The sequence below is a fragment of the Amblyomma maculatum genome, chromosome 5 (assembly GCF_055883805.1).
Source record: "Amblyomma maculatum isolate TAMU_Amacu chromosome 5, ASM5588380v1, whole genome shotgun sequence".
NCBI lineage: Eukaryota > Metazoa > Arthropoda > Arachnida > Ixodida > Ixodidae > Amblyomma > Amblyomma maculatum.
The window spans coordinates 149,712,330-149,856,508 of record NC_139348.1 but is presented as its reverse complement, the minus strand read 5'-3'; the positions used below and the strand labels follow the sequence as shown (position 1 = coordinate 149,856,508).

The 144,179-nt window shown below is 45.5% G+C and overlaps 5 protein-coding genes across 5 annotated transcripts; 1 reads left to right on the top strand and 4 right to left on the bottom strand.

Annotated features, from left to right (window-relative positions):
- Window positions 1-16,653: 16,653 nt before the first annotated feature.
- LOC146189938 (uncharacterized) lies at window positions 16,654-25,870 on the bottom strand. The gene is made up of 4 exons (XM_084603350.1): window positions 25,439-25,870; window positions 22,066-22,235; window positions 20,592-20,841; window positions 16,654-17,793 (listed from the first exon to the last, which is right to left on the bottom strand). The coding sequence occupies exons 1-4, from the start codon at window positions 25,751-25,753 to the stop codon at window positions 17,674-17,676; spliced, it is 855 nt and encodes a 284-aa protein (XP_084459476.1). The 5' UTR covers window positions 25,754-25,870; the 3' UTR covers window positions 16,654-17,673.
- Window positions 25,871-30,144: 4,274 nt separating this feature from the next.
- Window positions 30,145-38,312, bottom strand: LOC146189937 (4-vinylphenol methyltransferase 2-like). Its single transcript, XM_084604663.1, has 3 exons — window positions 37,506-38,312; window positions 33,651-33,816; window positions 30,145-30,568 (listed from the first exon to the last, which is right to left on the bottom strand). The coding sequence occupies exons 1-3, from the start codon at window positions 38,004-38,006 to the stop codon at window positions 30,402-30,404; spliced, it is 834 nt and encodes a 277-aa protein (XP_084460789.1). The 5' UTR covers window positions 38,007-38,312; the 3' UTR covers window positions 30,145-30,401.
- Window positions 38,313-41,868: 3,556 nt separating this feature from the next.
- On the top strand, window positions 41,869-70,947 carry LOC146189936 (uncharacterized). Its single transcript, XM_084604664.1, has 6 exons — window positions 41,869-41,963; window positions 50,620-50,722; window positions 60,339-60,478; window positions 65,030-65,174; window positions 69,385-69,444; window positions 70,573-70,947. Exons 3-6 carry the CDS (start codon window positions 60,459-60,461, stop codon window positions 70,711-70,713), a joined length of 366 nt encoding a protein of 121 aa, XP_084460790.1. The 5' UTR covers window positions 41,869-41,963; window positions 50,620-50,722; window positions 60,339-60,458; the 3' UTR covers window positions 70,714-70,947.
- A 2,981-nt stretch (window positions 70,948-73,928) lies between these two features.
- LOC146189935 (uncharacterized) lies at window positions 73,929-86,360 on the bottom strand. The gene is made up of 4 exons (XM_084605386.1): window positions 86,043-86,360; window positions 82,734-82,900; window positions 76,244-76,493; window positions 73,929-74,221 (listed from the first exon to the last, which is right to left on the bottom strand). The coding sequence occupies exons 1-4, from the start codon at window positions 86,358-86,360 to the stop codon at window positions 74,081-74,083; spliced, it is 876 nt and encodes a 291-aa protein (XP_084461512.1). The 3' UTR covers window positions 73,929-74,080.
- Window positions 86,361-87,988: 1,628 nt separating this feature from the next.
- LOC146189934 (uncharacterized) lies at window positions 87,989-91,751 on the bottom strand. Its single transcript, XM_084604662.1, has 2 exons — window positions 91,448-91,751; window positions 87,989-88,801 (listed from the first exon to the last, which is right to left on the bottom strand). The coding sequence occupies exons 1-2, from the start codon at window positions 91,647-91,649 to the stop codon at window positions 88,545-88,547; spliced, it is 459 nt and encodes a 152-aa protein (XP_084460788.1). The 5' UTR covers window positions 91,650-91,751; the 3' UTR covers window positions 87,989-88,544.
- Between the last annotated feature and the right edge of the window lie 52,428 nt (window positions 91,752-144,179).

The window sequence follows — 144,179 nt, the reverse complement described above, 5'->3', positions numbered from 1 at the left end:
CCTTTTTCGATAGGGCAGAGGAGCCTGGCTTATATTTTTTTACAGAGGATAATTCAGGCTATCGAACTCACAAAAAATAAGTAACAGCAGTATCCTTTACCGATCTACATTTGCACTTCCACCCCCACCTAAAGTTTAAAATGATGAGTTTGACAAAAAGAAAAGGCTCAATGAACTGACTTTCATTGAGTGATTTTTTTGCATGTTCTCATTCACTTCATACGAGTTATGTGTAAACATTCTTTATTGAATGCTGTTTTGCCCTCCCGCGATCTGCTTTCCTTTTTCGGCTTTGATGACAGGTAGCAGCATCCGAACCTCAAAGAGCTAGACAAATCCATTTTCAATGACAAGAAGTATATTGCACTTTTTCTATGATCCTAATATTCAGCTATAACAGTCACTTTATCAGGAAATCTAATCTCTCTAGGCTCCCAACTATTTTATCACCCATTTTGCTGTCGTTGGAAGCATTTCCTATTGGTTTTTATGGACATCTTCAAGGGCACGGAAAGGGTTTCAAAACGTGCTTATTGTTGCATTGCATGGAGTAACTGTTACTAAACTACTTGCATGTCACGCACATGTACTTCTTAAGTGAGCTGATAGATTGTATGAAATTTTATAAAACTGCTCTTGTCACGCCTTGCGACAACCTCCGGTTCGGGCCTTTCGCGCTGATTTCGCCTCTGAACACCGTAATTCACATGTGACGACGCTATGAATAGGACTGCCATTTGCTAGCCAAAGACCGTGGCTAATAATGCAGGCGCACAGCGGCCAGGAGACGGCGGCGCGATTCTTTCTCTTTCCAGTCCCTCCTATATGGCAAGCCATGGTGTCACTGGGAGCTGGCGGCAATCAAAAAGGGAACGACTGATCGACACTGGCTTGATGTTAAAATTGTGTATGGAGTGCGACATCTGTCTGCCCAGTTTAGGTTCCTCTTGCTTGGCGCAGTGTATGAGTTAAGAGAAAAACGTGTAGGCTCACATGATACTGATGGACACGAAATCGGCTATCATGCTCCCGCTAATATTTTCGATCTAGCAAATAAAGCCCCAGACGTAACGGCAATTCAAAATATTTAGGCCGTTTTAATGCGTAAGCGTTAAGTGGGTATGTTTTCAACGTCGCGTCACCAGAAGTTTGTCGGCATGATTACGTTTGAATGAAACAAGTGATAAAAAAAACGAATAGTTGCACTAGATAGAGGATTAAAAAATCTCGCCTTGAAATAGTTTTGGTGCATGCAGAATAATTAGGTAATTAGAGGCAATTAACTCAATCAGACGTCGGGTATGCCGTGTCACCAGTGGCAGGATTATGTTCCAATGAAACGAGTGGTAAAAAAACCCGAATGATTGCACAAGATAGAGATGAAAAAATCTTGCTGGGGAAAACATTTGGTTCATGCGGAGTAATCAGGCAAATAATTAGACCAAATTATGTCTATCAAACGCCGAAATAGCCAAGGGGGTAATTACGTATAAGGGGGATCACGTTGTACCGAACTTCATGGGGTGTTACGTCATAATGTGACATCCCAAACTGGACGTATCTCCTTCTTCTTCCGTGTCTCTTCTTTCTTCCACATAGAATGCTGACGCATCCCCCCAGTGCGGGTGCCGAAGTTATCTCAAACGCCTTTACTTGTCGATACGTCTGGTGCTTCATATTTTACATCGAAAATACCCATGGAAGTATGATACGCCATTTCATGTCGATCAATACCTTAGGGTGTCTAAGTAAACCCTCACTGCACAGCTTTTTATGTTCCTTAGCTATACGGTGCAAACGAAAGGCAAACCTTAGAATAATGATTGTAAATATTTGACCATTCTTTGCAGTATTTGAACAAAATCTGAGAGTATTCCATAGTTACCTAAATAAAATTGACATCAAAGAAAAATGACCCTGTAACCATTGCTGGTTCTAAGCGGATACAGCCGTGCTCTTCCTGCATTTTAAATGTTGCTTTTCTGAATGACCGGAGACGTGACTTGATAGAGATCACTGATTTACTCTAGAAAGAACCTGCGGGAAGAGTTTCTTTTCTGTCAGCTCACAAAGGTCAAGTGACAATGGGAGCATTTGGTGCGACAGATGACTGCAGAAACGGGAAGTCACTGGCACCTATCGGTCGACATAAATCACAGTCCACCGACTAAAGTGAAAGGGCAAACCTGTTGTTGCTGGCAGAATACCTGCCAAGAGTTTCCGGTAGCAGAACTTTATAATCATAGCCGCAGTAACAGTGAGTGCCTCCTCATAAAGCTATGTGCTAATTAAGATTATCAAAAAACATATTTTGCCGAGGAACTCCCTTCTTGATATCCTAATGCACGGAACTTTAGAAAAGGCCGCGACAAAGTCATATTTCGAATGTCGTCAACAACACCCTAACTCCATCAGCCACACAGGGTACGGAAAACCGCGTCCTACGTTGTAACTATTACTCGAGGAATGGGACATCCCCGTCGATAAGTGCTCACTAATATCTACTACCCCCAAAAGCCTCACAGATCTTAGCACATCACACTGGCCACGCTTCTTTGCACCAACATTTTTAGCGCAGGTCAAGAACACTACATGGGTATGCAGTGCAGATACAAGTGCCACTCGAACCCAGCGCAGTTTGTCAGCCGGAACTGGAAGACTACGCGACGGGAAAGGATCTTTATTAGCGAGAATATCGAACTTCATGATAGGCTTGTACAGTTTTAATAAACATCAAGTGGACAGGACCACCTTCGTGGGTAAGACTTTTTTTGGAAAGCGCATCAATTGGAGCGCTTGAGAAATTAGTTGTTCGAAATTACTTTGGACATTCTGCAACAATTTTCTTCATAATACTCTCCATCTATTAACATACGGCCGCCATAATGGGTGCCACATATGCTTGTAGACGTTATAGAAAATAAGTAACCGATTTCAATTACTGTTACTCCGTCTAAAATGTAACTGAGTACAAGGGCCAACTCCAGCCCAGAAAAAAAAACTGCACAAAACACTAACAAAAGACTAATCATTTACTACTTCCGCTACTCTTCTTCGAACTTTATTACCGTGACAGAATCTCACTCAGATTAGTTTGGGCTGCTTGCTTGAACATTTTTACACGTGTTAACTCCAAAAAACTGGTGTTTTCAAAGTTGTCGTTGCTAAATTTGCAACGTTTTCTCTTGAGGACATCAGCCGCTACACTAACGCTCTCTCAAAGAGGAGCACAAGAGGGCAGTGCGGAGTTATACTCTACACGAACCACCTTGCGCACTCGCTCGTAATGGTGCAAAAGCTTTGATGCCTCTTTGTACACCCTGCATGAAGCCCCGCGCTCTTTATTGTTGCGCTGTGGCAAGGGAGTGGAGGTAAGGCCGCTGTATAACTGAAAACAAAAAAACGCCTGTAGGCATATTCTCAGGAATGCCAGACGCGGCTTAGTATTCTGAACATACTATTTATTTATTTATTTATTTATTTATTTATTTATTTATTTATTTATTTATTTATTTATTTATTTATTATTTTATTTTATTTATTTATTTATTTATTTATTTATTTATTTATTTATTTATTTATTTATTTATTTCAGATACCTCAAGGGCCCTTGGGTGAGGACTTTACATGATGGGTGGGCAATCAACCTGGTGTTAATAAAACAATGTATGCAAATCAAGGACGATGCTGCACTGGCAAAAAATTATTTATACCTGCCCACATTCCTTCTCAACTTCTTCCATGTACACCTAACTTCGCCCTTCACTGTCCTCCCAGTAATCTAGGAATTATTTTTCTTTCTTCAATAAGAGAACGGAAGGCGTACTAACACATTGCTCACCAGCCACAGTTATCGCCCAGGCTTCAAAAAGCTCTCTCGTCAACTTATTCTTTTCCAAAACTTCTACGTTATGGTCACTTTTCTTTCTTGCATAAGTTCCAGTCATTGCAGTGCACCGAAAGGTGGTTTCAGACTTCTCCGATATTGCAGTGGCAATACCGTTTGTCAAAATGACGTTTCGTACCTTCACAGTCAGTTCTTGGATGCTCAGGTACTTCTCAACAAAGAACAAAAGCCTAGGCGAGGTGTGAAATCAAAGAACTATTTCAAAAACTATTATTTGTCTTCCTATTGCCTCTAAGCGTACTGTTCATCCCCATTTGGTTCAGCCGAAGAAAGTATCGCCGCAGACTCTTACGTCCCAGATTGGTTTTGGCCTACATAGATTTTCAAACTTTCGTGAGGGCCTCTAAGAACAGCATTAAGAACGTATGGGTATTTAAACATGTCCATATATAGCATGTTCACTGAGGAGCCCTGGTGGGTGGAACACAATAGCTCATAAATTCCACAATTCATGGTTTATGTTTGTACTTTAATAATGTGCAATAAACAGGAACAATGAGTACTGAAAACGGGTTCCCAGGCATGAAACATTAATAATTAGTTCTAACTTGCGAACTAAATACTAATAAGCGCAAAAAAAAATCATTTTTCAACCTGCCTATGACAATGCTATCCTAACTTGGTTCCTTAATCTTCTATCAGCTCTGAAACCAAAGGCTAACGCTGCAAGGGCATCAAACAGATATTAAACAATGCGATATACCTTATTTCATTTCAGTTAACGTCAGTTCTCGGCGCCGGAAAAACATGTGTAGAAAACCCCCAGTGCTGGTGGTGAAAACGTTTATTGCCTCTTAAAAGAAAGCGGAACACTAAGCCTGACAACAAGGCATGCCTGAGGGGAAGAACACTAAGCCTGACAACAGGGCAGCGAGACTGCCCTGTTGTCAGGCTTAGTGTTCTTCCCCTCAGGCACACTAGGTGGAGTCCCTAGTATAGGACCCCAGTAGCTGCCGCTGCTGCCATTGCTCGTTCGACCACTCCCTTTTAGTCTTTAAGGTAGGAACAAGCGAGAAGGGTAGCCTCCCAGTCAGACCAGATGGGATTTGCCTTGAGTGTAAAGGCAGGGCTGGAGAGGCACGACCACGCCCTGTGGTAGAGGTGTGATGACCTTTGCCCACAGTGCGGGCACTCCCCCGAAAAGGCAGGGTGAAGGCGCTTTAGCGACGCCAGGCACATCATGGAGAAACAGGTGTTCCTCCGCTCTCGTTCATCCTTTACACGGGGGGGGGGGGGGGGGGGGGGATGAACGAGAGTTATCTGCCTTAACATGTAGGCCGGCATGGCCTCCACTTCTTCTGAGGAGGAGAAGCAGGGGGGGGGGGGGGGGGGGAGAGATGTACGATTAGAGAGCGCGCGGGTATCTTTTTTTTTTTTTTTTTAAGTGTACAAGGTTGAAGGGGGCGCAGAAAAAGGTCATTTCTCGTGGGGTTAATAAGTATCCAAAAATTCACTTGCACACGTCTGATTTCGTGTTACGAGCATAAGGAATATTTACAGCAGAAAACATATAAACTAGCAAAGCAATTGCACAGACCTGACGGAAACTTGAGCGATAAACAATAGATGGCTCATATATCTCTAACTCTTAGGACTTCCTGAGTTTTCAGTCGCTGGGTTCATCAGAAACATGTTGAAGTCAAAGCTGCGGCATTGTCGGCAGGTATAAAAAGGTTGCACTGCTACTACTGATCTACAGCGTTACCAGCCTGTAGTTCAGTGGTAGCCGTGGAGCAAAGCACTTATAACCATGAGGATTCTTCTGCTCACTGCAGTCGCAGTGGTTATACTGCAAGCCACATCAACAGGTAAGGCACCTCCACTGCGCTGAATATTTAGTTTTTAATTGAGAGTGATTCCTTTTATCAGCAGGTCCTTCATTTGTCTTCAGAAAATAGGCGGGAAATTAAGTCACGTTTTAGCACAACGCATGCAATGTCACAAAATCCACTTACACGAGAGTGGCATATGCGTCTGTGAGTGCAGGCGCAAAAAAAGATGGTTAATTTAAATTTTCAGCAGACTTACGCAATCGATAATTTTGAACAATGAGGCCAGATTACCCTGGCAATAAATAATAAAAATTAGAAAAGGTTTCCGCTAACAATACCATTAAGACTGAGCGAGGATACCGCCATATATTATGAATAACCATTCAACAGTTTTGACCGTGAAAAGAACAAGACAAGCGCTACTTACGTTAATTAAGGAATTACGCTAGGTTACAAGCTTTCATGATATTAAAATCACATAGGCGCTGAAGTCGTGGGGGCAATTCTTTAGCTTTCACCCACCACATCAAAAGTTCGCAACTACTGTTAATAGAACAGAACAGAATGAATAAAAGATAAATATTAGAAATCAGCGCCTAAAGTCGTAAACTTGAATGTCTGGACATGCAGTCACCCAGGGCTCAAGCCAGCCAACAGATAAGAACACCACAACCAGCCAAACTGGCAAAAAAGGAGTCAGTAAGAACACCAGCCAGCCACAGGGATTCGAATGCAGCCAGAACACCAGCCAGGGAGCCACTAACAACATAACACAACCACAAGGGTCTACAGGCAGCCAGAACGCCAGCCAGCCACACAGATCCGCAGGCAGCCAGAACACCAGCCAGGGAGCCACCAACAACATAACACAACCACGAGGGTCTACAGGCAGCCAGAACGCCAGCCAGCCACACGGATCAGCAGGCAGCCAGAACACCGGCCAGGGAGCCACCAGTAACGTAACACAGCATCAAGGATCTACAATCAGCCAGAATGCCAGCCAACCACGAGGGTCTACAGGCAGCCAGAACGCCAGCCAGCCACACGGATCAGCAGGCAGCCAGAACACCGGCCAGGGAGCCACCAGTAACGTAACACAGCATCAAGGATCTACAATCAGCCAGAATGCCAGCCAGCCACACGTATCCGCAGGTAGCCAGAACACCAGCCAGGGAGCCAGTAATAACGCAACACAACCTCAAGCAACTACAGCCAGCCAGAACTGCAGTGAACCACAAGGATCTATAGGCAGCCAGAACACCAGCCAACCACACGGATCCGCAGGTAGCCAGAACACTAGCCAGGGAGCCATCAATAACGTAACGCAACCACAAGGATCTACAGGCAGCCAAAACGCCAGCCAGCCACACGGATCCGCAGGTAGCCAGAACACCAGTCAGGGAGCCACCGATAACGTAACGCAACCACAAGGATCTACAGGCAGCCAGAACGCCAGCCAGCCAGACGGATCCGCAGGTAGCCAGAACACCAGCCAGGGAGCCACCAATAACGTAACACAACCTCAAGGATCTACAGCCAGCCAGAACGGCAGTGAGCCACAAGAATCCGCAGGCAGCCAGAACACCAGCCAGGGAGCCGGCAAAAACGTAACACAACCCCAAGGATCTATAAGCAGCCAGAACACCAGTCAGCCACTCGGATCCACAGGTAGCCAGAACACCAGTCAGGAAGCCACCGATAACGTAACGCAACCACAAGGATCTACAGGCAGCCAGAACGCCAGCCAGCCACACGGATCCGCAGGTAGCCAGAACACCAGCCAGGGAGCCAGTAATAACGCAACACAACCTCAAGCAACTACAGCCAGCCAGAACTGCAGTGAACCACAAGGATCTATAGGCAGCCAGAACGCCAGCCAACCACACGGATCTGCAGGTAGCCAGAACACTAGCCAGGGAGCCACCAATAACGTAACGCAACCACAAGGATCTACAGGCAGCCAGAACGCCAGCCAGGGATCCGGAAAAAACGTAACACAACCACAAGGATCCACAGGTAGCCAGAACACCAGCCAAGGAACCACCACTAACACAACACAGCCTCAAGGATCTACAGCCAGCCAGAACGCCAGCCAGCCACACGGATCCGCAGGTAGCCAGAACACCAGCCAGGGAGCCACCAATAACGTAACCCAACCACACGGATCCGCAGGTAGCCAGAACACCAGCCAGGGAGCCACCAATAACGTAACACAACCACAAGTATCCACAGGTAGCCAGAACACCAGCCAGGGAGCCACCAATAACATAATACAACCTCAAGGATCTACAGCCAGCCAGAACGGCAGTGAGCCACAAGAATCCGCAGGCAGCCAGAACACCAGCCAGGGAGCCGGCCAAAACGTAACACAACCCCAAGGATCTATAAGCAGCCAGAACACCAGCCAGCCACTCGGATCCGCAGGTAGCCAGAACACCATTCAGGGAGCCACCGATAACGTAACGCAACCACAAGGATCTACAGGCAGCCAGAACGCCAGCCAGCCAGACGGATCCGCAGGTAGCCAGAACACCAGCCAGGGAGCCACCAATAACGTAACACAACCTCAAGGATCTACAGCCAGCCAGAACGGCAGTGAGCCACAAGAATCCGCAGGCAGCCAGAACACCAGCCAGGGAGCCGGCAAAAACGTAACACAACCCCAAGGATCTATAAGCAGCCAGAACACCAGTCAGCCACTCGGATCCGCAGGTAGCCAGAACACCAGTCAGGAAGCCACCGATAACGTAACGCAACCACAAGGATCTACAGGCAGCCAGAACGCCAGCCAGCCACACGGATCCGCAGGTAGCCAGAACACCAGCCAGGGAGCCAGTAATAACACAACACAACCTCAAGCAACTACAGCCAGCCAGAACTGCAGTGAACCACAAGGATCTATAGGCAGCCAGAACACCAGCCAACCACACGGATCCGCAGGTAGCCAGAACACTAGCCAGGGAGCCACCAATAACGTAACGCAACCACAAGGATCTACAGGCAGCCAGAACGCCAGCCAGGGATCCGGAAAAAACGTAACACAACCACAAGGATCCACAGGTAGCCAGAACACCAGCCAGGGAACCACCACTAACACAACACAACCTCAAGGATCTACAGCCAGCCAGAACGCCAGCCAGCCAGACGGATCCGCAGGTAGCCAGAACACCAGCCAGGGAGCCACCAATAACGTAACACAACCTCAAGGATCTACAGCCAGCCAGAACGGCAGTGAGCCACAAGAATCCGCAGGCAGCCAGAACACCAGCCAGGGAGCCGGCAAAAACGTAACACAACCCCAAGGATCTATAAGCAGCCAGAACACCAGTCAGCCACTCGGATCCGCAGGTAGCCAGAACACCAGTCAGGAAGCCACCGATAACGTAACGCAACCACAAGGATCTACAGGCAGCCAGAACGCCAGCCAGCCACACGGATCCGCAGGTAGCCAGAACACCAGCCAGGGAGCCAGTAATAACGCAACACAACCTCAAGCAACTACAGACAGCCAGAACTGCAGTGAACCACAAGGATCTATAGGCAGCCAGAACACCAGCCAACCACACGGATCCGCAGGTAGCCAGAACACCAGCCAGGGAACCACCACTAACACAACACAACCTCAAGGATCTACAGCCAGCCAGAACGCCAGCCAGCCAGACGGATCCGCAGGTAGCCAGAACACCAGCCAGGGAGCCACCAATAACGTAACACAACCTCAAGGATCTACAGCCAGCCAGAACGGCAGCGAGCCACAAGAATCCGCAGGCAGCCAGAACACCGGCCAGGGAGCCGGCAAAAACGTAACACAACCCCAAGGATCTATAAGCAACCAGAACACCAGTCAGCCACTCGGATCCGCAGGTAGCCAGAACACCAGTCAGGGAGCCACCGATAACGTAACGCAACCACAAGGATCTACAGGCAGCCAGAACGCCAGCCAGCCACACGGATCCGCAGGTAGCCAGAACACCAGCCAGGGAGCCAGTAATAACGCAACACAACCTCAAGCAACTACAGCCAGCCAGAACTGCAGTGAACCACAAGGATCTATAGGCAGCCAGAACACCAGCCAGGGAGCAGGCAAAAACGTAACACAACCCCAAGGATCTATAAGCAGCCAGAACACCAGTCAGCCAACAAACGGGACCACTAGCCAGCCAGTAGGAACGACAACCAATCAGAATTCCAGCCAGCCATCTGACCACGGCGCTAGTCAGTCAACCGAAATGGGAGGGAGCCAGAGCACCAGCCAAGGAACCAGTGAGCCCGAGAGTGAGTCAGCCATTAATTAGGATCACCCCAATGACGCAAATTCGGTTATGGAGAGCCGGGTAACTGCTGTGGTTTTGTGCGTCTTCTTCAATGCATTTAATAATGCCTTTGTTGTTAGAATGACTTTCCCTTTGCGACCGGAGCGAGGCTTCAACTTTCCGGGTTAAAGCTAAGTACTGTTGCGCGTTGGTTGGTTTTTTGGTTGCCGGTTTGTTAATTAGAGGAATATGAGAGAAGCCTTCGTCCTGCAGGATATAGTCCTGCTGACGGGGATGATGATGATAACTGTTACGCGAGCTTAAACACGCCGCCCAGAGAGAGTAAAGGTACTAAATCACCCCATTTTCATACATATTGTTATAATTATTTCACGGTTGGAGCTGGCACTGGGATTTAAAGCATCGTGTTGTGGCAGCAAATTCGTCTTCGTCAAAAACAGTTGGCATTAATATTATAGTTTACAATGCTTCAATATGTGTCAAAGCCAGAACAGCAGCTTGGGCTTGTTGGTTATTCATCTTCAGGTAACAGTGCGCTGTTACCTGAAGATGTGTCAAAGGGCGACTGGAAAGGAAGCTGCAATTAACCGTTTAAGGTCAGGAGGATCAAATTACTCGCATGGCGGCGGAACGTCTCTAAACACTAATGTAGTACATCAAAAGACAGAATATAGCGGGAGAAGTGGCACTCCAATCATTACTGGAAATTATTGAAATTAAAATTATTGTGTAGTTAACAACTACACGATATTTTATCTAACTTTACACCAGGAGAATGTTCAGTTTAAATGCTGTAACTTTTTATCTTTCAACTTGGTAGAGCTCTGTTTTACTTCCCAGTAGACGTGACAATAGGTTTAGTGTCATGAAAAGTAGGGATTGGTCTAACAGTCATAGGTGAAAAGAGAACGATGTGTATGCACAGGTGCACTTTGTTAATGGGCGGTGTGTCGGCTGTTTTGTAATTCACTGTGTTGGATACCCAAATCACACAGCATCTGCCGAATACGAGAACTTCACACAGCTGCTCATTTACACATTCAGTATCGCCCTAACTAACCAAATATCACAGCTACCGGAATAGCGAGCAGCTAAACGTTTGGCAAGAGGACATGGTAGTGCTCCCAATTTATCGTTTTTATCAACGTCATGTATATGTTTGGTCAATGGTTATCCTGGCACTTATACCAATAAAGCGAGCAAGGCTATCACAGGTAAGAATTACACTTTCCCTGCTCTCTAGTAATAGTTTCAGCTTCGGTGGTGTCGTTACGGCCCGACTGCTCAAAAGCAGCGCATGGTTCTTTGGCTGTAAAGTCAGAATGGAATTCATCAGATATCGGCGCAACGCTGTGCCCAGATATTTATTTGGAATCAAGGGTGTTCATAATAGGTAGCGCACAGTAAAATACTCTAGTCGCAAATACAACATACCCCAATAATTCCTTCCACGCGTACGTAAAGGTGCTGTGTTTCAAGACTGTACGTTATTTTCATAAACAAAAATGGGAACTTGTTCAGTGCGATTCCCGACAGAGTATTAATAAAAAAACCCAAGAACTATTTTCTTCGGGTAATACAGATTCAGAGAAAAAGTGTTTTCAACAAGTCTCCAGCATGAGAAAACGTTTATATTCAGTGGTACGAAAGCAACCCATGTTTTCTGCCATATTCCAATGTGCAGGTAGTTGAGACAACTAAAAACGTAACATGCTGAGCTTCGACCTGATTGAGAAAATGAGACCAGCTGCAAACCTACCATGTGTTCCCATTCGTGCAGATGCTCATAGGCATCGTTAAGTACGTTTTATACACCATTTGACTCTGCGCATGAGTGGCAGCCACCAGGACAGCCACAGAACCAACGAGTAGAACAGGAGTCCAAATTTTTATAGCCTTCAGCACTGTCGTTAGCCGTTAACTCTGCATCTGCAATGCCAGAAAAAAAAATCGCTTACGAACACGCAAGTGTTACAAAAAGGAAAATTTGGAGGCTTCTATGCTTTAGGTCCAGTATGAATTCGGTAAATTTTATTCTTCAATAAAGGCAACCGTTTCGGTAGATGAAAAATCAGAAAATGCGTCAGTGCAATTCCTAATTGCAGAGCGATTCGTACCGTCACCTTGCATAATTCGATCGTCGTTTTGTGTGGTGACATTATTCACCAACGCTCCTGAAGGGACGAATAACTTGAAGTGAAAGAGCTGTCTGGTAATTATACGTCTTGGAGACTGTAAATTCGGCACCGATATAGCTTGCATTATTGACTACATAGACTGGCGGCCGCAGATGTTTTCCTTTCTGAAGCACTGCTTCGTCTCTCTTAGCAACCATGCTATCCCAAACCGAGTTTTGCGTAATAACGCTTGTCTTCTCTGTTTTCTTCGTACAGCGAGGAAGGACTGCGAGAAAGGCGAGGAGTACAAGCAGCACCAAAGCAGCACCTGTGCCGAGCTCAAGTGCGGAGAGTCCAAGGAAAGAAGGCGGTTCTGCTCGAAGGACAGAGTCAGCGGGTGCTTCTGCAAGGATGACCACTACCGGAGGGAGTCCGACAACAAGTGCGTGCGCAAACACAAGTGCTGACGAAAGTCACGACGCCGACCGCGTCGCCGTAGAGTTGACCCGTTCTACCGTAGCATTTGAATAAAGGGGGAACCTTCGGTATGTTCGCAGCACTGGACTCAGTATATTGTTGTTGCCGTTGGTTGTGTTGCCACGGAATGTTCATAGCGATGCCTGCTTTACTTTGAAGAGCAGTGACAGATTGTTTTGTTTTGTTTTTTTCCTATTGGTAGAAATCGATTCTTTTTTATATTTTATTCGATTATGTTGGAAAAAATTCGTACATATTGCCAACAAAGCCGGCCTTGAAAACGGAGCGTTCTTTTTCACCACATTTTTTTTTAACTTCTTCTACAATACTGAAAAGACCTTGGTGATTGGGGTCTGAAAATAAGTCATCGTGGTGCCCTGGCCCGAAGGATTCGTGCGCAAAAACTCGCTTCGCACACCGAAACTCGTTGACACAAGTACGCAATGATGATAAGACCTATGTTTAGTTTTTTTGCGCTTTCTGGGTTGTAAAGACTTGATTTTTAGCTTCAGAAGATTCTTAGTCGTTACATAAGGGCAATATTTCGGCACATAAAAATCTCGATTTCAACTCAGTGCACATTGAACATCGTCGTGTTCATAAACTTCCACATGCGTCACTCCTACATTAAGCCTATAGGTAAACACGCAATACAAATACGCTACCTCACTAAAGACAGAGACGGCAGCCGTGACAGACACGCAGCCGAAACCATCGAACAACGAGAATTCAGACTATCCCGTTGCCGAGAAGCTTGCCAAGCATGAAAGCGAGCTTGGATCGATACGGCAGCAGCGACTGCGGCTGCGGCCGCTGACTTACGCTCGTGGAACTTGTTCACTGAGAGTTGAACCTCTTACATTTTAAGCCGAAAGTCTTTCTTGGCTAATGTGCGGTGAGAAAGGGAGTATCCGCAGGAAATGTCGGCACGGACTGCCACAAAGAAACAATTTTTTTCTCCATCGGGAATCGAACCACTATCCCTCTGATCCCCAGCAGAGCGCGCAAAGCATTGCACCACGGCGGGAATATTTTTCTTTATTGCGTGGAAAAACTTCTGAACAATAGAAACTAAAACAGTTCATGCCACATATCATCGGGCTGCTGCGGCGTTAACGTGAGAAACCAATCGTAATACTCCTTGTCTAGCGAGCGCATGAAAACAGTACTGACAATGACGATGAACTTAATGATAATGATGATAGCCGGAATGGAAATAACGCTGAAGTTAGTAATAACGATAATGATGTTAGTAGCGACGACAGTGATTTAAATTATAACTATGATAGTAGCGGTAGTAATAATGATGATGATAGTAAAGATGAGAATGACGAAGCAGTTAGCAAGTCTCGCCCGCTAAGTGCAGTCCTGGGTAAAAGTTATCAGGATGTGGATATCATTATTCCCTAATGGTCAGTGCGCAAGCATTTTAAAGCGAAAGTACCCATACGCTCACCACCACCGACCAAAACAGCATAGCATTTCAAGAATCCAGCTACCGATATGACGCGGTAGTCTCACGCAGTGGCCAGCAAAGCTGATACCTTTGCCTCGGCCTAAACTTGAAAGTCACTAACGGTGAATTCAATTTTGAGTGGCTGCGCGAAGGAGGCTTCACAGCCATCTCGGTGAAATCCAAGTATGCCCGTTGTAATTGTCTTGCATTAAAATTAAGGGATCTGTACCGGCGAAAAGAGCTTCATAGGCCACAGTGGAAGCCGGCCGGCAACACTTAACCTAGTATTAGTGCTTCTGTGGCGACAAGGCGACAGCAGAATAGAATTGCTTCCATAACACAGCTGTCTCCACACTCCTGGGTGAGCGAACAAACCTCGGTGCAGGGAGATCCCGGCCGTCTTGTTCGTCGTGGGCCTTGACGCTGATCGGAGTCAGACCCAGACTCAGTGCGGCTGCCAGGAGTTGCAAGACCTCGAAGTGCGCTGCGCGTGAACATTTCAACGGCAGAGGCAGGCTTTTCTTTTCTTTTCCCTCCAGTGAAGGGCAAAGTCTCGAGTGATAGAACCAAAATTATCCCTTTCGAGAGAATTCGCCGAGGTAATTAAAAGCTACGATCGAAGATGGCAGGGTCACGCGTGTAGAAGAAGAACGCTTAAGAGTTAGTTATGGTGTGACAGTACACCTTATTTCACAGAAGTAATGGTCGGGGTGAAGATGCGACACGGCAGCACATTTGTAAGAGCTGCTGGGTCTTACAGCGACTGCAAAAAGCGCTCACTATACGCTGCCCTCAAGCACCGATTAATATGTCTTTCTTCAATGTAAAAAGATCTGCAGACATTGGTAAATGGTTTTAATGCTAATACAGTCCGTTCAGTGGACGGCTAAGAGACCTCTCCCCTATCCTGTACCGGACATTGCAGGACACACACATTTTTGGCACCTATTACGCACACGAAAAAAACAGTGCACGGCCAGGTGCAATCACACTGAGAATCATAAATTACGCATTTGAGTAGATGTTCCGGCAGCGTATTGCCACCCCGAAAACTCCAGCAACGGAAGCGCCGGGTTCGTCCCTAAATAATAAAACAACAAAGGGAAGTCAATAAAGCCATATGTTTGTTGAGTATAAAATGCAGTACAAAAACTAAGAAGCATTCGCAAGAAAATAGTTTGCTGGATTAAAATTGCTTGCAGTAATCCGCTGATCCTGCCAGTTGCTTCCGTCGCGCCATCTTTTGTACATTGAATCAAAACGAAGAAGTCCGCAACGGATTAACACTACGTACCTGAGCTCTAAAACATGTGTTCGAATCCTCTGTGTGCAATTTTTTTTTTAATTCAGAACATTCAAATAAATTACATATTTTTTGGGGGGTGTGTTCCCCTTTAGGTTGCATAAAGCGATGTTTTTGATTCTTAACAGAAGTAAAACCAGCCGTGAACACAGCCAGGAGGTGACGGTATGACAACGGTTACACTAAGAAATTACCTTCACCGTAATCAATTCTTTCCTTCACTGAGTGTATGTTGCCTTTAGGTTGCGTTCAGAGACAGCTCTCGGCAACAACCGCCGTTTAACTCATTGAGAGACAAGCAGTGGGGAGAAAGTTGCGGAATCCTACCGCTGAAAAACGGAATTACGCCGCGCCGATATTCAAGTTAACTTATCCAACGCAGCAAAGATGGCGCGACGGACGAAACTGATGTATTAAGCTCTCTACTGTAAGTAACTTTAATCCAGGAAACTCTTTTTATTAATAGTGCTCTTCAGTTTCCGTACTGCATACTCAAAGCTTAAACTTGTTTCATTTTTGAGTGACGTACCCGGCACTTCCGTTGCTAGTTTTCGAGGAACGGCAATACGCGTGCCGGCCATGCATGTGCAGCACAGGCGGTAAGCATAATGCCACGAGGAAAGAGCTGCTTGCACCGTCAGTATCACCATCATATCGCAAGCATTCTTTTTTCAGCTTTGTTTCAAACGCATGGGTCAAGCTTTAATGAGTTCGCGTTACTCCACTGCTTGCTGATAATCTTTTAAATGGCTACCCGAAGTCATCGCTGATCTCCATTAATAAAAAAGGCTTCTAAGAGTTGATCACATTTTGAAAGCTGCCGCTGAACCCTAAGCAGTGTTGACAGTACACTTCCGACGTTTGGCGGGGGCACACCGAAATGCACAACTCGCCTCCATTTCTTCAAACTAGCGTGGAGGCATGTGCACAGAGAGGAAACTAAAGTAAAAATATTTTGTCAGATTTCTTGGTTGGGGAACTGGTTCATGCCCACTATTTGTTCTGCCTACATGCAAATGCTTCCTACGCAAAATTAGTTGCAGCAGCCACCTTGCCTTCCTATGTCATCTTCCCATAACTATATTGACAGTTATCAAGTGCTCATTGCGCGTCGTCAGCCGAAATGTCGAGGTAGCCTCTAAAAAAACCGCAACTGTTTGAGCGTCGTCAGCCGAAATGGACCGCAACTGTCAAAGAGGCCACGCTCTGCGCCTCGTCAGCGGAATAATCTACGTAGCGTGCAACATTACCGCAACTTTCTAAGAGGTCTATCGCCAATGCATAAGCAAGGACTAGCTCCGGAAAGGGGCTGAAAAAGTGAAATCCTAAACGCTCATCGTCCACAGGAATGCCTGAACGTTTAATTTCTATCATTGGTTTGACTATAGCTAGGCAAAAAATGTTTATTTGTCCGCATAAATATGGGTTGTGACATTTCAAATCCAACACCAAGCGGATAACATAAAGTTTCAAAAAGCATTTCTCGCACAGACCGAGAAAAATCGTTCGCTTTTCAATAAAATTAAGAAACCTGAACCAATAATTAATGCTTTGCAATTGCAGGGGCACTATTTTAATGCAATAATAATTACAGCACGACAAAGAAAAGGAAGGGATAACACAAACGCAAGCGTAGCGTCTTTGTCTTTCTTGCGACATAAAAGTTTTGCGCACTATTCATAGCTAACTAATTAGTTTATCTGCAGTTTCTATTGATGTCTAAGCTTGTCCTATAGCTTAAAGGTCACATAAGTTTTGAGATTGTAGCTAATGCTTCATCAATTTTTGCTTTATTTAAAGTGGGTTGTTTGCGGTCTGTCGCACGTCAATCTCAAGTTTCTATCTCTGAAACTGCAAGGATTGAATTTCGCGTTATAATTCTTCGTGAATTGTTTTAACATTACCTTGCTATGAGCAATAAATGAAGTAATAAAAGTAAATTCTAGGACAATAAGAAGGTTTTTATACACATTGGGCATCACAATGGGAGTGTAAGTTGAGATCGTGTACTCTACCGATGTTCACATGTCAATTTTAAATAACTAAGACAATAAAATAAAAAAATATAAAACGATATATCTGGAGTAGTACAAACGCAGGTATGGCCAACATTCTCAGATCATGCATAGTTCTTTTGGTCCTGAGGAGACTGGAAAAAGATCACGAAATATCAAGGAGAAATGGTAATTAAACAATAAATAAGGGCTAATTGTCAATGCATCCACATTGCTACTCGTTTTAATCGCAAGCAGTGCTTCTTGCGAAACTATCGCTCAGTTATTCAAACTTGCAAGTATTTAAGTTATAATTAAAAAGCACTTTATGAGAAAGCGCCGAATTGTAGCCACCGCCACCGTGAGAGGCGGCTTAGCTGCCGGGCCTATACGCCGGGGAGGCATCCGCTGGCGGACTCTGGGTCAGCTTGGAGGGGGGCGACTCGACCATTGACGAGTGCTCCCTGGAGAAAACGTCAAGGGGCGGCGGCACCTGCGCCAAAGAAGCAAGGCGCACACGGAATGATAGTTAAATAGAAATAACTTAGAGATATCACTGCAGCAAATACATTGGGAGATGCCAAAGCATTAGTGCTACCGCGAAGTTTCTGGACTTTTAATTTTTTAGCTGTAATGTTTTATTTATTTGTACTAATTTTACCTTTGTTTGCATTATCTCAATTTTCATGCTATATCTTGTTTTGTTTTCATTTCTTACTTGCCACGATCATTCATTCTCATCATTGTTATTGTTATTTAACATTTTCACTCATTATCGTTATTTATTTCTAAATAGACTAATAATGCTGCCCATTAATAAAATAACTTACAATCGTTTCTTGTCTGGAAGTGAAAATCTCCCCTGCCTTATAAAACTGAATGACCGGTCCTGGCGACAAATTTAGTAGGATCGTCGATTTACAGAAAAACACAGCGACTCTAGAAATAGGATGTCTCATAAAACCACTTATACAATAATGTTTCATTTTCTACGTCATACTCCAGAAAAAAAAAATGCAATCGCCCAACGCACGTAGGTGCTGGAGACAACATCGCAACTCCAAATCTTAGTTCGCCACCTAGCGGACTTCAAGAATAACCGATGTCTGAGTTCTAAACTAGCAACCTGCGTTAGCAACACTTACTCATAAGCTGTAAAACGGCATCTTCGTTCGCGACTACTCATCACGACGTCGTACAACTCGCAAAAAAAAAAAGAAAGAAAAAAAAAGCGAACGCTGAAATCGATTTTCTGCGTTTCGTGCTATTTCAGTCTCGCTGTGAAGCCCGCGCAGTATCATTTTGCCGTATTCCGAGGAAAACAGACTTGGTATCCAGACGACCATCGTGGAGAAAACTAGAGCATAGAAAAAAAAAGAAAAATACTCCCGCGACCATGCTTGTTTGTTCGAACTGGTTCATTCAAGAGACTTCGGGCTGACTTCTTTCTTCCCGGTATCAAATTACCTTTCAGGGAGTGTCAAAGGAAGTACCTTTGCAAGACAAACAGAACCACCTTTGCAGGCTGCGAGGTTCGAAACTGGGTTTGGGCCCACTGCGAAAGAGGGGCGCGCAGCGGGGTTTACGGAGCTTCTCCCAAACGCACACCCCTGGAAAAGTCGAGCGCCAGGCCGGGGGACGCTTGTACCCATTTTTACCGGTGGGTGTCCGGCGGTGGGTTTCGAACTAACCACCTCCCGCAGCCGAGACGGGCGCTTTCAGACCTAATGTCGCGTCATCGTACTGCAATCGCGGTTTCGCCTAGCAGGGATGCAGCCCTAGACAATATAACTTGTCCTACAGCTCTCAGCAGTACATCGGGCTGTTTTTACATTTTCGTTCCTCGACGAGTAAGCCTTATGATTAACATTTCTGTGCGCTCCAGCAACTGACAGTCGAATGGCCACATGTTGAAGCGAACGAGAGCGCCTATTTGGGCTGCTGTAATGGAGGGCAAATAGGCAGAGAGCTGACTTCGGAGGCAGAGTTATCGCTGGGCGGTAATTTTAGGATCACACCTCCAAACACCACCTTCCCACTTCCGACCACCTATCGCTTACTTCCCAAACCACTATTTTTCGAGCTCACCAGGCTCACAACGGTCACTACCCTGTAAGTTGGTGCTAGCGCAAACAACTGCATGAATTATCCTCAATAAACAGCTTACCTAATTTTATTTTACCCGCAAAGAAATTACAATAAAAAAAGCACTGCGTGAGGACCGCTTGTTCCACTGAATACCGCGGTGTCTATTGTTGACGCGGCTCACACCTTCTCCTCTTCATCTCCAGAACGCATCAAAACATAGTTTCGAAATGTAGGTTGCTAGAGTGTAGGTTGCTATGGCAGCGGCTAATGACGTAATTTGCATTAATGACGTCACGAAACAACTTAGCCTATCAATCGACCGCAAACACAATTCTTGTGCTCGTCTTGGCTAATCATATGAATGTACTCAGAGCACTAAGTCCCTTTATTGTCGATTGAGATTTCTCCCTACACTCCTTTTTCCTCCATAGATCGATGACGAAAAATAGATAGCCAGAATAGGCAGAATTTCTCTTTTACTCCCATCTTCGCTTTTATTTGTAAGGGATATCACACTAAGATGCATTGTGTAGTCGAATGGAATTATATAGCAGGCGCCGATGCCTCTCAAAGCAGATCCTCCAAGCAGTGGCTTCAGCCTGTTTAGAAAAACGGCAAGCCGCATTGTACTCACTATCCAGCTACAATGCCGCGATAGCAGGATGAACGATCACACCATCAGTGGTTTGACTGCCTCCTTTGAGGAGCGATTCGTTTGTTTAGTTTTATTGCGAAAGCAATACTACTCTATGTTTCGAGCCTTCAGCGTGGCGCGGCCGGTAGCCACGTATTACCCACGTGACGCTGTGACGTCACATCCCACGTGATACTATGTGGGCTGGCAGGAGCTGCCAACTTGGGTCTTTCGTTTCACATGGGACGGTTACGTCAGAATCAGCCTGCTAGGACCTTGGTATTCACGTTACCCCTATGGCCACTAAGGCACATTCATACGGCTTGGTTAAAGCGGGGCTTTATATATGGGCTGAGGAAGAAGAAAGAAAGAAGAACGCTCGGTCACCCGCAGCTAATGCTCTCGCTCAATATTTGGTTCAGCAGCATTGAACCCTTGTAATTTTTTCCTTTGTTTTTGCGCGTGTGTATGGCAGCTCGCGGAGGGGAAGGGGGGGGGGGTATGTGACTATGTAGGATATGTCGAAACGAATAGTTTCCCTCAGCGTCTATAGTTGGACGTGTGCTTACCTTGGGTACGTCGACGACGTAGCGCGTCGAGCGGTTGGAGCGCTGCGAGCTCCTCGAGTTTGTGGATGGTCTCCGGATAAGGAGGGCGGGGACTAAAGGCGGCTCCGAAGACGACGAGCTCTTGGTCGCGCAGGGGGGCGAACGCTGTACGGAGTCCCGCCTCGAGTGGAGCTTCGAGACGCCTTCCGGCCCCGACTTGCTGACGGAGGTGCGGCGCCGCTTGGACTTCCTCTTGAGACCGCTCGGCTGACTACGATGAAAGAGGCGAAGACGCAGGATATTTAGGCAAAAGGGAGCAGCAATAAAATGCAAACACACCTCGGCGACATCTAAGAGTCAGTGTAGTCAAGGGCTGGTGAGCAGCGTACTCCTAGCAGGCAAATAGCAGAAATAGCGAATTGGGGCTTGAGACACATGCTTCGCAGTTGAGTGCACCCCACTCTGCCGATCATGATGATGCTTATGGTGGTTGTGGTCATGGCCCCTGAAGATCGAGTGTAGCTTCAATAGCGAGGATGATCAGCCTAGTAAAGCGTGTGCCGCAGACATTTACGCCCAATACAGACTTACAACCCCTGCCGAATGTTTCGAGCACGACGGATCTGCTTCTGAGCCACGTACACAGCGTACCTAGTAAAGCAAATTTAGTACTATGGCACTTCTAAAGGAAGCAACATTTTTTTCTCATTCCTCTTTAATTGAGTAGGACTTCCACAAATGCCTTAGAAGGCAATCTTCTGAACTCAAAACTCTTGACAAAGATGGCGCATGAAACATACCCTAATAAAGCGCATTGAAGTTTGACCACAGGGTTTTCAAATCCAGAGAAACGCCCTTGTACTGTGCCAACTGCTATGACGTAGCTAATTTCTCTTGCACAAACCAACTTTCAAAACGCACGAATGCTCTAAGTTCATCTGGTCATTTTAGTTCTACAGCTTCGCTATTTAAATTTAATTTGAATTTATTCAGCGAATGACGAAGCCACTACCCGCAACGAGGCAGAATTCTCGCAGATATAGACGGATGCTTCACAGGGATGCAAAGTTATGACGTGAGATTCTTGGCTTTGCAAGCATTCAAGTGTGGGGAACCAATCGATGGCTGCCAGAGACAATTTCATTTATATCAATAAAAACATCTATCGCACTAAAAGCATTACATCTCACATTGATAAGAATCACGGCGGAGTGGCTGAAGTCAAGCTATTCTCCTGCAGCATTCTCAGCTTTCCGGTCAAAATTTGATAAGCACTGACAACTGCAGCTTTTAATCGCAATAATACCGTCAATGTTGCCGAAGTATCCTAGACTGCACGTACTCGACATGTTCACAGTGTGGATCATAATGTTGGAGTGAGGTTTAAATATCTCTTTTTGGCACTTAAAGCCTATAACACTGCTGACTGATCTCTGAACAGAGACTGCCCGAGAAGAAACTTGCGAGCCCGAAGAATGGGATTCACTGCGCGTACCTGAACTCAGAGGGTGCGGCGTCTAAGGGAAGCTTGCTTGTGGCGCCGACCGCAGCGCCCTCCTTCTGGTCGGGCTGCGCCTTCGGGGATGACTTGGATTCGGCCATGGTCTCGGCGCTTCCTGCCGTCGCTACTCCACCCGGCGAGGATGAAGCGCTCCCCGCAAAAGCCTTGGAAGCAGACAAATGTCAAGACGGACTTTGAAGCATTCGTCGAATTACCATAATTCATTACTAATATATTCTTGCGGAGATCACATTTGTGTTGTTAATGTACTTTTAGGTGCTAGAACTGTCAGTTCGAAGTAATCTAAAGTAGAGTGGATCGGTACTTTTCTTTTCTTTTTTTTTTTTTTTTTTGGGGGGGGGGGAAGACAGGGGGTAGTTTTGTAAGTCTGCACCATGCAGGGTCATCTCTACCCGCGAGCGTGCGCAGCCCTTTGCAGGGAAGTATAGTGCTGAAACCATCCTACAGAGACCATATACTACAAAACTACCACAACTAAACATAAATGTACGCACTACAGTTGTTACTTTTATTTCGGGCTTTTTCCGGAATTATCTTACCGGTTTCCTAAGGAAGGCAAGCATACCAGGAGGCGGCTGAAAGTTGGGTGGGCGGATGGTATTATGAAGTTTACGGGTATAAAGTGGATGCAGCTGGCACATGAGAGGGCTGGTTAGAGATTATGGGACAAGCCTCGCCCTATAGTGGGTGTTGTCACGCTGCTGCTGATGGACAAATTTGTTTCGAATGAAAAGAATGCTGCATACGTAAATCTCGTATAGCCATCTAACTATTTTTAAATGGAACACGACCCCATACAGCGGCCCAGTGCTGCATTTTCTTGGCGACTGTGGGTAATTGTTGACGTTAGCCTTACGAAAACTTAGGTGAGGGGTGCTATTGAGATTTTGAAATTCACACACGTGTATTGGGCAAGTTACTCTACTGCCTCCTTTTTACCGTAAGTAGATGAGAGGACTCCCTGCTTCATGCAAGTACCGCGGTATGCGAAACCTTTGAAAGGGAGATATAACTGCAATAGGCTTCAGTAAGCATGCCGTCCTATTGCAAGCACAAGTACAAGAAGCCCGAAAGCACCTCACGAGTCTTAACCGCTTCATCATCTTTGCTACCCAGAAGGAGTGTCGCACGAAGCACTCATACTCCCCTACTGCGCTAACCATACGAACATCTCACCTGCTTGCCCTGAAAATTGGTGCGGCTGATAACTTAGTTAACGGCACAAAGAAACACCTGAGATATCCATGCAGGTACAATGATCTGTAATGACTATTCATAGATACCAAGCGCAACAGAGGCATGCACACCTTTCACGTTGGCACATGCGGTAGCGTCGGACTTGCAGCAGCCATAAGCAGAGAAGCGGCTGCTCGTGAGCCTAATATAGACGTGTCGTTAAACTTGGACCTAGATTTAATTCTGATTATGTGCGGAACTGCGATAGCATAGTCTCATTTTGCGCCCTGATGCACTGACAGATGTAACTGCACACAAATCATTTTTTTTTTTATTTGTCTTTACCCGTTTTTCACATCAGTTCGTTTTACAGCAGCGCTTACAAATCTAGACCTTTTCGGAACAGTTGTCGCGATCAGTAAAGGTTCGTAATTTACATTCCATATCCCGAGCCGCAAAATGGCAATGATGGGTCCTCCACTAGAGATATGATTACCGCCTTGTAGGCCGCTAAGTGGCATGATTTACATACGATATACTTCCGGAATTTCACATGCGGGTAAAGCGTCATCAGTATATGCGTGGCGATTTGTTGAGGTATATACAGACACGTTCATGATGTACCCCTGGACACAGCCAAAATGCGGTTTCCGACTAATGCCCAGCACTCCACAGCGCTCGCCCGTGTTACATTACGAGAGCACTTCCCAAGAGCAGCAGGTGGGGCGCCCGCTTCTTCGCACGTTTTCTTTTCCTTTTAAATCAGTCATTTGGTATTTAATAATGTAATTACTATTACTTTTCTTTTCTCTGTTCACCTCTTTGTGGCCAATTTTTATGTATACATTTATCTATATTTTCCATTTTCATGTTACCTTAATTATTTTCCATAGACCGGTATATTATATTTTCAGATTTCAGAATTCAGTTTTTTTCTTTTTTTTGTGTGTACGTAATGTACAGCTTTCTCCCAACCGATTCGGACAGAATTTTATTCTATAATTTCATCGTAATGGACGTCTTCTCAAGCTGTCAAGGATTTTATGCGTGATATTTTGTGTTTCTTTGTGCCTCCATTAGTTTCGTATTCGCGACGTTTTTCAATACTATTTTTTTCTCATTTCATTGCAGACTTTGGTAACCGCTTTATATACATATATTTATTTTTTCTAGGCTGAAGTGTGTTTCTCATATTCACTTATATTTTTTGCGAATTGGCTAATCCTTAATGCACAATTTTTATTTTTCTGTTCTCTCTTCTTTTGCAGTTTCTGGCTACCCACGGACATTTTCTTCTCTGCTTCCTTCTTTCCTGGACTTCTTTATCTTTTTGTGCTTTTCTTTCGCTTTTTCTCTCTTTCTTTATCCTTTTTCCATTTCATATATCTATCTATTGTAACTGGGCAGTTGTGATCTTTGTTTCCTTTTGTATCTTTAATGTACATTTTTTACATTTTTATGTCTATGTTTTTTTTTTTTCATCTAAATTATTATTTTTTTTATTTTGGGCGTTTAGCTCCTTTTCTTTTATCTTAAATTGGATTAAGCCTGGCAAAGCTTTGCTCCCTCTCTCTTTCTTTTACATTTTTTTTCGTCATATTCTGAGAGGAATAATAAAAGGTAAAAGGTGTCCGGAGCCGGCGCGATCGCTTCTTCAGCTGCTTAGTTCTTTTTCTCCATGGACCTGCTTCTTCTTCCTCTTCTTCAACTTATTCTTCACGGATTCCGCTAAGTGAACTAGAGTCAGGTCTATAAGAGTCTAACCTGGCTTAGCAAAACATCATAACCAAACATCATAACCGAAGTTTGTAAGATTTCGCCTGCATAACCGCTGTTTTTCGATACTGTGCAGAACCAAATAGCCACGCAATTTTGGAGCTGGGTGCTAATTACAAAGACCTTGCGCACTCGGATATGCGAACAGCGTAGTAAAACGAGTTTTAAAGAAAAGAATTGGGCACGTTCGTAAATATTGATCATGGACAACAGCGCTGAGAACACGAGCAAGGAACTAGAGGGACCAGACAAGCTCTTCCCTGTCTTCCCTCTGTCCTTGCTTGCGGTGCTGTTTTGCACCGTGTTAAACGAGCACCTTTGATAAGGAACCATGCACGGTAACACTATGATAGGGTCCTCACAATGCGTGCGAGGTTATATTGGTTATATTTACCCCGGGCGACGCAGCTGGCGGTGTGGCGACAGCGGATGCTCCGGCCTCAACGACGCCCACCAGCGGCTGAAGGACGCGTTCCGCACTAGTCTGCACCGCGCTGTCCTTGCGACAAACGCCTGCGGCCGACACAGTGTCCGCGGTACTGGGTGGCTTGAGGCTGGGCTCGCCCATCGTCATCGTCTCCTGGTCTCGCATCAGGCGGCCCCGGCGCAGCCATCGCAGCAACGCCCATACCAGCACGGCTAACAGCGCACCGAAGACGGTGAACATCACGAAGGAGAGGGTGTCGCGGAACGGGTCCCCCTCGTCCATGCTGAAGATCGCAGCTTAGTTCACGGCGTTCGGTCGAATGAAATGAAGCGCCCGGCTCTAACGACCACGAGCTCTTCTTCTTGGTCTATTTCCTCGTGCAGAAGGGCGCGCGCTTCATATTTCTTTTGCTAGCTGCTACTATTCCATGCTCGTACCCATGAGTAGGACTGACCACGAAAGAAATGAAAACCTGATATTGCCGGTCATAGCACGGGAACAGAAAAAACAACGCTAAAGAAGCGCTGATTTCAACAAATATAAATGGGAGAGAAGAGCATAAGGTGGGTTTTTAATGAAAAAAACTAGAGACAGCCGGATATAGGTAAAAAGAAAGAAAACAGTATCAGCATCCTGCCAGGTAGTCCTTCCAGAGGGAGAACTGTATTTTGTGGGCAACGGAGGGAAGTGCCTGGCGGCTGTACAAGAGTTATGTAGCACTAAACAAGCGTAATTATCGAATGGCCGAAGGCTGTGTGGAAAATGTTCGCAAAAGGACAAACTGGTTTCTGATGGAGAAAATGGCATAATATGTACTCGTTTAAATTGCGAGGTCTCAGTAACAAGCGAAACGTACATACGTATACGCTTTTTTTCTTTCCCTGTTGCGGCCCAATGAGGCATTGTAAAAATTCGCCCGGCCATAGAAAAAGCATAGTGAAAGAAAAAGAAGCTTACTTGATGGCCTGGAGATGAAATGAAATGAAATCAATTATAATATGTCACCTACGACGAATTCTGGCCAATCCCCCACTGTGGGTATGTGCCATTATAACGAGGGAGAAGAAGAAGATCGTGCTGCTGGTGTAGAGCGGACGCTACGTAATTAACATGAATGAAGCCACGATCTTCGAGTTTACGCTCATATTTTTTCTTATCTTTTGTTTCAAAGCTCGGAGATATCAATGTTGGCCAGGGCCACCTGCCACATTTCATTTTATCAAAGATCTGCGCGCTTCCGGCAATTACGCTGCCTCATTCTTTCTGTAACTGCTTGCATCGCGACATAGAGACAGGGCCATATGTGCTCGGGGAGCACGTTACCGTCTTTTCGTTTAGATCTCTAGCCTCGCACTAACGGATATGGTCTGACAGTGAGTTATGCACGCCGTCACGAAGCCTATGCGCGGTTGCCGTTGCTCGCTCGAGTGACCTATATATATGTTGAATTTGAAGGCATGCGGAGAGCTTTGCCGCAATTACGGCTTCACTGCACACATCGTCTCGCTGCCGAATGCACCTACGGAGCTGCCTGCATCTAGCTGTACGGAGCATTCAACCGGGATAGCGGTGGCGAGGCCAGTCACCGTGCACCTCCGGCTGCAGCTAACGTACATGGCGAGAAGACGCAAACGCGCACCGAAGCGTGGCCTTGTGGTAGAGCATCCGCCTCGTGTTCGGGAGGTACCAGGTTCGATCCCTGGTGCCGCCGGGTACCCACCGACTTTTCAATGGGTACAAGCTTTCCCCCGGCCTGGTGCTCCGCTCTTCGGCAGAAAATGTTTGGGAAACAGTAACTATTTGAGACCTATGACCCCTTTCCGAAAAATTTCACCCAAAAGAGCCGAGCAACAGGCCGGGGGAAAGCTTGTACCCATTGAAAAGCCGGTGGGTACCCGGCGGCACCAGGGATCGAACCTAGTACCTCCCGAACACGAGAGGGATGCTTTACCAAAAGGCCACACTTCGGACTACAGCAAAACACTGACCTCTATAGTTTGCAGCCCGCCTTCCCACCGTTGGCCTGGCGGAGACGCGGCAACTCCACCGAGCCACACATCGCCAGTTTTTCGCAGACGAGCACCTAGCTCGGTCTGGCCTAACATGTATTGCGGCGTCAGTCAGCATCTGCCTCTGCCTTCCAGATAGGAGCCCTGGGGCGGGCACTTCCTGTTCGCGCCGCTTCTACGGAGTCCTGCGAGTGCTTTCGACACGGCATCGCTTCTTGTGGCTTGTGTACATTTACTTCACGGGCAATGCCCATCATCCCTACGGAGACAACGTTGCCTTCGGCGCACCAAGGAATTCTGCGAGGGCGCCATCAGCGCGATCCTCGTGCAACATACTGCAACACATATCTGCCTCAAGTTTACAAAAGCGAGCAAACGCCTGCACTGTACACTCAGGCGCATGCGGGCCAGTTGAAGGTGGAGATTGCCCTGGCCTGGCCTGCTCCGCTCTCTTCTTCTTTTTCTTCTAAAGTTCTCTCCTCGGCAGTTGCGTTAACATAGAAAAAAAAAAAAAAAAAGAAATAAAACGCCGACTATGCCGCCGCAGTTGTAGTGCCACAGACTACGTGATTATCACAGGCGCTGAGGACGGAGAACAGCAGTCTCTTATCGGCTTCAGAATCTGAACCTTATTAATCCTCTCAAAATATGACAAAAAAAAAATGTACAAGAACGAGATAGGGAGCCCGGACCAGCAACGCTTTGCCGTGCTTAATCCAATTTGTACAGCGAACTAGTGCAGCTTGTTAACGTGTTGCCGAGGAGGAAGAAACACATCATAGTTATACCGAATTGTCCCTTACTCCAGGGTTCTTCTGGCCGCTCCCTCCAAAATGAAACCCTCGGTCAGTCGTAGCTGGTCGTCGGGTTGTGTGCCTACACTAAAGGAGAGCTTTCTGTGGCTCTGCAGTGAAGTCTAGACAGGGAATTAAGGAGGGAGGAGTGCCTTTGTCCCTGTGCTGTTAACTATGTTTGGAATTGGGGTGCGGTGTAGAGAAGTGGGAGAGAGAGAGACGGTGAGAAGTCGGTATGGTATCCTATGGAGAGAAAAGCCTATATGTCCTTACCTTTCCTGCCTAGCCCCCACTCTACAGCCACAGAAAGTTGTAGTGTTTCAAGAGGAGAGGGTAAGGTACAGGATGGGAGGAGCATCGAGAGAATTGGGGCATTCAAAGAGACAAAAGTAAGAGTAGTTGGAGTGGCAAATGAATGCAAATGAGGCGGAAAGAGGATGGGATGAATGAAATAGAATACATTAGGGGATGTTGAGGAGTGGAGTTGTCGCCAGTAGGTGATATGCACGTCATATCGAACTTGGGAATTTAAGTGGTGATGGGCATACACGTCGCGGGACGGACGGCATGGTCGCATTTCGACGACTTGCATGTGTAGAGTGAAGGGGACATCTGGCGGTGTTTGGAAGCTCAGTTCTCGGGAAGGTCTGCTGACACAAGAATTGCCGAGGATGATCTCCTGCCCAGGTTCCCAATCCCACGTGACGCTGATGGATTCGGGAGGGTAGGGTAGGGTAGGGTAGGCAGTATGCGAGCAAACGAATGTGGGCGGCTCCCTCGGATGAAATTTTATGCTGCTTGATAGTGTGCGCATACATTGGTCTGCTTAGTTTGGAATAAACTGATGTGCAGTGACAAATGTGCGTCGTCGGTTTGAACTGTTGAAGCAAAATACCTTTTAAGGCGAAAGCTTTATTGCCTCATCGTTGACGTTAGCAAAAATGTCACGCTTTTGCGGCGTCTTTTTTTTTTCAGCCCCGCAAAACTCAACAACACTGAGGTAAAGGCTACTGCTTGACAGTTACATTGAGTAATAGGCAATAATAGTAGGGTAATAGCTTAGTAACTCTGATGCATCTTTTGCTCCGACAGCAACAGCAATACACATTTTAAAGCCAAACCTTTACAAGGCTAGCAGAAGCCAAGGTCATCGGCGTCGCAATTTGACCTTCAAACACACGAACGGTGGGGGTTTCATGACGTGGCACCACGTGACTCGCCGCAGCTGCAGCCACGCACGTGACCGCCACGTTATGGTGGCCATGCAACTAACCACGTGACTTGTCGTTGGCCTAATAAGGGGAAACCGCGGTGCTGACTCGCAGTTTCTGCTGTGGGCCGAAGCGAGCCGGTAAGAGCGGTCTACGTCGTCGGGGACAATTTCATAAACGGCGGGCTGATTCCAGTGATCCACATGTTGATTCACGCTAGGGAATCGGCAAAAGGAAGGGCGCGTAAACGCGCCAAGCTAGCGGCAGAGACCGATAATGAACGGGAGCGTCGACTGCCTCACTGGCGGTTGAAGGATGCCGAAAGGCGGCAGCAAATAGCTGTGGCGGCATTTGCTGCTACCTTTGCCTCGCTCGGCAAGGAATATCCAGGGACAGCAAAGTTTTCGTTTGGATACCCATGATTAACGGAGATAAAATGCAGCCATTGTTTTACTGGAGTTGCTTTTAGTCACCTACACAATGATGAAAGTTTAGGTAGCATGAATCAAAAAGTATTACTCAGGTATTGCATCCTGGTCCTCATCTTGGACCGTTCAAAAATTGAAGGCAGTGTGTAACTGGAAATTGCCGAGTATATTCGCCATCGACGCAGCTCTAATTTAAGGAAAAAATACCACAACGAAAAGCAGGCCACCAAGAAATGGTTGTACATAAAATTTATTAACCATATACTGTCACGTGCCTTAAGTGAACGTGGTAACAAAAAACGGCTGAACAGCAAAGAAGTGCTAAAATCAGAAAAGGGACGCTAGGCTAAAAGGCTCCACGTGAGCTCTATTTTTGCCTCATGCTCTTCACCTCTTGGTTGTTACCCTTGAGATTTGGAGCATGAGCCAAACAGCCCGCATCAAAATACTTCTTGATATTCATTACGCGACCCGTATTTTGCTCTTCCCTAAGCACCACAGGCGTGAACGGCGTAGAGTGTGCACTTTACTTCCAAAGGTTGCCCCGGAGAAGGGGACAACTTCCGGGACATCATTTCTGCAAACACAGCGCGAAACTCTTCCCATTCTTCTTCAGGGATGGTACTCTTGAAGGGAAGAGTCGTCAGAAACATGTCTGGAAAACGAAGAGAAAGAAAAACGTGAGTCTGCGCAGCGTCACACTGAGTGCTATTTTCACAAAGACTACATGTTGAGAGCCAGTCAAATGAATGAGCTTGAGCTTAAAAAGAAGAAAAAAAAAAGCTTGAAAACAAAAAAACTGAAGTATTTTTTTAGTGCACGTGAAGTTAATGCGACGTAAAACAATTGTGCCTTTTATCTCTGCGCTGGGTTATGTCTGGCTTCATGGATGTACCATTAAAAACAGATTCAAGCGTGCCGAGAAAACGGCTACATTAAATTTGTAGAAGAAGAGGGGAGCAGTGGGTTCATGATATCGTATCGGGAGGCAAAATTGCAACCGGCTTGCAAGAATCATTCTAGTGGTTGGTTGGTTGGTTTGTGGGGTTTAACGTCCCAAAGCAACTCAGGCTATGAGAGACGCCGTAGTGGAGGACTCCGGAAATTTCGACCACCTGGGGTTCTTTAACGTGCACTGACATCGCACAGCACACGGGCGCCTTGCTTTTCGCCTCCATCGAAAAGCGGCCGCCGAGGCCGGGATTCGATCCCGCGTCCTTGGGAACAGTAGTCGAGCGCCGTAACCACTGCGCCACCCCGGCGGGGCGCATTCTAGTAGCCACGCAGTAAGCGTGCTAAGTTTTTTTACTACAGCCCTTTATTAACACGCGGATAAAATCGAGCAATGTGATTGGAAAAAAGGAATGTCACCAACACTGTGTACAGTTCTGCCTGTTTGTCAAGGCCATTAAAGGTAGCGTAGAGCGGCACCGCAAAAGAAAGAATAAGGCACAGTATTTTTACCAGCAGGATGGTTGCTTTGTTTTTCCGTGCTCCTGGATATATGATGAGCGTCGATGCTTGAGGTCGCGAGCTGGTGTTGGTAAATGGGTGCTCGCAGGCATTGGGTAGAAAGGACCGTATTTTAGTACCTCTTGTACAACCCGGTTTCGATCGGGGTAGTTTAATGCATCTCCATTTGGCACGTTCAACGCACAACGCCTTGTGTATTCTGCTTCTAGTGCCATGAACACCAGTCATGGATATAGGTGGCTGTCGAGCACATCCACTCGGTGTAAAGGTTTAGAAAGGTACAACAATTTCTAAGCAAAGACAATGTGTGGAGAATCTGCACCAGATGTGCGCTACCCATTTTGAAATGGTGAAGCCAAACATGGGATACAAAACTTGCACACTGGAGTGCCAACGTTAGATTTGTCTTCGTTATCAAGCTAACAGTCAAGAAACATGGTGAATGCATCCGTGTATTACACTCACCAGTCGCGCCCACGACTCCTCAAACCGTAGTAGCTGAACGCAGAGTGATATGCATTTCAATAGCTTCCCTAAAAAAGCCCGCCAGGGACAGAGGGAGAGAATCTACTAAGACGCTGCTACGGCGTATTGATTTAATACAGCGGTCAGCGAGGCTCTTTCAAGTCTCTTCGAATTAGCTTGCACTGGCTGCACTATTTCTGAAAAGTGCTACAGCAGTGTCAAGTGGTCACGTGAGCGTGCAGTGTCAGTTCTGACATTGGCAAACGACGGCAGCTACCAAAACGAGTACGTGAGTGTAGGACTCTACAACCTCAAAAAAGCCATCGTGCGCACAGTACACGATAATAGATTGCTTGCCAGGACACGATCAATATAGCCAATTTAAAAGCTGCCATAGACCTACTGCACTCTGAAAGTGACGACTATGGCGAGAGTGACGTAGACTGCGAAAAGTTCACCAACGTACGCATGGCTGTACGATCATTACATTGGTCTCATTCATGCGCCGGGGTACGAGCTAGAACATTTTAAGCAGTCGCCACGAGTATTAGTTTAAATCAGACTGCCTAACGAAAACCTTGAATGGTTCAGCGGTAACAAATCCAGGGTTCCGGTCTTCAGTCCAAAAGCTCCGCAGCTAAAACACGCACGTGCCTATCGTGCAGTGTATACATTGACTAACAAATGTTCATGTTCCATGCTCCGTGGGCGACAAGCTTGATGTCGCAAAGTCACTGGACGTGCACACTTGTGACTTGGGTATCTCACATCACTCAGCGGCCAAGTCATGTTGGCCCATAGAGCAGTGTGGAAATGACTCGGTCACAACTGCTTTCTGTTCGCAGCTACCCGTCTTCTTAGGTCAAGACCAGTGCCACACAACATGATACAAAAAACAAAAGACTAGATAGGACATCGCGCGCAACAGCCACAACTATGTAATACCTCCCCTGACCACCAACAAAACGTTAATCACCAGCATGCAGCATAACTACCCTGTATACGCAACAATGTGTCCATTAGCGACGAACCGTTCGGGTCGGAAGGAGACGGACTTTGAATGATGCGGAGTGTCGTCTGCTTTTGGCCGAGCGCCACGTACGCCATGCTGCATTTTTTTCTGAACCTCCACCAGAGCAAGTGGACGATGCGTGAGAACTCATGCAGAACTAAAGTCCTGCACCTTGACAAAACGAAAAGTGCAGACTGCGTGCGCGACACCGGCAAATCGAGAATGATGGTGTTGCACTCTTTGAACTAGTGCAGCCAAATCGAAGAGACCTTTCGTTTGCGGCCTTAAAGTACTTAATTTATACAGTGCCCATCACTTAGTGCATGACGTCACACCGTGACGGCAGCAGAGCGTCTCCTGTGCCTTACCTGCATGCAAGGAGACTCCTGTTAAACCTAGCTTTACACCGGTGAAGAGATGCAGCTTGCTATGTGGCAGTAATGTTAAGGCAGAAATGAAACTCTTGTAGGTGGTTTCGTGTATGCAGAAAACATGCAACAAATCGCATCTTCAAAGCGCCGACTCGGAAGCTTGTTACCCATGCATAGCGTTAATATAAAAAGCCTTAAAATGGCAGCTGCCTGCTCTTGCATTACAGATTCATATATAACTGGTTGCCTTCATACGATGAGCAAGAGGCTTGCATTGTTGCTGGTCTAGCTTATTGAGGCCATGGTTTATGGCTCAGCCGCTTCCCCAGACTTCGAGGAGACTTTCATCTGCCTAGTGCAGGAAGCAAATATCAGTAAAACCTCAGGGCAAGGGTGGCTTATGTGCCCGTACCTACCAAGCAGTGCATCCATGTCGTCGAACTTCCATCCACTGTCGTACACTTCGCAGGACAAGCATTTCAAGTCTGTCCCTCGCAGCGTGTCTCTCACTTCAGCTTCGACTTGGGACGCCGGCTTCAGGCGGTTGTAATTGAAGGTGGGCTGGGCCGCCTTCCGTGGGTCCTACATGATAACAAGGATTAGTTTCAAGGTACAATGCAGCAGTGATACATGGTAACTGCTAGCAATAAGGATTTTACTGCGCTATATCGTTGTTACCAGAATGAGTAATTCTAAGTACGCTCTTAAATATAGTCACAAAAATATATGGAATATTTATTATGTGCCGCCTGTAAGGGTATGACACATATCCTTGGACACAGCAGTCGAACGCCCTAACCATTTACTGCACCATCGGTGCAGGACTGCTCACACATACAGCGGAAGAGCACTGAAGTGATATAATGTCCATTGCACTTACGTATGAGCGTAGAATGCAGTATACTAATGTAAGCGAAAATTACTAAGGCTGCAACCTGTCTGGAGCAAAACGAACAATTTCATTATTAGTATACAGCCCTTTTTATTATATGGTTGTAGATTTTCGGCTGATGCTCTGCAATAAACGGAATAAGTAATACCATCAAAGAAAGCTGTTTTGAAAATCAAAAAAAAAAAAAAAAAAAAAAAAAAAACACGAATAGCCCGCAAGCCAAACTCAACCTAACTTACACTGCTGTCGGAACGCGTGCACACTCGCGATGTTTTCACCTCGTATGCATGCAAAGGAACAACGCATCAAGGGCTTCCAGTAAATAAACATTTATCCACAATTGTTTCATTAGCAGGCGGCAACATGGCGTATACATATGTGCTTAAATTGTCGCTTGTTGCCGGCATCTCGGCACGAGCATTTGTTTTAGAGCGCTATAGCATCATACCTTTGTTCACCTGCAAGTTTCGCGTTATTCTTGAACCAACCCTTGAACTTGTATGTACCGAACAGGCGACCCTGGTTATAGTGAAGATGCAACCATACCAACTCAGGTTACTGGCAACTCAGGTAGCTCAATTACGAGGTGGGAAGGTGCAATAAGAATCAACCTTCCAGTGCTCTTGGATGCTGAGTCGGTGCGCTACACCGAGGCCACACAGGCAGGTTCATAGGGCTTGACAAAAGCCAGGCTTTATATGTTGGGTGGTAGCCTACACTATCGCATCATAACCTTAAAGGTGCCTTGCAATGTTTGTCTGGTATGCTTTAGAAATTCCTCATGTCACGCACATACCGAATCAAAGAGAATTACAGGAGTTGCGCACTAGAATGGGTGTTATTAAGGAATGAATTTTCAAAATATAAGCAAACCGAAAATTGCCCTGAACTCAATTTTTCTGCTATTTCGCTGTCCCATTTCACTCGTTCTACCACGACGCATGGCGGGACCGATCGAAATAGCCTACATGAGTACGTCAACAACGTCTCGGAAGGTAGCTTAGCATGATTTCCTGGTCGCTGTAACACGTTTCTGCTAAAGCTGACGACCTGCCTTCCATTGCTAAGGTCACATGGGCGCCTTGCAGAAATTGAATGAGGAACAAAAAAGTCGAGAGCAGGCAGGGGAAGGAGACATTCTTTTGTCACCACTGAGTCAAGCTCAGCGGCGAAATCGGCGAGCAATGAACAGTCCGGTGGAGCCTTCCTCTGCCAGGCTGCTTTGGGAAGCGTACCCAATCCCACCTGATTTTATGTTCATTACCACTTTTATTGCGAAAGCAATACTACTCTAGGTTTCGAGCCTTCAACGTAGTGCAGCGGTAGCCACGTACGTCTTACCCACGTGACGCTGTCACATCACACCCCACGTGACACTAGGGTGTGGGCTGGCAGGAGCTGCCAAGTTGCGTATCTCGTTTCACATGGGACGGTTATGTCAGAATCGGCCTGCTAGAACCCTGGCATTCACGTTACCCTTATAGGCCACTAAGGCACGTTAATACGGCTTGGTTAAAGTGGGGCTTTATATGTGGGCTGAGGAAGAAGAAAAAGAGAAGAAGAACGCTCGGTCACCCGCAGCTAATGCTTTCGCTTAATATTTGGTTCAGCAGCGTTGAACCCTTGTAATTATTTTCTTCTGCTTTCTGCATGTCCCTGAGAAAAGGTTAGGAGAGGAAACGTGATGCACGTGCTCTCCTGTATAGGAGAGGGAAGTTTAAACTGAGAAGCGAAATAATCGTATCAGGCGTCATTACTGGCTGGGGCTTGGCATTGTCCAACAGCTTTCATCGGCTTTTTTCCAGTGCGAGAAAAGAAATCCTTACTGAGGCCTTTTTTTTTTCTTGCTTTCGAGATGAGCAATAAATTTATTTCAGGTAACACATTGGCAACACATATGCGCTATTCTTTGCAAGATAGAAGTTCCTAATCAGCAGGACTTGCAGTGACAGATACATTTTTTTTTTTGCAGTAGGAAGTGTTATGTGAGCCATAGGGAAAAAAGAAAATCTGATACGCACAGAATATATAAAATCTGTGGGTGTATACACATTCCATTTAGCTCAAGCGCTACTGCTTGATAAGCCTTTAATAACAATTGATAACAACGTTCAAGAAATAGAAAAAGGATAAAGACGATAACAGTGTTTAAAAAAAGTGGGAGCAGAATCTAGTCCTCAGAACAGCCTCACAGAGGACAGCTGCACCAGCCTTCTCATACTGCGTACGCATCTATTCTCGCACAGTTCACCACTACGTCATAGAGAAGTTTCGTTATACGGCGCTTATCGACCTGGCGGTCGATGCTCGCGTTGTATTAAAAAAAATTGGGAGGCTGTAGTACATAACGCGTGTGCTACAGGGACCTTTTAGCGCCGGACTTGATTTGCGGATGTTGCTTCCACGCTTGTTTCTAACCACATGTAACAAATTGCAACGTGAGGCTATATATACACACTTCTGTGAGCGCTGCCCACCCGCTGCTGTTCACAAGCAGCTCCTATATCAAGGGAATATACTGTACCACCCGCATGCAACCGCAGATTGCTCAATTATGATATTTCATGTACACAAATAATTTTGTAAATGCACCCTCCCTTTGAAGGCGCATACACGTACATTTTCAACTTCATCGCAGAGTAACAACCGCTAGCATGGTGCTTTCGTGCAAACTTACAGTTCATTTCATATTGGAGCTACCTGTACGTACATGTCCATACCAGGGGCGAACTTCAATAAGCGATCCAAAGCAAGTTTTCTTGCACAGCGAAACCAGACAGGTTTAAATGGTAATTTGGATTCAGATTTTTCTCACTGGACCACGACAGTACAGTCTTCATTCATCTTCAGACACTCTCCCTAATTACCTATTCAAGGGCTTTCAGAATAGCCGATTAGAACACAGCAAAATGATGCAAACTAGAAATGACGAACAAGAGCTCCGAGCAGAACCAAGCTACGCCTTAAAATCTAGCTTTCCCCCTTTTGTCACGTGGCGGGAAGATTGCGGTGGTGACTTTCCCGAGAGCATAAAAGCCCTGGTGCTTCCCGCGCCTTACTACAGGGGATCGGCTTTGAGTACAGTGGCGCTAAGTAGCCGGTCTCGAAACACGACCGGTTCGGAGGTTCTGCGGCTTTGGTGATTGGCGGTTTCTAGCGCCAATTCAAAAGCGCGCGCGCTGCCGCGCCTGCCGCTGAAGGCGCGAAGGTGCTGTAGCGTGCGCAGGGTCACGGCTTGGTCACGGGACGGGAAGTCGTGGCCAACGTTAGTACAAACTAGTAACATTGGTCGAGGCTCTCGCAATGCCGCGCGGCGCAGTGCGAGGACGATTTGTGAGAAATTTAAGGTGCACAAGCATCCGACAACCGTTGTACTTACCGGTACTCGCCCTTTCCATTTGTCTACCTGGCACAGCTCCGCGCACACATCCACGACGTCATTACTGGAAAAGCCAACTATCAGGCATTCGCCTTGATCGTTGAGCAACTTCGATACGTTAGCGTAAGCAGTCTTTTGGTCTTGAAGCAAGTGGAACGTTAGAAACGAGAAGACTCGGTCGAACTTGCCGTATTTGTCGAGGAAAGGACTCAAGTTTGGAGTGACAATATCCAGGACATCGTAGACGATGTCTTCGTGAGGAAAGCGTTCCCGCGCAAAGTCGACCATGTCTGGCTGGATATCGGTAGCCACTATCCTTCGACACGGTTGGCAGTAAGGTAGTAGGAAATGCCGAGCGAAGTGGCCGATACCGCACCCTACCTCTAAGACTTTCTTGTCCTCGGTCAAGGGTTTTTGGAAACATACTTTCCTCAAAGCTTCTTCGTTTAGCTGGTTAGGGTAGTGGACGTATTTGACGTAGCACTCCGGATTGAACTTCATCGTGGCTCACTTCTTTTCCTTGTGCAAACGCCGCCGTACAGTCGAGCGCGATTTGAAGGTTATCGCGCGAGCGTCGACAGCCTAGTACTCGCACCTGACGGCCGGGTTCGGAACAGGAAAAATTATGATTTCGCCATTTCGCACTCTTCTCTCCCTCGTTCGCTGTTCCAAACAACAATATTCACTCCCGCGACAAACTCACCGCCCTTTCTCTCTATTCTAAGCTTTCCATTTATTGTGATAAGGTGTCCAATTTCAGATAATACCAAAGGATACGTTGTGCGCTCTACGATCACTGCCGGTTCGCAGAACCAAAAAAAAAAAAAAATGAACCTGATAGCCCAACAGGGGCTGACGGCTGCTGAAGGAACAGCAAAAAGAGTGAGTGAATTTGGATTGGAAACACCGTGATTGGAAAACATTTATCTCGTCGCTCAAGCAGGAAGCTGGCTTGACACCTCCCTCGCCTTTCATCCTTTCATGTTCTATACATGTTCCCCGTCGACGCTCGCGCGATAACCTTGGCGATAGTTTGATCGGAAATATCCTCAGTTTTTCCTGCATTCCTCAGTTTCGTTGTATATTGCCCAACAGTAAGTATGAGCGGAGGTATCCGAAAGTTGTTGTTCTCTTTTTTTTTTTTTTTCATTTTTACTCGAAGTTCTGCCTTTCTGAGCGCCTTCATAAACCTTTCTATTATATGTTTTATCGGTGGCGCCGTCTGCATCACTTGTTGCGTCTATTGAAGCAATTGTAGTAGAAAGCGCCTTCAAGGTAGATGTACTATGGCGCCTTGAGTTATTTGACACGCGCGGAGTGGAACTGCGCGCATTTTGTTTCGTGTGCTCTTGTTTACATCGTTTACAAGAACAAAAAAACGCGGGGATGCCTTACTGCCGCCACTACGAGAGGAGTATCCATGTCGTATGTGCAGTAGACTGAATGCATTTGTTATGTACCACGCTTGTTAATGCAGACTTTCCGTTGCCGACTTATTGACTAAGAAGTGCCCCTCATTTGCCGTACATTTGCTCATCGCGGCAAGTTGGCGCTGAACCAGGCCTGCGTGCGAGACAGCTGACAGAGAGAAGCAAACAGGAAGCCTGTCTGCTGGCTTTTGCACGTGTTCCCATGAACAATGTCAGAAATGTAAACTGTAGCATTGTGTTATTACCATTTGCTGAGTCTTGTAACAATAGACGGCTGCATCAACCATGCTTTTTTCTGTTGATCTAGTTGTACGAGGTCGAGTGCACGGTGTGCACGGGTCGAAATTTTGAGCCCGGCCCAGCCCGGCGCTCATATTTAAGACCCGGGCCCGGCCCGTCACGCTATAATTCCAGTTAAAAGCTATGAAAAAGAAAAAAATAATTTCAGGATAAGTTTTATCCAAGAGCTTGGAATGTTAAGTTCTCACATTTAAAACGGCAAATTTATTGAATATGTACAGGCACAGCACGTACGTAGAATTAACCTATTGTGCAAAAACAAGTTATGCATTGAATTGAGGCATTTGCGGCGCTCCTGGATACTGAACCCTAGGTAGCGCTGAAGTATCTTTCGATGCTACAACTTGTGGCTGGAATGACTATACATATATTCTTATTGATAGGAAAGCAAGTTTTCTGTGAGCAGCTTGTTTGCTTCTCCAAAAGTGCGCTAGCTCTGAACTTAAACAAGGGGCTGGTTTTGTGGTCAATTACTCGGTGAGCTTGCCTGGCTCACCGTGAGCTTTTCACATGAACTTTTCGCAACAAGAGAAACAAGAGGAAACTCTTGCACCGCAGATGATTTCAGCTGTGTCCCGCTTTCAACGAGGTCATGTTGAGGTAGAAGTAAACCATAGCAGATATGTTTGATAGGCGACAGCATGCCACGAATCTTGAAACAGATACCTAAACATCAGCGCCAGTGTTACCAAAGTGGAGATGCCAACTAAATAGCCTGCAAGCAGCCCCTCCGCTCGGTAACTGATAGCTACCAAATATCCGTTCGCGGCGAGGAGGTGGGGAGGAAAGGTGGGGCGACGCTGGGAAGGAACTCGGAAGGTCTCGTATTGGGAAGACGCGGGAAAATGCTCTGCATTCTAGACACTTATCGCACTATGCCCATATTCACGCTTTTGCAAAAGTTTTATGTGTTCGTAATCGTGTCTGGCCTGGCCTGCCCAAGACAAATATACCTCTGCCCGGGCCCAGCCCGAGGAAGAGGGCTTCCGAGCGGCCCTAGCCCGGCCTGCGGGCGGGGCCTGGTACAAGCTTTCAAGCCGGCCCGAGCCCGTGCACAGCTCTAGTACGAGGTACAGAGCCCATTCCAACAAGGAATGAACTGAAAGGTTGTACCAGCCTTGCAAGGGGTCCGAATAAGAAAAAACAAAGCAATGTTTATTCGACCAGCGGGCGGCAGAATTTCAGAACTCTTGCGATATTTGGATTTTATTGGCTATGTAATGGCACATGATGTTTTTCTACAAAAGCAACAGCGACTGATGATTTTTCATATGGTCACGGCCATTTTACAGAATTCCCCAAACAGTCCGCACTGAAAGAAACAGTGTTAGCAAGGAACTGGAGTGTTGTACGAACAGCAAGTAACTAAAAGCAGGAAACATATCTTAGTGATATCTCTGACGTAGTTTTCATGCATGTGAACCAAATACCACCAGCAAGTAACTAAAAGCAGGAAACATATCTTAGTGATATCTCTGACGTAGTTTTCATGCATGTGAACCAAATACCACCCAGCTTTCCAGAGCAATGAAATCACAGCATGTAATTCCAGCTGGTCGAACTAAGCGCAGCCTATTGGAAGCTTGCTCACTGTAAATAATATTAATATGGCATAACGAAATTACAAGTTGAATACTTTGGAACACTGCAGTGTTGTCTACGTACCACTACAGAGCTGCCTAAATAGAACTGAATTGATTCTCTTTTACTATCTCAGGAAAGCTTAGCTTGACCCTTTATTGTTCTTGGTGGTAACTAGCATTTGTAGCTCCTGCTACTAGCCGCGCTGAGGTGTGTAGAATGGGTTATTTTGCATTTGAATTCATGATTTTTACTAACCGAGAGGGGCCACAAAATGAACCCTCAAGCTTGTGGTGCTCGAGCTGTATTATAGGCAACTGCTTTACCCATACGTGACCAAATTGCACAATGCCAGGAGAAATGAGGGCAAGAATAATGGCAATGAATTGATGTCCATGCCTTCTGCAAAACGTCCATGCTGATGTCCATGCCTGCAAAAAAGCACGAGCAACTTTTGCTAAATTGAATGCTTAGAGGACACTCAGGCCGAGAAAACAGAAGCAATTAATAGCCTGCATTGTAAGGACCAACAGTCTGAGAACACTTAAAGATAAAGCACAAAACGTCAGCGTTGAGGCTTAAAATAATGGAAGGTAAAATTTTGTTAAAACTATAACTGAAAATTGACTTGGCTTGTTTGGTTTCGCTGGTTTATAGTAAAAGGTACAGTTGTAAATGGGTGAAAAAGTTTGCTTGACAGGCTTCTGTGTTCATAACTCCTGAAAAAAATATTACCCAAGTCGTTAAAGTCCTTGAAACTCTTGAGGTGCCACCATCTCACCAATGTTGTTTAACTGTCACTACTACTTGTTTTACCCTTATTGTTTAGAGATCCTACACATAGTTCTCATTTGTCCTGTAAACTGTGATGTCATAGTGCATACATGCTTGCTTTTCACAGTGTATACGCTTCATCATCCATACTCCTAAGCAGTGCTAGGCTAGCCTCAATGGATACACTTGCTGCATTGATCATGTGCTGGCTCAGTTGCTAGTGATGGCCTGTCTAGATCCAATGTTTTGTGTTATCATCTGCTGCATCACAGGTCTGACTGCTGTCCTGGCCAGTTGCTGTGCAGCTGACTAGGGCTGAGGGCAGATTATTTAGTGGCCAAGTACTGCATCAGGATGGCCGAATTGTGTTCTGGTGAGTGCATATATAATCAGTTCTCACTAAAGAAATCAGGTCGCAATCCAATCATGGATATTTCTATCAACAGCCGTGTTTTGTTCAATTGAGAGCAATGCCGGTATTAGAACAACGGTTTCTTGCACATGAGATGGAGGTTCTACCTTTGCGCATTCGTTGTTTCTCTGACTATGTATATAATCAAATGCTTTGAAAATGGCCTGCCAAAAGGATGCACTACCTGCTAACCTGCTGCTGTGTAGTCTAACCAATAGGAAAATTTCGCACGGTTAACATCCTGGCTGATAACTATTTTGATACCTTGCCATGCCATGAAGCTACCCTTGCACAAGCCAATGCTGCCTTTCTCTTGTGTTCAGAGGTAATGCAGAAACCGGTCTACAAATAGGCTACCATGATGGCTGGTATCCTAATAGGACCTGCCATCCTCTATGATGGGGTTTCACTCACTAGTTGGTGCAGCGAATAGTACGAGGTGTGACAAAAAAAAAAAAAAAAGAAAAAAAAAAAGACTGGTCCAATAATATATTGTACTTACAAAATCAGTTTTTTGTGACATTATCACGTTCAAAGTAGTCTCCTTCAGCATTCACACACTTCTGCATTCGGTGCTGCCATTGCTGGTAACAGTTCTAGAACAAGGTTTTTGGAAGGCTCTTGAAGAGATTCTCCGTTTTTGCCTGAACCTCTTAAACTAAGGTAAAAGGGGTTCCCTTTAAGCAAGATTTAACTTTAAGAAATAAAAACAAGTTGCATGGTACCAAATCAGGTGATTAAGGAGGATGCTCCATCACAGTAATGTTTTTGCTGGTCACAAACTGCTTGACAGATAGGGCAGTGTGAGCGGGTGCATTGTCCTGCATGCAACAGGCATCCATCACTCCCCAACTATGACCTTTTTTTTTTTTCCTAATTTTTTTCACGAACTCTTTTTAGTACTTCAATGTAGTAGAGTTGATTAACAGTCTGACCAGTGAAAACCCACTCAATCATTACAGTTCCACTCTTTTTTCAAGCTACACACTTAGTCTCGTTTCTTTTGTGTCACACCTCGTATATCAGATTTGGCCAGCCATAATGAACGTAAGGGGAAAGGTCTTTTTTAACCACGACTTGTTCCAAATACTCAGAAAATTCATAACTGTTTCTTGCAAAAGCGTGACATGTCATCTAGTGTGCGTGAAAATTCCCATCCATCCTAGCTAAATCAGAGTACTAATATTTTATCCTAGCAAGTGTGTAATGAGATGCAGTTTTACAATGGGCAAATACTGCACTTGCCTATACATTTAAAAGCTCAAAAAGCTTTTTTTTTTTTTTCAAAGGGCTTTTTAGCTTCTGAAATTTATTTTGCAGCAGAATATAGGGCAACAGAACTAAAATACTTGATTCTTTTGATAGTCAAATTGTTTTGAATGTTCGGTAATTCTTAAGCTTGTAGTCAGAGCTTAAACTTTCAGAATGTAGTTCATCATTACAAGATGAGCTATCATGCTCTGAAGAACAGCTTTCATCTAATTTGGACTTGGTATGTGGAGCAAAATTTGAGTATGAAGTGACAGCATTGTCGGTGTCAAGAGAGGAGATATTGGGTGCAGCCTATAACTCGATGTTACCAGGCATCTGAACAACTTTAAGTAAACTCGGTAAACCTGGAGAGGAACAATGCCACGTGAGTGTCAGTAAAAAACAAAGTCAGTTTTATAAGTGGTTCGAGGCTTTTACTGAACGATGATTGGGACGATGGTGATTGATGGAATGTGGATAGCGATACTTGGAGATATCAAAAAGATAACCGATGTTTATGTACACAAAACTTGACAATATTACAGCATCTACAGCAAGGATGAGCAAAATTGGATCTCCATATCTTACTAACCGAAGATGCCACGCTAAGCCATAGCCCAGAACACTCTACTGTACCCTCGAGCTCAGTTATAATGCCTCGGGGCCCAGCCCACGCTTGAATCGTAGCCAATTCCAGCAAGAATCAGTATGATTGGTTACTTGCTGCCCACAACACCCTTTGACTTTACCAGTACTAATAACTTCCTCCCGAGACTTATGTACAACCAAAAAGAGCATGAAAAAAAAAAAAGGTAAAAGCATACCAACGACAGTGATCCAAGCCACCACAATTGGCCTGTCAAATTTTGAGTCTTTACTTGGGTCCCTCTTTTACAGAGAGAGGGAAAAACAAACAAACACGAGGACGCAACCTCTAATTTCACCCCGTGTCGCACTCGTTGACATCACACCGTCACTTCAGTGCCATAGTTGAAGTTACTGGGTGTCAATGCCACATTGGTGGTGTCATTTCGATGCATCCTTCCCATAGTTCTTTGGCGCCGTGCTCTGCGATAAGTGGCCACCGTCTTGGCTTTGGATTTTAGGTTCCCCCAAAATCTGCACTGTCTGCGAACTTTGCCCTTGCGAGCGCGTTATTCTTGCTGACACGACGTACAACATTTTGGAATAACAGCGCGAAGGACGAGGACGAAGATAGAAGGACACAAACACACAATACAACGGACCCCTTCTCAGCAGGTGCATCTCTCCTTTGTCATACACAGGCCTGCCCATTCCAACCTTAGTGCGCCAGTCGTTACAACCTGTTACGCCTGTTTCTCCAACGGCTTTCGTCAGTGCCGTTCACCTTGCACCATTCGAAATATTTGATTGGGGACAGGCGCCTTTGTACTATGTAACACAATGGGTGCTCTGCATATCCTCAGAGAACACTTAACATTCCATCCTTATATTTAGAAATCACTTGGAGCCGATTTGACTCACAATTTAGTCTAATTATGGGTTACCTTGATTAGGAACTGGAAGGGAACTTTTGGACCCAGAAGAATGGGTAAATGTGTCCAAACTAGTATTTTGGTATTTTTGAGGCAAAAAAAAAAGGGGGGCTAAAGTCAGTGCAGTGCCACTATTGCAGTGTTTAGTAGCCTTCACGTGGTGGTAACATTGAACTTCCTGTTTCGCTACTGTTATTGATACTTCAGTTCCTGAGATGACCTGTACTTTCATCTGTTGTAACATGGATTACTAATGAGTCATCAGTTTTGAAGTCTTTCACTGTTGTTTGTGCGGCAATTGTACAGTAAACGAGTCTTAGAAATGCTGCATTTTTGCAAAGTGTTAACACAAATGATTTCGGTGTATTTAAAGTTAATGGGGATACAACAGTTTTGCCTCTAATTTACATGGTGCAACAATGTTGCTTGATGCAGCTTGTTAGCTTGCATTGCATATCCCAAGCTTGCCTCTGTTCCCTTCTCAGTGCTTTTTTCCAGAAAAGGTGATATTGAAACAGTCAGTTGCCATCCTGGGACGGTCTGGTTTTCATTGCTGTTGGTTGTGCATGCATGATCTGCTATATTGTTGTCAGCTGTGATAGTTAATGCTGCTGAAAAAACGGCGCAACAACTGAGTGCACGTGCTAACAGACTCTACATACCTTAGTAGCAATACACGAAGTACTACAAAGCCCAAAACTCATTTCGGAATGAAATTCAATGCTTCCAAAGTGGTCCCTTTTGGTAACTCGTGGTGAATAGGCATGAATATAAATGGCGTATACAGTTTTGACCATTAGGATGCTTTGGCAAGGTGACTGTATCACGTATATACACTTCTCTGAGTGCACAGAGGCAAGCCTGCGGGCGCAACAACATAGCCACAAATGCTCAAGTAATCTGTCTTGATGTAACGCATATGATTACTTCTTGGAATCCTTAAATGTGTCATATGTACAAGGAGAATCTGTATGTGCTTATATGAATTGCATATGTGAAGCACACCGATGATGCGAGATCATGGTGACGACTCGTGAGGGGACATCTGCAAAAGTGCTGCAGTGTGATGGTACTGTAACACCAGTGGTGGACACCAAAATTATTTTTTTTAACGACAATATCAAAAGTTTCATTTTTCCGAAAATCCAGTGTCAGTGTTGTTCTCGTTATGAGTGTACGATCACGAGCATTTAAATGGCAGGTGTTAGTAGGCAGGGTACTTGATCAGACAATTGGTCGGCACATTGTGTGGCATTACATGACTGCATGGCATGGCTGACTTGGCAGAACCTTTCTATGGGGGGACTTGAACCCAGGACCCTTTGATCCTGAGTCAGAAAATCTACCTCTTGGCCATGCTGGCATGATCGTATAGCTTCGCTTAAGAATTATGGTGCACAATGTTGTAGGTAACTCGACCACTGCATTTTAATGCAAAAGCATTACTAGTCTCACTAAGCAGGAATCCTTCTTTCTGTCTGCCTTGCTGTTGTAGAAATGTTGGAGGGGACACTTAGGCTCCACCTTTGAGGGTATGGTGCGTTAACGGCTCCCGTCCGCTGCTTCCCTTTGGACCCTAATTCACAACACTGATCCCTTAATTTGGCCTATATAGTCTCACGCATATTCTTTTTAATACAGTCATAAGCTACCACATTATTTGAAGGACCACCCAAGACAGGGTTGCTGATCAGGTCCACTAGCTAGCAACTGATTTAGACCAATGCCTAGCAACTATGCATAATGGCCATATGATAATGCTGTTGCATCAGTTTTTGGGAATACTATTTAGTAGACCTTGTTGTGACTTTTGCAGCCCTGACTCGCAGCTGCAGCGAAAGGTCCTGCCGGTACGGCAGCGACTACTGCAGCTGTGCAGCAAACAAGGAAAGTGCACCCTGGAGCAGTTGGTCACACCAGTGGTCAGCAAATGGCATACTGTGGCACCACGCTTTGGCTCACTGCTGGGTACATCTCTCGATCGGCTCTCCCCACTTCTCTGGGTTCATTTGTGCACCGAGCTGAGAACCAAATTGTAAAACGGGCGTTTGTTTGGAGAAAACAGCAGGAGGTAGTGACACATTATTAATTCCTGGACCATTGTCATATGATGCTACATTGGCGAAGCAAACAGGAGGAAAGGTGGCGACAGTAAATGACAGGGAAAGCACTAAACATAATTTCAAAAGCACGCAGAATGACAAACATTTCACATGAATTCCTGGTGCCATTTTGTTTGGTTTTGTGTACGTGTGATGTGAAGATTGAGCGCAACAAAGGTTAGATGACTGGCTGTAGGGACAGGCACATCTTTTTCGTTTTTAGCATGATGTGAATGCCCTCAATAATATTCCCGGTTTTCAACTGGGCAGTGTCATGTCCAAACATGACACTGTTTGCAAATGCACTTGAGAGCTAATCCTGTCGCTCCTTGGCTTTCTTCTTCGCTTCTTCAGTACAAGAAATGAACCAAGGCTGCTGATGCTGAGAGAACGTCAGCTCTTCAGGCATTGATGGCGACTTTTTATTGAAAAATAAGAGCAGAGGGAAAATTTGCACTTTGCGGCTAAGAGTGGGCCTAACTTCATCTTATGGGCTGAGCCCTACCAACTGCAGGAAAGCTCTGAGCTGGCCCAGTTTGCACGTGTTGATTAAAGAATATAAACTAGGGGTGGGCGATTATTCGAAATAAATACAAATTGAATATGTTTGTTATTCAGTTCACATTATTCATGTTAAAACTGTAATCAAAATTTCCAAATATTTGAAAATTGCCCACTACACCCAAAATTATTGAATTCAGCGCAAGATCCCTGCACTGTGCGCTTCACCGCAATGCTTATTGGTGTGGGCTGTGGAGTGAAACATCCTCAAAAAGCGACGGGGCCATTTTGGTTAAAGGGACCCTCCCTTTTCCGAAGAGGGCCTTCCCAATAGTGTGCACTAAATGAAGCACTTCACGAAACTGCTTCCTGCAGAAAAAACGCTGGTATACGGAATCCTATATAAAATTTATACTGGATGTTTCAGTAGGGTGTTCACTTCTGTGCAATTTTTAATTTTATTTGCAATATCATGTGAATTTTGAAATACAGTCAAACCCACTTATAACAATACCGCATTGAACAACATATTGGATATAACAATTAGAGCTGTGCATGGGTTCGGGCCGCTCGGAAGCCCTTTCGCCCGGGCTCGGGCCAGGCCCGGGCCAAGGTATTATCTCGGGCAGGCCGGGCCGGACACCCGGATCACGAACACATGCAACATTTGTTAAATGGCTAAATAGTCATATAGTGCGATAAGCGTCTAGAGTGCACCGCATTTTCCCGCGTCGTCCCCACGTGAGAGCTTCTGAGGCGTCGGCTCACCTTTCCTCCCTGCCTCCTCGCCGCGAGGAGCTGCTTGTGGGCTATATTTTGCATCTCCGCTTTGGTAACACCGGCGCTGACGTTTACGTGTTCATTTCAAACTTTGCGCCATGCTGTCGCCAATCACACGTCTCTATTGTGATGCATTCCTGCCTCGATATGGCCTCATTCGAAACGGGACATAGCTCAAAGCTTCTGCGGCGCAAGAGTTTCCTCTTGCTTATCTTGTTGTGAAATTTTCACTTGAAAGGCACACGGTGAGCCAGGCGAGCTCACCGAGTACCGGTCCACAAAATTAACCCCTTTTTAGGTTTATAGCTTGCTCACTTTTGGAGAAGAAAACCAGCTGGTTATCGAAAACTTGTTTTTCTATCAAATAACATGCGAGTCATTGCTACAGCACTGAAAGAAACCTCAGCGCTACCGGGTCCATTATCCAGAGCTCTGCAAATGTCTCAATTCAATGGATAACTTGTTGTTTTTATGGAATAAGTTAATTCTACGCACGTGCTGTGCCCCTATATATGTATTCAACAAATTTGTCATTTCAAACATGAGAACTCAACATTTTTAAGATCTTGGATAAACTTATCACCCTGAAATTATTTTCTTCTCTTTTATCGCTTCAACTGCGCAATTATAGCATGACGGGCCGGGCCCGGGTCTTAAATTTAAGCGCCGGGCCAGGCTGAGTCCTTATCCATGTATGGCAGGGCCGGGCTCGGGTCTGTAGCGTCGGGCCAGGACGGGGCTCGGGCTCAAAGTTTCGGTCCCTGCACACCTCTAATAACAATGGACAGCTGTAGCACCGTCAACTTTGCCATGTGTTCTATGGTAAAATAACCCGCATGTAACAATGCTGTAATGGTAGATTATTGGTTATAACAATTACATTTGGTTACTGAATGCAAGGCTTAGCAGCAAAAAACTTACAAACACTGCGACCATGCCAGCCAAACTACATCACGGAGTCCTAAGAATGGTCAGTTCCTTGCGGGACATTATTTGTGCAAAAAATCTTCCACACAGCTCTGTGCAGAAGCTGGACCCCCTACACTCTGCAGTCAACAATATTGGCATGAAACAATTAAAATAAATTGAACCTTATTGATTCTGTATTTTTGCTTGCAAATAAGTGAAAAGTGTAAGCTACTTCCTCTTAAAACTTTCTCAAGTTTCTTATGTTTTCTTTGTTGTTTTGGCCTAGCCCATTTATAACAATTATTGATTATAAAAATATTTTTGTGGCACTGCAGTATTGTTATAAGTGGGCTTGACTGTTTTTTAATTTTCCATTCATATTTTTTTTTTTTTTGCTGATCAGATGTTCGATATTCAAAAGCATTTTTTTCGAAATTCATATTGAATTTGCGTTCAAAAATTTGTATATTTGCACACGTGTACTATAAACCCAAGAAGCCAGCTAAGTTGATGGAATGTATGACCAGTGGGTGGTAGAATAGGTTGATGCTCATGAATAATGGTTGGCTCTAGGCCTAAAAATTGATTTTGCGGGCACAAGTAAAGTGTAGAAAATGCCAAGATTTCTCTTTTTGTGTGTTTGTATGGTGCCCTTGTGATGTGTGAGCCTTGTCACAAAAACCGCTTTAAATGTACTGAGAACAGCCCCATTGTTTTGTTCTTTACCGAATAAAAGTCAGTTACAGTAAAACCTTGGTGATACGAATGTCATGGGGTTGCGAAAAATTTGTATTCGAAAGTTCGTATCATCATAACGAACAAAAATCAGTGTTCATAAAAGCATGGGAAGGGTATTCACGTAGATCTCATTACGGCCGAGAAGATTTATTTACGATTGTGCGGCCGCCGCTCGCCACTCATGTCATGAACAGAGAGACTGACGATCTCAATGGCTGTGACATGTGGGCCTCCGCTCGTGGGTTTGTATTATCCGTAGTAACATGGGGTAGATCTTTCGAAGGCCCAAAACTCTGCGCATCATGCACAATTCACCTCCGCCGGCAAATTTTACAAATTGTGTCATCTCGAAATTCATATCAGCTGGATTTTAGCGACCGAGATTCTACTGTGTATGCCTTGTACTATCCGTGATGACATATATTCGACAGAAAAAGACTAACTTCTTGCCGAGAAGGTTGCATTCAAAGCTGGAACATTTTCATGCCTGCCACTTAGTTAACAAAAAAAATACCTCTGACCACCATTTTGAAATGAATGATGGTTTAGTCCCTACTGAGGGATCCGTGTGCAAAAATACTTTGACATGATTGCATTTTTTGCAAAACCAGCTTGTGGCAATACTTGAATTTCATTTCTTGAGCATTATTTTTTTCGTTACAATATGATACCCTCTCGGCACAGCCCTACATTATGTTCAATGCCGCTAACAATTTCTCCAATATGTGTGCCATGATCTGATAAACCTTGTGCACGTGTGATGAAAGGGTTGTTTCTGTCGGTAGGTGCTTGCTGACAGTAGGTGCTTGTACCTTGCAGGACTGCACAAGCGGGGCCTGGTGAACCCCAGCCAGGAAGTGACGGGTGGCACCGGTTGAGATGCGCCAAGACGAGGAAGACACTCCACCAGGGAGTGCAGCTGGTAACTTCTTTCTCATGTCTTGGATCTTTAATAAGTTCCTAACTAACTAATCTGCACACCAATTGCACTGGTTAAAACATGATTTCAACCAATCGGGCACCTTTTAACACCAGTTATATTCTGATTTGCTGCAGTTGGTGTTTTAACAGGTGAGAGCACAATCTGGAAGCCAGCTAGCATCACTGAGATTCCAATATATCCATCACTGCCTTTTTTGCAGTTCCAATTGGCTTTTCTTTGATGGCCAAAGCAAATTTGGGAGTGATTGGAAAAACAAGCTGTGCAGAAAAAGCAAAATAAAATAAATGAATAAAGGGCAGAAAATGGAATGTGGCCATTAAATGCATACTAATGTGCATTGGCAAGTAATAATATGAAAGGAAGTGATAAGGTTTATAGTCCGGCAAATGGGCTAGCAAAGTTCACTGCGGGACGAGTGCATGAGAGTAAACATGCAAGATGAAATTCAAGCTTGACAGGATGTCAAATATGCAGAAAAAAAAAACTTCATTGCATGTCTCTGTTTCCTAAGGCGGGCTGAGGGGCTTAAAACACTCTATTGTTAGGGGCACTGGGGAGAGCTTCTTCACGCATAGTTTGCAGTAAGCACGCTCATCAGCGTTCGCAGGATGCTCAAGCAGCACATTGTTCCAGAGTTTCAATCAAGTTGCAGTTGTCACAATGCGGACTGCTTATTGAGCCGAAATGGTATCGCAAGCCATTTGTAAATGCAGCTTTCAGGCAAAGTCAGTGGTAAGGATTTCTCTGATGGCGTGAAATTCTGGGTGAGAGTCTAGACCTTAATAATAATAATAATAATAATAATAATAATAATAATAATAATAATAATAATAATTGGTTCACAAGAAGGGACAGGGGCATTATCTGTCACACTTGTTTCTGTGGGCACCTGAACCACACCGTGAGGGAAGGGAGGAAGGTGGGAGTGAAAGGGGATAGAGAAAAAGAGGTGCCGTGGTGGAGGGCTGCGGAGTAATTTTGACCACCTGGGGATCTTTAACGTGCGCTGACATCACACAGCACACGGATGCCTCTCTGTTTCGCCTCCATCGAAACGCAGCCGCGGTCGAGATCGAACCTGGGTACTCCGGCACAGTAGTCGAGTGTCTTACCACTGCACTACCCCGGAGGCTCTAGACCTTAGATGTGAGTCAGTTGAGTAAAGAAATTGATATTGATGTTTCGGCAAGCTCCAGATTCAAGAGCGAGTCTCTTAGCCATTAGGAACGTATCAGGTTTTATGAAGAAAGTCTGGATGTATGTCTCACGTTGATGGCCTTGACGGGCTGCCTCATATGCTCTATCAGGTTTTATGAAGAAAGTCTGGATGTATGTCTCACGTTGATGGCCTTGACGGGCTGCCTCATATGCTCTTTCATTGGTCAGAATGCCACAGTGAGTTGGTATCCAGTGAAATGTTATGTAGTGGCCTGCAGCAATAACAAAATGATGTACATGTCAGGGGAAACGGGCTGATGATTGGTTCTCTTCAGCAGGTTGGACAGGACTTGTAGAGATGCTTTGGAGTTGTTAAAGGTAACCCGTCGGCCAAAGGGTTCGGTGAAGGATATAGGGAACAACTTTGTTAATGCTACGGAGCTAAGCTGTCATAGAGGATGTCTTCTGCTGCAACTGGTAAGAAAGGACATGGCTATTGAGGGCACATGAACGCCGCAGGAAGAAGTTTCTTGAGTAGATAACCATTGGTAACAGTGTGTGGGCTGTGTATATTCCTTGGTTAAGCAGGCAATTGTAGCGTGCAGAAGTGCTGCCTGTGGCACTTGGCTCTTTGCATACACACCTGGAACAAACTTCATGCCCCGTCGGGGTGATGCAGTGGTTACGGCGCTTGACTACCGTTCCCAAGGATGCGGGATTGAATCCCGGCTTCGGCGGCCGCTTTTCGATGGAGGTGAAAAGCAAGGCGCCCGTGTGCTGTGCGATGTTAGTGCATGGTAAAGAACCTCAAGTGGTCGAAATTTCCAGAGCCCTGCACTAATGCATCTCTCATAGCCTGAGTTGCTTTGGGACGTTAAACCTCACAAACCGAACCAAACTCCATCACCTTTAGAGGCGAGAGTGTCCTGTGGGCCAAAAGTCAGATGTAGTAGTAGTTTCTTTGGTTAATGAATAGTAGGGAGGGGCAGGAGCTGCACGGCCTGACCAAAGCCAGAGTAACAATGAGTTAGGTTGATACGGTGTAAGAAGTGCTTCTTCTCTTGAAGAACATTGGGTATGTGTAGCTTCCTGGGCAGCAGTCACATATAACAGAAGGCATCTTGCTTATGCTAGTGTTCCTAATGCAGAGGAACCCTTTGGGAGTTCAAGGAATATCCACAGGCAGTTGTTCTGCGCAGCTTTTGAAAGTCATTTTGCTAGCTGTAGATAGTCTTTGAAGCACTGGTAGACAGTTCCACAATCTTCTTTCAGTGCAGGCTTTTTCAAGCGGAACCACTGACCATCAATATTTGACCCACCATGTACCTGTCATGAATCCGTAAACCTACGATGTTGCGATGATCCTCTCCCAAAATTCTTTGGTTCGACATGACCAAGGGAGATTACTGTTCATCATAACACCTAGGAATCGCTGAGATGGTACATAAGGTAGTGACCGTGCACCTAGGAGGAGCAGATATCGAGGCATTGTTTTTCTTGCAAAAGCCATGGCAACACTCTTTTCTGGCTAGAGGCGAAGACCTTTGGGAGCCAGGTATATGAAGATGTGCAGTAACACTTTCTGAATACGTTGCTGGGTAATATCGTGTGAATGAGACGCGCTCTGTATGTAGTCATATGCATGAATCATTGTGCGTTGCCCTTGGAGAAGTGTGTTGGTTATGTGTGTAAAGATAATATTCAACTAGAGAGGGCTGAGTCCCGCTCCCTGAGGCATGCCCCGCTCCAGTGAGTGAAAGAGTGTTGGACCATTTGAAGTGCTCATAACAATTTTCCTCTCCTTTCAGTAGTGTAGATCTCCTAGATACGGCCATATAATTATCCTAGTTAGGTCTTTTCATACAGGCCATTATGGCAATTTCTCATTACAAGTGACCTCTTTTTGGGAACATGCAGGCACTTCAGAAGGTCTGCCGCACATCCTAAAGCTTTCCTTTTTTTTTTTTAGTTTTAATATGTTACCAATTAGACTAAATTTTGGCTAATTACTGCAACATACAGTAAACCCTCGTTAACGCGAGCTTGCATATCTCGAAAAATCGGTTAATTTGGAAATTTTCCACGCCGTGCTTTCACCTCCTATAGGTGCAATGTATTAGCTCCCGTTTATCTCGAAGCATTTTTCAGGCGTAATGCGGATATCTCGAGATTTTGACCGGAAAGACTGAAGGCAAAGGTCATTACCAAAAGGTGATAGGGGCTCCGAGCGAGCGCTTTGTTCTTATACTAAGTGCCGAACGCAGTCATGTTCGAAGAGCGAATACAAAATTCCCGCAGACGCAGCCGTTTTTCACCTTGGGAGCAGTCACGTGAGCGCCGATCGTACGCGGGGGCTGATAGGTCTTATTGGGCGTGGTTCGGTCAGCTGCCCTCCGCACGTGCATACCGGCAAGAGCGATTTAGTGATTGTGTGATTCTGTTTCGTTGCTCCATGTGCATGAAGCGTTGACTGATTTTGTTGTGTATGTGGTGTCCGGAACAAAGTTGAATGCAGCGACGGCGACCAATGGCTTATGCGACGCATTTAGCAGCTCGAGGACGCTTTTGTTGGACCGAATGCCAACGCGAAGTGGGCAAGCATTACCCGGTTCTTCCTTCAAAAATTGTAAAGTTGAGATTTTCCTGAGAATTCTTTTCCCCTTACTACAAAAGCTCCCTTTGTGCAGTGGAGTGTCGACGGACTAGACGGGCCGAGGGCCGCTAAAGCATTTTCGCTCGTCGCTGTCGAGCTCAGGTTCTGGGTTTGTAGAAAATTTTGTGTATCACCCAGAAGCAGCTCGCTATGCAGCCAATCGCAGAAGGCTTTAAGCTACTCAATTTTCGTCCTGTGTTCTTTGTTCTTTTTTCGCCAGTGAAGTTGTTTTCCCTAGTCCGGTTTGAGCGAAGAACCTGCAGACACTCACTTCATCTGATTTGTGTATATATGAGCGCGTTGAGACAATTCAGTAAAAGCTTGGTAGGGTAGTAAAGGGAAATAAAAAGGCTAATGTGGCTAGATATTGTTAATCTTCGAAAGGAGCAAGTAGGAAGTTGCTGCTTGCATCGCAGTATAGTAGAGCATCGCTGAGCTGTCACCTTTTTTTGTTTTTTTAGACGCAATGCGTTACAAAAAAATTTACTCTTTTACCATACGTCATGCTGTTTAGTCTTAGAAACGGGATATAGCGTAATTATACTCCCCCTGACCGAACGACGAGGCAGCGGTAACAAAGTAACGTTGAAAACGCGCCTCTGTCGCAGAGTTCCGTCGCTCTGTGCCGTGCGCACCAGCGGCAACGACAGGCATTGGCGGCGGTGTCGCGCGGCTGATCGCCAGGGATTGTCGCCAGAAATTTTTGGCATTTTGTTTAACTCGAAACTCCACTTATCTCGAAATTTTTCCTGCATTTTACAACTTCGAGTTAACGAGGGTTTACTGCACTTTTTTTTTCCGACTTTGGTATTTGTTTACGATTCAGAAAAGGACATTACAGCAGACTCCTTTTAAGACTAACTCCAAGGAACCATGAATATCGTTTATCTTAGAAGTTTGTCTAATCAGGAGTGCTTCTGTAAATGATGTTTGAGGATGCAGAGTGTGTTCAAATACTATCTCGTATATGAGGACAATTGAATGAAATGGCCTTTCAGGAAACACATAACTGCAGTATAAGCATTTATTGCATACTGATTGGGCACACTGCACAAATTGAAATTGCAGGTATCAGGCACTGTTGAGTGTTACCCTGTCTGCTATTTTTCTTTGAGTCTGCCGTGAAAATCGACTCACCGTTACAAACGCAGACATCTCAATTAACTTTTTAAGGTATTTTTCAGTGCCTTCACATTGTTCAAAAACTGCACTAAAGTGTCCAGGCAGGTGTCAGCTTGATCGCAGGTGACCGGCGCAGATACAGGCATAACATCCATGCTGTCATCATCGGCAGCAGCTTCTGACGGCAGGTCAATCACTTCAACTAGACCTTCCGGGGTGTCAGCCCTGCACGCTTGCAGTTTTGTCAATGCTGACATATGCACTCGTGTCAACGGAAACACTTTTACTGCTCAGCACAGAGACAATGCTTCCCCTGTTCAAATGCTCAGTACAGTCCTCACCGAATCGCAGTCATTCTGTGCTGAGCAGTCACTTGGCACCACAAATCCCTCATTGCGGAAGGCATTGGCAATGGTGGCTTCATTAACTTGCTTCCTCGTTGGTAGGTGGACAGCACTTAGCAGGTCCACTGAGTACTCCTTATTACTCTCCATGCAAATTAGCGTCCGTTGCAGCAGAGAGCGACAATAATGCCTCTTCATACTGCTGAACACTCCTTGATCCATAGGCTGGAGCTTCGCTATTGTGTTTGCTGGTAGGAACTACAGACAAATGGCAGGAAGTCTGGCGGTGTGACCGTGTCCGGTACAATTGTCAACTATCGAGATAACTTTTCTCTTCTCTTTCTGGAAGTGACGATCCATCTCTTAAATCCATTGCTCGAAATGTCATCGACGCTTTCGAATTAGCCATATACGTGACCGGCAGTGCTTTTACATTTGAAGCAGCGTAGTGCTTTTGACTTTCCTATGACCAGCAACCTTAGTTTGTCAGTCCCAGTCATATTTGCACCCACGAGGACCGTTAACGAGCTTGCCGTGCTTGCCTGCCACGCAGTTATCACCAGCAAATGCAAATGTTTTGTTCGAAAGCAGTGGGTAGAAAAGGGCCGTGTCAGCCACAATATATACATCTTGTGGGTCATATTCCTTCATGAGGTATTTCAACTTGTTTATGCCTCCAATCGCTGCAGACCGTTTCGTCCATGGCAGCAGTCTCGCCGGCAATACAACAAAAGCCCAGTCTATGCCTTCGAAAACTGTCGAGCCAACCATCTCTGCAAGTGAACTCGACTCTCATTCGCAGCTTAATTTCTTCCGCTTTTGCTTTTAGTATTACTCCACTCACTGGCAAATTTGCACTGCACACACTGTCCACCCAGGCAAGCAGAACGTCTTCTAGGCCTTTGTGCATAGCTATGCGCATCCTCTTTCGCTTCAGTGCGAATTCACCCTCTTCTAAAAGCACAGGTAATCCGGGCTTCGTCTTTCACAATACTGCTCACAGTGCTTTTTGCGATGCCGAACTTGCGCACTATTTCGGTTTTTGAAAGCTGACCAGCGCGAACTTCGGTCAAAACTTTGACCTTCTCACGAAGCTCAAGCAGCTTTCTTAGAGTTGTTGGCCGACCAGCCATACTAGCAACACGGCGAACAGGGCACGCACTAAAACAACGGTGTACACCACAAGGTAATAGCAAGCCTGGTAGGAGGTGGCGGTACATAGCTAGCATGCACGCCGCGAGGAATCGGCAGTCGGTCAGATGCAGCAGAGAGATGGCAGAGGCGCGGAGGCCAGTACCGCTAGCGTGAAGACACTGTCACGTGATCACTATTGGGGAAACCACATTGGCTGCTTTTTCTTTTCACCTTTCTTTCTTTCTTGCTTTTCTTTTTTTGGGTTTGGATGGCAGTCAGACCTCGGCTGCACGTGCTGAGCCAATGCGAGTGAGCGCGCGCATTGAGATCGGCCGTGGGCTGGCTTTGCTGGCCGGGCTGTGCCCCTTTCTCTCACTCTGAGGGAGGGAAGAGGAGTGAATGAGGAAAGTGTGAGAGAGGATGAGCAGTGGCGCACTTCCTGCCTTCCCAGAGTTGCATTTCCGCCTCCAAGTGTTCGAGGTTCTGCGTGTCAGTGGCAAGGATGGTCGACGCGCCGGAAAACATATTTTTCTAATTTCTTTCTGCTTAAGTGCTCCTCGGACAGTCAAGCAAAGCTGCACAGGTGGGGCACGACTGGCCGTGAAAGTTCATCTTAACTGAATAATGCGTGCTAAGTGTTCATCTTAAGCCTTTTTTTACACAAACAACCTCTGCGGTTCATCTTAATGGAGGATTCGTATTAAGCGAGTTCATCTTAGCGTATATGAATTTCCTTAGCTTTAGCATGTGCGGTGGACCTTTTGAAATGTGTGCATGTTCCTAAAGGAGGTCTTTTTTAATGAGAAACACCATCATAGACCATAAGAAATTGGCACATTATTTTGCCGTACCTTTCTTCCTGATGAGATATCTTAAATCTGGATGCATATTTAAAATCTGCATTCTATTCTGCATTTGCATGCAAAGTTTCAGGAAGATTTAAAAAAAAAAAGCTTTCATGACCCTCATTCTTGGGGATACTTTCTTGGGATTCATTTCTTGGGAATACTTCGGTTTTGAAGGAACCATGTGATGCGTTTGCGGATCATTCACTCCATAAGCTTACCTACGCTGCTCGGTAGGGCGATGGGCAGAAAAAAGTTAGCAGAGGCTTAGCTTGGTTAAGCCCGGTAGGTTGCGAAAGCATCCTTAGCAGTAGGCGGCATCGTAGTCATGCGCACCGTCGTCTCTCACGGACGGCGCCGCTTTATACAGCTGTATAACGTCACAGCACCTGTGGCGCTCCTGGCGGAGAGAGCGGGAGTTAGACCGCCGTTCATGCGCACCGCAGTCTCTCACGGACGGCGCGAGTTGGTCGCCCAGCTTTGAGGCGTGACGTCACACAGAGGTCATGCGAAAGGTCATTTCATGTGCACCGCCTTCGCTCCGCAATTGCTTGAAAGTGAAAGTAGTATTGCATTCGCAATAAAGGCTTTGCTTTTTTACTTTTTACAGGGTTTCAAAACAGACACAATTTTCGCCAGCTTCCATTCGGGAGGGACCTCACCAGACATCCAAGAAGTATGGCAATGCCGTACTTACTCGCTCATAACCTGCCCCTGCATATAACCCGCATCCCTAACTTCAAACTCCGTGAAAAAAAAAAAAAAAAAAGTCCTCGCGTATGATCTGCACATTTATCTGAAAAAAAGAAAAAAAAGAAAAAAGAAAAGAGCACTGGAAAGGTTCAAGTGCACATTCGGTGATCATTTTGTTTTCAGAACATTTATTAAACAACCACCACAAGGCCACTGGTTATCCGATTCTCAATCTGTTGCCAGTCTAACTGCTATCATCCGAGGCTCCATCGTCACTCTCAAGGGTGTACTCGTTCTCGGAACCATCCAAGCTGTTACTGATGGCACATTTTTTAAATCTGTTATGCACCAAGTCAGCCGGTATCGCTTTTCACGCATCCACGATACACTGGCAGAGCAGTGGAATATCGGGCCTTTGCACGTGTCTTGTTGGCATGAGGGCATAAGGGCTGTCAGCCATCCGCTGGGCATATAGCCACTTCACATTCGCCTTGAACAGCTTGTTCACGCACACGTCGAGTGGCTGTAGCATGGACGTCATGCTGCCAGGTATTACGAGGTCCGTGCCGCTTTCAGCAAGGCAACCCTTCACCGCATCACAAGCTACGTCTCGAGGTTGGGGTGCAAGCGAGTCTTCAGGTCACGAAATGCTCGCCTGTCCCAGTCCGTTGTTTTAAGACTCCCTTTTTTCTTCCTGCAGTCGCGAATGCACGACGCCTTGACGTCATGTTGTCTTGCTGTATCTCTGTTGCCGATTTCTTTGGCAGTGGCTATAATCTTTAGCTTCTCTTTCACTGTAAAAGAGTGCTACTGAGTCACACTCATGGTGCCAAAACAAGGGCAGGCCAACAGTGCAAATTGGGTTGACTGGGTGTTGAAACAGCATCTGACAAAAGGTCTAACAACTGCTGGCTGAACGAAGCATGAAGAATAAACAGACTATGCTATGGATGCGGATTTGGCTATGTCTTTTGTTGGCTTCTTATCGGCTTGACAAGCGTCTATAACTATGGGGATGGCGAACTACATGGGGAGCAAGCATACATTGACACGAGAGACATCTTGCTACATTAGAGGAGCAGACAAACTTTTGAACGAAGTGGTACCTCTTCGCTTGCTGTTATATGTGCGTGTTAGTCAAAATTATTTTTGGCTGGTAAAGCATTTTTGCAAAACTATGCTCAGTCTGGCTACGGCCAGCGCACGAATGTACGCGCCGCCACTGCCACTTCAGTTCCATTGTCGCAAAACCCAACGCGATTCAAATGCGCTTCGCTGCTCGCTCTGAACAAGAGCTTCCTAGCCGTCTCCGTCTCGCCTCCCCCGCAGCCGTGCGCGCGCGACTGCGAATGGTTCTCGAGCCTAAGCTTGTGTTTTTATAGTGATTGTCTAGCAAATGACTCGAGAGTGCTTCAGTGAAAATGTTCGCCATTTAGTATTCAGTTTGTAAACATTCCACCGCAGGAATGTGCAGATTCACAGATTACAACTGCACCCCCAATGTGTTTGTTTACATAACTTTTGTATATGATTGGATGTATGCTGCTCATTCGCACGGCATAGAATGCAAGCTGAGCTAGCAATGTGAAAACTATCTACTTCTTTTCACACCAGTTGCACCTTTATTTGTTTACAAATTACAACAGTGCTGCAAGAAGCACCTTGGATGCTACGTACGTCTCCTGCCTGGCCGGGTGCCCAGAAGCGGCGCCGACAGCTGCCGGCTGCACTCGCCAGACAAGGGTCACATCGACGCTTCCCGCTCAATGTGCACGTGTTCTGTGATGTAAGCAGTCATCAATTTGGGATCACTATTGCCAGAACTATCCGTGATGGCCACATGCAACTACTAAAGCTTGTGAATGCGTGCTCCGTAATTGCTGAAACTGTAGACCTGGACCTCGCATACTCGCGCTAGGCCTACTCATTGCTTACTGGGCCGGCAGTTCGGCTCTGACTGACATTTCTGGCCAAGGTCATTGCTCATGAGAAGGGGGAACATATAAAGTGTAGCTGCCTGTTTTCCTTATTCTAACGCGGCTAAGCTACAGACAAGCGCAGCTGTTTAAGCCGTTAACTCACCGGGTGTCAAGTTCTCACTCTGCCTCCTATCTAACCAAAACAGATTAAGTGATGGTACGCTGATCAGTTAGGTCGGCGTCGCGGGGCCGAGTACGCACTACGTGATGTGGTAGGCGACAGTTGGTTGTGCTGACTTTGACGGTGTAATGCGACAGATCAGTGCGTTGATAAGGTAAGGAACCTAACTGCGCAACACACCGGCTGTGATCATGCCTTATGCTGAAGAAAACGTACCTTACTTTATATCGCTTTGGTGCGGTAACGTCTTTATCAAGCACTTCTACATGGGGGACCACACTGTCATTCGTCCACAAACGAAAAAGAGACTTGTCTTTTGATATTGCAGCCTGCATGGTAAACGACGCTCTGCCACCTATTCTCTTGCAACATAACATGAGCATTTCAAAATGGTGGTCGCCCTCAGTGGGAGGAGCCTCGTATGGTAGCAGTGAGAGCGGTGACGGTTGAGACTTATATAACCAGTGACGTTGTGGCATTCATTTGAATAAATATTCTGAAAATGAAGTGATACCGAGTGTACAGTTGTATCTTTCTAGTGCTAATTGTTTTTCAGATAACTGTGCAGGTTATAAAGTTAGGGGTGCATGTTATAGGTAGAGGAGGGTTAAATGCAAATAAATACGGTACTAGAAGGACTCTAGTTTGTGCTCATATACTTTGTTATTGCATTTGTAAGCAATGGGCTGAGTGTAGGAACAAGTGTCGGGTTATCTTTGCTAGCTTCAGTCGGTTAGGTAAAAGTGTGAACCTTGAAAAGTAGTTAACATGAGTATAAAAACGAATTCTTTGCCATTTCCTTTTAAAAAAAATGCGTATTGGTTGTTTGAGATATGTACATTTACTGCGTGTGCCTGTATGCCATGCCTGCCACGTTGCATGCACAATGGGTGCCTGGCGGAATCGGGTCGTGTGAGTCTCTGCGTGCGTTTTAACCAGTTATCTTCATAGCAGATGAGCTTTTAACGCAATAGTGTTGAAGGCCCTGTTCACTGAAAATCCGGCATCGGGGTCCAGTTGAGCGAAAAATCACCAGCATGGCACTGGCAGGTGGTAGCTGGCAGCTGACATGGCCGAGCACTAACTGGACGTAAGGCTTCCTGACATTATGTTTGGCAGAAGCTGCCAATTCGATCAGGCCTCTCTTTTCATATGCGAAGGTGATATCAGAATCAGCCTGCCAGGATCCTTGCATTCAAGTTACACTTATAAGCCACGCAGGTAGGTTTATGCGGCTTTATATGTGGTCTGGTCGCCTAAGCTACTGTGTCATACCCTTAAAGGCAGAGCTCAAGTGTCTCCCATAATATTTAAGGCGGAAGCTTTTCTAGGCTCATGGGTATGGGCAGAAAGTATGAGTCTGTGTGAGGTGTTCACACCTGCTAGTGCTTGAATGAGTAAAGATAGAAGAATGATTGTATGAGATGAGGAAGAAAAAATGAACCAAGAAGCCAAGTTTGATGACTATATAAAAATTAGTAAACTAATTAGAGCCACAAATGTCAAGTTTGCGTAGAAATAACGCCAGACGTCGACATATCAGGGGACGTGAAAACAGCTTGGACGTCGAAATAGTAAAATAAAAACGTCAGAATTGGCTTAGGAAAGCCAGATCTGTGTCGAATTAGATTAAGAAAGTGTAATTAAGAGTAATTAAAGAGGTCATGGCAGCTAACATTTGAATTTTTGCGCTATTGCATTTCACTATGTGAAATTATAATTCTTAGAAATTTGAGCTTGTTTGATGCAGTAGATATTTTAAAAAGGAATTTTTTCAATCATTTATAGAGCAGTTCACTAGTCTGGCAAGCTTTGATCGCTGACTTCACATCGGCATATCGTCCCAATGTCTGCTATTAGATGTTCGCTGCACTGAGGTGCTTACATACACTGGACGGTGACCGCTGAGGAATCTTGTTTTTTTAGCAAAAAGAACCTATTTGCAAATTTTTTTTTCTTTCAGAAGCCTTCAACACAATATGTGAGCTCGGGTATCTTCGGAGAACTGTGCTTCTATCTAGAGATTGTCAAGGAGGCCAAAATCTATGGGTTCGTGCTGCATTATTTAAGGATACAATCAGAAGCATATTATTCTTATGGTATGAGAGTTGCCTTGTTTTAGCAAAAAACCGCTCCCACATACAAAAAGTGATACATCCAATGTTTGCTTCCGCCATGTAAGCAGTGATAAGGGTGAGGGGGCGGGAGTATACGTTGTGCTGCTGATTGCTGAGTTATTGCCTGCTGTTTCTTTGGACCAAAAACTAAGAAAAGAAAAGCATAATTGGACGCAAGGGCACACCTTGTTACATTAGGTGAGCTGAAAAAAAACATCATCTAAACGAAGCAGATTCCTCGCTTATGCTTGAGATAATTATACAGTCGAACCCGATTATATCGAATTTTGGTTATATCGAACTCGCGGAATATCCCCGTGAAAATCCCATGTAAAAGTATAGGAAAGCCGCGTCATATATCGAACTCAATTTCACCGATCGTTCGATATATCGAACTCCGCACCAGGCACTGGAAAGTGGGCCTTCTCCAAAGACGATCGCATCACCCTTGGTCGTTTGCCGCGTGACGTTTGCAAGCCACGCGCGGAAGGAATGAGGGGACAGTTCGGCGACCGCTGCTCTGGGCAGCGCCGCGCCCATTCCCCAAAGGCGCGCGCATCTGCAGTTATCGTTTCCCGCGCGCCAGCACATGACGTTTGCAAGCCATGTGCGTGGGTGTGCCTATTCTTTTGCCGATCTATCTCTCTCCTTCAGCACACGCTACCTACGCATGCGCCAAGCCAGCTTAGCCCGTTTTCAAACAGAAGTCGGACGCTTTAGCGTGTGTTGCGAACCCTCTGCGCGCGGCGGCTGACGTGGCTCTCTCTCTCTCTCTCTTTTTTTGCCGGTGTGCTGTACGCACGGCGTAGCGCAAGATATGGCGGCTGCAGACATTAAGAAGCGGCAGGGCTTTTTTTTTGTTGTTGTTTTTTTTTGGCGGGAGTCGTTTATTCTTGCATGTATGAATCAACGAAAGCGCACGGTCAGCTGCTGCGATCATGATGCCCGCTCCAAGCGCGGCGTGATAAATCGAACCAGGCTTGTGCAATCAAGCCATCACGGGCACTCTGCCAAGTTCGCTCCCCGTCACCGCAGGAGCTATCAAAAGATAAACGCGCCGTGAAGCTATTGCTGCGCAGCATCTTGGCACGCTGCCTTGAAATGAGCTGTGGATGAGAGGATTGAAACTGAGTGACGCGCGCCATCGACATGCAAGCGGAAACGCTCGCGATTTCTGATTTCTGCCGAGGCGACACAGAAACCTTGTTTTGAGCTGCCGCGGTGGCTCGAGCAGCGAGAGGGACGCAGTTCCAAGTTTGAAAATTTTCGCTCTGTCGCTGCCGCATCGTTGCTGAGATCGCTCAATCGCTTGCATGTGAGTGAGCTGGCCTTAACGCCTTTTTTTTTTTTTTTTTCAAATTCTCTTGTGCAAAAGTGGAGAGTGGGTATATTATGCGAGTGGGTTGATTACGTGACAAATACGGTATCGTTTTTTCGCATCGTAAGTGCCGTCACAAGCCGATTTCTGTATATCGAACTATTTCGCGATCCCCTTCGAGTTCGATATATTCGGGTTCGACTGTATTATATACTATATATTATTATATTATATCATACCGTTTATACACTGTTATGTAGGCATGCGTGTGTTAGTCAAACTTAATTATTTTCGACTGGTAAAGCATATTTGCGAAACTAAGTCAGTCTGGCCACAGCCAGCGCACGAAAAGTTTGCCGCCGCCGCTTCAGTCCCGTCATCACAAAAAAAGCCCAACGCGATTCGAACATGCTTCACTGTCCGCACCGAACAAGAGCCTCCCAGCCGCCGCCGTCTCCGTCTCGCCTCCCCCGCAGCCATACAGGCGCGACTGCGACCGACTCCCGAGCCTAACCTTGCGTTTTTCTAGTGCTTGTTCACTAAATGACTTTTGAGTGCTTTAACATAAATATACACCATTTAGTATTTAGTGTGTGAATCCTAAACTCCCGCAGGAATGCGCCAATTTGCGGATTGCCACTGTGCCCCCAGCGTGGTTGTTTACATAGCTTTTTTATACGATTGGATGTATGCTGCTCATTCGCACGGCATAAAATGCAAGCTGAGCTAGCAATACCAAAACTATCCACTTCTTTTCGCATCAGTTGCAGTTTGCACCTTTATGTTTTACAAACCGCTACAGTGCTGCAAGAAGCACCGAGGATGCTACCGCTGCCCCTACCCCTGCCTGCGCCGGGTACCCACAAGCGGTGCCGACAGCTGCCGGCTGCCCTTACCAGACAGGATCACTTCGACGCTTCCCACTCAATGTCCATGGGCTTTGTGATGTAAGCAGTCGTCGATTTATGGTCACTATTGCCATCCGCAATCTCCGAAATTGCAGAGCGAAACCCCGCGAGCTTGTGCTAGGCCTAGTCATTGTGGAATGGGCTGGCAGGCCGGCACGACTGACTTTTCTGGCAAAGTTCATTCTTAATGAGTGTTAAAAATGTGAACTTGTGAAGTATTGGCTTGTTTTCTTGTTTTCTTTTTTTTCTAACACGACTAAGCTTAGAGACAAGCGCAGCTGAAGTTCTCTCTTGACCTCCGATCGGATCAAAGCAGATCAGGTGACCATCCATTGATCGGTCCCGTTGACGTCACGATGCCAAGAACCGACAATAGGCGACCATTGGTTATGCTGGTGTCGTCGCCAGTATAATGCGACGGATCAGCGCATCGATAAACTACGGAACCTAACCGTGCAGCCCACTGACATTGTCCATGCCTTAACTATGTCGAAGAAAACATACCTTACTCTTTATCGTTTTTGTGCTGTAACATGTTCATCAAGCACTACTACATGATGGATGACAACTACTTCTATATTCCACAAAAGAAAAGGAGACATGTCCTGATATTCCAGATGACGCTCCGCCATCTAGGCTGTTGTAACATCACACGTGTTCAAAATGGCAGTCGCTCTCAGTGGGGAGGAGTTTCCCAATTCCGACAATTCTGATTCATATCATTTTTTTCTTTAATATGCACCATGCACCAGGCTCTCAAACTTTGCAAATAGAATCACGGTCTTGTATATTACTCACAGAAGTACAAAACTGCGATACATCAAACGACTCTGTCATCGCCCCTTTAAGATTGCCGAAGGACCTATAATTTGGGTAAAAAAAGACTAAAGAACTTAGATGGTGACGCCACGTTCAGTGGAAAGATGTCGAGGCATTGTGAGATCTATCAAAATGAGTAAAAAACACCAGATTAGTATTGAGTTAAAGAAATGGTCACGGAAAAAGTATTGCCCCAAATAAAAACAACACAAACAGGAAGGAACCAAATTAGTGCAAAAGAAACTAAATGAGGTCAAACACGGCAAATGAGTACAAAATGTCGCTTAAGGGTTTTCGCCTTACCGCACTTAAGAGGTGTCTAAGTGCCTCCAGTGAAGTTTTGTTATGCCCACAGGAAACGTTTCTCATGAGAAAGGCAGATTAGATTTTCATTGTTATATCACTGTTCACAAATTGCAAGAAATTCCTGATTGTTCAGAACTGCCCAAAGGGATCATTTTTCATAAATTATAAAAAGAAGTCTGAATACAGTTCACTTCTTTCACCTTCTTTTCAATATTTATTGTGAATTTTCTGCTCGTTCAGTGCATCGCTTTGTGTATGCACCAAGAGGCAGAGTTAAGTGGTGCTGACAGATGGCTCACTAACAGGCAGCTGTGATTCTGTTACATTTCGTAGCAACAGCCGCGCAACATGATTTCCCTGGTTTGGGAATCATTGGCAAAAACAAAGCATAACAGTGCCTCTTGTTTCACAACCTCTAAGGCATGGTGGGGAAATTTTTAAAAATGTATTGAGCGTGAGAATTAGAAAATAAACTAACAGTATGCCTTAGGGGATGTGAGAGCAGCATAGAGCGGCTTATTTTTCCCAGGGATTTGGTTATGGGAAATTAAGGGGGGACGCGGGTCTTAAACTGGTCAAAAATGGGCAAAAAATTGATTTTGAGAAAAATGCATTTTCGGAATGTCTGTACCTTTGAGCACTAACCTTCAAAATATCAACACTGAATTCGATCGGGAAATACGGTAAAATCGACTTTTAAAACGCCACGGGAGCCTCGAAATGGCCAAAAAAGGGGTGAAAATTGTTCGAACTTCCCGCGCGCGCGCCGCGGGTGAAGCAGCCGGCTGGGCGCCGCCATCTTGGACTTGTTTTGAAGCTTGTTTCTTTGTGCGCATTTTGCGACATCTCCAAATGACGTCGCTCAAACAGAACGAACCACCGTCGGTTTTTCCGAAAGCCGTTTCCGGTCCGCTGATTGGCTGGAGCGCGCGCTCGCGAAGCGAGCCCCTCGTCTCGCGCTTCCCATTAACCAGCGCGACTGACTTGCCATTTTTTTGTTTGTTTGTTTTTAACGTTCTTCGTCGCGGCTGCTGCCTCGCTCGTTTATGATGCGCTTTCGCGATCTTATCAGTCGTTCCCGCAGCCGGTGCTGGTCTTTAGACGTAGCTTGGTGGACGTAGCCGTATCAGGAGTGTATTGAAAACGGAAGCGCCTAGCTGAGTGCGCGTCGAAGAACGAGTACGGCGGCGCGCTGCCAGGGTCGCGCGGCGTGTTCTCGACCTAGCCAACCTAGCTGCAGCACGTCCGGCGGCATATAATCGTTTGCAAGCGGTTCAGAGGCATCAGAGATAGCATCGATAGATTTATCTGTTCAGTTGATACTCATGGTCCTCACCGACGCTACCACTTCGTTGCTTTTTTATCGCGTCGTTTCAGACGACAGGCGAGCCTGACATCGCGCCGTTGCCCGCGTTCATTTTCCGCGGACAATGTCGTTTTTTTTTTTTTTTTTTCTTTCTTTCTTCTTTTTTTTTTTTTTTTTTTCAGATTGTCTAAGTTATCGCGTCGCTGCGCTCAAGGGGTGTGAAAGTTTGAGCTTTAGCTCCAGCAAGGGGCTCCGCGTGCGGCCCTGCATGTGCTGTACAGCAAAGTAGCAAAGTTTCATTCTGCAACATTAGCCAATTTATTAGGTCATTCCAGTATGCCGCTGTGCTTTAGCCTTAAACTTTGTGCAGGTTTATTAATATTGCAAGACCATTTTATCGTAATTTTGAGTATCTGTTTGCCTTGAAGGGTACTGCCACAGGCTATGAAGTTGTAGATAAAGCTTCTCCCGCTGGTTCTAGTGGCGGTATATTTAGACTTTGTGGCAAGCTTTTACCAGTATTTGGGGAGGGTACTGTTATATGTTTAGTATATAGCCTTCCTCATAAAGAACAAAGCCTCACAACGATTCCATTTATATTACCATAGCTGCAGTGTAGCAAAAGTTAAAGGTTGTCTCAAAATGCAAATACGTTTTTCTCAGTGCTGTTTCTGGACACTGCACTCAGCCTTACTGTGCATTTTCTCTACATTGTCGCCGAGTGACAATGACAAATTTAGCACCACTGCAGTCATACTGAAAAGATCAGGGGGTGATTCAACACTTACATCACTCTATCGAGATTTTTTCAAATTGCCATTAAAATAATATTGCATGTAAAAAAATTTTGCTGATTTCCTAATGGCATACACTCACTACCTTGGCCATGGGTAATGGTGATAGTTTCAGTTTTAGTTGACATATTCAAAATCCAAAGACAGTTTTGGAATTGGGAAGAGCATGACATTTTTGGTGAGAAATATCACAGTGAGGCTACTGATTGTTCAAGTTATAATATGTGGTCAAACTTCAAGTGCCGTTTTCTCAGTTTCATATTTTTGGTCGATCTCTACAGTCTTACGCAGGGTTTTGATAACTTCTTTTTAGCTCATACAAATAACTTTGGTACCATTTTCTTCAGAGAGAAACGAAGTACCCGATGACATTTTTAGTTTTTTAGTTTAGGCAATAGATAAATGTCAATAATTTGAGATTAGCTTAATGAGTTCGTTTCAAATAATGCAGCCTTTTACTCTCACCATAATATGTGAGAATGACATGCCTTTTTGAGGAAAACGAAGGATGTCATCGGGTATGGGAAGACTTTGGCTATCAATCTATGTAATTAAAAGCAACGAAATGCAATGAGAAAGTTCATTAAAGCTGCGTAAGAAATTCACTAATTATGCTCTGGACTTTGTTAGATAACTTTTGATCTAATACCACCAGCTCAATTATAATTACATTTTTGAAATCAGGAGAGAAAACCACATCTGTGTGCAAAGTTTCGTGAGATTCTAGCCATAACTAAAAATGTTAGTTTTAAGACCCTCGTCCCCCCTTAAGTGGGTAGTTAGTTTAGTCACAACATGAATGCTCAGCACTTGCAACTGATATCAGGATAAACCGCCTTGCGTGATGCATTTGGAAATTATGGTAATGAACTTAACTCTAGCAATAATAAAGGAGTACATGATTGCAGTACCAATTAGTATATGAATGGCTTTTGAATTTTAGTTTTTTAGCAAGTCCTGCAAAACGAGCCTTAATTTTTTTAAATCCATGCACTAATAGTTTTGTGGTCTTCTATTCTTCTGTATGCAAATGCTAACTGCATACAGGACACTCCACTTTCTACGGAACAAACAGAGGACTGAGGTAAGGGCTTTTCACATTCTGCACCTTTTTTCATTTTAATGACAGACTTTGTTATTTTCTAAACTTATCGATGCTAGTCTGTTAGTAGAATGCCCTCCTAAAGTCTGCTAGGGACAACGCATACAACTAAAAGACAGTTGTGTTTCACCTTCATCTCCTTGAGGTGCTAAGTAATTGCATCAGTACAATGCATTTCAAGAAACATTTTTGTCCAAGAAGTAGGCCAGAAATTGGTGATAAAAAGTATCACCTTCGTGATGGGCATTTATGCAGTTTCTGCAAGGTTTTAATGTTTTGTTATACTTGTGACTTTCTGTCATGCCAGGTAGTAAAGATTTAGGACACCTTAGCAACTTTATTCATGCTTGTTTAGCATGCAAACAAAAGCACCCGCATAATGAAATCATATTAGTTACAGTAAAGCATCGTTCATTATAAAGTTGATGTACTGTAGTATTCATTTTACAATGCCTGACTTGCTGTGTTTGTACGTGTCACATCTCAGTGCAGGTTATTATGTTCATATCAAACATTGTGCTTTGTATGAAATGAACTTCGTCTTAGTGTTATGTCACCAATGAAGACAAACTGCAGTTAGAGCAGCGAAGTGTCACACGGGTGTAAAGAGCTTGTCTTGAAAATGTACTGTCATATTTAATGGCTGCGTTTCTCTCGTGGTTTGAGCAACATCTGCTACGGTTAGAGCAGCGTTAGCAGCCAAATGATCTACCCATTAAGCACCTCGTTGTGATGGCTTAGTGGTTATGGCAGAATAGTCGTGGCGGATGCAAATTAGTGCCCAGCGATGGTGGCTGAGTAGTTAAGGCCCTTGACTGCTGAACTGAATGACGCGGGGTCAAATCCTGGCTGCTACGGCCCATTTCGATGGAGGCAAAAAGCAGGGCACTCGTGTGCTGTGCAATGTCGGCGCATGTTTAAGAACCCCACGTGGTCAATTTCCAGAGCCCTCATAGCACGAGTGATTTTGGACCGTTAATCCCCATAGACTAAACTAAACTGCAAATTACTCGTGGCAGATGCACAGATTGTATAATTTTGAACCATGACTTTTAAACATTTTTGTTCCATTGCTTACTTACCTTCTTTTGTTTTGATGTTATCCATAAGGTGGCCACGGAAAACTCTACTGGTGCACCAGCTCCGATAAGGATGGTGTCACGGGACAAAAAGGCCGTGAGAGACCTTTTTGCTGAAATGGGTTGTGTGGGCCATCTTCTGAAGGCATTCTCTGGGAACAAAAATGCCTAAATTGTACAGAGCTGTACATTGCAGTCCATGGCGACAAGACATCACCTGCTTCTATTGAGCAGAAAGTACTGTCCTGTGCGCTAGTACAACATATTGTTGCGAAGAAGAAGATGGGCAGTGGCGTGAGAGGAGCCTTCGTGCTAGGCCAGACATTAAAATCATTGTTCATCCTGTCGCCATGTTGTACCGTCTTCTTTGCTTGTCACCATGTAACATTTTGGTTAGAGATGCGGCGTATGTTATCCCCATCCTCGCCTTGGAGCATCGACGCCATCTGTAAGCCGGGATCATTGCCCGAGGGCCCTGGGACATTGCCAAGCAGCTTCGCCCTAGCGCTTCCTGCCCAGACTTGACCAACTACCACCGCCCAGCCCCCAGCCCGGATCTGAAAGCAAGAATAGACAGACCAACCAGACCCGAGATGAAGGACCCAAAAGGGCTGAAGGACCTAAAGGAACCGGACATGTACACGCAACCCCCGCCCAGCCGCTCGTCACGACCTCGAGCCATCGGTCCCATGGGCTCTGGTGGCGGATGATAGAACAGCTCCAGGGGAGGCGGATTACCCAAGCATCATCGTGTTCATCGTCATCGGGGTGGCAAGCGCATCATTCTCTTCTATCTTTTCTTGAACATCTACACCATCACGTCACCATCGACTTCAATGAAACGATCGGGACGATTGCGCGATGGCCCCGGAAAGTGTTGCTAAGAAGATGGGCAGTGGCACGAGAGGAGCCTTTGCGCTAGGCCAGACATTAAAGGGACAGAACACTGGAATTTAGATCTCGATTTTTTTGCGTAGCAGTGGAAAGATTGATGTCTAAAATGTTCGATTTCATGACGGTTTTGTTAAAAACGCTGTATAAAATATTTACCGGGAATTTTTCGATCAAAGCGTGCGCCCGTTTTTATGTAGTCTGATGCTGGAAGCCATGAGCAGCAACCGCGATAATGGCTGGTGGTCGACAAAAAAAGACGTACTGAAAAAAAATATAACTTTCATTCGCCAGACAGTAATCAGACATTTTCTGCATAGAGTAACGTCCTTTTCAGTTTCACACTCAATGCTTTTACGGCACAATAACTCACGCCCTCATCGACAAAAGTTTTAGTGCGCACTGTCATTGCTTCATTCACGAAATTGCAAGCACTGTGGCGCCATCTAGTGGCAAAATCTGAAAGCATACCTCTCGCGATGTGAAAGCAGAGGTGGTTTTTATTAAGAACGCACTGGAGAGAGCGCAAAATATAATGAACTATTTCAAGCACTCCTAGAAGAAAAACGAACAATGTGCAGTTACGAAAATCAGGGATATTTTGCCGACATGTAGTCAAGTGGGGGGCTACACTGAAAGTACTAGGGTTTCTCTGCTAGATAGCGCCTCGGTTGTTTTTATGCGATTTTCAATGGCAAATTAAAATTGTAAAGCCTCTTTTCTTTGATATTCTAGTACTCAATCTGTACTATATGAGGCAAGATCTTTTCATCTCTACCATAATCTCATGACATACTTTGGCCAGTGTTCTGTCCCTTTAAAATCATCGTTCATCCTGTCGCCATGTTGTACAGTCTTCTTTGCTTGTTACCACGTAACAATATTATCCAGTATGCTCACTAGCCACAGCTAGTGTGCCAACAGGCCAGTATCCAGTGTTCTCAAGTGTGCCAGTATCTAGTGCTATGTATTATGTCATTGTACCACCACTGCTCCAATAAGGCATGACACTTGCATACTGTTTTTGTAGCACTGAGTTTTTGGATAGGGATTGGGGCATATTATCGACCTTCAATCAAAGCTTTCCAAGCTTTCTGCGGACAAAGCCACATCTTTTGTGATAACATTGCCATGCCACGTCACTCTAAACATCCTCAGCAAGGAGTTCTACCACTTAGGTTAAGCGTCATTGCATGCAAGAGTACCTGAAACATCGAAACCGCCGAAGGCGTCAACAAGGGATACGCCCAGTTGCTACTGTATCGAGGACTTAGCGTCCTAAGGAACACCGCTGATTTTCGGCACGAAGCTCAGGTGCTGGTGATGAACTTAACCGAAGAATGGTAACGTCTCAACAAAGGCATGATTGCTTTTCTCAACTAGCCTGCAAACACCCAGTATGTCTCTTGGAAGAAGGCAGCAGAGCAGGTACCAACACAAAACATAAGAAGTACACACAAACAAGGACAACGCTGCACTGACAACTATAAGTCCCCAGTAGCAAAAGAATACAATCTGGGGAACAGTGTGGTGATAATTCAATTCATACATTTACGAAGAAATACTTGCGAGTGAATATGAAAGTTATGTCTTTGCCCTTCCCGACTAACCAGCAGATGGTCCACTTAGGTTAAGCGTCATTGCATGCACGAGTACCTGAAACATCGAAACCGCCGAAGGCGTCAACAAGGGATACGCCCAGTTGCTACTGTATCGAGGACTTAGTGTCCTAAGGAACACCGCTGATTTTCGGCACAAAGCTCAGGTGCTGGTGATGAACTTAACCGAAGAATGCTAACGTCTCAACAAAGGCACGATTGCTTTTCTCAACTAGCCTGCAAACACCCAGTATGTCTCTTGGAAGAAGGCAGCAGAGCAGGTACCAACACAAAACATAAGTAGTACACACAAACAAGGACAACGCTGCACTGACAACTATAAGTCCCCAGTAGCAAAAGAATACAATCTGGGGAACAGTGTGGTGATAATTCAATTCATACATTTACGAAGAAAAACTTGCGAGTGAATATGAAAGTTATGTCTTTGCCCTTCCCGACTAACCAGCAGATGGTCCACCTAACCGGGACAGAAGCTTCACATTCTACATCTACTGAGCGCTACCTCAGAGCAGAAAAGACCAGATACACACTATTCTTGAAATTTGCAGGAAGGGTTTTCGGCAGTGCTGAAGGTGCGACGAACTCCATTGGCAAAGCACCGCATTTTCACTGAAGAACACTCTTGTTGTCTTTGCCAAAGTCCCTACTGTGTATCATTGCAAGAATGCAAAATCATCCTTGATCAATTAAGTAGAAGGAACAGTGTAATTAGATTGTCTTTGTTGTAAGAATGCAATTAGTGTAAAAATGAACAAAAGTAAGTCCCCAGTAGCAAAAGAGAATACAATCTGGGGAACAGTGGTGATAATTTGATTCATATAGTAGAGATGCCCGAGGTGAAATAGAGTAAACTACACAAGATACTTACGAAGAAAAACCCACGTGAGAATACAAAAGTTATATGTGAGAACGGACACTTCTTAAGAAATCTGCCACTTTAATGTCGAAACTTGCGAGTTTTATGATATGAAAAAGAAAACCATTGAAGAGACTCCGTTTCCTCGGGCCTCCGCAGCTGCTTGTGGTAACCTAGTTGTCGGGCTTAACCACCGGGTCGGGTGGTGGCTTTGAGGCGGCATCCACTGGCGGCGACATCTGGGTCGGATTGGAAGGCGGCGACTCGACCATCGACGAGTGCTCCCTGGAGAAGATGTCGAGGGCCGGCGGCACCTGCATGATCATTGTAGTGCTTCGGTTGTGGTACTGTTAACTTCTGAATGTTCACCCCAAATGGTAGGAGGGAAAACCTTTTAACAAGTTTTGAGCACAATAATCTTACTCCCAAGAAGATGTGCACAAGCATGCACACACACTGAAACCTAGGCTTTCTACTAACAACTGTGCCACCAGCGTTACAATATAGAAAAAAATTGCCAATGATTATGTTACTTCCTAATGCGAAATTTGAGCGCAGCTCATCTGCTGTTTCTCCTTTTCGATAGATTGTGGCAAAGATTTCGAGCAAGACACGTATGTACAATTACAGACTTTAAAATTTTTCACACTTATTCCTTCAAGAAACACTCCACAAACAGTTTTTGGCTCTCATGAAAGGAGCTTTGTGGTCGGAGAAATAAAGAGAGCAATTAAGTTATCGGAGGTTGCGGGAGGCAGCGCATGGGCCCATAGGAACGTTGCGCGACGAACCGATAGCAGCTACTGACTGATGCCGCTGACGCTGTTAGCGAGTGAAGAGAACGTGGCTCTGCGTTTCGGCTTGGGATGCACGCACCGTGATCCGCTGATAGTGAGCCGGCGTTTCGGCAACCAGAGAGCCTTCGCCGCCACGCAGGAAAAGGGGGGAGGGGGGTAGACGCAGTGGCGAACGGAGTATGCAGGAGCGCGCGCAGCAATCGGATAACGTACGCTCGCCGCTACGGAGGAAGAAGGGGGAGGGGACTTGAATCATAACACGCGCGGTCGGCGCTACTCAGGAAGAGGGGGGCTGAGCCAACAGCCTCTAGTGGCTGAGCTGGGGGGGCCGAAAGGAGGTGCGGAGCTGGTTACGAGGCCGACCCTGACGCGAAACCCAGGAACGGGCGCCAAATGCTAGGGGCACTTGGACTCTCGAAGAGCGACCAGGCAAAAGCCTTTGCAGCGCGGTGTTACGTAGCCCTCTACAACGGGACCTCTCTGTTAATTTTCACTCCCACCGTCCTTTGTTGCGTGTCCGCGGAGAATTGTGACATACTGCGCCTTTTCTTTCATGAATATCAATTTGAAACGCCGCTGATGCCTGTTGTACTGCTGATTGTGTGGCGTTCGAGGATGGGCCAAGTGAAAGGCGCCGCATGGACGCTTGGATCGGATGCCCGGCGAGGTAAGCTTCGCATATGCATGAATTGTCTGGTGGGGTAATGACCGGTTGTGACATCATTATGATATACTGGTTAGTGACTAGACGTCATCAAACTAAAGCGTTACGGACGCACGGACACGATCGTAGCCGCGAGCATGAGCCATTAAAGGCTTTCGCCTTAAAATACGCTTGAGGTTTTTCATGCAGTACCTATAAGACTGTACCTGAATGCAAGCTGCTATGTTCGCATCGTACCTGTTAGGTAGACCCTATGATTGCGTAATTTTAGCCAAATGCATAAACGCTTAGGATAGTACTTGAGCGGCATTAGACAGTAGGTCTTGTTGGGCTAAATTGCTCCTAAAAAAACTTTCTCCGAGATCAGTCAACGAATGCAATACGCCAGTTTCTGAATACGTGGATGGCGGCGGCGAATGCAAGGAGGAGTAGGAAGTGAGCAAGGCAGCGTTAACCCTCTAGTAGTCTCCCTTAGGCTCAGGAAACAAATGCAGGGAAAATTAGGGTCTTCGTTTTTTAGATACACGAGAGAGCCAACAGCCACTGACACAAAGGAAAGCACAGGAGAAAAATGCCTTATCTTCAATCGCCCACTTCTGTTCCCCATTTTCTCTCAAGGTACCACCAATGTTAAATCTCGTTGATATAATTAGCGTCGCGGTCAACCTGCTTACTAGGGCTAATAGCGTCGGTTCGCTGATGGCTAGCTGCTGCAGTGCGACTAACGACTGGCAGCGACTTCAATAAGTCGACGTCTTGGGAGGAAGGTCCCGTTTTCGGGGAACATTTCCCGCTTCATTTTTAAGTTGTATGACCGTAATGTACTTCGCGCCAAGTGGATCACCGCATCGCCTTTCAAGATACGTGTTGTATACCTTGGGCACGTCGGCAACGTAACGCGTCGAGCGGTTGGAGCGTTGCGAGCTCCTCGAGTCCGTGGACGGCCTCCGGATGAGGAGGGCAGGGACGAGAGGCGGCTCCGAGGACGACGAGCTCTTCTTGGTCGTGGCGATTAGTGAGTGCTGCTGGGAGCCCCGTCTTGACGAGCCCTTCGAGCCGCCTTCGGATCCCGACTTACTGGCGGAGCTGCGGCGTCGCTTGGACTTCTTGAGGCCACTCACCTGACTGCAATGGAAGAGGCCCGTTTCACCATTATGAATACTAAGAAAAATACTGGCGGCGTTCAAAACAGCTGGAGCGATGGGTTCTGGTTATATGTTCTCGCAGCGCTCATAGAACATGAATAATGGCTAGGTCATCGGTAAGAACGCTTCTTTGTTCTGCAAGCACATTGGAAGGGTCGCTAGTACCTCAGTGCAGACCACTTGGCAGGTGATGATAATGAGAAGGACGTTGATTACTGATTATTGCGGGGGCCTTCAGTAACATGTACTTGAGTCCTCCACTACGGCGTCTCTCATAGCCTGGTCTGCTTTGGGACGTTAAACCCTACAAACCAAACCATCCTACGATGACATCTCAAAGCAACACTATAGTGCTCTAGAATATTCTAGAGCACTATAGCAACACCGGGAATTCGAAATTCCGGACCACTCCTCGCCACCTAGCGGCCTCAGCGAGAAACCTACTAAACATGGTCAACGCAGTATTGCGCGCTAGGTATCTGCCACGCGTGGTCACGACCGCCTATATTTTCCTGCTTTGTGAAACGGTGTCTCGATTTTGACTCGTTAAGATGCCGCTACCACAAGATGAAAAAGGGAAGCTGAAAGAGAGCTGCTATATGTTCCATTTCACGTGCTGCATGCCTTTTTGCTGGAATGTCACCATTGTTGTTTTAATAGGTAAGTAGACAACGTACAGGACTATGTTATGGTTAAAAAAGAAACAGCGCTCGAAAGACGTGATGTAACCACAGTTATTAGCGCGAACCACTTCACTCGGGACGATTTCTTCATGGAAAACGCCAATTTACTCTGTAATCCCGAATTCAATGACGCATGACCGTTTTGTGATCACGAGGGTTTGTTTTGCAGGCGCGCTGTCATTGACAACTGAATATGTCTTATAGAGTGTGCAGCATGATCTCCAGCTGCTTTTACTTCGTTGTAACTGATGAGTGCGCTCGAACAGCTGGGAATCTCGCTCAGCGTGGCGTTTGTCATATAGCTACGATACGCGCAACACTATGTCGTAGATAGGATGAGCTGGTTAGAGGGTAAGACGTAGGCATCATAGGTCATATTTCTAGGATTGACATTTGCCTTATTTTTTCGGTATTCACCCCCTTCCCTCTGCCGCTTAATTCTCACTGCGATCACACAGTACCCAACTTTTGGTCTGCAAGGTGGTGGTGGTGAAAACTTTTATTGTCCGGAAGAGGCGACACCGGAGCTCCGGCACCGCTCACAGGCGTCCAGGGAGCCCGATGTCACCCCAAGAGGCAGGGGCTAGTAGACAAAGCGGTTCGCCGCTTCGGTTGCCAGACGGACAATGTTGGCCTGTGTCGCCGGGTCTTCGCTATGAAGCGCGGTCTCCCATGCTTCTGCGTCCTTGAATGAATTGTAGCCCGGGGAGTGGCTGCACTCCCAGAGGATATGTTTCAAAGTTCCGATATCGCTACAGAATCTGCAGAATTGGTCCTCCGGATTTCCAGTTTGCGTGAGGTATCTCCATCTGGGAGACATGTGGTTCTTGGCTTGCAGGCGGCGCCAGGTGACTGCCTCTGTGGATGTGAGGGACCTATCTGGGGGTGAATATTTCCGCCGTCCTAACTTGTAGTGCTCAATGACTTCGTTGTAGGTCGCGAGCGTCTCGACCTTGAAGTTAGGTTGAGGCCGGCGTCCCCCCCGGATAATGAGCGCTCGGGCAAGGGCGTTGGCCGCTTCGTTTCCTGGTATGTTGGTGTGAGCGGGGGCCCAGGTTAGGGTGATCCCTCTGTCTATGTTGCTTTTCGATAATATGTTCAACGCGTAGTGTGATATTTTGCCTTTGCAGAAATTCCTTATTGCTGATTTGCTGTCACTGACAGAGGCTGCGATTCGATCTGCGATAGCGGGTTAGTCCACGCAATTCATCACGAGCGGAAAACAAATTTTGCGCAAGTTCCGCTTTTCTAGCCCCGCCGGGGTGGTGCAGTGGTAAGACGCCCGACTACTGTGCCGGAGTTCCCGGGTTCGAACCCGACCGCGGCGGCTGCGTTACGATGGAGGCGAAACGAAGTGGCGTCCGTGTGCTGTGCGATGTCAGCGCACGTTAAAGATCCCCAGGTGGTCGAAATTACTCCGTAGCCCTCCACTACGGCCCCTCTTTCTCTTTCCACTTTCATTCCCACCCTCCTCCCTTCCCTTACGGCGCGGTTCGGGTGTCCACAGAGCAAGTGTGACAGTTACTGCGCCTTTCCCTTCCTGTGAACCAATTATTATTATTATTATTATTATTATTCCGCTTTTCTAAGAAAAAAAAAACCTTAAAAAGGCTGCTTGCTGCGCAGAATTCCTCGCGGTTCAAAGACGACACGGCTTGATCTACACACAAGTCGTCAAAGCGTGGTTTAGGAATTCTAGGCGTCAAAGCGCGTTTATGGAAATTTGGTTTTTATGAAGGCTATCTTGTTCGCCGTGTCTCACTTCATTATTTTATGCTGCTCAAATGAAGTAATTATTGTCGGCTGTAGAGTAATGCAGTGCTTCACCGTCCAAGCGACTGAGAAAAGACGAAAATGAACGTGCGGAGGGAGTTCGGCGAGACCTTCGTAGTGGCTTCCCTGTAGCACTGACCAAATGCTGCACACAAGGTTTTTATGAATAATTTGTTCACAGGAAGGGAAAGGCGCAGTATCTGTCACACTTGTTGCTGTCGACACCTGAACCACGCCATAAGGGAAGGGAGGAAGGTGGGAGTGAAAGTGGAAAGAGAACGGGGAGCCATAGTGGCGGACTGCGGAGTAATTTCAACCACCTGGGGATCTTTAACGTGCGCTGACATCGCACAGCACACGGATGCCTCTTCGTTTCGCTTCCATCGAAACAAGGTTTTCGCAGATTTCAGAAAAGCCGATAATATTAGCATATGCACTAGACAACGTTTTCGGATGCGTGGTTATCGGCTCCGATGAAGCAGTAGCGGCTGGCTGCTGTAATAGCTCGCCTTCGACAAACATCGAAAACATGACCCACACCAGGAACTGCGAACCCTGCCGCGGTGGTTCAGTGGTAAGACGCCCGACTACTGCGTCTTAGTACCCGTGTTCGATCCCGACCGCGGCGGCTGCGTTTTGATGTAGGTGAAACGAAGAGGCGTCCGTGTGGTGTGCGATGTCAGCGCACGTTAAAGATCCCCAGATGGTCGAAATTACTCCGTTGCCCTCCACTATGGCTCCTTTTTTCTCTTTCCACCTTCACTCCCACCTTCCTCCTTTCCCTTATGGCGCTGGTCAGGTGTCCAAGTGTGAAAGATACGGCGTCTTTCCCTTTCACTGAACCAATTAAAAAAAAATTAGCTGTGGCTTAGCTCTGGTTAAGCCTGAGTGATTACGAAAGCAATGCCTCCCTGGCTGCGCTTGGCTCTGCTGGTGGTTTGGCATGGCTTCGCCTTTTGTGCAACTAAGCGATTTACTCTGGACACAACATGGTTTCTACTGTTTGTTTATTCCAATGAACACGCTTTGGTTGTCCGTAAAGTAGTGACTCTTGGTCTGAACACTGGTAATTACATAGTCGTCCAAATGTCTATACATCATCAAGTCTAGACTGCTACCCCATTGGGTAGTACTCTTTGGTTGGAGAGGACACAGCTGAAGGTAGTACTTTTCGTCGAGAGCTCTTATGAATTCTGGGTCTCTCGTTGGGTCTTTGTTTTAGTCTCCGGTGCAGATGACCATTCGTTTATCACTTCGCTTCGGCAGTCCGTTTGACAAGATGGCCAGGGCTTCGTCGTGCTTCTTCTCTGCATACGTCTTTCTTCTTTTAGCAAGCCGTTCTTCTCTCCGGTGTGGTGGCTCTTCTACACGGCGCTTTATTCTGTGTAATTATATCGCTCTGCACTACTCATAGACGATTCTTCGGCATTCAGAGAGTCCATGAAACTACTCTCGCTCACTGAACATGTAGAACGCCGCCGGGCTCGCCATTCTGCGGCATAGGCGCGTTGCTTAGCCAACCGCTCTTGCCTTTCTTCATCAGTCTCCTTGGGACGGCGCCGGCGTTTGCGCGCAGCACGTCGCTCCAGCTCAGACATGATGGGGCGCCGCACGCCTGCGGCGCCCCGTTTATCCTCTCCTAGCGAGCGCCCTCACGCGGCGGGCTGAGGAGGTCGTCACGTGGTAGCCGCAGCTGGCCTCTGCGCACGCTACACATCTGCTCACCACATTCAGAGTTACGAAGACTGGACAGCCCCCAATACCAACGCCAAGCGCAAGCTTAGTGCCCTGCTAGACTTCATGTCGGAGTCTGGCGCCCTCAACCTCACCTAACCCACCCCCTTCCCCTCTAGGCCTCAGGTCATCCTCATGAATAAAGGTTTATGAATGAATGAATTAATGAATGAATGAATGAACAGCGCCGAGCGAAGGAACGACTACGACACCATACGACTACGGCCGAAGAGACGAGTTGGGGGTTGGTTGGGGCCCCTGCTCTGGTGATGATAACTATTTTCCACCAGAGTAGGAGGCCCCCAATTCCCGCCCCCGGCACGCAGGCCTAAGGGACGCGATCAGAAGCAGGCAAAGAGGTCTTGGCTCTTCGTGGCTTCTTCCGCCAGGCGGATGGCTTGTAGCTGTGGAGCAGGGACCTCGCTCCGCAGCAGGGCTTCCCAGGCTTCTCTACAATTTATATTTGTTTTAGCCCCTGGGGAACTAGTACATTCCCAGATTATATGGTCGAGGGTCCCTCTCTCCCCACAGTGCTTGCATTTATCGTTTCTCCTATCTTCCATTTGGATATAATATGCCCAGACCGGGTTTACAAAGTTCCCAGCTTGCAGGCGCCGCCATGCGACTGCCTCCCTATTGTTTAGACTTTTATCCGGTGGTGGCACCAGTCTCCTGCTTAACCTGTAATTTTGGAGAATCTCCGTATAATTTTGCAGACGCTCGTCCATGTTCCGGCAATCGGGCGGCTCCACAGTTACCCCGCTCTCTGGTCGTGATGTCACGCTGTCACGTCGTCGTGCGCCGCAACTGCGCCGGAGCGAAGGAACGACCTCCACCGACGGCAGAAAAGTGCTAGCAGTATTGCTTTCGCAATAAAAAATTGCAAATCGAAGTCAAGCAACAAGTGAAAGCATCCCCGCGAACCTGTACGCACTGCTATGGCACGGCCATCTTCGCTTCTGTTTGCACTGTTTTAAGACTGAGTCTTAACTTGTTCTGGATTTGCAATTAGTGTTCAACAAAAGCTTAAGAAAAGATTTGCTTTTGCACGCTGTAGCGATATACGGAGCACGCCTCTTTTGAGGGACTAGTAATTTCGGCCCTGTGGGCTAATCATGCATGTAAACGTGATTGCCTTGCGCTGATTACTGTGATGTAGCTAGTTTTCATTGTACGGTTCAATGTTTTGAGCCTGGTGACAGGCTTTAAACTTCCGAGTTTTCGGGTTGGATGACTTCCGGGTTTGAATTTGATTTGTGTATTTCCGGTGTATGCCAACCATTCCCTGCACCAAGCAGAAATGTATCTTAGACGAACCGAATGATGCTCAAAGTGTGGCAACGTTCTAACAAGAAATTGTACAATTTACGAAGTGTCAAATGTGCTGAATAAATAAAATGACGCGGCCTGACCAAAATGCCTTAAAAGAGTAAAGGTTTTGTAAGCAAAATTTGGAGATGGCATGGATAAAACTCGCCATTTTTCGAAGGAGCGGCATGAAGTATAATATTGCGATTATGATCGCCCATTACGATTACGACTGCCCATACGGTCACGATTGTCTAGGCCCCTGCGTGCGTTCACTGACAGCGGTACTTGTCTATCAGCATCGCCATATTCAAGTAAAGTCTATTTCTTCTGACGCTTAAAGTCTACCGCTTGGCAATCACTTCTGAGTATTCACCTCAACTGCATTGTGGTGGACGTCACGAAAGAACCAACGAAAGAAAGAAATAAGTGTCACTATAAAAAGTTTCGATATAATTACGGTCAGTTAGGGACATTTAACGTGCACTGACGTCAGCCTCCGTCGAAACATTGCCGACGCGTTCTGGATTGAACTCGGGTCCCCAGTATCCCAGGGCATGGCCGGGCTAAAGGGGAGAGAGGCGCAGCGCGCGCTCTCCCTCGAGACCGGCCATGCCCAGGGAAGCAGCTACTGGGCCATAGCGGCGGCCACCTAGTGGGGCACGCCTTCGAAAGAGTTTGGTTACTCCAAAGCTAACAGGAGGGTGATTCATTGCTCGTACCTGGAGTCGGTGACAGACGCGTTCAAGAGGGGCTTGCCCGCGACACCTGCTGCACCCCCCTTCACGTCGGCATCTGCCTTCGCAGCTGACTTGGATTCGGCCTTGACATCGGCGATTCCTTCTGTCACTGCTCCACCCGGCGGGGACGAAGCGGTTTCAGCACCAACCTAGGGATCAGACAAAATGGTCGTAGGAAGCAGCTGTTACTCTCCAACCTCGCGGCACAAAGGGCCTTGACAGAGATTGGGCAGCGGTTTCAGCCTCCAGTGTTACGGACTGAAGACCCGAACAACCCCAACCCTAACATTTTAACCCATTTTCTAGAAAATGGGTTAAAATGCTATAACATTAAAATGCTATAACATATTAAAATGCTATAACATTCATTTATAACTATAAATGAATGTTTTATAATACTACTGCCGTTTCGCCGCTAGTCTGTTACTGATGTCGTCTTTCGCGGTATAGTTTATATAGTCAATACACTTTAACGTGTCCGAGCTGTGAACTTACGGTAGAGCGTGTAGTTCAGGCAAAAGGATTGGTACTTTTTTTTGGTTTAGGGGTCTGCACCATGTAATCTAATCTGGGTTCTGTAGCATTTGTAGCTCATGTGTACGAATACCACATTCAAATCTTAGTGCAGAGAACCATACTACAAGCGCTGCGTGGGCCACAACTGAAGATATGTGTACGCGCTATATTAGCGGTACCATGCCAGGCTTTTAGCGGAAATGTGAGAAGGCACTTCATGCCCATAACGCAGCCTGACTTCGAGAAATATGTCTCGTTGAAATAATTGAACAATAGATATATAATAGGTGACGTGGTGACATATCTGACGTAATACCGTCGGACCAACTGCATTCATTCGCCTAAATTACATGTACTAATCCAGAAAAGAGGAACAGGAAACCGCGTGTCCTCGCGTTCAAACCAAATATCGTCGGTAGATACAGAGTATGTCGTAAGAAGGAAGTAATTGACGTAACTGATTTCATAAGGTTAAGGCTGAGCCGTCGACTGGACCGCCGAGAGGCCTTTGATTTATAGGGAGGGAAATGCGCGGTAACTGTCTCACTTGTTTTCTGTGGACACCTCAACCGCGCCGTACGGAAAGGAGGAAGATGGGAGTGAAAGTGCAAGAGAGAAAGAGGAGCCGTAGTGGAGGGCTACGGAGTAATTTCTACCACCTGGGGATCTTTAACGTGCACTGACATCGCACAGCACACGGACGCCTCTTCGTTTCGCCTCCATCGAAACGCAGCCGCCGAGGTCGGGTTCGAACCCGGGTACTCCGGCACAGTAGTCGGGCGTCTTACCACTGCACCACCCCGGCGGGGCGGACCGCCAACTTTGCGAGCATGCTTTTACCTCTCGACCGCCGAGAGATAAAAGTATGCTCGCAAAGTTGAGTAGCGGAGGGAACGCCGTCACGGGGGTAGCTTATGACTGCTTTACTTGTTCATGTTAAGCTGTAGCTCAGCCGTTGTAGGATTTGTGCTTTTTCTTTGGACCGCTTGTTAAAGTGGAGATAGTGACAGTATTTCAGTTTTCACTCTCCAACGAATATTTGATGCATGAACGATTCAGATTGATTGACTAAAACTTTAATTTCCACCGATTTAGGAGGCCCCCTACTCCCCGCTCCTGGCACGCAGGCCTGAGGAACGGGGGCTGGAACCTCCGCGACTAAGAACTGGCGAATATACATTGGTTATTCGCAGCCTCAGCTGCCAGGTGGACGGCTTTTTGCTGGTCAGCGGGGACGTCGCTTCGCAGCAGGGTTACCGAGGCTTCTCTACTTTTAATGTCCCTAGCGCCCGGAGACTTAGGGCATTCCCAAAGTATATGGTCGAGGGTCCCCCTCGCTTCGCAGGCTTTACATTACATCACATGAAGTGATGACTTTAAAGGCTATAATAATAATAATTAGTTCACAGGAAGGGAAAGACGCAGTATCTGTCACACTTGTTTCTGTGGACTCCTGAACCGCACCGTAAGGAAAGAGAGGAAGGTGGGAGTGAAAGTGGAAAGAGAAAGAGGAGCAGGGAAGGCTATGGAGTAATTTCGACCACCTGGGGATCTTTAACGTGCGCTGAAATCGAGGTGGTGAAGGGTGGCAGTTCCTGGCCCTACGGGGCTGGGACGGTAGGTCGACGCCGCTTGCGGCGGGGTTAGCCAGCCACTGATTTTTGTCTGTTGTGGGCCGTCGTTGCACCTGCCACCGCTTCGGATGTGGCGGACGACGGCTGTTGTTGCGGCGCGCGTCTTTCTCTCCCTCTTCTTTTTTTCTTGTCTATCTTTTCTTCTGTCCGCACGAGGCAGCGGAGGTGGCTCAGCTACAGAGCCCGTGCATTGTCTTTTCCTTTTTCCTACAGCCACAACAACAACAGCGCTGACATCGCACAGCACACGGACGCCTCTTCGTTTCGCCTTCATAGAAACGCTGCCGCCGCGGTCGGGCTCGAACCTGGGTACTCCGGCACAGTAGCCGGGCGTCTTACCACTGCACCACCCCGGCGGGGCTACAAAATGGTTTTCTGTAATCTCTCATTTCGGCCAGTATTTACAGCTCTTAGGAATAAGCTTGGATTAAAACGAGACGGCATCCAGAGGCCAGTTGGCAATCCAGAGGGTGCAGTAGACCTTAGCTGCACGCTCCGATGCACAGTTATAATGACAAGGACTATCGAGCGAACAGTGGGGTAAAATATGATCTAATCGAGCCATGCACGATCACTCAGTGACATGGGCATGGAGGAAGGAAAGAATTTAGAAGAACTTAGGAGAGGCCCTGACGTCATTTTTTTTGAAGCTGGCGCGGCCGCGCCGCGGTCGGATGCTGCAGCGTCTCTCCTCCTCCTTTACCCTCCGCATTTTCTTTCTCCGCGACAACTCATGTACCAAGGGCCCTTAACAACGCTATTGCTAGTGGCCGGAGTTATCATAGTAACAGCGTCGCCGTTGCTAATGGCCCGACTTGGCTATCCCTAACTTTTGACGTCACTTCCGCCACACTTTCTCCAATGCATTGGGAATGGCAAGGGCCTCTCCTAAGTTTCCTTCCTCCATGGACATGAGCATCAAAACAAGCCTCAAAAGGGAAGCCTCAGTACCAATCCAATCTAATGAGAGCTGGATAAGGCTGATTAGATAAATGGTGTTGGTGGCGTTGCGCCACGGCGGGACAGACTCCGTCACAGTAGGGTACTGACTTGGCTAGGACCTTTATGGTCCACTTGGTAAAAAAGGGAAGTCTTAGTACCAATCCAATCCAATTCAATCCAATAAGTCTATATAGCTTACCACCGACGACGTTGGAGCAGGTGACAGTGCTGCTACAGTGGACGCTCCGACTTCAACAACGCCCGCCAGCGGCTGAAGGACCCTATCCGCACTTGTCTGCACAGCGCTGTCTTTGCGACTGACGCCCGCGACCGACATGGAGTCAGCGGTGCTTGGCGGCTTGATGCTGGGTTCAGCCATCGTCATGGTCTCCTGGTCTCGCATCACGCGGTCGCGGCGCAGGCGCCGCAGAAGCGTCCACACCAGCACAGCCAGGAGCGCAGCGCAGACCGAGAACAGCACGAAGGAGATGATGTCGCGGAACGGCTCGTCATCCATGATGAAGGTCGCGGCTTCGCTGACGGCGCTTGCTCGGAGGAAATGAAGCGCTTGGTTCCGGCAACAGCCAGCCCTTCTTCTTGGCGTCTATCTATCCTCGTGCTGGAGGTCGCGCGCATCCAGTCGATTCTTGCCCTCCTCCTCTTCTTCTTCGCGGGCTTTTGTAGAACTAAGAGTGCGCCTTTACTTGAAATCGTACTCACGTATCATTTGCGAGGTTTTGTCGTGCCACGATAAATAAACCAGAATATGGCATCTGTCAGTAGTCCGGTTATCTTTCAACTGTGGACTATTCTAGGCTGCGCGCAAACACATGACATATGTCACTGCTGAACTTATGGTTTTGGTTTATGATCTTAGAGGTATTCAGTATAATAAAAAATCAGTTAATTACTTGACGACTTGCAAAATGGGCGCACTCTATGCTTCTCAGACTATTTTGTGTGTGCATGTTCCTGCTTTTGCGTAGCAATATTATTTGTGCGCAAACACTCATATTGCCATGCCTATCCTTAAGGTCATGTTGTGCGTGATCGGCGCGCGGCCGGCGAAGCAGTCGCTACAGCTGCTGCGACGCCAGCTGTTTTCAGTTACCGAAGCGGTCATTTCTCTTCTTTTGCGTGGAAGTTTCTCTGCGACATTACTAACGGTCGCATCTAAAGCGATGGACAGAAGAAGATACGGGGCGCATTTTCTCTTGAACAATATACGTTTATTCACTCGCTCATTTTGGCACCAGATGAACGGGCTTCGACTTGGAAAGGGCCTTGAAAGCGCTGTTCATCCAGAACACCGTACCCTTGTCGCAAGGCCATAGGTTAAACTATAACTCGAGTTGTTGACATTCTAGTGGAAATAAGGAAATGGCACGTAGTGCGAAAAGAGGATTATCGATGGTTCAAAAGGGTAACAAATTGTATACCAAGAGTAGAATTTATGATCTTCGTTGTCCTTGACAGAGGGTTCCGGAACCCTTTCTGTCATGGAGTTTGGTGTGGAATAAGACTAGGAGGCGTACTTGAAGGGGTTGATAGCAGATCATATATTTACTGTATGACATATATGCAGAGTAAACCCGGAAGCGGAAGTGAATTTACGAAAAGGAGCGACTTTGCTCTACTTTACTCATCGATCTAACTGGTTAGAGCCGTTGCAGGCTATGTTGTATGTGGTGGGATGCATGACATACTCCGTACCGTGTGTAGCGATTGTCTAATGATTGCCTCACCTCTTTTTGTTATATTATCTGTAAAAAGTATCTTATGGTCAATCTTTGAATGATGAGACAGGCATGATGCACATATACACCTTTGAAAAGCGGTCAAAGCCACATCTTGTGAAGATTTATGTCGAATACTGGGCGGGCGTTAGAAGAATTGATTTTCTTTGATGATAGGATGAATTTTTCATTAGATTATTAATTTTTTAATCTGCCCACTGCACTGCATTGTGACTTACCTTTCTGCAATAAATCTTAGCTCATTCCTTCTGAATGACTTAGTGACTTAGTGGTTAGGGGTTTAGGTGGTTAGGGGTTTAGGGTGAAGTACTAAACCAGATGGCGTGGGTTTGATCCCCGCCTCGGTTTGATCCCCGCTCGGTGACACAGCAGATGCACCACAGGTGTGCATCTGCTGTGTCACGGGAGCATGTTTGACAACCACAGATCTTCGAAAATGCCGAAGCCCTCTATCTTGGCTTTCTGGAAATAAATATTTCAGCCAACATCAATTCTTTAAAGAAATCGCTGTAGAGAAAATTTATTCAACTGTACACAAATACCCGAACTGAACGTCGCGTGAAACAAAAAGGAGTTGTACCTAAAGATTTACATTTGGGTGTGTATCAGCGTTTAGCAAAGATTTTTTAATGATACTGGGATGAAATCTGAGTAAGAGTAATTTTAAAATACAAATTCGTCGCTACGTGTGGCACTAGGGTAGAACAGGCTTACAAAATAAAAGTTATAAATGCAGGTGCAGCCACTTCAGTTACCTCTCTGATTAACGATTTATCTCTTACAGATCATTATCTCTTAGCCTCCCCTGTAATTAGAACGAATTTGAGTGGCTGAGCAGAAGGAACAAATGAAAAAAGCGTGCAGACTATTCGCTTCATAACTGTGATGAAGGGCTCAGAAAGCTAGATAATAAGACATGGCTGCACGCTGTCTCAGACGCAGAACTACCAGGGCTGATACCACGAGCGCGGATGTTCACCACCATGGAACTGATTTGTGTATCCTCGGTAGGAACCACCGTTTCCGTGGCCTCCAGAAAGATCGGCACTCGAACGTCGGCGATAACTGCGACGGCGTCCGTAGTCGATTCCGTAGCGACTCATGCGAGATGAGCCGCCATAGCGGGGTAGACCGTAGTCGCCGCCGAACCGCGAAGAGGTGGAACCGCCCTTGTTGAAACCGCCGGCACCTACCATGCCTCCTGTGCGTAGCAGAGTAAAAATGAGAATAAATTATTCTTCCATGCAAAATAAATGCCACCACAGTCAGAATCACTGCATCTTTTTGCAGCAGCTCCTATACTGTTGTTGTGTCAGTAGGAGTTTTAAAGCGTCACCTTCGCTCTGCATCTCAGCATGTCAAGCTCCTCGCGTACAAATCACTAGTTAGATCAAAATTAGAATATCCATCTCCCATCTGGTCTCCGAAACAAGCATATCTCTGTAATTCAATTGAAGCAGTTCTAAACCGAGCAACTAGATTCATTCATTCATCGTATTCCTTCGTGATTATATTGTTACTTAGCTGTATTCGCTGTTCGTGATGAGGATGAAGAAGTGCAACAGACTCCGGGAAGACGACGTCGCTGAGTGTTGTGAAATCGGTGCCCTCATCAACGTTAGCTGCGCGGAGAGCTTTCGGACTGTAGATCTTCTACGTAACAATATTATCCTTAAAATCACAGTCCAGCCTACCTACCCTTGCTCATCGTCGCTACATTGCTAGTTTATGTTTGTTTCACAGGTTTTTTTTTTTTTTTTACTCCGAGCTACGACAGGAACCTCACATCTGCGCACCCACACCACTTATCTCCCTCCGCACCGGTCATCAGCAGCAAGTGTCACGACTTCGCGCCCGCACCACTACATTTTCTTCATCATTCTTCCCCCGGACTGCCAACGACTGGAACGGCCTTCCCCGAGAACTTGCTGCTATCACATGCTCATCTTTATTTCTTGGAAGGAGCGCGTGTGTACTTGCTTAGTGAAAATCTTGTATTTGTATAACTTACACATATATGTTACCTACTCTGTTTTTCATTTCTGTGCGCCCCACCCCTTATGTAATACCCTCTAATTAGGGTCTTTAAGATATTAAAGTGAAGTGAAGTGAAGTATACGCACTTCAAACACAGTCTAACTCCAAAATTGTACAATTATTACTTTCCCATTTTTGTCAAACATTTCCCTAGGTTTTGAAAATGCTTGAATTTTTACGGCAGTTTTGTCGTGAAAAATATAAATTCACTCTTAATTTGTTATTCAAATTCTTGGACGTGACAGAGATTATTGACATACCGCGCTTTTCAAGTAACACTCAAAAATCCTTAAAATAAGTAAGTTCTGAACAGAGCAAATTTGCAGAATCAAACTCTCAGGCATGTCGGACATACTATGCTGCAAAACGCTTCTAATTATCCAGCTAATTATTACCTTTTTGATTTACACACTTGTGTGCCTAGTCCCAATCGGGAGTTCGGAATCGTGAATAAGATATATGCCGTGTCAGTTTTTGAAACGAAGGAAAATTCATTTTTTAAAGCCTTGCAGCATGAGGAAATCCGACGCTTTTTTTTTACGCAACCGATACTGAGAGCAAGAGACGCACAGGAATTTCGATACAGACGTGACGTCCGATGATGACGTGTGCAGTGGCTACGGCGCCAGATTCGAACTGCCTGTTCTACAGCGAAGTGTCATGCACTTTATTTCACCTGACGATGTAAGAAATAATGACCACGTCATGGCCTTCCACTTGTACTAATCTCCGAGGCAAAACAATGTGCATGACGTGACGCAGTACCGGTTGAAGCTTTGTTTAAAAAAAACAAATACTAAGGCATAGTCTTGTTCATAGTTTCGAATTCTCATTGGGTCTAACCAACCAGCAGCGATAATTACCAAATTAATTAGTGGCGTCCAGCGGATTTATTACGTAATTAGAAGCATTCTGCAGCCTATCTTAAATATGCTTTTTAACGCACTAGTATGCTAAAGGTACCTTTGCTTTCTTCGTCGGAAAAAAAGTACAGAAAAAAATTTCTGTCGTCACAACAGAATTTCTATGCCGGATTTGACAGTAACTCTATAGTGACGTCAGTAATTTGTGTAGTAACATCTGAATTTTCCGTTGTTACAACAGAAACGTGCTACATAGCTACAAACGACAGAAAGGTACCACAAGAAAACTACACAACTACAAAAAGTACTACAGAACTATAAAAAATTGTGACGGTTGGACGGAACGGCAGAATAATTCTTTTGTATTTTGGCATGGTTCTGTAGTTTGTTTCTTTTTACTGAGAGCTCTGACACGCAGTGTACATAGTAACCGTAGTTTAACTCATATATTTTTTTAACTGGAGATAGTTAACTCACAATATTTTAGCTAGAGATAGCTGTGTCTGTGGTTCTTTTTATTCAACTTTGTGATGCTGAAGCGAGCGTGAGTGCCTGAGTTGCACTGACTAAAGGTTTGGCGCCATCTTATATACGCTATATTTATCAAGGCGTGCAAATCATATTTATTCCATTTCGCGTATGATGAGCAATTCCCTGTATATGTCTGCGATTTCTTCGACATTTATGCTGCCATGTTGTCTATTCCACGACGGAGCAGTCATTTGTCATTTGAAAAAGGACATCTTTAGGAACAGCATCGGCTTGCAGCCTAAAAATCTGCTACTTTATGTGAAAGCGCTCACTCTCTATCGAAGTTTGATTTCACGAGGCATCAACTGATGACAATAATCCACAGTATTGTCTCTGAGCCCTTACTTTATTCATTTAGGTCCTTTTTCTTTTCACAGGTGATGAAAAAGTGGTCGGCAATAAAAGGAAGCACTTACCAGTACCCTGATATGGGCCTCTATTTCCCAGGTGTCTCCAGTCCTCCGCTTGCCAAGGTGACCGATACGGGTCGTACAACAAACCACCGTAGTAGTTGTAGGAATCCCAAGGCGAGTTGGAAAATAGTGCCTGGCAGTGAATTACAGAGTTTCGCACAAGGGCTGTGGCCAATACCACCGTCCAGAACAGTGTCGCTCCCATGACGGTTTGACTACGACGCGATAGCGGCGAGCGCTGACTGTAGGCCAATATGTAACCGCACCCAGCGAATGCGCTCGAATATGCTGATGTTCTTGAGCTGGTGACATTCAAACGAAGATAAACCTCCGCTTAGCTTCTTCCCTATTTTACTTTGTCCGGACAGCAGCTGTTGCTATTGTTAGACTGTCGCGCGTAGAAGGACGATGACAGATGCGCATTGGTTAGTCCGACTTGTGTGCGTCCTCGTATGCCCTGCCTCAGACGAGGCCTAACTTGGTGCTTTGTATTTCCGAACAGCAATGTACCTGCGCTGAATGTAGCTCAGAAAAAGGATTTTCAGCAACACTCATTCGCTTAAACGCATGTAAGGGCCATGCCCCGTGTCGGATTTTGCAGACGGAGGGAGAGCCCTTTGTTGGGAGAAAGTACGTGACATACTCAAGCAAGGTGCTTTATATGCACCTGATATACTGATATACTGACACACCTGATATACTGCCGCAAACGAAGATGATGCTGAGCAGTTTAATGTATATCCAGTCAATTTTACATCTTTGGGGTTCCTACGCCCTACTAATATTATAGAATGAAGGCAAATGGCGTGTAATGTCGAAAGTTACCTTTTTTGCAGATACACCGTGGATGCGATAAGGCAATTTTGTTTCTGTTTTATGTCATCACCCCCTCGAAAAATGAAAATGATTTTGCAGTCAAATTTATTAAAACTATTATTTAATTTTTTTATTTATTTACATCCTCTTGCAGGCCTCCAGGAAGGCATCGTGTAAAAATGGAAGTGGGGGGGGGGGGGGGGGGGGGGGAGCGTCTGCAACACATATACATAACAGTGCCAGATAAAGTAGCAAAAACCCGCACTAACGAACACTGTTAAAGTAAAACAATATATTAAATGCTAACACAGCAACCAAGCAGAGGAAACAAAGCAACCTGGAAAATATACTTATATCAAGAAACATGCATAAAAGTAGCCAGTTGATAAAACACATTGCATGGCTGCAGAAATGAAACCAGTACCAAGCTGGCAACCGCATAAGATCGAAAAGGGGAAATAATGAAAACAAAAGTCATGGCATCAGGATACAAGTGGGAACATCCCACGGGTGTCGATGAGATGTTTGACTGGATGATCATGGAAAGTTTCACGATTGTGCTGCGAGCCGATGTGGTTTGGAAGGTCACACTACAAGCGTATAGCACGGGTGGAGCGCGGAAAAGTTAAATACTTGTATAACAGAAGTTTGCGTTTGTTCTGGATGACGAATAAGAGGGTCTTTGCAGGTGCGATAATGGTGAGCGAGTAGCATGAATTAATTTGTGAAATAGAGGCAGAATGGCAATATCTAGATGTAGTCTGAACGGGGGGAGCGGTAGTTCTAGCTTTATTTTTGTTATACTTGAATGATAACTATAAATTAGTGAAACGAAACGACTGGCTCTGTTTTGGATTGATTCTAACAAATCGACTAAGCATTTCTGATTGGCAGACCAAATAGAAGATGCGTATTCTATTCAAGAGGGAAAATATTTTAAATAAGCTTGTTTACGTGCATTAGGAGCACTATGTATGTTGCCGCCCAGAAAACTTAATGACCTGGATGGATTAGCTGTAATGGTGTAGTTATGGTATTAGCCGGCGATAAATTTGGTGTTAGGTGAACGCCTAGGTATTTATATCCTTTTTTTTTTGTACGAATATGTCGTTTCTGATGATGTAAGTAAAGTAAGAACCAGATGGTCTTTAGCAAAAGAGATATTGCCACACTTGGAGGCATTTAGTGTCATCGGCCATGTTTTACGCCAATCGTTAATGGAGGAGGAGGAGGAGGAGGAAACAACTTTATTCAACGCGCCTAAGCGTCAAGAATGTCCTGGGCCAGGGTCACCAAGGCCAACTGATCATTCAGCTGGTCAGATGCTAACCAAGCCCGCCACGTTGGGGAAGCGTTGGGGAAGGAGGGTGTGGAAAGTGGGGTGATTGAAATGCGACAGGGCATGAAAACATGCAATGTTCCAAGTTTGCATAGTGTTCTGAACAATTTGGGCATGCGCAGGATTGTCTAAATCGGTATAGAAACGATCTGGCAGGAGTAAGCAGCATATTTAGTTGCATGCATCTAAGAACGCGTATTTGCGCGGTAGTGAGGGATTTATCAGGAAGAGGACGTGTACGAAGAGTTTCTCTAATGTTGTCATAGTGAATGTTGATTTCTTTTTTGTAGTGAAGAGTAGTGTCCCACGTGGGTGGACAAGGCCAGGGAATCCCAGGCGCCCGGTGTTAATGATGTCCATGTCAAATGGGCTACAGTGTGGTCGTCAGTACTCTTTATTTCTCGATATACATGTATAATGTAGTCATCTGCAAATATTAGTAGTTTAGATTAAATGCTATTTGTCAAATCGTTAATGCGAATTAAGAAGAGTAACGGACAAAGGACGCTTCCTTTAACCAATGTAACATCAGAAAGAGGAGGTGAGTAATTAATAATAATTGTGAACTGCTGACGATTAAAAAGACACGGTTGCGGATCCATGAAAGAATTAAGCCTAAATAGAGATCAGAAAGTTTCGATATTAGGTGACAATGTGATACGCGATCAAGTGCTTTTTCGACAACAAGGTAGGCGCAACCGGTGGATAAGTTGCATTTCATGTTGTAATGAAGGTTAGAAGTTAGTTCAAAAAGGTGTGTCTAGAAAGAAAAAAATTTATTCTAAATCCGTGTTGATCAGTAAAAAAGAAATTATGAGAGTTGTTTCTAAAGTAAATTTAAACTAAATTTATTTAGGATCATTTTTCGCGGTTTTGTTTTCGGACGCTGATGAATATTTGATAAAGAATAGAAAAATAAACCTGTGCTCAAGTGTCTCACCGCAGGGCTAGGGGCAAGCAGGCATATATTGTGGACGTGATGGTGGATGGATGGAAGGATGGAATATAGGAGCATCCCCTTTGAAACGGGGTGGTAGCAGGTCTATCATGCTCATCCCCCCCCCCCCCCCCCCCCCCCCCATATCTTAATTATTATTTTAGATGGGCTAACTATACCATCATTATATTTATTGAATATTTCTTTTTACATTAGTAACATTATGTCACTTTTCTGCTTTTAAGCCACCAATCTTCCAATCGTTTTTTTTGCTAGCTTCCACAGCAGGTTCATTCACCCGGCCCCTGGTATCTCTAAATCCCAGAGCTTCGGGAAGAGTGACTGCGCCTGCATCGACTTGCGGATGGATGCAATTACATTCGAGTATATTAGGGTTAATTGTTTCTGTGGATTTACCACATACGGCGCATGTGTCATCTTCCTTGTTAAAATTCTTTTTCTAGCTTCGTGTTCTCAGGCATCCTGATCTAGCTTCAAAAAGTAGGGCACTGCCTCTTGAGTTATCAAAGAAAGCTTTCTTCCTGATATGTTTTTTCCACTTTTGGTATAGTTCCACACTCTGTTTCTTTTCCATCGAATTTATCCAATATTTACTTTCTGTGTTTTTCACCTGTTGCTTAACGCTATTTATTTATTCGTCCTTGTGACCAGCATACTTACTGGCTAGTTTCCTAGCTATTTTCCTCCGTTGTGAGTCAACGTTTTTGAGGTATAGGTATTTAAATACCTTAACTGCCCATCTGTTACTGTTCATTTTCCTCAGGCGTATCGCAGTGCCACCTGGTTCTTAACATGGTTGTTCCCCATCCAATTGATTAGCTTTCACAGGTGTGAACATCTTGAGAAAATGGTCCGCTGGTATCAGATCAAAGCGCTGCGTAAATCTCGCGTGCATCATTCGTTTAGATTAGGAAACTGTTCGCGAAATGCAATTTAAAACAGGCAATATCTACTTTATGGTATCAGTGAGGTATAAAATGGCGAACTACCTGTCTCACATACCTTTTTGCTGTGTACTTTTGTTGCCATTCACGCAGCCGAATTCCTTGGTTATTTGAGGGAGGAAGTCAGCCCCATAAAAGTTATTTTCGGTATCACTCTAGTTTCTTTGTTGGCTGCCGACAGCATTTTCACTGCCACGTGTCTGTATTAACGTTTCTTGTCGACTGGACGACCAAGTGTTCGTTGGTCATAAATTCCTTGTAGATGGCGCGCGGAGGAAGGGACAGAGACGCTTGTCATGCAGGCTTAAAGAATGCAACGCACTGATAAATAATATGTGAACAAAAAGCGGAAATTTAATGACACACAGCATGAGGTGGATTCAAGTGGGATGGGTGTTTCCAGGCTCGTGTTTATTCATCCATCCATGCATATATCACCGGCGGTACCCTTTAACGTAGAGCCTGTCACTTTTCTTTGATAACAGACCGTTAGGCAAAATTCCATTCGTGAGTTCAAGTACAAAATATGATGCCAAATGACCATCGCCTTCGCAACCTGGATACACCTTGTCGACTCTGCCTTCACTTGAGTACTGCATCATTTTGCCTGTGCGCAAGAAACACGCGCGAAATAGCGGCTCGCACTAGGTATAATGAAAGGTTCAAGGTTTTCGTTTCGATAATTGATTAAGGGTACCGCCGGTCTGTTTCGAGGATACGTTAGAAGATAGCTTGTACGGGTCCACGTTCGATGGATGTGCACCTCCGCGGTATCTGGGTCTTCTTAGACGCATCTTTCTGTTTCTATCGTAGAGTATTCCGTAGCGGCTCAGAGGAGATGCGCCTCCATAGCGCGGAAATTCCTGTTTGACCTGTTGCGGGGCTACAGCACTGGGTTTTTCCACTTTCAGCTGGCCTCCTAACCGAACAGAAAAAGAAAAAAAAAAGCAGAGAAAAAAATTATTGAAAGTACTCAACATAGCGCTATTATGAGTTTGAACATCAGGATAGAGGGAGAAATAGATCCGAAATACACAAGGATAGAGAAGTGCTCCAAGATGAAGCACTAGTGTTAGAGCCGCGTTTTTTTCGTCTTCATACTTAAAAAACAAAAACAAAACAAAAATACTTGCTATAATCATGGACGGGCAGCACAGTTTTAATAAAGATAATTACTTTGAGATCCTAATACTTTGAAATCCAATTGTTGATGAAGAAAGTTTGAGTTTTGTTAAGAATAATTTTTTTCAAAATCACAAAATATATAAATTTGAAGCCTTCATTGTTAACGCTTCTGACGTATGGCACAAAGTCTGTCATCGTAATTGTTTAAACTGCCGATGTTGCTCTGTTGAAACTTATCCTATAGTTCAGAACTCTTTGAGAGGAAGAAGCAAGCACGTGCCACTTCCGCCTTGATTAATTCAATGACCCTCCTCACGTTGGTCCACGTACAGGTAAACATAAGGCTACGAAAGGCGAAAAACGTCTCTCTTTTTTTTTTTCTTTTAAAGATAAAACCCGCGCGACCATTGCAGCCGCCGCGCGGGCCGTTTGCGTGTTTTGTACTCGCCCAAGCTCCGTAGGCCGCGTTGCCTCGCGCGCTTCCTCCGTCCGGTACGGACACTTTACGTTCGTTTAGTTTGATTTATGGGTTTATGTGGTTTAATGTCCAAAAGAGACTCAGGCTAAGAGGGACGCCTTAAATGAGGGCTCTAAAAATTTCGATCACCTGGGGTTCTTTGACGTGCACTTTTTATCGCGCAGCACACGGGCTCCTTGATTTCCGCCCCCATCGAAAAGCGCCGCCCAGTACGGAATATTATCTCGCGTCCTTAAGTACAGCAGTCGAGTGCCGTAACACCTGATTCACAGCAGCCGTGCACTTTGGCTACGTGTTCCTTCATGTGTTAATGATGTCAGTGCAGCGACAGCCAAGACAATATTTCGTTTCGTCCTCGACCGAACCTTATTATTATGGCCGAACCTGTAGAAAGAAATGTTTTATAATACATTTCTTTACGAACATGTTTGGCCTCTGAACATAGAGAGTTGGTGAATTTTGCACTTGATTTTTTGAGATTGCGAAGCTTCAGACGTTAGGCGCCAACGCCGCCAAGACCGGCACTGACGGGAAATTTTTATTACAACATGGGGTACTAAAGCACTGAAGTTAATAGACCGCTATTACGTGAACACCTCGTGCATACAGTCCGTACCGCCCTTCTTCCGCTTATCCTAACAGAAAATGACCGTAACATTCCTACAGGCATGCGCGGCAAATGGAGCGATTGTAAAACTAAAAGGTTCTGATCATCCGCATTACCACAAGTAAAGTAACCATACATTTTATTTTATTTTTATTTTTTTTAGGGGTTTGCTTTATAGAAATAGGCACAATGCTAAGCCTAGGACCACTATGCTGGCACTGGTCAGAAATGACCAAGGCGAAATTAATACTACGTTAAAAAGGGCAAATTTCACGAGCAAATTACATGATTAACGCAAAAAGAAAATACGATGGGTTTTCTCAACATTTTAGCTTTTTTTTTTTTTCCTAAATCGGAAGCGCGCAGTTTTTAGCAGCTCGTTGTGACTCAGAGCCTTGTTTTTTTTATTTATCCATTGTCTTAGGCAAACTGCGGACGCACTAGTTCTGCTCAAGACAAAGGAAACATTGTGAAACTCTAACATACGAAGCATCCAGAGAACGCAGCTGTTTCGGACTAGGCTGTTCTTGTTTAAGGCCCAGGCCCTGAGCTCCAAGTTTGCGTCTGTCAAAGCAAGAGACGGGTGCTTGCAACCTGAGTCCCAAGGTGGCCGTAAGAGTACCGCTGTCACTGTGACAAAGCACTGCCCTTTTTTTTTTGAATATATTCCAACAAAGGATGAAAATATGCCGGCAAAATGGCCAAGCGACAGCATTCGGCCTTTGGCAATAACTGGAAAAATAGGCTCATATGAGCTTCCCTTCATATATATACCCTTCATATACCCTTCTGAGAGAGGCCATACGTCTAAAGCCCCTTGAGAAACTTTACATATGTCTAATAGAGAGCACCATCTGATTAATATTAGGAGCATAAATTTCTCGAAAATAAGTGGAAAAATCTGTTCGCCCGTTTCCGCGAGGTTTCAGTTAAGCTCTTCATGTCTCGGGTTGTTTCAGAAACACTACTAAGGAAATAACTTGTGGTGATGCATGCAAAACCTGATGCAGATTTCATGCTCTTACTCCCCGCTTGGGTGGCGCAGTGGTTACGGCGCTCGACTACTGTTCCCAAGGACGCGGGATCGAATCCCGGCCTCGGCGGCCATTTTCAATGGAGGCGAACAGCAAGGTGCCCGTGTGCTTTGTGATGTCAGTGCACGTTAAAGAACCCCAGGTGATCGATATTTCCTGTGTCCTCTACTACGGTGTCTCTAATAGCCTGAATCGCTTTGGAACGTTAAACCCCACAAACCAAACCAAACCAATGCAAACCAAACCACGCTCTTACAATTGAAATCAATTGGAACCACTTGGAAAAAAACTTAATTCTAACTGGTTACGATTGAGTGAGTAGAAACCAATTGAGTCCAAATTGTCCTTGCCGATGGAAATGAAATGGAAAAGTGAGAAATTAATAACTCCAATGCGTTACGATTGAGTCACGATTGATTCCAACTGAGTCCAACTGGACATACAGTTTGTGACCATTCAGGAAAAACAGTTGGTTTTGCCAATCTGGTCCGCCTAACTGCACCCAAAATATTGCATATTTGATCAACACCGCAAAAATAAATATGAATTTCATATTGAGAGCTTTCAAAACCTTAATCTGCTGAATTGTCTATATGATTTGCGCCTTTCTTGCAGCTGAAATTAAATGAAATAACTGTGCTGAACTCACAAGCATAACTAGTCCCAGCGTGAGAGCCAGATATGTGGGATGTATAATTGGTATCAAATGTGTTTCTATTTTTCGCTAATCAACCAGTTCCTGTCCCTAAGCGGTCAAAAGTTCTCAAACTTGGAAAATGCACCAACAGGATACCACACTGGAAGAAAACGCGACAAGAACTTTAAGGTTTGCATAACGTAACGAATCTAGAGCAAAACGAAAGCAAATGTTGACGGTTACAGTATGGATATATAACGTCTTGCAAGCTTACCGCCACCTTGAACTTTAGTCTGTGTCATTTGTAGAGTTGGCTGAATTGCAGATGCTCTCCTGGAAGCAAGCAGCTGAGCCTGCAGTACATTCAAGTTCACCGGCCTAATGTGGGGCCACGTAATATAGTAACCATTATGCATTACAGGATTGTAGGCAACAAACAATGGATAAGTGGGGATTAAATGAACTTGAATAAATGACAATGCCTTCACCGCGGTCAGGGCGAGGATGAGAGCCCAGAATAGCGCGGCCCTCATGTCCACTGCCGTTTGTGAAGTGGCGACGCCGGTGAATCGCAGTGCCCCGATGCTCTTGATTCCCTAGTAATACCTTCGTGTAGACAAATCTTCATACTTAACAATGTCTACAGGAATGTTGCCGCTGCTGTTGGCCCGCATGCGCTGCAGCAGCTGCGGGAAAGTTTATTTTTGTACTGGCTGCACGGGCGAGACAGAATGATGGAAGCGTTGTTTTCTGTATGGGCCTACGCGACCGCGCAGTCTCGACTGGTCAAGGCGGCCTCGTTCCATTATTCAGGTCTCATATGGAGACAAGAAATTGGCTGCCGGAGAACTGAGCATCGTTTCCGAAAAAGTGTCCCTTCGCCGTTGAGAGACTAGTGCGAAGGACGTTCTCTCTCGAACATCAGACCCTCGCAGGCACTGAATGGTGGTGATTCAGAAAATTGCATGTGAAAGACCGCATAGCTGAATACAGTTTACACATGTCTCTCCGCCTATCGCGAGACGAATGTTTAAGAAGTGTAGCCATAACTCACATCTGGAAGCTTTGAAGAAAGCTCGAGAATCCAGAAGATATTAGACCAGTTTGCATGGAGATAAATATCTTAGGCTCATTCGTGTTGCCCAATGCGCTGTTTTGCACTGACAGTGTATTACTGTACGGTAATAAAAAGATTCCAAGGCCTTAAATATTGTTGTTGAAATTGTTGGAAAAAAAAAAGGCTTATGTTTGCTCCGAACGATCGCATGCTCTTACCTTTCATCACATATGCAAGAAAAGTAAACGGTATTGAAAGCTGAGGGATGTTCTCTATCATCAAATCGGCAATATCATATCGCCTAACAAGTGTCTTGTCTTTCACTTCCAATAGGTTTGAAAAGAATCAGCTTATTCCACACTGCTGAACTCGAGATATTTTCAGAGTATCAGGATGGAATTCGCTTCAACAAAAACTTCATAATTAGAACTCACCAGGCCAATTTAGAGCAGTGGCTTTTCTATTCAATGACCTAGTTTCTTTACACTGAAAAAAAAAAAAGCATAGAATAATTTCGGCTGTTCGCTAGTTAGCAGTGATTGCTTTAAGGACTTTACGTGGTCACCTTATATGTTATTATATAGGTAGCGCGAGAACCCAAAGCTGCCCTTAGCATTTTGATTAGGACTACATAATGCTCAAGAGAAGATTCTACTTAACTCCAGAAGCATGCATTAGCAGTTATAGTACACCACCAGTGACTAGTATTCAGAGACCCCTTGATTGTGCTCAACTGGGCAACTACTGATCTACCGCATGCTATGCTTTACTTGTTTGTTGAGTGTTTGTTACCCCCCAGCCACGGCACAAATTAGCTGTTTGGTATTGTCAGGAAGGTTCCCGTGTGGCAGCGAAAACTTGAGTTCAACAAGGTAGACGACTGGGCAAGTTGGTAAGGGTTGGTAAGGCTGGTTAAATATGAAACTTGAGTCTCAGTAGCCTTCATTTTGATGCTCTACCACAAGGCCACCGAAGCGGTGGCCTTGTGGTAGAGCATCCGCCTCGCATTCGGGAGGTACCGGGCTCGATCCCTGGTGCCGCCGGTTACCCACCGGTTTTTCAATGGGTACAAGCTTTCCCCCGGCCTGGTGCTCGGCTCTTCTGGGGTGAAATGCTTGGGAAAAGGTGTCACGGCCTAAATAGTTGCGCCGATGTGGCAGTGATTCGTTCCGCCATCGGACAACAATAAGTCCGCCTCTCGCGGCAAAAGCCCATTATGTGGCCTTTTTTTTTTTTTTTTTTTTTTTTTTTCAGCACGGCCTTTGCAGACCATGGTTGTTCGAAACTAAGCCCCCGAGGGAGCACAGCAGGGTTAGCAGAGCCTCTCCCAAACAAATCACATTTTGGCTCTCTATTTAAAAAAAAAAAAAATAATGGCCTGTTTTACCACGTATAGCTCCACTTGTATTTTTTGTGAAAATCGTGCTTTCCAAACACGATCCGGACGCGAGCCATGGGTAGGTCGGGACGAATTTTGGTTAGAATGCACTAGAAAAGGATAAAAAAAAAAAACAATGCTATAACCATCCTACAGTTGGATGTATTTAGCGGCCATTTAGAGTTTTACATGAAGTTAAAATGTGGCAGCACCATTACTTCGGCAAGAACCGCTCAAAAGGACAGGTGTGAATGATACAAAGATAAGCATCAAAAGTGAATGAAAGAAACCGTTTAATCAAAAAGACAGATTTTAGCCGGTGTTTAAAGATCACTGACATTCTACTCAGCGTAGGGAAGGTATTCTCGCACAACAAAAATGCGATGTTTAATCGGCTTGCGCCGATTGTTCACCGCAGTGGTCATCAAGGTGAGGCGGTTCCTTAAAAGCAAGTTTTTTTGCATGCTGTCCCTGACAAATGCATGGAAGGAAACTGCCAGTGTCTCAGCGACAGTTTTCTTGCCCTCTACAAATGTCAAAAAATTTTTTGAGAAAGTGTTTTTCACACCTCATATGCTAAATTTTTTCAACGCTGGGTTCAAAGATTCTTTGTAAGGTCGCCCGCGTTTGTCTGCGATTGTGAGCAATGCCCGTGTAGTAGTCTAGTAGCAGTCTACTCCAAATCGCTGGAATGGAAAGAGGAATTTCGTCATATGCATTTCTTTACTTTGTGCTTGTTTGTTTGTGCCAAATCAGTTGATTTAAATGGAGAAAACGAACTAGCCTAACCAGTTAAGTCAATTAAGTCAGAATGGCAGTATTCTTAATCGTTTGTGTGTTCATTTTTTGACAGCTACTTCGAACTGGGTCATCTTTTTGTCCAATTTGTCCCTTTCTAGGTTCTGCAAATTAGCGTTCGATTTACACAATATGAATTGGTGGGCGAGTTTGTCTGACATTTTGTTTGGTGTACCACATATATATGCAAATCATATCGACACGCATAAGAATAAATACGCTCATTATAAACTGTGACATGTGAAATACACAGAAAGCATAATTCAATACAATTCCAAATAAACCATGTTTATGAATAGATAATAAAAGTTTGCATGATTGCACAACATCAATCGCCTACTTATTATTTCACACATCCTCATATATAGAGGGGAGCACTACTACAAGAGGTGGGAGCATGCTACAAAGACAAACTCAACATGAAAGGAGATAAATGATTATAAGGTGTGGATACAAAATGAGCTTGCATGATTTGATAGCTAAGATTGTGCAAGAAAAGAAAAACAACAACAACAACACAAGCTTTATAGCATGATCACGAGATTGAGCAATGCTAGCAGCGAATACGCAAATTCGGATATAGATATATGCGGTAAGGCACGTGTCTTGATTTTTTTGACGCATGTTACAAACAGAGGATAAATCTCTTTGTGCAGAACTGAGAAGGGTAAAATTGTGCCGTTTATCAATATGTGTAGAGCGTTAGCTTGGTGACATCATGAATTGACCGCTTGAGTTCCAAAAAAAAAAAAAAAGAATCGCGGAGCGCAGGTGCGGCGGCTATTTCTATGGTGAAGGCGAATGAATCTGGGCCTTTCATTTGTCGGTCGGAGCCTTATCTTCGCCTGCGTCCAAGCCCGAAGTTTCCGCCGAAAAGATGTCCATTGCGGCAGCAACCTGTGTCAGTCGGGCCAGAGAAAACGAAAGAAAACAAAAACGATTAGCATTTACAGGATAACAGAAACCAGCACCCATAGCATACATTTGAGGATTGTATTTATTTAATCATCAAAGAAAGATATATTCTGCGAATATCTAGGGGAATATATTTTTGTTAGAGCGGAACATCCATAAAAGCCCCTGAATTCACTATTGGTCGCTCTCGTAATCAGTGCGAGACATTTCTGCACAATTACATGAGGTGGAATGCGTTTCTTAATGTCATCACGTTCTATGCTCTGGCGGTCGATGAAGCGATGCACACGAGATAGGAATTTATCCTGCGTCTGTAAATCGTAAGGAACTGTGCTGTTCTGGCAGTTAGGCACAGCGAGAGTGAAAGTTTGTATTATCAATGAAACGATAATACCTTCTACGACTCTAAATCACTCCTCCCCCTCCCCCCTCCCCCCTATCGCGCTGTTCCCACCAGGAAGATATCCGTCGACTTGTCTCTGCTGATGAACAAAGGCTCCTCTCGCAGTGATCGTTAACTTATCCTGATTTGCTCTGTGTCTTCGGCGGCCAGCTTATCCCAGACAACTTGTTTCACTGCCTTCTCACCCCACTGTGTCGCCTTCGTCTTGTGGCATGCTTTACCCCAAGTGAGCAGTTTTAATCTACTCTCCTCACTGCACGTTCTTCTATGCCCTTTTCGTTTATTGGCATAAGCAAAGGTCTACCGAACTCTCGTTTGTTATATAACTCGTGTTCTCTTTCTGTATATCCTAACGCCTGTCAGTTTGCTTTCAGTTTCCGTTGTTGTACTTCCACTCAGTCGAGAGCAGACCGGAGCGCAGTGTGTTTCGAGTACCTGAGACTTGCGGCGCTGCGCTGGGAAAGCGGTTGAAGATATTCGCGAAGCCCGCCGCATGTGGAGGGCCCTGAGTTCTTGCAAGTTCGGGTCGTCCCCGTCACGTGGCTTGGTCTGCGACGATGGATCGAAAGCCGTAGGCAGCCCTATACCAGTACCACTGCCTGGCACTTCAGCTCCAGCAGGTAGCGATGATGCGACGTGAGAGCTGTCGACCACGCCTTTGGTCATTGCGGCGCTAGCAGCCGCCGACGACTTGGACAACTTGCTTTGTTTGCGCTTGGACTCCGGTTTGCGGGCTAGAGATGAAGGCCGGCAGACATCAGCGCTTGGCTGTTCCGAAGAGCTGATCTGCAGTTTGTGAGCAATTTGGCTCGAGTGAGGGCTTTTCTGAAATGCCTGCTGCTTCTTGAAATGATTTAGTGGAGCTTATTACGATTCAATGAGGGCTTCCTCGTAAAAAAAGTGCAATTTGGCGAAATCTCTAGTTTAGTCTTTCCCATACGGGTCGTACTGAATATATTGATTGTTGTTTGAGGAGCATACGCGAAAAGTACACAGGAAGTCTCGCCGCGGGGGCTCAGAGGTTAAGACGCTCCACAGTTGAACCCAAGAACACTGTTTCAATCCCAGTTCCGACGCCAGGGTAATGTGTGATATCAGTGCGCGTTACGGAACGCCCGGGGGTCTAAACTGCGCTATCCTCCACTACGGCATCCCTCCTAGTCCACGTTGCTTTGGGACTTTTACCGAACAAGCCAAGCGAAATTGTACACGACAAATAAGGAATAGACATGATCTATTTGCGTATGAGTAAAACGTATGGGAACTAGTCTGAAAACATACGAATGGTGCACGTACTTCCGGGTGGTTTTTCATATTACGCGGGCTCCATATAAGCAAATGTGACATGCGTGGTTGATACATAACATTTCAGTGCATCGAGGCGGTCAGGGCATTCTCGCAATCACTATCTTTGATTACATGCAATGCAGCCATTATTTGCTCCGAAATATTTCAATGAAACGTTGAGAGACAAGCGTGGAGAAGTGTTTTGTTGCACATATCGTTTCCTCTGTAAAGGCCCGACTTTGCAAGTCTGGAGTCAGCTGCCTTTGTTTCTATTTTTGCCAAAAGGGTCACGAAGTAAGAGAACACATTTCTGGCTAACTGCATTTTGTACATCGGGCGCTATTTTGAATGCTATTTTCTGAGAGGGAGGCAACATATATTTACGAAAGGAGTGCTGTGGGAGGTACTTGGTGTATGCTGTGCCAGTTGCCAAGGTCCCAAGTCACGCACGCAGCTCCGCAAGCCCGGTTGATTAACTTGAGAGTTAGCTGGTCAAAGCTTTCATCCAGTGCTCACTCGTGGGATGCGGGAAAAAGATCTAAGCTTTTTTTCGTGTCGGTGGTTATTTGTTCTCGTTGTGCCACGGATGTGAATGCTGAGCCATTCGTGTAGCGCTGGTGCAGATAGGTTTTATGGCGCTAGAGGAGAGCGTTGGCACTGGCTTCGCATCGACCCGGGTGTAGCTTGGGGTGCGTGTCTTGGGAAAGTGGGGAAACGATATATAGCTGTTACGTCCGGACCGTCTATCGAGTAACAAAAATATGCGGATACAGGTCGAGTAGCCGAGGCTAGTCAGGAGAGCTCTGCATGTGGTGGTATGCAGGAGCAAATCGCACTGAGGTTGGCCTCGGCATATTTGGAGTAGCGCTAGGTATCCTGTAATTATAAGTTTAGATAAAAACAAATCGGTCTCTATATATATTGGCGAAGGTTATAGAGCAACGCGTACTGTCATGGCGATGCAGTACTGTTGGATACCATGCTAAGCATCTAAAGCTCGCTGCGAAAAGGTGGCTCGTTTGCTCTAAGCCGAAATGTAAAAATATGCATATTAAGGGGACCGCTCGAACAAATCAGGCTCTGTCTTAGCAATAAAATGAATATTTTGGGGTACGACGCATACCTGGAGAGAAGCCCCACCGAGAGGTACGACCTTGATACAATGTTCCTTCAGGCAAAAAAATTCTTTTTATCTTTACTTGCTATCTATAGAAAAACTTAACACAAGAAAAGTTATAAATGCAAGAGACTTTGTGCCGCTGACTTGTTTAACGAAGGTGTGATGATGACGATGCGTCCATACGCTGCAGTGGCAGTGCTTGAAGCGAGCTTGCACTCGACAACAATGGAGTGCTGGTTTAGTTTACTGCTCAGTTCGATTAGTTCAGCAATGCATCTACTAATGCTGCTTCCTGTAACAACGTATGCTTTAAGGCGGACTAGTCTGATATGAGTGTGATATAACCTAATTCCCCGTTCTTGATAAATATGCCCAGCGTTGACGGCGCTGGGAGTGAAACATTTGGGGTGTGGCTCTGGCAGGTGACATAGCTGTGTTCAGATTCTTGGGCTGCGTATCGAGACTACTCATGTGGTCTCTTTATAAAAAGGCTGGAAGGAACTGCCAACTCTCATTTGAAGTTGGAGAGTGGGATATGAATAAACGTTCCAGGGTGCTTTGATACCAGTCGCCTAACCTACTCTTAGGCAACGCCGTCACGTTCGTACGGCTCGGTTACGACTGGTAGTTGGACATAATGGTATATTAGGGCTGCATGATATAATCACAACGTGCGGGACATTTGCAGGCACAAATCAATGGGTCTGGCGTTAAGTGAGCAGAGCCTACATGTACAAGAACCGGGAACCGCAAGGAGAGCCGTAGACGGCACTCAATAATATTATCGCGTCGTGCTATTGAAGGTAGAATTCTAGTGTCCCCCACAATCTTCAAGATATGTACATAGCTATAACGCATCTATTTTGTTTTTGTTTTGCCGAAAACATGGTCATGGCGGTTCTTCGACAGCACACTGCGAAAGCATACCTTGGGCAGGTCAGATTCGGTGTGCGGCGCTTGGAGGAGGCGCTCTGCCACTTCGTCTTTGTCCCCACCGCGTACTGCCTGTGGTGAGCCCACAGTGGAGGGCACCGTCCCGTCGCTGCCAAGCGCCACTGGCTGCGTGGCGGAAGCGATCGTTTCGCCCACTACCTCTGCGCCGGATGGTGCTGCCTTGGATAGCTTGTGCTTGCTGTGCTTGGCCTTCAGGGTACCTGGACGTCGGTGCGAGAGAGGTTCTTTCAAAGAGGGCATGAAATGTTGCCGCGAGAAACACAGTTATTCGGTTTTAATTAACCTAGTAACATACGTTAAACAATACACCTTACCCTTTGACGATCCAAAACTTAAGAAACAATTAACCTTTCAAATATCATCGCATTTTTTATCATACCTAGCACTAAAATAGCGCTCAATATTCGTTAGGTTTATACACCACACGTGCTTTTATATCAGGTTTTTGACATATCCAAAGCATGTAGAAACTTGAGTTGATCTTATCATTGCTTTTGGTGACCTGAGAAAAGAATGTTAAAAAAAAAAATGTTGTTAAATACATCCATGAGTGCAATGTTCAAGACCCCTCATCCCTGTGTACACTGCCGCATACATTCTAATGTCTATGGCCAGACAGCATTTCCTCGCTACTGCGTGAAGCTTCCTTACTAAGCCTCGTATAGTTATTGGGCAGCTCTGTAAGTTCCACGCAAGAGCCACCATCGAATACGCCTGAAACGGCATGTACTGAGGGCGACACTGGGAGGCATTCCCTGAGTGATGAACGAAGGTGGGGAAATATTCGCAAAATACTAGCGGCACCACTATCATGGAGTTCAAATTCTGTTGCCATATGTGACTGTCAGTAAGAACAGGAAAATAGGTTCAACTTGCATTTTTGTCCGACGCGAGCTTTGCAGAATGGCGCCGCCGCTCGGCAGCGCCTTGCATCATCTACGTTTATGATGTGCAGCAAATACTTGACAATATTCGGCAGAGGTCAATACGGCAGAATAGGCTTGGAAATCAATATGCAGAAGACTAAGGTAATGTTTAACAGCCTCGGGAAGGAACAGCAGTTTACGTTAGGTAGCGAAGCATTGGAAGTAGTAGGCGAATATGTCTACTTAGGACAGGTAGTAACCGCAGATCCGGACCATGAAAAGGAAATAACAAGAAGAATAAGATTGGGATGGAGTGCATTTGGCTAGCACTCGCAAATTATGGCTAGCAGCTGACCGGTACCGCTCAAGCGGAAGGTATACAATAGTTGCATCTTACCTGTACCTACCTATGGGGATGAAGCGTTGAGGATAACGAAGAGGGTTCTACTTCAGTTGAGGACAACGCAGAGGGCTATGGAACGAAAATGGTTGCGGTAACATTAAGATATAGGAAACATGCAGAGTGGGTCAGAGAAGTACGTAACTCAAGATACTGACATTCTATTGGAAATAAAAAAGAAATAGGCCTGGGAAGGACATGTAGTGCGAAGAAAGGACAACCGATGGTCGCTTATAGTAACAAACTGGATTCAATGGAAGGAAAGCGTAGCAGAGGTCAGCAGAAAGTTAGGTGGGCTGATGAGGTCAAGTGGATGCAGCTAGCGCAGGACCGGGTAATTGGAGGAATATGGGAGAGGCCTTCACCCTGCAGTGGGTGTAGTCAGGCTGACGATGATGATGAATATGGCAGGGAAATGTTCTACATCCAGGCTCCTACTGGCTTCAATCTGCAATCTGTCCCTCCAGTTCCTGTTAATCTTCATCGGATGGATCAGTACTTACTGGCGTTCCCGACAGTGGCTGATATCACCCCGGTAGACTTCCTCTGCTTTGGTTTGCGCTGATCTCGCCCGGAGCGTTCCTTAGCGATGTTAGGGTCGACTGATATGTTCTCCATAGCTGTCTCGGTGGCTAGCGCCTTGTCACTTGTGCTGGGTTGCGGCTGAACACCGCTTGGTGGTGAGATCTGCGAGGTACGGAAAAGGATGACACCCGCCACCTCATAAAACACTAAAGCCGAGGAGCATACACTTCGGCGCATACAAACAAGCGCACTCCCCACGCGGAAAAAGAATTACATCAGTGGCACCCCACACTACGCAGCCCTCCGTGTAGACACTGCGACCAAATTTGAGTCACATACCACATGATATGGGAATACCAGACCACACCACATGTATATTCAATATCTAATCCGTCTATATAGCAATGGGAGGCAATTTTGTGCAGGGATTACCCACAAGACCAGCGATGATTGGAGAACAGGGCTGAAGCTGCGCTGAAGGCCAATCGACTACCGGAATAGGAGGTCCACCCGTAATTTCTCTAAAATAGCAGGGTAACCAAAAAAATGCGATAGGCAGAAAAACCCGGCGACGTGAGGAACTTCTCTTGTTGGTTGAAAGAGTGATGACGTCACAAGGTGACGTGGCATGGCAGAGCGCTGATTGGTCGCCGAGCTGTGCGCTGGCCTTAGCGGCATTTGGCAGCTGCGCTTTGTTGTGGGAGAACGCGTCTAGACATTCAGCGTGTCAAGTTGGAATGGATCGAGATTCGAAGTCGCCGTTCTCTACCGCACTGAAACAAAAAATAGCCCTATGTCTCTGGGTTGTATCTGCTAAACTTTATGGGTGCTAAAAAATGTGGAGAACTTTAGGCTGCAATGAGTGATAACATGTAGCACCAATGTTGCTTTCTAATGCTGACGCATTCCAGTAATAAATGGCAAACGTCCCCATAATTTGATCTTTCTTCGTTACCGAACACTAGCCTTGGTTATTGCATACTGAGACTCCGGAACATGATTTCCTGTTTTCCGCAGATGAAGTACGTCGATTAATGAAAATTTACTAAACATAAAAAATGTGCACATAAGATCTGTGCACTAACTACGCCTTTTCTTAAAATAACTCTGCGCACTGAGACCATGTGTAACCAACTTCGACAAGGCGCGCCTCCTCTTTCAATTTGTGTATATATTTTGCGAGTTAAGCTGTACACTTCATCGCCGCAATTTAGAAACAGCAGTTCGTGGTTTCTTTTACGCTTTGGAGAGTTTTACTGCTCCGGTGACCAGAAGGGCCACTCGATAAAAACGAGACTAGAAGATATCCCTGGATAGACCAATGATATTGCGTGGAAACGTTTGAATTGCCCGCGCCAGGGCACGTTGGCTTTGACGTCACTATCTGGTGCGCCAATTAGGAGTCAGGAACTGCGACGCTTTTAGGTTCTTGTGCAGAACCGGTGATTGAAAGTGCTTCCGCAATAAAAAAAGACGAGCAACGCCTGGTTGAGGGAGCGTTATTTCAAGTGCCTATAACTTACAGTCACTGGTGTCTTTACACGCAAGTTTCTGAAGACAAAGGTAGCCTTGATGCCTGATTATGATGCGTAAATCCAGCTATGCGAGAAGGATGAACAAGAAAAATGATCTGCAGGGAAACTTGTCTGACGTGGCTAGTCTTGTACATGTTACAAAAATAAGAAACCGACTACAGTTGGAATTACTTCTTACTAAATGTAACTGATTGAAGCGATCAATTGCAGCCCCAGAAAAGTAAATGATAATTACCGAACAGTAATCGATAAAGACTAGGTTACTTTTCTTCGAACTTTATTGAGATAACGTAAACCCTCTCAAACTGCAATAAACTAGTGCGGCTTGCTCGAAGTCTTTTTTTTTTTCACGCAGTTAATTTTTGATAAGATTTGTTTTTCAAAGTTGTCACGATTCCTTAGCCTCAACATTTGGCCCTCTCTACATATGTGTTAAGTTCTAGAGGGTAGGGCGGTGTTATACCATACGAACACATTACGCACTCGCTCGTAGTTGCTCAGTGCTCCGATGCCAGTTTCTACATCCTATAAAGGCAACCTGCAGCGGCCAGGCGGTGCTAGTAGAGCGTAAAGTCAAGTGAAGCGCAGCGTATAGCGCCGCCAATTGCGGCGCAGAGTAATTTGAGGCTGCCGGCGCGGTCGGGTTGCATTCGTGTTGTAGGGCGCGGCGGGCAGCATATCGGCTCTCACTTTCTCCGGTTTTAAGGCAATCGAATGTCTTGAGAGCTACGGACGAACACTAATATTGGTGAAAGGAGACCGCCTGTTCGAGAATAGTCATGTTTAGAACGTGAACGGTGTCAACGTCACCGCGAAGTGCACGCCGCTCGCGACGGAACAACCGCGCTCACGACGTTGAATTTCGCGTGAGTAAACGGACGTTTTTTGGCAGCCATATTTATTGCCTCAGGTCATCAGTGGGATATGTCATGAAGAATTAAAAAATTATGAAAATAATGGAAAATGTTGGCTGATGCAAACGGAGCTTTTCATTACCTCTTACGTTCACACCGCATGCCCAAATATTGAAAGTGTAGAAAGAACCTGAGAATAAATTGATTGCCTGTTTCTTTTTTTTTTGTTATTGCTGTTTGATTATAGCAGCATAATAATTGGGTCGTGGTTTCGCTTTACAGTTTAATACCACGACGAAAAATTTTGTTCGTGGTACGCAGCTTTCGAAAGGGCCGCGGAGGTTACAAGGAGGCAGATGCGGTTCCCGCTGCGGATGTCGTGGCGATTGCAAGCACTGTGCGGTTGTAGCGTGCTTCATCAACGAAAACGGGCATGCATTTTGTACCTTCGGACCTCAAGCGTGGGGAAAGCCGGCGAGCAATACTCAATGGCCATAAGTGAGGTCGTTAAAGTTATGATAGAACGGTCTATCATCTGGGACAAGAAAATCTTGAGTAGCTTGAGCAGTCGGTGCAAGAAATGTTTCGCGCGGAACTGTAGAACGAAGTTCCTGCTCCGCGTACACGGTATCACGGGCCTCCATACACCGCCAGTTCGACGATTTCAGCAGCTTAAGGTCTAAATTACTGATAAATATGCTTATTCAAATCTTTAATTGGAAGTTTTGAACTTATGTTCGCTTTAAGGTTCCGAATAGACACCGTATTAGAAGTCCGGTTCAGAGAGCCCACGAGCATTTTATTTCGCCTCTTATGAACTGCGGCTGGAATTCGATGAAGCGGCTGCGCGACTTTGTTGCTTTTCTGGACGTTACGTCCTTTGAAAAAAGGTCAATGCCACTTGATCCTGCACAGCATATACCAGTACTCGCCAAATTTTACAGCGCGGAGCGCGTACTGAGGAGAGTGCTTCAACAAGCGTGGGGCACCCCGAGTAATAGTTTATACCGTTTCCACCGCTCAAAAGGCAATAGTCTTACTTTAACTCCTTGGCGCTTGTACGACGCCATTGACCCCATAAGAAAACGAATTTCAGTTACATTACTCTATGACAACCACCACCCTCTTCTCTCATCATTTTTCCTAGGTTCTCCCCAGCAAGCGGTACGCTTGGGTACTCTTAGTGATTGTGGCCGTCTTTCTCGCCGCCCTTGCGTTTATTTTTATTCTTGTTTCTATCCGCAGTAGCCGAAGCATCGCACGACACCACTGAAGCCACTAGATGAGTAACACATACACAATGGGATAAAAAAACAACGCGAAACTAAAAGGAACACAGCAGCCGCAACTCACACGGCGTCTGCTTTTGGGCCGCCTTATTGTTAGCTATCGCCGGCCGCTAGGTGGCGCCACATGTCTCAGCAAACTCCTTTGCAAGGTGTCTATGAAGCGCCGAGCTTCGTTGTTGGCGGCGTTGCAGGCAAGGTCGCTGAAAAACTGAAAGAATCCTGTCGGTATTTTTGTTTCACTTCAGAGGTGGCGTTTCGTGTGCATACATAGCAATGCCGATTGAATTCTTCGGCCAAAAGCTGGGTCTTCTGCCCCTGATGGCGTCCTTTCCTAGACACCCATTTGGCCTTAAATCGAGGAATCGCGACAGATGCCAACAGAAGCTACACCAAGAACTAAGACCGTGGAGAGCCAAGTAGCCTGCCCACGATCTTGAAGCCGATAAGTTTCGCGTAGTCCCATCGTCACTGATGGTTCTTCCCAGTGGCCTTTTTTTTTACATAAGTCATGATGTCCGAAAATCAGTTACTGAAAATAGCAATTGCCCCAAACGTTACTGTTTGAAAAAGTAACCTGTTGATTTTAAAATTACTCACAAATGTAATTAATTACGATTAGTAATTTGCAAAATAAACAACTGCATGTAACTGGAGACGTGGGTAATAACATTATAGTGCACCCAGTCTGCAACGATGAATACGAAGTTTGCTTTGGAGAGTGTACTCAGCTGCACTTCCATTATTACGTATTTGCAAAACAGCTAGCAGTGAGCGCCGCTTAGTGCTCAGAGGTGGGTTGCGGTTTGAATTACAGTCTAGGCTTGGCCATACTACCTACCTGCGTGGCTTCCTGTTCCCCAAGTGGCGCTGCAAGCGGCTGGCTTTTCGGGGCGTCCTTGGTATCCTGACGGGCGGGATGTCCTCCGAGGGTGTCGCCAGCAGTGTTGTCATAGGCGACGACGGCGTCGCGTTTCTCCTCGGGTGAGGTCGTTGACGTGGGCGAGGGTGTAGGTGTGGGTGAGGCCGGCGGCATGGCCGTGGGTGAAGCCGGTGAAATATTGCTGTCGACGTTGGCTTCGGCGCATACCGCCACTTTGTGGTCCCGGTCGTACTTGCGCATCAGGAGCCAGACGAGCACGGCGGTTAGCACTGCTCCGATGACGACGAGGACCATCTCGAACACGTCGACGATCATGTCCGACCAGCCCTGCTATGGTGACAGCGTGGTCGCAGCCAATGGTTTAGAAACGCCGGGGCAGTGGGGCTTCCCGGGGCGATGACCATGGAACTAGGGTTCTTCACCGCCTTGAACTCGTCGTCTTGAAGCTCTGAAGCAAGCCTTCTGTATAAATAAATAGATGGAGAAAGAACTAGTTGCCGTTAAAACACGCACAAAGAAATCAAGGCTCAGACAGTTTAGGAACAAAACCACTTTGAGTGCCTTGTTTGGGCAACTCCAGAAGCACCGCGGCACATTCGGCTGTCTGCGGACAAGGTGGGGAATACGTATTACGTTACCGATATGTAGTTGTGCTGTGTGAAACGGCGCCGGATCAACGGGATTGAACGGATGTGGTGGCTCACTGCAGGCCAAGAGTTTGGTTCGATTCCGCGAGAAAAGGCAACACAAACAAGATGGCCATGGATATCTTCGTCTTCTTCGCGCTTGTAGTGTCAGTTATAATTTCTTATTTTCACTAGAAATGATGTGTCTGATGCACTCTGGTGTGGAGTAGCCAAAAACCAGGTGATGCCGATACAAACCAAGAAATAAGGAGCTCATACGTTGAAAAGGAGATTAAAAGTTCTTCAGTACGTAGGTAATTGAACGAAACAATGTCTTCGTCAATATTTTAATACAATGAAGAGGTTGAAAGAAGGAAATTTACTGGTAAAGAAAAAGGCGTAGTCATATTTTAACGTGAAAGTCTTTCTAGGCACATGATGAAAATGTCGCTGCTTCCGCGAGGTTCCGCGAGATGTCTTCGCAATATTCCTCGAGATGTTGCTATTGTAAGGAAGAAGATACAGCGCCGACGCTAACAACGATGAAGACGCCGATCAGCTGGCGCGCGCACTGAGAGCTCGGACTGTCTTGTTCGGACGAAATTGTGCTTCGCTCTACGATCGTCTTTTGTCACCGGTCGCCGTCTTCAGTCCTCCGAATAACCCCCAGTAAACCCCTCTTCATTATGTACTTTATCTTGGCAGCCTCATCCATAGACGGGTCGACACGCTTGCATAAATCCACGTCTCAAATGTAGCTTGTGAAGGTTTCCCCTTCATGCTGAACTCGTACGCGCAAGGCTTCTTCAGCGCGTAGTTTCCGCACTGTGGGACGACCGAAAACGTCCGTGAACTTTGCCTTGAAGTTAGCCCGAGTTTGCATGTTGGCCTCATGAATTCAATACCATAGGTTAGCAACGTCACTCAGGTAGATGATGACGTTGTTGATCTTCATGCGGTCATCCCAGTTGTTATGACGACTCATCCGCTCGTACGAGGCCAACCAATCTTCAACGTCCTGGTCGCCTTGCCCGCTGAAAACTGCGGGGTCTCGCTGCCGAATGGCACCGGAGCATGAGATGGACTGCGAAGGGGCTGCCACTGGCTGTTGGCCTACCTCGTTTGTCGCCATAGGTATCGTACGGCTGCGGAACTCCACGGTGATCGTGTAAAAGTCGCACCCCGCACCTCCACCAAATGAAGAGGGGCTTATTGGGGGTTATTCGAAGGACTGGAGACCGGTGACGCAAGACGATCGTAGAGCGAAGCACAATCTCGTCCGAACAAGGCAGTTCGAACTCTCAGAGCGCACGCCAGCTGATCGAAGTCTTCATCGTCGATAGTGTCGGCGCTGTATCATCTTCTTTCTTACAATGTGTCCGCGAGGCGTTGCAGTAGGTTCCGACGTCGACATTATTTCTCCGGTCAGGGCGTCGCAATATTGTCTGACGTCGACATAATTTTCCTTTCGAGTAGTTGGGCCTTCATTCTCGCATGCGAACAGTCATGAGATGCCGATGTTGTCGAGGACGAAGCGAAAGAAAAGAAAAATGAAATTATAAAAAGTACACTAACACGCAAGCTCGATGCACAAAGAAGATGTAGAAAGATGTAAAGAGAAGAGGTAGAAAAGAAAGAAAAATGGCTTTCGCCTTTAAGCTCTTAAGGGAAGCAAAATGCAATCCTGTAATTCTCTTTCGGAATCTGGCCCTCGTGCTTCTAAAAGAGAGAGAGAGAGACCAGGAGGCTCCGTTGTAGATAGTCGTCACAGGACCACATTTGTAATAGTTACAGGAGATGCTTAGAATGTTGTAACTCTTCTCTGGGCCCGGACGGCCTTTTCAACAAAACTCTCCGTAGTTTGGATAACTCATCTGTTGAAGCCCTCACCGCCTTTATAAATGACTTCTGGTCAGATGGTGAAATCTCCGCAGCAGGGAAATATGCACGGGTGGTTCTCATACCGAAGTCCGGCAAACGATTAGCTCTCGAGTACCTTCTCTCCATCATCCTCACTTTCTGTGCTGGTAAACTGATGGAACACGTCATTACCTGCTTAACATTTATGTTGAAGATTATCACCCCCTACCTCCTGCTATGATTGGCTTCTGCTAAAACCTCTCCACTCAATACAATATGCTGCAGCTAACGAGGGAGATATTGTGCCTCTCTACCAGAGCGGGCACAAACGCTATCCCATGGTTTGACATAACCAAAGCCTTTGACAATGTCTCCCACGCAGCTATTCTCACTAAACTTTACCTACTAAATCTCGGCTACCGTACCTACGAGTATATACGCACGCCCCAAGGATCAATTCTCTCCCCTTTCCTTTTTAAATTCGCCTTGATAACGCTACTTTCTAAAGTAGATGCTATCTCCAGGCTATTCCATACCGTATACGTGGACAATATTACCCTCTGGGGTTCAACAGGCAACGATTCCGAAACTGAATCCATACTTCAGCAAGCGGTGGATGCTATTGAACGGCCCGTAGCTGGAGCAGATCTCTCATACTCCCCGGAGAAGTGCGAGCTGCTCCTCATCCGAGGTCCACCCAGATTTCGCGATCATCCTCCCATCGGCATTACTGCTAGCGGCCAGCCTATACGGGAAACATCCACTACTAGGGTATTGGGGCTTCTTATCCAGAGCAATCAGAGCACAGGACAGAATGTTAGGGGGGCCGATGAGGTTAAGAAATTTGCAGGGGTCAGGTGGATCCAGCTAGCACAGGACCGGGTTGGAAGAATATGGGAGAGGCCTTCGCCCTGCAGTGAGTATAGTCCGGCTGATGATCCAGAGCAATCGAAAAACACCGACACACTAGATAAACTTACATCCTTTGTCTTCCAAACCATTTGTCTCATTCGGCGCATTGCTAACAAACAGAGGCATGCTGGAGGCTTACTTACGACGTCTGGTGTAGACGTTTTTTTATCAGTCGCCTAACATACCCTGCCTTAACTATACCTTAGCTGTCAGGAACGAGACCACGTTGACTGCCTTTTAGACAGGCATGCAAGGCGGCTCTTTACCTCCCTCACCGGACCCCCACCTACAAACTACTGGCATTAGGGTTCTATAACACTGTAACGGAGCTCGTGGAAGTTCATCTCTCAGTATGAGCGCTTAACCCACACCCCAACGGGCCGTCACATGCTCGACAAGGTAGGAATAGGCTTCGAAGCGACCGTCACTGTCAAGGCCCAGCTTCCACATGACATCCACAGTAACCTCGTCAGAATCAGAAGTTTATTTCAGCATCGCGTACACTATGCTGCGGGTGTAGGCAAAAAGCCTTCTGGAGGTTAGACGATACTTACTTTTCTATTCCCGGTTAAATGTTCTAAGTATTCTGTTCTGAATGAGAGGAAGGCAACGACATTTTAAGTCTTCCTTCTGCTTGGCAGCACCTGTGGAACACTCTGCAGCACATATTGGGTTCAGCGCTTGACAACCTTGGGCACACAAATTCATGTGGAAATGAGAAGAAAAATGTTTCCAGTGAACATAAGCTGGCGTTAAAACACCAGGAGAGAGAGCTCTATCAAGATTGTGAGCGAGGTCGCCGGAGAAAGATACCACTGCAACGCGCTCAAGTGCAGCAGCTATTACGTTTATTTGCCAAATATTTAACAGATATTTTCGCACTGTGATGCCTAGACATGCAAACGAAGCACACGTTTTGCAACGATGACGATAGAGAATCATATTCTTATCTTGCCAGCAAGCATTTACTTTCCGCACCATTCAACACTGGTCGCATTGGGGAAGCAATTAACATGTCAAAAAGAGAAAAGCAGAAGCCATTTACCACTTTGGCTGACGGAGAGTGAATAATATTCTTCGTATATCAAGCCTATTGGTGTCGACTTTAAACTATATTCGCGCTTGAAGTCTGGATAAAAAATATTATAGTAATAAATAAATGAGTGTATGGAATCAGAAGTTACATGTCCAGACACATATTCTGATGTGAGTAAGGGCCATTGGGAGAGGAGTACGCGTATACGCAATTGCTTCATCGTAAATCTGGTGCTAAACGGGCAAAAGATTAAGGATCAGGCTTGGCCAAGGGATTCTTCGTCCCTGCTGGAAGTTCGGATTCGGTTTACAGGGTCGAGTGTTCCGCCGAGATATCGAGAATGCGTGGCACCTGCGCGCAAAGAGCGAATGAAATCAGTTCATTTGATTTAGCAAATGTATGCAAAGTACATAGGACAGCCGAATATCAGAATAGCTGCGTTAGTGCACCACGGAAATACTCAGTAGGCTCCTCCGCCTTTTGTTTTTATGGAGAGAAGAAAAATAGTTTCTAGCGCGCAATGACACCTGTTGTAGTTCTCCGATGGTATTACGGGCATGATTCGGTGTGGTACATGTTGCCTTCTTTTCGCTGGATGGTAGTGGTAGGGTACATATTGTTTCCTTTAACAACTAACATCCAGTAGCGAGTCGACACTTTGTTGTCCCTTAATTCTAGCGGGTTTATCTTCTATGTTGTGTAGTTGCAATATCGACGAGGTTCGACTGCATCACGCCCTCTTTCCCACAAAAGGAAGTAGCGCTAGACGCATTTTGATGATGTTTAAATGGCACATGACACAGTCCGCCAGACAAAGGACGCGGAGCGTCCTTAACACCGCCTTCTCATTCGGCGAATTTTTATATTTTTGTTGATGTCGATTGTTGGGGAGAGAAGGTGCAGTATACGCATTACAACTGTATTTATCTCAGGTACGTATGTCGTCAGTTCGAATCCCTGTAGCAAACTAACCTTCAGTTCCACTAGCAGATGAGTGCTAAATGGTGAGCTAAATGATACAATAAATGATACAATAAATAAATGTTTCGGAATTATTTTGATACAAAATTCCAACGTATTTTTTCCGGCACAGTTTATCTCAATTCTGGGCTATAGGGACAAATTTTTGACCGAGCGAGTTGTGCACGCTTTGCCTAAATTTGAGCGATCTTGTAAGATCGATGTCTGTGCATGTAAAGCTTGGGTGGCCATGAACTGGTAACAGCCAGCGAGGAGTGCTCACGCAGTGAGGTATTTATTTATGAAAATTTTAGTCCCATACGGGAGTTCAGCAGAGTGAGATTCGATTTGGCACATGCTATTGAAAGGCAACAAGGAGACAATATAACAAGCATACAAAGTTTAATACGAAAACAGAAGAAATATTGCAAAATAATGCAGTGGAATTGTGATAGTAAGGCTCACATATCAAGGCGTGAGCAAGAAGTATCTATAGAGGAGACATACCAGTCTAATTCTCTACCCTAGAAATGGAATAAATTCAGCTCAGTAATGCTCCTGCTGAAGACAGACTATTTTAAGCAGTTATTGCAAGTAGAATAAGGAACTATTTTTAGGGCGTCGTTTTTTTGTGTGTTGTGTCATGTAGAAAACGAATTCACATGCAAAACTCCTATTTTATAGTGACCTTAGGTTCACTGAAATACAAAAAGTTAGGAGCAAAGATGCGCGACTTTCGTTTAGGGTAACATTTCTTTGCTAAATGTGATGTCGTTGACATGCGCAAAAGGCTGCAATAAACAAAACGGCGGTGCATTTTGTGTAAATATTCAATTTGATTGGCATGGTTTACGAGTGTAAGATATAAAGGTCATATTCTAAGGTTGGAAGGATAAAAATTTTATAAGCAAGTAACCGAAAAATTGGTATAGATACTTTTAGTGCTCGTCTTAGAAAAAATGTTTTTGATTAGTGGTATACTATTTACATAATCAGTATATTTTGTCCAGTTTAGATGTTGAGAAATTCGGAAACCGAGGTACTTAAAAGTGCTCAACTTTCTATAGAAAAACAACGCTAGCTCAATATCTGAAGTGAGGAGGGTTATTTTTGCGATAATGTTCATAAATAGTGTTCTCAAAGGGTGTTTCCTAATACCTCATCAAATTTCTAGGCCTCGGCGGCCGCTTTTCGATGGAGGCGAAAAGCAAGGCACCCGTGTGCTGTACGATGTCAGTGCACTGTAAAGAGCACCAGGTGGTCAAAATTTCCGGAGCCCTCCACTACGGCGTCTCTCATAGCCTGAGTCGCTTTGGGACGTTAAACCCCACAAACCAACCACCCAAATTTAAAGACAAACATATTTTATGAAACCTTAGTAAAAGCTTTTGAAAAGTCTACAAAGATTGTGCCGATTTGTCTGCCTGAATTGATTCAACCTGCAAAGAAATGTACGGCAAAGGCTGAATGTGGATGTGGAAATAATTTTCTGAAACCATGCTGGGAGCTCTATAGAACATTTATTTTAGAGAAATCCAGAGATATGTTTATGCATTATATGCTAAAGAAGCTCACGGGATGTTGAAGTTAATAAATAGCGCGGTTGTTTGTAATCTGCTCTGCGCTACCATCCTTATGAAGACCCTTCAAAAAGTATCAAACTCGAAAGAAATCATGTCAAGTATATACACACCATCTGGTCGCGAACATTTTTGCACAGAAATTTTCATGACTGTCTACGTAACGAGTCGTCGGAAAGCATTAGTAACATAGCCTGGTGATCTGAAATTCCAGGGAGAACTTCGCAGTCGCTGTTTGTTGGAATCGATACAATTATGAAAAATAGATCAAGTATTTATCTGGAGTTGGCTGCAATTCTCGTGTAATTTTCAACGACTCTAAACAGATCAGACGCAAACGTTATATCTACCATTTCTTCACCATATGTACCTGAAAAATCTGATATAGGGAAATTCAATCTTCGTGTGATGGTTAATATCTCTAGCTGCTCTTTGGTTACTCTCACTACAATCAACTGTAAGATGTGATATGATATGCAAGCACACATAAAGATGGTAGAAATATCACAATGCAAAAGGAAGACTATTTTTAGAATATATGTGGGCAGAGATTTAGGAACAAGACATTTCTGTTGATATAGATATAAATGTAAAAAAAGCGGAGGATTCCGGCTAGAAACGAACAGAGAGTTCATGTAAACAATTGGAATAAGCAGGGGGAAGATATAGGGCAACTACCTTGCTAATGACATCATGTCTGTGAGCTCACCTTGAAACAACTGTGTTTTGTTGCGCCTGATTATGCTGCGATGTTATGCGATTCACTCAGTGGAAGCCAAGATTACCTTTAATAAATCAGAATACGCAGTAAAAGAGCCGCAATGTGGACGTATAATATTTCAGGAGCGCCTCCTATATTTTACAAGTATTCGGTTCAGTCATGCTTTCAAGATGTCTTTAGCTCAAGGATAGTAAGCAGGTATACAAAAACACTGATTGGTTTCCGATTGAGAAAGGGGTGAGGCAAGGCTGCATACTGTCGCCCTGCCTATTTAACCTATATGCAGAGTGCATCATGAGGAAGGCCGGTCTGGACGAGTCTTCAGCTGGAGTGAAGATTGCTGGAAAACGTATCAACAACCTTAGATATGCGGATGATACCACTTTAATGGCAGAAAGTGAAGTGGAACTCAAGAGACTTCTGATGCGCGTACAAGAAGAGAGTGAGAAGTTTGGGCTTAAACTGAACATTAAAAAGACGAAGATCATGGCGTCTTGCCCTATCAAGTCCTGGAGCATCAATGGACAAGAAGTGGAAGCTGTGACAGATTTTCTATTCTTGGGCGCCAAGATTACCTCGGAAGGAGACTGCAGCCATGAAATTAGGAGACGCCTGCTTCTGGGAAAGAGAGCAATGGTTAGCCTTGACCGCCTAGTAAAGAGCAGAGACATTAGTCTACCAACCAAGATCCGTATAACCCGTGCTATGGTCTTTCCAGTTGTGATGTATGGATGCGAGGGTTGGACTGTGAAAAAGGCTGACCGCCGAAGAATTGACGCGTTTGAATTGTGGTGCTGGCGAAGACTCTTAAGAGTTCCTTGGACTGCCAGACGATCAAATCAGTCGATATTGTCGACCATAAACCCTGACTGCTCATTGGAGGGTCAAATTCTAAAGTTAAAGCTCAGCTACTTTGGTCATCTGATGAGAAGAGAGGAGTCGCTGGAGAAAGATTTGATGTTGGGAAAGGTTGAGGGTCGCCGGAGAAGGGGTAGGCAGCGAACGCGATGGTTAAATGGCATTCTCGAGGCATTGCAGATGAAGCTATGTGATGTTAAGAAGATAGTGAGAGACCGGAAAGCGTGGCGTGACATGGTCCATAGGGTCACGAAGAGTCGGACACGACTGAACGCCTGAACTGAACTGATACAAAAACACCATGAACCAAACCAGAAGTAGCAGTTTTAGAAATAGTTATTCGAATGAACTTCCAACAGGATGTATTTATGCGGTTGCGGCTGTTAGGAATGCGGATAAGAAAATCCTATGGTCCCTCTAGATGAATGACAACAAGGGGGGTAATTAAAATCAGTTAGGTGATTGGTGGCATATCCCTTACGGAAATCCCATATCTGCTTCAGATATGGAGCATATGCTGCCAGATACAAATATATAAAGCAGCAAATAAGTCCTTTTCTGGGCCAGATAAGGTCATATATGTGCAAAATGTTGCCCTTATATGGCTCAGATTTGGCCATATCATGCAACATATAATCAATATCTGAATGGCTAACGGGACCTTATATGGCTTGATCAGGGGCATATATGGTATCCTCGCGACCTTATGTGGCCTGATAAAGGGCATATATGGCATCGTCATGACCTTATATAGACAGGCCAGGGCCATATGCCTGGCATCAACAGGACTTTATATAACCTCATCGGGACCTTAATTATGTAGGTGCCATAGTTATTGTATATTAGCAATATATGGCCTTCGTCTACCTTCTGCAAATATCCAATATTGGCATCATGTGGTCGAGCTTCAATTTTTCTACACTCAGCATGGCCTGCGTGTTAATTGTATCCAATTTAGAAAATAGCTACGACTCATATTTCAAATATTCTGCAGATTCCGCTGCACCATAATTATTACACCATATGTACCTTAATCCAGGAGGGCGCTGGGTTATAGCTACATGCTCCTCTTTCCGCCTACTAACTCGCATTTTCATTTAAAATGCGGCCGCAGTCCGGTGCACAAAAAAAATGGTCGGTTAAGTTGAGCGATTCAAAATATCAAGAAAATGATGGCAGTTCAGTATACGGCCCCCTCCGCGCTGTCAGACGGTGACTCACCCTCAGAGACAGCTGGCGGTTGCTTCGTCGAGGGCCGCAGTGGCTAGACAGTTACTCCTCCTCTCCCGCGTTCTCCTCTTCCCTCTCAGACAGCGGCGGCCTCTGCGTCGCTGGCTCGCATTTCATCTCTCCTCCTCGCTGCCACGCTCTATACCACGTAGCCTCGCGCTCTCCGTTTTGTGTGTGCTTGCTTCTTTCCCCTCCCCCTTTCAACTCCGTGCGCCTAAGCACTTGGTATCTCGTTCCTTTTCGGTGGCAGACATCGGAGTTCGGTGCGGCTGGCGGGCGTGCTGCATGTTGTGTATGCTGATGTGTGTGCGTGTGCCAGCGCCTGTTCGCTATTAGCTGTTTGCATGTAACAAAAATGCGACAGCAAACCTACAAGAGCTTCAGTCTGACCGTCGGCACAGAGGAAATTACTGTGTCCCACTGCGGGTGGAAGCTGCCTCCCCAGCCTTGGCAGCGAACCTGATGGTCGATTGAGCTTTTCGGGGATTCTGCGCTGGGTGGCCCGGCCAAATCTTCACCATTGTATCGGATCGCACCCTCATCGTGCCGCCTCATCTTCACGCCCGATCACCAAAACCGTGAGCGTGAGACTTCTTGTCGGGAACTAGCACTTGCCAGCCTCAGGATATTGTTCACTTTATTATTTTGATGCAAAATTAATTTTCCAATCAGTAAATTGGATGGTAATTGCCAGTATGTGATATTTTTCCGTACATTTCGTTGCTAATTTGTCTTTCGCTCTAGCAATTTTGACAAATTTCAGTGAGTGGATAGGGTCCTTCGTTGTTTATTATTATTATTATTATTATTATTATTATTTGCACTACCTAAGTAGCTTCATGCTTGATTTGGTTTAGGGGCAGAGTTGTCGCTGTCATGACAAATGCCATCGGACATGCTTTTTTTGTTTTCTCTCCTAATTTGAAAAGCAACCACGAGTTAGGCGCGTTCGCTCATTTTGCACTGCAGCCTCTGCTTAAGGTAACACCAGTACTTCCTGACAGCCTATATGTACTTTGCTAAGGTTTAGGTAATATCAGCAGTCCCAGCAGTGTGTGTTTTATCGCCCTACGGTTTAGCGCTACCTTTTCCGTGTGTCGACAAACCTTTAAATTTCATTTTAATAGTCTAGTTCGATTAATAGCCGTTTATTTTATTTAGCTTCGCAAGTAAACTAGCTCAAACTAAAAGCATTTACTGGTTAAAGCTCTGTGTGTAAAAGAGCAGAATAAAAATGTAATATCTAATTTAATAGGTTAATGTATTTCACTTTAGCTTCTTGTGTAGACATTATTCTGTTCAGATATCTCATTAGTTTGTTATAGTATCGCGCGTAAATGAGTAGAATCTCAATATTTACTAACGGATGAGCATGTCTTTGACCCTCGGTATACACACGTAATTCAGGACCCTCTTTGAGCGATTCCATATAGGCAGGGAAAAAGAAAACCTGTGGTTTCAAAGCTATTTTCCTGTAAGGTTTGAAATAAAAGGGGAAATTCAGGTTTCCCTTGGCAAACTTGATTGAGCGTGCGTTTAGCTGGAATACTGAAATTGTTTTGTGTGTGTTGTAATAAAGTGTTATGTTGATATGCAGATATATAGATCTATAGTTCAAAACCTACCTGCCATGCGGGCTAGATCTTTAAATCAGGAATTGGGCAGATAAGGCATATCTGACCAGATATGCTTTATCTGGTACTCGAAATCAGGAATTGGGCAGATCAGGCATATACAACCAGATATGCCTTATCTGGTACTCGAAATTAGGAATTGGGCAGATATGCCTTATCTGGCCCAGATCTGTCCTAATATATCATATCTGCCCAATTTCTGATATCCCTGATCTGGACTTTTTTTATAAGTCCAGATATGGCATTTCTGTAAGGGATACGGCGAAAAAGGAGCGCTGAGACGCTCATCGTCACTGTAATCAGTCGTATTTCTGTTAACATTGGAGGAGTTGATGCCAGTCTTTCCAGCTAGGTGACAGTGACAACAGGATATGAAAGTATTAAAGAGGCTAAAAGCAAAACTGATGAATATGCAATGGAGTATGAAAAGATATAAGGGTGACGCTGAGAGACGAGAAGAGCCGACTAGTTCAAGTAACAAACGCGATATGCATATTTTAACTGAAATCAACCGGAGCAAATTGGGATGGTGAAATCACGGTGTGCGGATATCATACAACCGATAGTATGCGGTCATAATAGAGTGGATTTAAAAGGAAGGTAAAGGTAACAGGGAATGGCAGAAAGTCAGATGTGAGGGAAGGCGGGTCATAGGACGCGGCAAGCCGGAACTGCAAAAGAAGTGATATGTTTTGAGAAGAGCGGGTATTCTGCAGTTGTTTTGACTGGGGCTCACGACGGTAATGGCGATATCTAATCAGTGTTGAAACTCACATTCGTCACATCCACTTTGCCAGATTTCTTTGCAGAAAGAACCTCGACCACGTCCTCGTCGTCGTGGGACTTGGCCTGCGACGAGGGATCAGCGGCCGAAGTGCTTCCTCCAGCGGTGGCGCTGGACCTTGGATCTCCGGGTAACGATGCGGCTCTCCAGTCTGTTGTCTTCATAGGGGCCTCCTGCGATTTGGCCCCCGATTTGTCGGCTTTGGAAGAATAGCCGGCTGCCTGTTTCGACGGGATCGGGATGGTGTTCAGCTTGGGAGATGCCCAACTAACTTTCTGTAGCGTTTAACTCTCAGGCGCTCTGGAAGCAATCTAGCGACGAGGGCAGTTTTCCCATGCGCCATTTCCCCATTTTACGGCAGCAGCCACTTCAGCGCTTCACCTGGGTCAGCCGTGTCCGAACACTGAGTCGGTGGCTTAGTGGCTATTATGCTTAACAGTTCAGCTCAGAGATACGACCCTAAGCTTATGTCAGGGCGGTCATATTTTAAAAAGGAAGTATTAAAAACGTGCGTACATTGTGCTTAGGGAGTATATGGTACTTAACTCCAAATAGCCAAAATTAACCTAAAGGCTCACCGTACCAATAGAGACGAAACTATGCTGTTCATCACTTGTCAGCGATAACAGGAAGGTTAAGGTTAAAAAGATGTCATTTATTGCGGTACAACGGTATTGTTTTGTCTTTTACGTGATGATTTGGTTTTGCTTAAGCTGCAAATAACGTGCTATAGAAGTATCGTGAGCGGTTTGACAGGAACATACGGCGTTGCAGAAAGATCGTTCTCGTCGCAGGAAGTGTACCTGAGCCATGTATCACTTTGCAGTTTCTTAGTGTTTTTAGCACCATGTACATCTGTTTGTAATTTTTTCCGCTAATGAGTCATTTCCGTCACTAAGGAAGTCAGGCATTCTATTGTGCACTGGCGAACTAAAGGTATTTCGACAGCCCAGTAGAAATGATGCATGTAGGTTTTCGCAAAGGGATATGTGTCCTTTTGACGAACGGTGCAGGAGTTTTTGTATGCATTTTCCCGATGCTTATAAATTGTCTCGCCATCTAGGAACGGTCAACAGAAGCTTTCTGCTATTGCAATCATTGCCTTTTTGAAATCACTTTTTTTTCTTTTTTTCATCTTACTTAAATCTGCGGCTGTTATATATAAGAATTTTTGCGGCTGAAAGCCTTCGACTAAATTTATTTTCTAGGTGATTGCGCGTTTATCAAAAATTTGAAAGTTTGTAAATTAGACACAGATTCCTTTAATGGCCGCGGGTGCCGCCACTGTTCGTATACACCCAAATTTCGACCCATCAATACAGCAGTTCTCTGATACAGTGGCCCCATGGGAAGTTTCGCAAGCGGTAGTATTGAAGAGGTTTGTCGCTCAGTAAATGCGTGAAATGGGCGCTCTTTCGCGTTTACAGAAAGGACGAGATACTGTCTTAATATATATTGCACTAGTTTAGCTGCTTGCTAAGACAGCTCGTAGAATTTACTTTTGAAATTTGAGATTCTATTTAGAGCGAGTTCTGCATAAACCTCAGTTTGTAGCGCTTTATCAATACAGTCCTGCATAAACCCCAGTTTGCAGCGCTTTATCGATACACTGACAGACGACAGTTTAAGATTCACCGTAACATCTCTAAAAGTATTCCCTTCAATCGCATGCAGAGGAAAAGAGGATATTGCTTTTATTTATAATACGAGAGAAGGTAACACTGACTGTCCTGGAAGGCTGTGCATACCTTTCGGGAAAATAAACGCTAGAGATCGTAATCTGCTTTTAATGCTAGAAAATTAGAAGCCTCGTTAGAGAAAAATGCGTCGTCAGTCACAAAATAATCGGGATCGGAACTGCATTCCATTTTATCGTCATTGCATCCGGGTTCACAGCTCCATACACTTTAGTGAAAAAACCACCAGCTAGATGGCTCGATGAGATGTCCGGCTGTGCTTAGGCATATTATCGGAGTCAGCAAACACAAGCGCTAAACGATGACACAGGACTGGTTGTAAAGGCTTCACGTGCTTCGAATGCCATTGGACTTACAACACAATGTGATTAGTTTTTTTTGGCCATGGTAAAGTCTTCAAAACGCTTGTGTTTGTGCGACTGCAAGCATGCTGACTAGAGATATGTTTTGTCATAATTTTTTGATGTGTAGATTAATACTTGTTCCACCCGACGACACATTGCTTAGAGGTATCATTATTGATGTTTTTTTGCATACTGCGTGCACCTATTCTTCATTTTGATTCTTGTGGCATCATTTGAGAAACAATACCATACCATACCCCATACCCACACCATACCATACCATACCATACCATACCATACCATACCATACCATACCATACCATACCATACCATACCATACTATACCATACCATACCATACCATACCATACCATACCATACCATACCATACCATACCATACCATACCATACCATACAATACCATACAATACCATACCATACCATACCATACAATACCATACAATACCATACCATACCATACCATACCATACCGTACCGTAACATACCATGCCGTAGCGTACACCATACCATACCATACCATACCATACCCCCATACCATACCATACCATACCATACCATACCATACCATACCATACCATACCATACCGTACCGTACACCATACCATACCATACCATACCATACCATACCATACCATACCATACCATACCATACCATACCATGCATATTTTATACCATACTATGCTATGCTATACTATACTAAAATGTACTACAGTATATTTACTACGTCCTCTATATACAGACTCCATACGGTACATAGCGTAAAAAGTATTAAAAATAGGAGATGGGATGGCAGTGTTGAGCACATTTTGAAAGTATGATATGATGTAGGCATATTAGGACGGAAAGAAACCCAGACTTCGGCCCACGCATACGGCCAAGAATCGGCAACGATAATTTTATTACAATAAACTGTATGCTGTATCACGCATAGAAAGTTCTCTAGCGTAAAACTCATGTCCACGTTTCACAGCTCAAACCAGCACTCAAACACGAAGTATGGGGCGTAGGTGCAGCGGAACTCATGGCTTATTGAATACAGATTCAGTGTTGCAAAACATGTTCAACGAAGTCCGTTATAGGTGAGAACTTCGCATTAGTTTTGATACCCGTGGTTGTTAACCGTGTCAAGTTACTAGCCATCTAAATACGACCACCGGGTCCGGAAATCGAACTCGCCAGTGTCTGTTCGTTATAGACAGTGACTTTATGACATTCTGGACACTGAGGTACTGCGGAGAGTGCTATATGGATTCAGAGACTACCACGGTGCCCCGTCTTAGGGCAATGTTGTAGGTTTAAAAAACTGGAGGTAGAAATCTTGTGCATACTTGGTGTATGTTCGTGTCTTCCGCCCCTGAAGAAGGGCGAGGCTGCTCAGGAGGAGCTACGCCGCCGCTCTGTGGTTGAGGCAACTCCGGTGCTGCTGCTTTTGTTGGCGATTCCGATGAGGAGGAGGCCTCGGGCTGTGGCACCTTCGGAGTGGTCGTTTTGCTTTGCTTGGGCTTCGGCCTCCGCTTGGTGGAACCTGAGGGTAATAAGGCCACCGCAAATCAGCCGTCATGTACTATAGATGCAAAAAGCGTTCGGTGAAACTTATTTTATTCGCGATTTAAATAAATACACAGACGTATCTACTTCACGCTTTATTGCTGAAAGGGCTAATGGGATAAAATGCACACTGAGAGTAAAGGAAATAGAGCTAAGAGCTAAACTAATTCGGATACAGTTTGTCCCTAGCGAAAAAACCCTATGAGTCACAATAACCTCATACAGATTTCTCATGCTAATCTCATACTAAACTCAAACTAATCTCATACAATCTCATATATTTCTCATACGTTGAATGATATTTGTATTAGATTATATGAGATTAATATGATAAATCTGTTTGAGGTTAATTTGTCTATTAGGGTTTTTTCGCTAGGGACGTGTTGAAAGCAACACGTAATAATGGGTTTTTGTATTTCAGGAAATTAGGAAAAATGCTTGTAGACCTCGCTGGTGCCACCGTATGCCGCGTGGGAGTGAACACTCCGTATCACCATATCACCGCGAGAATTTAAAATGTCAGCACATATCATTGCTTTCTCACGTACCATTTATTTAAATGGTCATCGTAAATTATTCGTGTGGGCGCAGGAAGCACATAGTTGGCCAGAGTTTGCAAGCAGGAAGAGTCGGTCGTTACTCGCGCGCAACATAAAATTATGATGGATGTAAAAAATCATTATTTCCTCGCTCCGCATTCTATGCCGCCGTCCTTAGACTTACGAGGCGGCAAACGCTTGCGCTTCACGTATAAAATATTAAAATAATGCATTCAATCGGAGGTCATCAGTTGAATTCTGAATGTAATTTTGTTGCGCAATGAGAATCTGCTATCTTTAAGTTGATGGGCTGGTACATAAACCTGGCTTTCACACTACAGGGGATGTGAATTTTCAATATTATTATTGTGATAGCTGATAGCAGCCTTATTTCTGGCGTACAGGTGTTGCCTTTCTTTTTGCAAACTAACTGAAATCTGAACTTTCTAATTATATTCTCTGATGTTACCTGGGTGAGGAGTGAAGGGGAGGTTAACTGGCAAAAGAAGTTTGTCTGCTAACCGGCACTGGGCTCCTTAGCCCAGTGCTATAGTTTGTCACTTTTTTAGTTTGATCGCAAGAGATTGACCTTCACTCACTCCCTGCCTGGTCAATTCTGCGAGGATCTTTACGGTCCGGCTTCTTGCTTTTGGGCTTGCACTGGTCGCGACTGCGGAGCTGCTTATTCGGATCCCTCGCCAAACCCGGGGCAGCGCTTTCTTGCGACCCCTTGCGCACCTTTCCGCCGTTCGCGGGGCGCTTTGGCTTCTCTTCCTCCTTGGAAGGCGACGAAACTTCTTCATGGGGCGGTGGTTCATAACTCAGGGGAATCTGGGGTGTAGTAACAAAAAGTATGAGAACAAGACAAACAATAGTTCTAATTATTGGGCAGGTTGGGGATCGATAAGGTGCGTGTCATTTCTTTTTTTTTTTGCCTCCTATTTTTTCCTGTCCACTGCCACGATGGAACAATAAGCTAGAAGCCAACCGGTTATCGTGGCCAGCGGTCAGTTTGCGAGTACAGTTTGGGTACAGCAGTCGAGCGCCCTATAGGGCGCTCGACCAATGCACCAACATGGCAAGGCTTGGTATGTATGTATGTATGTATGTATGTATGTATGTATGTATGTATGTATGTATGTATGTATGTATGTATGTATGTATGTATGTATGTATGTATGTATGTATGTATGTATGTATGTATGTATGTATGTATGTATGTATGTATGTATGTATGTATGTATGTATGTATGTATGTATGTATGTATGTATGTATGTATGTATGTATGTATGTATGTATGTATGTATGTATGTATGTATGTATGTATGTATGTATGTATGTATGTATGTATGTATGTATGTATGTATGTATGTATGTATGTATGTATGTATGTATGTATGTATGTATGTATGTATGTATGTATGTATGTATGTATGTATGTATGTATGTACGTACGTTTGACCCAGTAGGGAGAGAAAAGAAATATGGCTGTATTATAATATGGCGTCCGTTCCCCTTTTAATCTGGAAACCGAAGAATTGGCACTGCTGCTTTTGTTGTGTGCTCCGTAGCTATCTGTGTACGTGCACACGGAGCGCTTTTCTCACGTGGACCGACATAATTTTTACATTGAAAAGCTCTCCTGTAGAACCATTAGTCTCGAATAAGCGTTTCTCGAGGGGAGTTCCTTGAGATTTCGGCTAAGGCATTCCATTTTAAAGACCACTATTAAAACTGACGTCTATGACTTAGGCTCCTCGAAAGCCTTCATCAAGCAACTACCGAGGGAAAAAATACAACGAATGAACTCAATTCAATCCATACCCAGGTATGTTAGCACCTACGTAGTTTTATGTAGCCTCGTTTTCTGAACTCGCCTGTTCTGCTTCGCAGGGGGGCGTGGTGATCCAGGCGGGTAGTTTCTTAAGAAGATCCGGTTGCTCCTCCTTATTAATGTCAGGTAACCCGAAGGCGTCAGAAGTGTCAGCGAGAGCTCGCGACTCCGTAACTGTGCTCACTTCGGCCGACTTGAGCAGCGTGGGGGGTTGCGACTGAGTGCTGGGCATGACGTTCGAGCCGTGCTCTCGGGTGTACTTGCGCATCAGCAGCCAGAGGAAAACGAACATCAGCACCACGCCGATGGCCACGATCACCATGGCAACCGTGTCGTCGAACAGGCCCTTCGTGGGCATGCTGACAGCGGCGACTAGTGGAAGGCAGAGGCCAGTGATGGGCAGTCATGGAGTGGACGCCCTTTTCCACACATGCAGTGCCTCTTGAAAATTTCCCTTTTTCCGTCTTGCGCAGTCTTTGATCGGGGACTTCTTTCGGCTGGATGTGCTGCAATGAGTTCCTTATAAGCGATAGAGATGCAGAGAGAGAGAGAGAGAGACAGAGAGAGAGAGAGAAGAAAGGGAATGTAGGAGGTTTACCAGGCAACTCCTGGGTAGGAGCCCTATGCAAAGTGGAGAATAGAGAAAAACGGAAAAAAGGAGAGAAGGTGAAGTGCATTGAGGAATCGAGATGAGTTCTTTCGTGGTTTTAGAAGCAAAGGATTAGAAGTGTGCCTAAAAAGTGGCGTTCAAGTCGGGCGCTAAGCCCTATTTGAGTTAGACGAGAGGAGTTTGAGAGGCTTCCATGTAGCTATGAGATCACTCTTATCAATCTGTATATGGAGCCACTGTTATTAAGCGAATCCTAAAACAATGTGCCGAAGCGAGCGGAATTCAAAGCGGAATTCAAAGCTACATTGTACAGTATTGGACCATAACAAAATGTAGTTCACTTTTCCGTAGATTTAGGCTTACTGTGCTGCTGAGGCACGGTGCCGAGGAGTGCAGGCGATGCGACGAAGCCCTGTTGAAGGTACCGTGAGTAGATTAGGCGGCAGAACTCGGCTGCCTCTCATTCTTCATCTGCTTCTTCTATACACCCGCCCAAAACGGGCATAATCTTCTTTAGATCAGTGGCTAAAACCCATTTGCTACGTGAGTAAAAATTGAATTCTGTCAGAAGCGGCGCAATCATGAAAAGAAGATGAGAAGACGCAAAAATTTCTGCCTCTCAGGTAATTCAGAGTAGATGTAACCAAGAAATGGTCACAAGCATTGGAATCGAGAACGAAGGAAAGGCTTGCGCGGCCACGAGGCGACGCAGTATAATATCTATATATGACGCTTACATGTGTGGCCGATCCCCCTGATTTGTTTGTGCCATTATCAAAAGGGACAACAACGGCGCAGACCTTACAAGGATATAAGAGTTGCGGCGCATTCGAGTGCGCCCCGCGCGTGTGCACGTCCTCCTGGCAAAAGGGAACGCCTTGAGCTGACGCCGCAGCACAGGGAGAGACTTAATCCCAAATGCCCGAACCATGTAGATAAAAAGAAAAAAAAACGCTAAGGAAAGAGCATGACGTCACGCGGCCAGCCTTCGCAAGCCAAGCGCCGAGAAAGCCGTTTCCTCCCCCGTTTTCCCCTCTCGGAGTCAGTCTTGATGCCAGTATGTGTTAGTGCGCGCGTCTGCCATGGCGCAGGCGCGCGGCTGGAGCGGCTGTCTGTCTGTTGTGGCGAGCATGGGAGCGCACAGATTTCTCGGTGATGCGCGCGCGGCTGGCCTCGCGCGGCGCCGATTCGCGCATGCGCGCGCGCACAGCTGTAGTAGATATCATCGCACGCTATCACGTGGGGACCAACTCGCTCCCTTTTATTTTTTGACTAGGCTTCACGGTTATTGCCGTCCGGGCCCTCCTTAGTTTTTTTTTTTTGTTTCCTCCTTGTCATTACAGGTGCCGCGTACTCTGCCCCACTATTCGGGCCTAACACCTAACTATCCTAGAGAACCCGGTTCTTTAAGGAGAGCATGTTGCCGGGCTAGTTGGTGATCCATTAAGTCAAAAATTTATCTCAAAAAAAAAAAGAACACAAAGGACAAAGAAGAACACATAAGACGTTTGACGAGCGGTTCTTTAGTTCGCAGGAGAGCACGTGGGCGCGGTGAGTTGTAGAGATAGCCGAGTGCCGTGACACCCATGCAAAGCGCAAGCAGCAACCTGAAATTATAAAGTTCACGATGTGTGATTCGTGCTGAAATCTGGATGAACCCGCATGATTTTATGTGCCGACACATTTCGTGTGACTGCTAGGCATATTATCCATGTGTTCACAGTTTAACACTGATCACGTATATAACGTTTTTATCAACAGTCATTGCATTATACGGTCGATACCACTGAGAGCAGTAGAACCACCAGGCATTTCCTTCTTCCCAAGGATGCGGAATTGAATCCCGGCGCCGGCGGCCGCTTTTCGATGCAGGCGAAACGAAGAGGCGTCCGTGTGCTGTGCGATGTCAGTGCACGTTAAAGAACCCCAGGTGGCCGAAATTTCCGGAGTCCTCCACTACGGCGTCTCTCATAGCCTGAGTCGCTTTGGGACGTTAAACCCCCCAAACAAAACCAAACCTTCTTCAAAAGAAGGTGCGAGTGCACCGCGGCCACTTCTTGTCCGCCGTGCCCATGCATGACGTTGGAACAGATGTCGCCGAAATAAACTGTGCGTTGCAGCGACGCAAGGAGGAATAAACTCAACTGTATACCAGTTCTATACACTTTGCAGCTACCGGGCCGTGCATACATTTCTGTTCGGGATGAGAATCCTTTCCGTCGGCCTCGAAGAATTCGATTAGATATCAAATGACTGACCTTTAAAATGAAAACAGAAATATCCATGACCTCTTGTACCAATGTAAAAGCAAAAAAAAAAAATTACAAGAGAAAAGTGATTGCACTGCTGACTGCGTGACGTTTTGGTGCATCCTGTGATATACTGTGTATTCATATCAGTGAACATGATACTTTTTCTTTCTTTCCCTTCATAACTTCCTGTATTTCATCATTGCTTCTTTTCAAGAAATCTTAATTTGCTGTAACATGCTCTGTACAGCTTTTCGTTCTTGTATGTTCATCGTAGATTGCTGTACCAGCAGTCGTGGTGTGTGATGGTTTCATGTTTTTTTTTCTTATTTATTCAGAACACCTTAGGTTCAGGTATTGTTATTTTTGAAATTGATTTTGTTTCATGTGCTTGTGGAAACTGATGTCATGATGACCGCTGCACATATTGTATTTGCTTGTTTTGTATACATGTGTCAGATGCAATTTGCTTCCCCCAGGGAGGAAGGCCCACGTCAGGCGTCGTGCCTTTTGGCCTCCTTCCTGAAGTGTAAAAATGAAATGCACTTCAAATAAATAAATACCAAATACCAGTATTTTGCCACGACTTTGTCGAGCCCACTATTGTCAGGAACGTTTCCATTTCTATGCTGTGTCGTCACATAGGGCATTTGCTTATGACTCGCCGACGTGTTCGCTCGTGCGTCCGTGACAGCTGTCAATCACCTTCAGAAGGAGTAGTATGGTTGCAGCACTGATAGTTAATCAATGATGCAGTAGTAGGTGTATGAACACTAATTAGCGATAATTAGGTAGTCAAATATTAGTTGATTAGTCAAGGCTAATCATGTAATTAGTTTATAATAAATAACTGATTAGTCAAGTATAATTAGGTAATTAGTGGATGATAATTAGTTATTGAGTAAACTGAGAAATCTTAAACGCACTTACGGCGCATGCGCAGTGGTGTACATCTCCAACCACGGGAGAGGTGTTGTGTCAACGACAGCCTACAATAAAGTAGTAGAGTGGTCTTGTTGCTGTTCAAGAAACTAGTGGTCCTGTAGCGGCACTTTACAGTTCGTCATTTGTGAGATGCCGTATATCTTCCCCTATGCACGCTGTTTTGTGCTTTGGGCACCTTCATCACCACAGACAGTATGTATATTTGTAATGTCTCTAACTAGGATAACTTGGAGAACAATTTTAATACCTCAACTCTAAGGCGATATTCTTTATGAACCCCAGAGGGAAGGGGACTGTTCCACGTCATTAACGATAGAGAGAAGTGGCAGAGAAGCATGATAGGCCATCCGTAAGGGCACCTTCAAAAACTCTAGCTTTGTCACATTTATCAGAGGATTCGATCACGTCATTGCGGTCCTTAACGTAGGCAGGTCAGTACCCTAAGGTGTCTTAGACATAAAAACTACGCGCTTTAGTATTTGCTTATTCGTTCCTATTTCAGTTAAATTTGTCGATTTTATGCTGAAACGTTCAAAATGTTAGCTGCATTAAAGTGGATTTTGAAAAAAACTTCTTGGATCTTAGCACATGTATTTGAAATTAAACTAGAAGATGCGCGATCCGGAACGTAGTATCAGCGTAGGTGCGTGCTTTCCTTGTGTCCTGTAAAGTGTGCCATCAATTATCGCTGTTTGATTCGTTACGCAAACCGTAAATATGCATATACCACTACCTAGAAATATTACCTTGCTTTTATTGAGATAGCAATACTGCGCCAGGTGTCGAGTCGTCGCGTAGTCCCGGCGGAGGCCACGTTTGAAGAGCAGGATAATAATAATAATAATAATAATAATAATAATAATAATAATAATAATAATAATAATAATAATAATAATAATAATAATAATAATAATAATAATAATAATAATAATAATAATAATAATAAGAAGAAGAAGAAGAAGAAGAAGAAGAAGGTGAAGAAGAAGAATAAGACGAAGTGATGGGGGATAATGTAGCAGGCAAATGAAGCTTTCGCCGTTGCTATCGCAATTCAAATAAGGTTAACCCAAGGTAAACCACAACTTTTTTGCAGTTAGTGATTCTCCCTCATGTAACTTCTGGTTTGTGTGATTCTTTTGTGACGAGTGGTCACTGAATTCAACAAGAGTTTCATAACTATAAGAAGATTTATTTGTTTGAAGAAAAAGTTATTTTATTTTAATTTACGCATTGTTAATTGTGCTTATAGAAAACATGCTTTAACGCAAAATATGTTAAACCGTCTGTTCTAAAAATAAGAAACAGTTGAAACAGTGCGTTACAGAGAAGTTGTTCATCACACAAAAATCGCAGAACTGCAAGCCTAAAGGCGCATAGCCTAATTATGCAGACTTTGCTCTAAGTTTCTGATGTGAGCGTTACGTGAGCTTTTCTTTGATCTGTTAAGCATGGGCACAATGAACACTGGCACTCCATACACAAATGAGGCGGAAAGAAAATATGAACACGTTACACGCTATGAAATATGTTACACCTCGTGTATCTACGGTCAGGAGATAGCAGTGATCGCAAAAGTTTGTCGTGTTAGCGCCGAGTCTGAAAAGAAGCAGAAGCGAGAAGAGGAAGTTGCTCTACATTTTTCTTATATACAGGGTAACAAGTGAACAGCCCGTATTCGCAGCGTGAGTAATTGAGAAGTCTCCATAACTATCTTCTAAGTTGTTGCGCACAGTTACCAGCCTCGATCCCATGCTATCATGTGCGTGTTTTAACACAGCATCAATAAATGTCCTGTATCACAAGCGAAAAGCTTAGAGTGAGTAGCGTTTAAAAAAGCAGAAAACGTTACAAATGGAGCTAGGACGCCACCGCTAGCAACCAGCAGTAGGGACCGTCCTTGCCCCTTTAGCATATTGTAAAAATATGAATGCAAAGATGCGGCAATGGCTAATGAAAATTCCGTTCAGCATGAAAAGCGACGAAATAAAATGTCTTGCCGCCTCAAATACTAAATATGAAGAGAAAAGGTTAGTGGTGCATGACTTGCATGCGATGGATAACGCAATGGTCCGGGCTTGGAAGACACAGTCGGTGCAAAAAAGTCGACTCCGGATAAGTTACTCATGATTAGGTAAGCATATGGAAATGTTTGGATTGCATCATGGTATTTCCGCTTTGGGCAAGCGTTTTTCACGAAATGCGAACAGGGTGGCCTGTGTAAAGACGGTGTTGAATAGAGTCGCCGGTCAGGTCACTCCGGCGATGGCTGCTCCGAGAAGAGCTTGACTTTCGGCACGCCCTTCTTTGGACGCAGGGGTGGCTCATCTTCAGACATGATCGACGAGTGCTGCTCCGAGAAGATGTCAAGATTAGCCGGCGGCTGCGAGCGAGAAAAGGATCAGAACATTACTCAGCGTGGGACGGGAGGTGAAACAACTACTTGTTCGGTATACCGATGTGTGATCATATCCGAAGAAGAACTTTGGTGAAACATCTTTTTCACATTGTTTGAACACCAGAATATGCCCTGCCCTTGCTTGCAGCACGCGAAAGCCTGACAAGCTTATCGTATGCACGGAGCTTACCTTGCTGACGCTCTTCCTCCGCGAGGTTTCCTCCTAAAGAGCACGAAAATGGGCAGCAAGAATTAAACAAAAGGTGACATCATGAACAAGTTGGGGGTGTGCAAGAGGTGAACATATTCAGAAACACAGACCTAAGTGAAGAAAATACGCATGAACGTATCGAATAAAAGAAAGATCATCTATGCGGTTTTACTTCTACAACATTTCTTTAGTTCTTTGTACTGTCAATAAGTACAAGTAATAACTGGCCTTGCAGTATTATTTTTTCTGTCGCTTCAGAAATAATTGATTGTTTTTAGAAGTGCCGTTGTGGAGGCACCAAAGTAGGAAGAGCTTATAATAAAGAATAACCGACAATTTGTTGCGTCACAAACTGACGAACGTTTAATGAAACGAAGTTGTAGCAACAAACAGGGAATGAATAATCTCAAATCACCGCGAGAAACCTTTGAATGGCACTGAAACAGCTCAGTTGATGGTGACGTGCTAAAAGGCGCGGGCAGTGTTGTTCAGGTACATATGGGAAATTAAGAAGTTGTGCGAGCATTACGACCTACCCGTAGGACATCTGATTGCTTTTTGTAACTTCTCACTCAGGAAAGCATAGGGACGAACACAACAGGCATGTAATACTGCTTGGATATAGACTCTTTTTAAGCAGTATGTATTATGTCACTGCGGTTTAATAATGACTTTTGGCCTGCGTACTGTTCTCACGATACTGTAAGAGATAACTAGAAGCAAAATTTTAATATCGCTATTATGTAATTTTTATAAACGACACTGTGAAACTACACTCACCTCTATTTTCTGATAATTCCCACTCTGATAGTGGATAAATAAAATGTTTTTATTATTCTCAAAATAAACATTGGTGCTATATAGAGTATTCGTGGTAAAAAAAAAATAGTGGTGCAATTTGAGCGAAACCCCTTTACCCGCTGGAGGAATGCACGCATGTTGTACAAAGCTCTGATTCCATGCGTACGATACTACCATTTAAACGAAGGCTATCACATAAGAAACGTTTTTACACCCTTTTCATTACGTCCCTTTAAACCCTCACATGGCAACAGTGACAAAGAAAATAATAAATTCCAATTAAGAAAGGTGTTAGGCAAGGTGACACGATTTTCAAGGCACGTGCTATTTACAGCTTGCTTAGAGAGTGTATTCAAAAGCATGCTCGATGAAGAATATCTCAGTAATGTGGGATTCGCTGATGACATTGCCCTGTTAAGTAACTCGGAGGACCAACTGCAAATAATGATAAATGATCTAGACAGGAGAAGCGGGAAGGTAGGCCTAAAGATTAATATGCAGAAGACTAAGGTAATGTTGAACAGTCTGAGAAAGGAACAACAGTTCAAAATAGGTAGCGAAGCTTGCAAGTGGTAGGCGAATATGTATACTTAGGACAGGTAGTGACCACAGATCCGGAGCAAGAAAGGAAAATAACTAGAAGAATAAGATTAGGATGGAGCGCATTTGCAAGGTGAACTCAAACATTATGAATAGCAGCTTACCGGTATCACTCAAGAAGAAAGTGTGTAAAAGTTGCATCTTACCGGTACCGACCTATGGGGCTGAAACGTGGAGGTTAACGAAAAGGGTTTACGTAATTTAAAGACAACGCAGAGGGCCATTGAACCGAAAATGGTAGGTGTAACGTTAAGAGATAGGAAGCGTACAGAGTGGGTCAGAAAAATAACTAAAGTTACTGATATTCTAGTCGAAATTAAGAAGAAATGGGAATGGGCAGGACATGTCATTCGAAGAGGGGATAACAGATGTCTCCAAGGGTAACCAATTGGATTCCAAGGGAAAGTAAGCGTAGCAGGGGGCGGCAGAAAATTAGGTGGGTGGATGAGAATAAGAAATTCGGAGGGGTCAAGTGGATGCGGCTAGCACAGACCGGGTTGTTTGGAAGAAAATGGAAGAGACCTTAGCCCTGCAGTGGGTATAGTCCGGCTGATGGTGGTGGGGGTGGTGGTGGTGGCGATGATGATGATGATGATGGCAGAAGTAATGATTTTGCATGCGCGGAGTAAATTGCTCAATGACTACCGGCGTCATGGCGCGAGAATCTTAATTACAAAAATAAACAACTCGTTAAATGCATTCATGCAATAATGCATTTCGCTACTCATTTAGGCAGCGCAGTGCAAAACGGTTGCGTCCCTGTAAAGGAGCGCTAGCGGCATATAGCATACCCGGAGCTGTCGATCTTTTAAAAGCCTGTGCGAATCTAGTCGGGCAGTAAGAACGGGAAGGAAGGCTGAAATTAGGCGCACCTTAGGAGCGTGCCGCCCAGACTTGGCGGAGTGCACAGACATGCACGAGGCGCGGCGCTTGATGACCATTTCTCGGAGCTCTTTCAGGGTCGGTTCGTCCACATTTTTTGTCGTTGGGGGCCGACCCGGGGCTTCGGTGGTCGGAGTGCCTGCAGCTGTCGCAGTTGCGGACTCTGAGCTGTCCATCGCTCCGGGCGAACCAGCCGCCGTCTCCTGAGGTGACGCGTCTAGCACCACGGTTTTGCCTGCCTTGTGCTTGTGCTTCGAGGATCGTTTGTGTGGCGGCGTTGTGACATCGGTTAATCTTTCGCTCGTGTGTTCATCCGAGAAGATGTCCAGTTCGGCTGGCACCTGGATTCCCCGAAGAATCGGCGCAGTTTATCGACAGACTGATGACGGCTGCAGCAATTCTTCACCGCAAAAAACTGACTTTCTGGCTCTTTAGTGAACGTCTTTTCGGCATAAAAAGGTTTATTAATTAAAAGCTCATATTTATTTTACTGAGCTTCTGCCTATCGAAAATAACGTCACAAGACGGACTGAATCTAAAAACGTATAAGGGAAGAGCTGCTCTGCTCCATAGAGCGCTTTTATAACTGAATTGGAATCGAAATGTCTGTTCCTCGTGAAGTTTTAGTTGCGTCTTTTGCATGATTAAACAGAGACTCCCTGAAGGACAAGGTAGCTAAGATCAGTTATATTAGTGATTTACATGGATTTTTGAACATTTAGAAACGCTGAGTTAAATATTTGGCACTTGGTTTAGCTTATGCGTAAGGTATTGTGTAAGAATTGAGCTCAATATATTGCTTACGACTTGATTCTAAACTCAGGAACTCAGAGCAGAAGTTGCAGAAGACTCGTGAAGTGACATGTTTAGCAGCGAGAGGATAATGTCGTTCGAAAGTTTTTGAAACGAGCATTATGATACTATTGCGCCTATAGTCTCCTTACGAGTCGTAATCATGTACTGGAATCACATACAGGAAGGGATACCACTCTCTCAGGATTAAAGTTTCGACTAAGACGCTTGCCTTCATTTGAACGAAAACATCTGCGGCTGAAAACAGCCTGGTTGGGCTCTCGCAACAAATGTTTAAGAAAACTTACACCATCCGAACATTTTTGTTCTATCCTGACGTTTCAGGACCACCAACTTCATAAGAGAATCTGGGAACGTCAGCCTCCGCTCACTACAATGGACAACGCTAAGTGTTGGGAAAGGGTAAGTGAAGGTGGCTGACTGCTGCGGCTGGCACGTGCATGAGAGGTTCCTGATGAAGGGACCGAGTTGGTCCCGAAACTTTGAGTGATAATGGAAATTGTTAGCACGCACACACGTGCGCACGGACGCACACACACCCACAAGCATACATACACGTACACACACACGCACGCATACGCACAGAATTAACCTGTCTTTACACCCCTTACTACCACTCGACACCACTCTCGGCAGGTCAGTCACAGAAACGACGTTTGTAATTAATTACTCATTGACATCCACCCAAGCACCGCCAAACGGTTACAGAGGAAAGCTCCACAGCTTTATCAGAAACTTCGTAGTTAGAAAACATTTCGTCCTGGTCCGGGGATGGGTGGATGTCAGTGAGTAATTACTCCCTTATTAGAAATCTCCTCCACCTTGGGGATTCCCTTAAATATTTGAACAGAGACGAAATTCGTGTGAGGTGTCACTAAATGAATATGCAAGCTTATTTTAGTGCCTTTAAAGCAAGTATGTGTATAAAACGTATAAAGAAATGCACCTACGTTCTGGAGTCACGCCAGCGCTTACGTCACGCGCGAAGATGTTCATATTGTGAGCCTTCCGTGGATGTTCTTTAATTTGTACATGCCATGATCTTCCTCTTTCATTTGTACATACCATCATCATCGTCCCGCGGCGCCGGCTCCGGCACGCGCCTGGGTTTTGTCATCGGATTAAAACGCTAGACAAGGCATCGCTGGCCTTGCCGTCACGACCTTGCAGTCTCAACCTAGCCTTCTTTCACAAGTGGTGGAGGTCGAATTCGATCCCCTTGCTGCCTCTCACTGCAGCTACGTTCCGGTCGTCGTTTGGCAACTACCACCATAATCATGTCCACCGAGAGCAATCCCGACCCGGCCGGACCCTCTACCTCAGCTGCACCGACGCCTCCGACTCTGCCCACACGTCAACGCGACCCACCGTTGTTCGCTGGTCGTCGTGACGAAGACGTGGACGACTGGCTCGACACATATGAGCGCTGCAGTGCCTATAACCGGTGGGACGATGCTTTGAAATTCCTCAACGTTTCGTTCTATCTAATTGAGGTCGCCAGAAACTGGTTCATTAATCGCGAACCCCACACTACTAACTGGACCACTTTCAAACAGCAATTCCGACAATACTTCGCCGACCCGGCAGTTCGGACTGAGATCGCGAGAAACAAGCTCGCTTCCCGCCTTCAAGGTCCCGACGAATCATATGCGTCTTACATAGAGGCTGTTCTTGCACTTTGTCGGCGCATTAGTCCCACCATGACGAAACCTGAACGTGTGCACCACGTCTTAAAAGGGATCAATGCTATGGCATATTACACCTTAGTTGCCCAAAATCCTTCAAGTGTTGATGCAATTATTACGACCTGTCAACGCCTCGATCAGCTACAGTCCTCTCGACTACAGCCCGGCTTCGCAACTGGTCCGACCTCTGCTGACCTTGATTTGCGGGCAATGATTCGAGCCATCATCCGCGAGGAGCTTCAAGCCCTCAATCCTTTCTGTCGACATGGGTGCGATCATTCTTCCGCACCTCCTAATGACGCCGTTCTCCGCAACATGATTAAAGAAGAGTTAGCTACCATCAGCCGCCCTATGACTTCCGAACCTTCTGCAATCCGCCCAGCGCCGACCTACGCGCACGTCGCTGCATCCCCCCCTTCTTTGGATCCCCCGTCCCGACCGGCACCAACATACAATCACATCAATGCAATGGCGATGGCTCAACCGACACAACCCAATTACGCACCTTGGCGTCCCCCCCGACCAGTCTGCTATTACTGTGGTATTAGAGGACATATATCCCGTTTCTGTCGTCGCCGCCTTCAGAACGAGCGCCGTGGTTACGACACCTTCGAATGCGACATGCCTTCAACCTCATATTATCAACGCCGGTCTATTCCAAGCCCACCTCGACGATCCTCCCCACCTCCAGTATCTTCCTCTGAGCCTCGTGGGAACCATGTATCCCGACGCCGGTCCACATCCCCATACCGTCGCTCAGTTTCCCCTCTCCGCCCCGCAACCGGCCTCCCTGTCCGCCATCCGGAAAACTAAGTGTTGCAGTTTCCGGAGGTCAAACTGCACGCTGCGAACTTATTAAAAGTCCTCCTGATCGCCCGTATAACGTTATTGGTGTTATCGCTGAAGGTGTACCGGTTGAAGCTTTGATTGATACAGGGGCTGCAATTTCTGTCATTCACGCTGATTTGTGCTACCGTTTGCGAAAAGTGACAACCCAATATGATGGGCCTCAACTCCGTGGAGCCAATAATGTCCCTTTGCGCCCTTCAGCGAAGTGCACCGTACGAGTTGTTATCGACGGCATCCGCCATCATGTGCAGTTTGCTGTGCTCTCACCATGTGCGCATTTGATGATTTTAGGATGGGATTTTTTGTCAACC

Bases quoted from the DNA above. Each gene is read 5' to 3' on its own strand.
- LOC146189938 (XM_084603350.1), bottom strand. From the start codon at position 25,753: ATGGACGAGGGGGACCCGTTCCGCGACACCCTCTCCTTCGTGATGTTC. The intron at 20,842-22,065 runs GTACGCGCAGTG...CTTTCATCGTAG, and splicing joins GCCGCACCCTCTGAGTTCAG to TCAGCCGAGCGGTCTCAAGA. The intron at 17,794-20,591 runs GTAAGCACACGT...TCTTTGGCGCAG, and splicing joins ACGTCGTCGACGTACCCAAG to GTGCCGCCGCCCCTTGACGT.
- LOC146189937 (XM_084604663.1), bottom strand. From the start codon at position 38,006: ATGAAGTTCAATCCGGAGTGCTACGTCAAATACGTCCACTACCCTAAC. The intron at 33,817-37,505 runs GTAAGTACAACG...GTTATCATGTAG, and splicing joins AATGGAAAGGGCGAGTACCG to GACCCACGGAAGGCGGCCCA. The intron at 30,569-33,650 runs GTAGGTACGGGC...TTCGTTTTCCAG, and splicing joins CGACATGGATGCACTGCTTG to ACATGTTTCTGACGACTCTT.
- LOC146189936 (XM_084604664.1), top strand. From the start codon at position 60,459: ATGTGCACGTGTTCTGTGAT. The intron at 65,175-69,384 runs GTAAGCAGTCGT...CTATTCTTCTGT, and splicing joins ATGTCCATGGGCTTTGTGAT to ATGCAAATGCTAACTGCATA. The intron at 69,445-70,572 runs GTAAGGGCTTTT...GTTATCCATAAG, and splicing joins GGAACAAACAGAGGACTGAG to GTGGCCACGGAAAACTCTAC.
- LOC146189935 (XM_084605386.1), bottom strand. From the start codon at position 86,360: ATGGATGACGAGCCGTTCCGCGACATCATCTCCTTCGTGCTGTTCTCG. The intron at 82,901-86,042 runs GTAAGCTATATA...TCTGATCCCTAG, and splicing joins CTGCTCCAACGTCGTCGGTG to GTTGGTGCTGAAACCGCTTC. The intron at 74,222-76,243 runs GTATACAACACG...ATGATCATGCAG, and splicing joins ACGTTGCCGACGTGCCCAAG to GTGCCGCCGGCCCTCGACAT.
- LOC146189934 (XM_084604662.1), bottom strand. From the start codon at position 91,649: ATGGGAGCGACACTGTTCTGGACGGTGGTATTGGCCACAGCCCTTGTG. The intron at 88,802-91,447 runs GTAAGTGCTTCC...TGCTACGCACAG, and splicing joins AGGCCCATATCAGGGTACTG to GAGGCATGGTAGGTGCCGGC.